Source organism: Amblyraja radiata, chromosome 4, assembly GCF_010909765.2.
Source record: "Amblyraja radiata isolate CabotCenter1 chromosome 4, sAmbRad1.1.pri, whole genome shotgun sequence".
In the NCBI taxonomy this organism is placed as follows: Eukaryota; Metazoa; Chordata; class Chondrichthyes; order Rajiformes; family Rajidae; genus Amblyraja; species Amblyraja radiata.
The window spans coordinates 40,410,300-40,521,129 of NC_045959.1; the positions used below are offsets into that span (position 1 = coordinate 40,410,300).

The 110,830-nt window shown below is 43.6% G+C and overlaps 1 protein-coding gene and 1 long non-coding RNA gene across 2 annotated transcripts; one reads left to right on the forward strand and one right to left on the reverse strand.

Annotated features, from left to right (window-relative positions):
- Window positions 1-2,479: 2,479 nt before the first annotated feature.
- zbtb10 (zinc finger and BTB domain containing 10) lies at window positions 2,480-51,854 on the reverse strand. The gene is made up of 5 exons (XM_033019235.1): window positions 51,073-51,854; window positions 28,834-29,806; window positions 16,785-16,853; window positions 7,220-7,395; window positions 2,480-3,966 (listed from the first exon to the last, which is right to left on the reverse strand). The coding sequence occupies exons 1-5, from the start codon at window positions 51,826-51,828 to the stop codon at window positions 3,616-3,618; spliced, it is 2,325 nt and encodes a 774-aa protein (XP_032875126.1). The 5' UTR covers window positions 51,829-51,854; the 3' UTR covers window positions 2,480-3,615.
- Window positions 51,855-52,230: 376 nt separating this feature from the next.
- Window positions 52,231-64,827, forward strand: LOC116972005. Its single transcript, XR_004411685.1, has 2 exons — window positions 52,231-52,277; window positions 64,631-64,827. It is a non-coding gene; the product is annotated as an uncharacterized LOC116972005 (long non-coding RNA).
- Window positions 64,828-110,830: the final 46,003 nt, after the last annotated feature.

Here is a 110,830-nt window from a genome sequence, read left to right on the forward strand (position 1 = left end):
GTTAAAGTTTCTCTAACATGCACAATTGTCAATGCAGTGACATCACTGTGTCCTGTTTCAAAACATGGTAAAGTGCATTAATACCAACCTGCAATAGTATAAATAGTCAAGACTATATAAAGAGTTAACTTTATACAATTCCTAAATTATCTTGATCTTAACTTTCCATAAGATTGCCTCTAGTATTAAAAGGGCAACATATTCTTCAAAATGTTAAAATGTTAAAAAGACATAAATATGAACAAGCTATTAAGTTACCTCTTATTTGGCTTGATAATCTCTCATCAGATAAACATGTTAAATTGTGATGACATCAGTGACAAGACTAATGTGGAATACCAATCGCCTACTGGCATGGAAACAAAAATAATTAGCTTTCTTTAAAAGAGATAAATATCTGAAAATTGAGTACAAGAGCAGAATAGCATTGAGCTAAACCTCTTTCAAAGCCAGTGGAAATATAATTACCAGTATATAAAAGGTGTAGTGAGCCCACAGTGTCATATTCTGTATTTTTAGAGACCTTTCAGCAAACCCATTTAAAATAAATTCTTCACGTTTGTGTGCAGAACTTACAGAAAAAAGTTAATATACACAAAATCATCTCGTTCAGTTTTAAAGCACAATACAGTCCAATAGCCAAACGTGGAAATATTGCATTTCATGGGGCAATGCATTGTAAGTATACAGACTAAGGGGCCATGTTTTAATTTGTGCTGAATTGATTGCTATCATTCAGGACAAAAAACAGCCTGTGTTCTCATTTTTTAATAATTTCTAGCAAAATCAACTCTGAGAAAGTTTATGGAGGTTTTTGTGAGTGGCGTTCTGTTCATCTTTGAAGCTGCTTACTTAAACAGATTACACATTTGCTCGCTTACCCGCTTTAAACTACAGTAGGATCATCAGATTAGGACATAAAGCCTGGAAAAATAAAAAGCTGTAATGCTAAGGACACTGCATTCCATAATACAAAACACAATGAAAGGAATTTTATAGAACACAATTTCCCCTTAAACTACCAGTCCCCATTTTATTTCCTCCAATGCCAAAATTTACAATTATATTATTGTTGCTATTTTTGACAAAGATAGTTACTCATCTAATGCAGATTGGAAATTCTGGAGTCATGAAAAGTGAAACAGAACCTGCCACAGCCACTATTTAAAAAATGCAGCAGTCTTTCAATATATCTTTTTGGTTTGATGTGCTCATTTATAATAGCTTTAAATGTCTTCTAACAATACCATTGCAAATTGTTTGTTTGAAGCAGCTCTCTTTAAAAAACAAAACAATAATAGTACTTATATATTAGTCTCGGTGTTCTGGAACTTTCTCAAAACAATGATGATATTACATTTCTCTGCAGAAAATTCTGGTTTCTGAAATCAATCTCAACTCCTAAATACAGGAGCAGTTTCCCCAAAGGGAAGAAACCAAGAATGTTCTCAACTACAAAACCGGGGAAAAGGTTTATTGGTTGTAACTGTAGCTTAAAAACTGTAACTGTAGCTTAAGTTTAAAAAACGTAACAAAAAAGTAAATGTATGATCTCAACGGAATCATTGTTATTAGTTACAGGAGTATGCAAAAGCATAGTCGTAGTTTTGGTTACATTATGTTCACGGGGGGGGGGGGGGGGGGGGGGGGGGGGAGATATATCAAGCAACTTGCGCTTTACAATGGTTTTAATGTTTTTTATATCTTCTATAGCCATCTTTCAAAATGTCTTGAATGCTTAGATTGAAGCAAAAACTTCAAAATACTCTTAACTGCACAACAATTAAGTAGTTCTGATGAAAGCTCGACCTGGAAAGTTAACACACATTGCTCTCTTAAAACTTGCTGCCTGACCTGATGAGTATTTCCAGTGCATTTAATTCAAGCAATTGTCGGTAATTTCATATTGATCTGTCTCAATCTTATTTTACTTGGCAGTGGGTCATTTTCAAATTGCTCAATTAGATCAAACAATCCTCTTCATTGCCCCAGCAATTTCTCTTTTCACAATGGATCATTTTTTAAACAAAATGGCCAAGAGGAATGCTGCAAACAAAAATATTGACAGCCTTTCTCTCTAGTTTAAAACAAAGGCTATACTCAATTGCAGGTAAACTGAAGGACCAAAATCTGAAGTGTTTTCCTCTGTAAAACCACAAGTAGTGGCATTTCATTATGTAGTGTGTAAAGAAATTCAGAATCATAAATGCCAGGGGAGGACCATATAACTTTACATTAAATAGATCTTTAAGTAGCATGAATATATATATATATATATATATATATATATATATATAAAATCATACTCATACATTACTTTTTCTCCTCATTGCTTTTAGGTTAATTGGAATTCAATTACACTAATTTATTCAATAAGACAGTTATTCTATTTTTATAACTAGTAAATCACCAGTTTAAAAGTACATATCCAGTTGTTTCCCCCTCAGTTCACAGAAATAAGATTGTATTAAGCATGGTCTTTGTTAATGATGCTGTACAGTGAATTTATTTTGTTTAAATGTCACAATCTGCAATCATTTACCTCAGATGCCATTTATTTTGCAGATTACTTCTCCAGTGATTGCATGCTGGCTTTACTTATGGCAGACAAACACTTCAAAAATTAAGTTACTAGCACCTACGTAATATAATTAAATGGGCTTTCTTGCCTGCAAGGTTGAGCCTTGAAAATGCATAGAATAAAAAGACACTCCAGAAATCAAAGTTAAAACCCAATCTTTTTTGAAATGTCAAACCCTATTCATTCCGCGATTATAGTTGCAGCTGGGAATGGCCAGACTCCAAACGCAATATTATTCAGTTTTGTTTGCCTATCCGGGATTAAAATACTGCTTTCATGAAAGTTGAAAGATGAACAAAGATCCTGAGTACAAGGAATTAAATTATAAGACTATAATGTTCTTTGGATAAAAAGGAGAGTTTAACATGACCCAAGATCACATTCTCATGACCAATCAACTTACTCAGGCAAACATCAAGGTGATGGAATCAAATAGGGGACAATTTAAGAATAAGTTGAATTAACAGAATAGGTTACAGTAATAATTCATCCAAAAAATGGAAGTTGTGGAATAATCATCAGGAAATGCGAGTAAACAAATGATGTCAAGAGACAAATGGATATTTTGCTTTGAACAGAGCAATACATAAAAGATAGGTAAACCCAGGGGTTCACAATTCCAGAAATGATAGGTTTGTTTGTGTCGGGTGACCTTCTCCTGTTAACAAGAATTCAGTGTGTTCTTATTTTCTTTTGTATCCCAGTCAGTGAGAGATGCTATTACATTTTTACCTCATATTTTTTCAGATAGATCATGGGGAAAGAATGTGGTAATATCAGTATCAGTTATTATAAGGAATTGCCCTTCACTGACCCCAAGACTCTTCCATCATTACTGTGGATGAACCACTAACTACAATCATTAAAATATCAATTATCCAATAGTTACAATAATCAGCAAAATACCAAAAATTTAGTGTTTTGTTGCCAATCCATAATTATTGAAATTCAAATAAAATTCTTGGGGTTTGTCAATACAGTGAATAACCATAATTAAACGTTTTCGTTTTATAACACAAAGGCTTAAGTACTAGCTAGTCATTGTCTAATATGACATACGTCTCACTAGCCTCAGCATCTTCCCATTGCTCTTTATCGATATTCCCTGCTCCTTCTTCATCTGGTACATCTTCACCAACCATTCTCTCGTTTTCTTCCTGTTCCAATCCACCTGGCTCATCCTGTTCTTCTTGCTGCTCCTTAAAAAATTCTGGATCAACCATCAGGTCCATACCATCATGGTCACCTTTTGGCGGTCTATCACCTCCAGAACAATCCAAACATACACCATATCTTCGAGATCCGTGCCTAATACCAACACTGGCTGCTAAAGTGAAGAACTTTTTACAAACCATACATTTGTACTTTTTATCTTTCTTGTGTACCTGTGGAGAAAAATCAATCAAATCAAACATTAGAAATATGAACTTGCAATTTTTCTGGTCAACATGTATTTTCTAATTAAGTTAGTGACAGGTGAAAGATGGTACGTCATAACTATTGTACAGTGTAGAAACACAATTTTGTTGAACATACAGTGCCCTCTATAATGTTTGGGACAAAGACCCATCAATTATTTATTTGCATCTGTACTCTACAATTTGAGATTTGTAATAGAAAAATTCACATGTGGTTAAAGTGCACATTGTCAGATTTTATTAAAGGGTGTTTTTATACATTTTGGTTTCACCATGTACAAATTGCAGCTGTGTTTATACATAGTCTCCCCATTTCAGGGCACCATAATGTTTGGGACACATGGCTTCACAGATATTTGTAATTGCTCAGGTGTGTTTAAATGCCTCCTCGATGCAGGTAGAAAAGAGCTCCCAGCACCTAATGTTTCCTCCAGTTTTCCATCACCTTTGGAAACTTTTACTGCTGTTTATCAACATGAGGACCAAAGTTGTGCCAATGAAAGTCAAATAAGCCATTATGAGACTGAGAAACAAGAATAAAACTGTTAGAGACATTAGCCAAACCTTAAGCTTTCCAAAATCAACTGTTTGGAACTTCATTAAGAAGAAAGAAAGCACTGGTGAGCTTACTAATCACAAAGGGACTGGCAGAATAATTCTCTCTATAATAAAGAAAAATCCCCAAACACCTGTCTGACAGATCAGAATCACTCTTCAGGAGTCAGGTGTGGATTTGTTATTGACCACTGTCCACAGAAGACTTCATGAACAGAAATACAGAGGCTACACTGCAAGATGCAAACCACTGGTTAGCTGCAAAAATAGGATGTCTGGGTTACAGTTTGCCAAGAAGTACTAAAAGGAGCAACCACAGTTCTGGAAAAAGGTCTTGTGGACAGATGAAATGAAGATTCATATATCAGAGTGATGGCAAGAGCAAAGTATGGAGGAGAGAAGGAACTGCCCAAGATCCAAAGCATACCACCTCATCAGTGAAACACAGTGGTGGGGGTGTTATGGCCTGGGCATGTATGGCTGCTGAAGGCTCACTTATCGTCATTGATGGTACAACTGCTGATGGTAGTAACATAATGAATTCTGAAGTGTATAGACACACCCCATCTGCTCAAGTTCAAACAAATTGGCTGGCGGTTCATTCCACAGCAAGGCAATGATTCCAAACATACTGCTAAAGCAACAAAAGAGTTTTTCTAATCTAAAAAATTATCAATTCTTGAGTGGCCAAGTCAATCAACCGATCTGATCCCAATTGAGCATGCCTTTTTGTATGCTGGAGAAAACTGAAGGGGACTAGCTCCCAAAACAAGCATAAGCTAAAGATGGCTTGCAATACAGGCTTGGCAGAGCACCATTAGAGAAGACACCCAGCAACTGGGGATGTCCATGAATCGCAGATTTCAAGCAGTTATTGCAAAGGATATGCAACAAAATACTAAACATGACTACTTTCATTTACATGACACTGCTGTGTCCCAAACATTATGGCACTTTGAAATGGGGGGGGACTATGTATAAACACTGCTGTAATTTCTACATGGTTAAACCAAAATGTATTAAAATGGCCTTTATTAAAATCTGACAATGTGCACTTTAAGCACACGTGATTTTTTTCTATTACAAATCTCAAATTGTGGAGTACAGAGGCAAATAAATAAATGACGTGTCTTTGTCCCAAACATTATGGTGGGCACTGTACAAGGAAAAAAATCTGTAAACTTCCTGGCTTGTGTAGGAATATGATAGTGCTTCAGCTAAGAATTCTCTAAATGTACAAGATTTTGGTTACAACAGCCTTTTTCAGTCCAAAAACTATCAACTAAAGTAATGAAAGTATACATACCTCAAATACTAAAGACTAGAATTTGATTATAATCCCATTTTTACACATTCTTAAAATGGATATTGGGGGCAGCACAGTGGCGCAACGGTAGAGTTGCTGCCTTACAAAGCCAGAGACCCAGGTTTGATCCTGACTACTGGTGCTGACTGTATGGAGTTTGTTCGTTCTTCCTGTGACATTGTGGGTTTTCTCTGGGTGCTCCAGTTTCCTCCCATATTCCATAGACATGCAGGTTTGTAGGTTAACTGACTTCTGTAAAAATTGCCCCTAGTGTGCAAGATAGAACTAGTATTTAGTTGATGGTTGGTCAGCACGGATTTGTGGGCCGAAGAGCTGGCTTCCATGCTGTATCTCTAAACTAAACCAAACCAAACTAAATCTCACTAATCTGTCAACAATTAACTAAATTCATGAAATTCGGTCAGCATAATGTAAGGACAGAGAAAACAATGGAAATCAATAAAGTTGGCTACATCAAATTTCACACAAAAACAAAATACATAATAAGAAAAAAAATATTGCAGTAGAATGAGATGCAATCAAGATAAAACACTGACGCACGAGTTATTGGGACAAATGTCCAAACATTTGGTTAATGAGATACGGTTTAAGGAGGACCTATAAGCAAAGAAAACGTTGGAAATGTCTAGGTTTTCAGAGAAGGAATGGTTAGAGACATTAGCTACTGAAAATAGAGGGCCCACAGATCAGAGATGGATTTTGGTATGTTTTCAACGAATCAAGGTCAGGAAGGAATACTCACAGCCATGGCATATTTAAACATTACGCTAGGAATTGTAAATTAAAGTATGGTGGAGCATGTAGCCAACAGAGCATTACCATAAGGTAATAAGTGATTAGGTATGAATGGGCAGCAGGGATTTAGATGACCTACGGTTTGAAGACAGAAAAACAATCTGCAAAAGATTCAAAGAAATGGAGCAGAGATGTGAAAAAAAAATGGATGGCTTTTATCAACAAATGAGCCGATGCACAGGTGGAGGTTATCATAACCAAATTAATGGGAGAGAGAAGAGTTTCCTAAGAGTTTGAATTTGTCCACTGTCTGATTCCACGGGAGACTATAAAACTTGTGACAAAGGTTAAAAGCTAATGCCTTGTTATTCCTAATCGTTAAATAGAAGAAACTGTGGTTCAACCAAAACAGCATGTTGGCTGATCAACCAGATTCAAAGGAAGAGTGAATCTGAGAGTTGACAAGGTACAGGTATGTTTGGTCAGCAAACGTATTTTACGATGATGTCACCAATATACAATAAGATCATGAGAAAGAGGTAGGGGCAACAGAGCCAAGTAAGTATAAAGCTCACAGTTCTTGTAAACAGCACCCATACTTACCAAGGAATGTCTCTTAACATGTTCTCTTCGTGTGAACAACTTTCCACAGATGTCGCAAGCAAAGGATCGCACCCCAGTATGTATTAGCTGATGCCTCTTCAATGTGCGTCGATATTTAGCAATGTAATTACAATGCGGGCATTTGAATTTATTTTGGCTACCAATTGAAGCATCACCTAACAGATATAGAATTCATGCAGTTTATTTACTTTCCTGTTAAAATACGGCATTGTTCATTATTTAAAGTTACAATAGTGCAAAAAAGAGAATGTTTTATCTATACGATGCAAATAAATGGCACGGCACACGTGCTTTCCAGATGCACCCATCTACAAATCCTTTGAATTCAAATCTCTTTGTATGTGGAGGCCATTAAGAACATAGCATACCGTATTTTCTGGCAATGAAGACGCTATTTTTTACCCAAAAATAAGTCACGAAAATTTACCTGCGTCTTGGAGGCCGAAGGTTAGGTTGTTAGCCAAAAAAGATAGACTTGGCTATCCCTCAGTACAGCAACTTCAAGAACAATGTTGCTGTACTGAAGGATAGCCAAGTCTATCCCTCTTTACTGGCAGCTGATGGGAAGCGGCTGTAAAAGGACAGCGCCGCTGGGGGGGGGGGGGGGGGGGGGGGGAGTTCCTTTCACTGCGTGTGGGGAGTCTGGCCCGGGTCAGCACAGGCAGGAGCTTTGAGAAGGAGGGTGTCAGGGATCATGCCAGCAACTCACTCACTCAACTCCGGGAGCGGAGCCACCGCATTGTGGCCGGGGAGGGAAATAACTCGGGTGGCTGCGAGCGGTCGCCGTTCCTTAAATTCCGACATCCGCCGGGAGCAGGACATGGCCTCACTTGCTGCGCTGGGTGACACTGCCCGGTCCGTGCATGGTATTCACTGCCCGGTCCGTGTCTTTTAATGTAGACCGGACGGTGAGGGGACCAGCTCAAGAGCAAAGATCATAGAGCGGAGCAGGTCAGCGGGCGATGGATAACAGGACAGCAGGCAGTGGAGCTTACTCTTGTGTCAGCGCGAGTAACCTCAATTGGTCCCTTGATCGTGCTGACACAGGAGTAAGCTCCACCACCCGCTGACCGTGACTTTATCTAGAAGAGTCCTTGCATGTTTATGAGCCAGTATTAGAATTCACAACAGGTAGCAGATCCCAGTAAAGATTGTTCAGTGAAGGATAGTCTGCACTGATGTTCCTCGGTGAAGTTTACCAAGGATAAAGCAACTTCCAATCTGGTTTATAAGGCTGCTTGTGATCCCTTAAACACCTATAGTTTACCAATATATAAGAGTCAAGTCAAGAGTGTTTTATTGTCATATGTCCCGGATGGGACAATGAAATACTTACTTTCTGTAGCACAACAGAATATGTGAATATGTAAACATAGTAATGACAGGGGAAGAGAAAAAAAGAAGTTAAATAAATAACAAATATAGTACAATAATAATATAGTCTTTTGCAGTTCAGAGCTCAGAGCTTATTCGTTGTTGTGTTTAATAGCCCGATGGCTGTAGGGAAGAAGCTGTTCCTGAACCTAGACGTTACAGTTTTCAGGCTCCTGTACCTTCTTCCTGATGGCAATGGTGAGATGAGTGTGTGGTCAGGATGGTGTGGGTCCTTGATGATTTTGGCTGCCTTTGAGGCACCGACTACGATAGATCCCTTCGACGATGAGGAGGTCAAAGCTGGTGATGGACTGGGCAGTGGTCACAACTTTTTGAAGTCTTTTTCACTCCTGGACGTTCAAGTTGCCGAACTAGGCCACAATGCAAACAGTCAGAATGCTCTCTACCTTGCACCCGTAGAGGTTTAGAAGAATCCTCTTTGATCTGCCGAATCTCCGTAATCTTCTCAGGAAGTAGAGTGGCTGATGTGCTTTCTTTACAATTGCATCGGTGTGCTGGGTCCAGGAGAGATCTTCGGAAATATGCATGCCCAAGAATTTGAAGTTATTGACCCTCTCCACCATTGTCCCATTGATATGAACAGGATGGTGGGTCCTCATCCTTCCCCTGCCAAAGTCCACAATCAGTTCCTTGATGTTGAGAGCCAGGTTGTTGTGCTGGCAGCATTTGGTCAGTTGGTCGATCTCACTTCTATACTCTGACTCGTCCCCCATCTGTGATTCGTCCAACCATAGTGGTGTCGTCGGCGAACTTGATGATGGATTTCGCATTATGACCGGCTACACAGTCATGAGTACAGAGTGAGTAAAGCTGGGGGCTGAGCACGTAGCCTTGAGGTGCTCCTGTACTAATTGTTACTGAGGATGAAGTGGTTCCTCCAATTCGAACAGACTGCGGTCTGTGGATGTGGAAGTCGAGGATCCAATTGCAGAGGGATGTGCAGAGGCCCAGTTCCTTGAGCTTGGTAAGCAGCTTGGAAGGGATGATGGTATTAAACGCTGAGCTGTAGTCTATAAACAACAGCCTGACGCAAGTGTTTTTATTGTCCAAGTAGTCCAATGCAGAGTGGAAAGCCAGTTGCATCTTCCGTTGACCTCTTGTGGCGGTATGCGAACTGTAGTGGGTCGAAGTTCTTGTCGAGGTAGGAGTTGATGTGCACCATAATCAACCTCTCAAAGCATTTCATCACCATAGACTTTAGTGGCACTGGTCGATAGTCATTGAGGCACGTCACCTTACTCTTCTTGGGCACCAGTATTATTGATGCCCTCTTAAAGCAGGTGTGAACCTCAGACCTCAGAATTGAGAGGTTGAAAATGTCTGCAAAAACTCCCGCCAGTTGGTCTGTACAGGTCTTTAGAACTCGACTGGGTATACCATCAGGTCCGAGGGTTCACCCCCCTGAAGGATCATCTGATGTCGGCCTCTGTGGCTGTGACTGTAATACCGTCAGGGCGAATGGGGGCTCGCGAAGGCTCATCAGTGTTCTCTCTATCGAACCGTGCATAGAACGCATTGAGCTCGTCAAGGAGTGATGCTTCACTGTCGTTTGAGCTGCCTCCTGATTTCGCCTTGTGGGAGGTGATGGCATTCAAGCCCCGCAACAGTTGCCGAACAACCGTCTCATCCTCCAGCTTAGAGCAAAATTCCCTTTTGATGGCCTTACCAAGGTCGTATCTGGACTTCTTACAGACCTCTGCATCGCCAGACCTGAATGCCCGGGATCTGGTCTTCAGAAGAATGCGGATCTCATGGTTCATCCAAGGCTTCTGGTTAGGAAGCACTCGGAAGGTTTTTGTTGGAACACAGTCCTCCACACATTTCCTTATGGAGTCTGTAACCACTGTGGCGTATTCATTCAGGTCCGTTGCCGAGTCCCTGAACATTGCCCGGTCTACAGACTCCAAGCAGTCCTGGAGTTGTTCCTCTGCCTCCCCAGACCAGCTCCGTGCAGTCCTCACCTCTGGGGGTGCTTTCTTTAGTTGCTGCCTGTAGGCAGGAAGAAGCAGCACTGCTGAATGTTCGGATTTACCGAAGTGAGGGCGAGGAATAGAGCGATAGGCGTCTTTGATGCTCATGTAGCAGTGATCAAGGGTGTTTGATCCTCTGGTGCGGAGAGCAGGAGTTAGACAGAACTGGCATGTCTAAGCACCATGTAGAGTTGACCATGAGGCAGACGCCTACTCCTCTCCCTTTCCCAGATGCCTGCGTGCGGTCCATACGGTGGATGGAGAAACCTTCAGGCTGGACCACTGAGTCTGGGGAGCTGGGGGTGAGCCATGTCTCTGTGAAGCAGAACACAGAGTAAGGCAGCCGTGACCTTAAGTCCTCCACTTTGTTTTCTATTGACTGTACGCTGGCTAGTAGGATGGTAGGGAGAGGGGGCCGAAGTCCCCTGCGCTTCAGTCTTACTTGTAGTCCTGCCCGACGACCACGTTCCGTACTCCATGAAGGCCTCCTCGGTATTTACAGGTACAGTACTTGCGAGTCTCCGCGAGGTCGGGGATTCCCCTGCGATCGGGAATTCTCTTACAGTTGGCACCATTAGCTCCTTTGCTGCTGGGAGATCCTGCCCGACGGCCACGATTTCGGACTCCATGAAGGCCTCCCCGGTGTTTACAGGTACAGTACTTACTGTATCTGTGAGCCTCCGTGAGGTCGGGAATTCCCCTCCAGTCGGGAATTCCCTGACAGTCACTACCTCCGGGAGATCGCAGTAGCGCTAATGCATTTAAATGCGTTAGCAGCTCGCTACTTACATCGCTGGTTTCTGCAGATTCTTTTATACAGGTGAGCTCAGAAATACTATATTTGAAGATTTTATTTCGGAGTCACGTGAGTGACTACGTGAAGAACCCCGCTAGGACGCATGCGTGTCATTACGCTACACGCATTCGAACTCGTCATTGCTGGAGGAAGGACGTTCCTCCCAAACGGCAGGGGTTGAACCTGCAACAGTAAAGTGAGGGAACGTCGTTCTTTTACTTACCTTTTTTTTTTCTACAGAAGGCTGATGAAAACTGGCTGGGGAGAGTCTGCAGAACTGCAGGCAGCCAGCAACGGCCGGGTCCCTGCTATCTCCCTTAAACGGGAGCCGGAGCCGACTTCAGCTCCAGGAGGACGCCGACAGCGGTGGAGCATTTCTGGAGCAGTGATTTCCGACAACTCGGACTACAGCCTCACGGACCTATACATGGGTCCGAGGGGCTGGAAGAGGCTGGCGGGGGAGAACCGCAAAATTGCAGGCAGCCGGCAGCAGCAGCAGCAAACGGCACGCATATCTCCCGTAATGGGAACAGCTGTGCCCGAGGAGCAGCCGCGAGCGACCAGTGCCCGTGTGCATGGGGGTCGGTTTGAGCGGCTGGAGGAGATGGCAAGCAGCCGCGAGCGACCAGTGCCCGTGAGCACCGGGGTCGGTTGGAGCGGCTGCAGCATGACAAGCAGCCGTGAGCGGCCGGTGCCCGTGAGCACCGGTCGATTGTAGCGGCTGCAGCATGCAGGATAAAGAGCAGCCGGGAGCGGCCAGTACAAGAGAGCATTGGAGCCGGTTGGACCGGCTGCAGGAGCAGTACCCCTTGTGGGGCTGCAAAGTGGAAATACTCCAAAGTGGCAAAGCCACAGTGGGCAACTAATAAGCCCCACAGCAGTACTCCTTGTGGGGCGGCACAGAGTTTCTCACTCATCAGAGGGGAACACAGAGAGTCAATCCTGGGCTGGCTGCAGGAGCTGGAACAGGAGCAGCTTCAGGAGCAGCCGTGACGGCCATTGCCCGTGAGCATTGGAGCCGGATGGAGTGGCTGCAGGAACTGCAGCAGGAGCAGCCTCAGGAGTAACGGCTTCAGGAGCAGCCGCGATGGCCAGTGATCATGTGCATTGGAGCCGGTTGGGTGCCCGAGAGCATCAGGACCAGCTGGAGCAGCTGTTGGAGCAGGTAAGTGGCAGCTCCATGAGATGGAGACTAGTCACAGAGGGGCAGCTAGTAAGTCCTACAGCAGTACCACTTGTAGGGCTGCACAGTGTTCTCCCTCATCAGAGGGGAGTATAGGGGGTCAAGTTTGGGCTGCACTTGAACAGAGGAGCAGAACATACCCCTAGTACACTCAGGGTGCGGAAAACCTATGGGAAAACACTTACCATCAGGGAACTGCAAAACCTGAATGTTCCCAGTATCAACCAAAACATGGTAGGGCAGGGAATTGAAACGAAAGAATGTTCTAAGTCCTAACAGATGATAACCTGGAATCTCCCAACCTCCAATATTAAAATTTGGAGGCATCTTATCTTAACAGGGAAAGATCTTCACATAGAGGGAACTCTGGGACACATTAAGGAACGTCTTAAAAACTACTTCCTGAGAAATGTGCTACCCTCATCAGACGCCGGCACCTCAACGACCTCGGAGGATGCCAAAATAGTAACTAACCTACTAATAGGAACCAGGGAGGTTGGTGGGGGATAACAGATCTATCTGTATGCATAGAATTATTCTACCGACACTTAAAATTCAGAAGTACAGGGGTATACCTTAGAATTTTTCATTCCATTATCCTCCAGTTCAGCATGTACCGAACTGAATGTTCATGCTTACAGGGAAAGAAACAACTAAAGCGCATACTGAACTACAGTGCCCATATATTATAGGAGTTATGGAGGACATCCACACGAAGCACAGGAATTCGTGTCCTAAATATCCTTATCATAATTTAGAGGTGGTTGCCACTTCATCTTAGATTGACTAATTTGAATACTTCGCACTTTATATTCATTACAGATGGGAACCTTTGGTGCAACTAAGGGATTGATCCTAGGGTACTACATGGCAAGCATGGCATTAAAATACGCTTGCTATATAGGACTCATTGAAGGTGCCCACAGATGTATTTAACACAACAGATCGTCTGCGGTCCACCGATAACACACTTCACATGGCAGTAACTTTGCCGTAAGAAAGGGTACAGCCTTTATGGAGGCTTCCAGGGAACTAAACCAGCCATCAGACTGGTAGTAGAATAATTGGCATTAGGAGCTGTGTGACAGCCACATGATATCGGACCTTTACATAATCATAGTATAGAGCGCAACACGCGTCACTCAAGAAATTATGTGGGGGTCATTCTGACAGACTTGTGAAACAACCAAACACAGTTACCCGTCTATGGAACCACATACTGATGGGCCTTGGATTGGGATGCTACTAATTCCATCTCCAGCTGTGGGGGAGATGGAATGTTCAGGAGGCATCACTACTAACGTTGGGGATATATACCTGCGGAAGTGAGAGCTAGTCATGGCTTTAAGTCAAATTGTTTTGGGTTATATCACCAGTATGTTAATCTACAAATTGACAACACCACCGGGGTAGCATATGTCAACCATATGGGTAGAAACATATCGACACCATGTGACTATCTGGCCAACGCTATTTGTGAATTGAATTGAATTGAATCCTTCTTGTCAATCAGACCTTTCGGTCTGAACGAGATGTTGTTGCCTGCAGCCATACATGTAATAATAGCAGCACACAATGGACACAGGCTGGCATCCGCCGCGGTGAGTTCACCAGGTACCTCCTCACTGTGATGCAGGCAATAGTCTTAGAGTTACTGTCTCTATTAATCTGGATTAATAGCGTATCCAGATAGAGATTGGATATCAGCTTCCAACTACCAGGGAAACTGAATTTAGTGGCAGACTACAGGTCACGCTAAGTCTAAAAACTCTGTATGGATGTTGGATAAAATATGTATTGCTGGAACAGCCGGTATAGAACACCAGATAACGACCTATTCACATCCGTGCTCTTACCAGTTATCAAATTATGTTCTTGGGAGCCAGAACCTGGGGCAATGGTTCAGATGTATCTTCGCTGATTGGGGGATCATTTATGCATCCCTCCCTTTGCCTCATCAGTCGGGTATTTAGGAAGAAACTATAGACTCCACGTCTCGAATCTTGATATACCTGATTGCCCTACGCAACCAGGGGTACTGGTGATATCAACATGGGTCACAACCATACATCACCATCCATCATAGACCTAACTTACTGGGTCTTCCCGCAACAAGGGGAGTTACCCATGTCACTATTATATATTAACCTATTTATTTAGAGTTGAAAGCACCTCTTCTACACCTGGGACTGACGGACCGAATGCGGAATTATTTCAGCGGGTCAGACAGTCCACCTAAACATCAGTACTTGGTATCATCTAATAATGGGAAGTACTGTCACAACAATAATCATCACCCACAGATCTATGAACATCCCGTCTGTTCTGGAATTCCTGGCAAGCCTCCATTACGATGAGAGGCTCAGTCATAGTGCCATCAACTGCACCAGACGTGCTCTGTCAATATACCTGTCGAAGGTACAGAGCGGCATTCTGTTCGGACAAACCCTGGTAAACAAACTCATGAGGGGCATTTTTAAAATTAGTCCCCAAGAACCAGGTACTCCCAAATATGGGATGTGAGCATTGTACTGACCATGTTAAGAAACTGGTCTCCAGCTACAGCTCTGTTCCTACGGAAACGGACTATGAAAACAGTCATGCTCATGGTCCTGGTCACGCCACAAGGGTCCAGTCACCACAGAAAATAAGGTTGGACAACATGATTAATTCATCTGGAATTTAAGGTTTACATCAGTGTAATAGTCATACAAAACAGACAGGGGTCAACACGCCTAAAAAAAAAAAAAAAAAATAAAAAAAAAAAACAGAATTCAGGGCCTACCCTACAGATGGTCGTCTCTGTATTATAACACACTTACTATCATACATGAAGTATACTAAGATCATCAGAGGGAAGGAATGTCACTTTAATCAGCTACTAACAGCCATTTAAAACAGTGACAGTCCAGACCATCTCTAGATGGCTAAAACAAGTCCTAAATAGGCTGGAGTGGAAACTAGCATTTCAAATCTCACTCCACCAGGGCTGCAGCTACATTGGCAGCTATGAAGTTGGACGTACCAATGGACCAAATCCTCAAGACAGCAGGATGGCCAACGGAGGAATTTTCCAACGACTTTATAACAAACCAGTCATTGAACCTGAAACATTTACAGAAACAAATTTAAGTTCTGTAATATAATAGACCCATAAATAGGGGCAATAATTGGTGTTCATAATTTTACTGTTGGACTTCAATATCGTATTGATGTCTAATGATGTTAACTCTACTCTCCCCAAAAATCAAGGCAGATGTGATGCATGGACTCGTTCCACGGCATGAAATCACAGAGCTTTAAAATCTTCACGTAGTCACTCACGTGACTCCGAAGTAAAATAGTAAGATTAAACGAGAACTTACCAGTTTGAAGTTTGATCCTTATTTTATGAGGAGGAACGTTGAGGGACTACGTGCCCTCCGCTCCCACCCTTGATCATAGTCTGAACTGGTATCTGTTGTCTAATCTTACTATGTTTAGTCATTATAGTTATCTGTGATTCCACACCGCTGCTTTGAAGAATGACACGCATGCGTCCTAGCGGGGTTCTTCACGTAGTCCCTCAACGTTCCTCCTCATAAAATAAGGATCAAACTTCAAACTGGTAAGTTCTCGTTTAATCTTACTATTTTCTATCGTGCAGCTGGCAAAATGTTGCCGCAGGTAGGCGCCATCATAGAATACTCCAAATAGTCATGTAATCCAATTTAGAATACTCATGTAATCCAACAAGCTCAGGTGTAGGCAAATATCCCTTGGAAGAAATTGTTGAGTGAAAAGGTCAATGGAAATGGAGGAAGGTTTAAATCAACAGTGTGTAGAATTAAGCAGAGGGTACTTTGTTTAGCCCTGCTGCCCGTTTCCTTTTACAACGTCTTTTGTCTGCCACATAATACAATAGATTCTGATACATAGACCAAAAAGCTACGCCTGTTTGTAATTAGATCTGTCTCTTCACTGCTTTATTCATGAAAATGCAAAATACAGATTTTCATGCTCACACTTTGGTTATGTTCCTAAGAAAACCTTGCATACAGAAAATCCCATTATAGCAAAGAAATGGCTGTAGTTGCTTTCAAAGCATAGATTTAAACCAGCTTTCTCAATTGTGATCACGCCATAACTAATGTGACTCGAGTAATGCAAATAATGTTCCCAAACCCATCAATCGTGTTATTTTACCTGGAAAATACCTACCATTGAGCCACGATTCTCCGTTTTGAGCTTCTTGTAACAGTCCAAATCTGAATTGATCAGATGTTCCAGCTGGAAGAGAATAATTATATTAATAACATTTTTCTTTTTTGATTTCCAGATGATCTGATGCAAAGAAAGCATTAATTTATCCATGGCCTATTATTCCACTGGCTCCCATCAGGATATCATCCAAATGGCCATTATACACTAGAACCTAAAGAGTGCATAAAGGCCATTGACAAAAGAAACATATGACAACTGTCCTCTCTCTCACAGATCTAAAGATATGCAGTGTTTAAAACCAGCATTCAGAATGGCATTCCACTTTTGCAAGGTGAAAGTGCTGCCAAATGCACTGCTACAAAATCACATGCTTATTTTTACAGATCAATATGGCTGACATTTCTGATGCATTATTTTAATTTAAATGCAAATAATTACCCTAATCTTACTTTTAAGTTACTGTGTGATGCGGTTTTAACAGTCACCAATTAGAATTATTTTCAGAGGCAGATCTTACTATGTAACAGACCTTGGTATATTTTGATAGCCCGATTTTGAAATTAATATTTTATTTAAATTTTTTTTAACCTAGACTAGCACTCTAATAATTTCCAGTTTCCCAACCCAGCCGTCTCATTTTCACTACAAATTTCTGGAGGTCCTTCGCAGATGCACAAACTATCTGTCTTCTGCATGCAAATCAACTTCAGCTTCACTCACTTCCTCCAAAAAGCATTGTAATAGGAAATTTAGTTTCTTAGATTAGTTTAAAGATACAGTGCGGAAACAGGCCCTACGATTCACCAAATCCATGCCAACCAGCGATCCCCACGTACTAACACAATTCTACGCACACTAGAGACAATTTACAATTATACCAAGCCAATTAACCTACTTTGTCTTTGGAGTGGGAGGAAACCAGAGATCCCGGAGAAAACCCATGCAGGTCACAGGGAGAACATACAAACACCGTACAGACAGCACCTATAGTCAGGATCGAACCCAGGTCTCTGGCACTGAAAGGCAGTAACTCTAATGCCATGCCACTTGAATGGAACATTTGCAAATTTCAATTTTAATTCAGTACTCTTTTACTAATACAGTGATGACTATTTGTGCTACTTCTTGCTCCCATCTTAAACTAGAAATATTTCACCTTTATGCATGGTATGCAGCCTGCTCTCACCCGTACATGGTCAACTTTTCCTTAGCTTACCTCCATTTCATCGGGTAGGCCAAGTATCTTGTGCTTATTGCAAGCCTAATTACTTCCAAAGCTACCTGGACACAATTCCTCCCACCCTACATCCTGCAAGGACTCCATTCTACTAGTCTTACAGTTTCTCTTGCTCCATCATATCTGCTGGCCATCTTGTCCAACAGTGCTTTCCCTGTCTGCAATTTTCCTTAACTGTCCCCCTTCCATTTCACATAATTCTGTCCTCACCCTTTTCCCCACTCCAAACACTAAGATGGTATTTCCCTAGTCCTTGCTTTCAGCATCACCTGTCATCATGTTCAATGGATCATCCTTCAGTTTCCCACCTTCCAAAGATGCGACTTGTGTACCCGTTTCCTTTTTTTGCAACGTAAAATAAAGTTATTTTCTATGTTGTAGTTCTGATCAAAGAGAAGCAGGAAAAAGCACTGATTGGCGCTAGCCCGAGTGGGAGGAGAGTTAGAAGTGAGTCAGAGCGGGAAAACAGTTTAAAAAGAGAGGCATAGCACAGGCAGATTTAACTCAGAGCTCCCGTGGGTTTTGAAGAAACAGCAGCAAAGAGATGCAGGAAAAAGCACTGATTGGGTCTATCCCGAGTGGGAGGAGAGTCAGAAGTGTCAGAGGGGGATAACAGTTTAAAAATGAGGAATTTGGTTTGTAAATTTGTAAATTGGTAAATTAGGCAATTTATCAGTCAATATAAGCAGGACAGCTTATAAGTGCGAGTCTTTGGCTCGAGAGTTGTTGGCGAGGAGGCTGAGGAGAGGAGGCTACGCAAAACGCTGGAGAGGGAGAGACGAAAGAAGGAGATGTCAAGCAAGCTGATTCAGTGTGATGCTTGCAGTATGTGGGAGGTCAAGGACACTGCTGGTGCCTCTGGCTGCTACAAATGTGAGAAGTGCATCCAGGTACAGCTCCTGAATGACCGTGTTGGGGAACTGGAGAAGCAAGTGGATGACCTCGGGTTCGTCCAAGAAACGGAGCCGTTCCTCGACAAGTCCTACAGTAAGATTTTTACACCTAAGGTACTGGAAGAGAGAAGGTGGGTGACAGTGAGAAAGGGAAGGAAACATGGAATGCAAAGGTCCCCGGGTGTTGTACCTCTTGTGAACAGGTTCACCCACTTAGAAGCTGTCGGGACAGAAGACGTTATCACACTGAGCGGCGGACTGGCTTTGGAAGCAAAAAGGGCTGTTGAGCCAAAACCAAAGAGGCCAACGTCAGGCAACGACATTGTAGTTGGAGACTCCATTGTGAGAGGTACGGACAGGGGTTTCAGCAGGAACAGACGGGAATCGAGGATGGTGTGCTGCCTTCCTGGTGCCAGGATCCAGGATGTCACGGACAGAGTGCAGAAAATCCTCAAGGGCGAAGGTGAACAGCCGGAAGTGGTAGTGCTTGTCGGCACAAACAATGTCGGAAAGAAGGGGATGAATATTCTGCAGCGTGACTTTAGAGAGCTGAAAGAGTTAAAAGTGCTGAAAAGCAGGACCTCCAGGGTGGCTATCTCCGGTTTGCTTCCAGTTCCTCGTGCTGGCGAGAGCAGCAACAGGGACATACAGGACCTGAATGTGTGGCTGAGGAACTGGTGCAGGGGGCAGGGAGTTAAATTATTAGATCACTGGGATCTGTTTTGGAGTAAGGGGGGACTGTACAAAAGGGAGGGATTGCACCTTAACAGGTGGGGGACCTGCATTCTGGCAGGCAGGTTTGCCACTGCTACACAGGTGGTTTTCAACGGAATAATGGGGGGTGGGGTGTCAAATGGCATAGTCAAGGACGGAGTTAAAGGGAAAGAGAGTAAAGGGATAATTAATGACCCCAGAATTAACGGGAAAGGAAGTTCACAAATGGATAGGAAGTGTGGCCAAGTGTAATAAGGATTGATGTGAAAGGTGAGATGCGTAAGGAATTAAAAGTATTGTATATGAATACGCGAATTATAAGAAGTAAAGTAGATGCGCTTGAGACGTGGCTGCAGGAGGATCGGGCCTGGGAACTTAATATTCAGGGTTACACATCCTATAGAAAGGACGGGCAGGTGGGCAGAGGAGGGGGGGTAGCTCTGCTGGTGAGGGATGGAATTCAGTCCCTCGCGAGGGAAGACATAGGGACTGACGAGGTAGAGTCACTGTGGATTGAGTTGAGGAATTGTAATGGCAAGAAGACACTAATTGGTGTTATCTACAGACCCCCAAATAGTAGCCCGGATGTAGGGTGTAAGTTGCATCAGGAGTTAAAACTGGCATCTAACAAAGGTAATGCCACTGTGGTGATGGGGGATTTCAATATTCAGGTAGACTAGGAAAATCAGGTTGGTTTAGGACCCCAAGAAAGAGAGTATGTAGAATGCCTCCGAGATGGATCCTTAGAGCAGCTTGTAATGGAGCCGACCAGAGAAAAGGCAGTTCTGGATTTAGTGTTGTCCAATGAACCAGATATGAAAAGAGAACCCGAGGTAAAGGAACCGCTTGGAGGTAGTGATCATAATATGATTAGTTTTAATCTGCAATTTGAGAAGGCGAAGGTTAAATCAGAAGTGTCAGTGATGCAGTTGAACAAAGGGGACTATGAAGGCATGAGAGGGGAGCTGGCCAAGGTAGACGGGAAAGGGATCCTAGCAGGAATGACGGTGGAACAGCAATGGCAGAAATTTCTGGGCATAATCCGGAAGACGCAGGATCATTTCATTCCAAAAAGGAAGGCAGATTCTAAGGGGAGTAGGAGGCAACCATGGCTGACAAGAGAAGTTAGGGATAGAATAAAACTACAAGAAAAGATGTATAACACAACAAAGAGTAGCCGGAAGCCAGAGGATTGGGAAACTTTCCTAAGACAACAGAAGGAAACAAAACGGGCAATACAGGCTGAAAAGATGAAGTACGAAGGGAAGCTGGCCAGGAATATAAAGAAGGACAGTAAAAGCTTCTTTAGATATGTTAAGGGAAAAAGAGTAGCAAAGTCAAATGTGGGTCCCTTGAAGGCAGACACGGGTGAAATTATTATGGGCAACAAGGAAATGGCAGAAAAATTGAATAGGTACTTCGGATCTGTCTTCACTAAGGAAGACACAAACAATCTCCCAGATGTACTGGAGGACAGAGGATCAAAGGGGGTAGAGGAACTGAAAGAAATTTTCATCAGGCTAGAAATAATATTGGGTAGGCTAATGGGACTGAAGGATGATAAATCCCCTGGGCCTGATGGTCTGCATCCCAGGGTCCTCAGGGAGGTGGCTCTAGAAATAGTGGACGCATTGGCGATCATTTTCCAATGTTCAATAGATTCAGGATCAGTTCCTGTGGATTGGAGGATAGTTAATGTTATCCCACTTTTCAAGAAAGGAGCGAGAGAGAAAACGGGGAATTGCAGACCAGTTAGCCTGACTTCGGTGGTGGGAAAGATGCTGGAGTCAATTATTAAAGAGGTAATAATGGGGCATTTGGATAGCAGTAAAAGGATTAGTCCGTCAACATGATTTATGAAAGGGAAATCATGCTTGACTAATTTTCTGGAATTTTTTGAGGATGTGACAAGTAAAATGGATGAAGGGGTGCCAGTGAATGTAGTGTATCTAGACTTTCAGAAAGCCTTTGATAAGGTCCCGCACGGGAGACTGGTGACTAAAATTAGAGCACATGGTATTGGGGGTAGGGTGTTGACATGGATAGAAAATTGGTTGGCAGACCGGAAACAAAGAGTAGGAGTGAACGGGTCCTTTTCAGAATGGCAGGCAGTGGCGAATGGAGTGCCGCAAGGCTCGGTGTTGGGGCCGCAACTGTTTATCATATATAAAACCATATAACATATAACAATTAGTTAATGTTATTATATATTAATGATTTGGAAGAGGGAATTAGGAGCAACACTAGCAAGTTTGCGGATGACACAATACTTGGTGGCAGTGTGAACTGTGATGAGGATGTTAGGAGGTTGCAGGGTGACCTGGACAGGTTGAGTGAGTGAGGAGATGCGTGGCAGATGCAGTATAATATAGATAAATGTGAGGTTATCCACTTTGACGGCAAAAACAAGGAGGCAGATTATTATCTCAATGGGGTTAGGTTAGGTAAGGGGGAGGTGCAGCGAGACCTGGGCGTCCTTGTACACCGGTCACTGAGAGTCGGCTTAGAGGTACAGCATGCAGTGAAGAAAGCTAATGGAATGTTGGCCTTCAATAACAAGAGGATTTCAGTATAGGAGTAAAGAGTTGTATAGGGCTCTGGTGAGACCACATCTGGAATATTGTGTACAGTTTTGGTCTCCTAATTTGAGGAAGGACATCCTTGTGATTGAGGCAGTGCAGCGTAGGTTCACGAGATTGATCCCTGGGATGGCGGGACTGTCATATGAGGAAAGATTGAAAAGACTAGGCTTGTATTCACTGGAGTTTAGAAGGATGAGGGGGTGATCTTATAGAAACATATAAATGGACTGGACAAGCTAGATGCAGGAAAAATGTTCCCAATGTTGGGCGAGTCCAGAACCAGGGGACACAGTCTTAGAATAAAGGGGAGGTCATTTAAGACTGGGGTGATAAAAAACTTTTTCACCCAGAGAGTTGTGAATTTATGGAATTCCCTGCCACAGAGCGCAGTGGAGGCCAAGTAACTGGATGGATTTAAGAGAGAGTTAGATAGAGCTCTCGGGGCTAGTGGAGTCAAGGGATATGGGGAGAAGACAGGCACGGGTTATTGATAGGGGACGATCAGCCATGATCACAATGAATGGCCGTGCGGTCTCGAAGGGCCGAATGGCCTCCTGCTGCACTTATTCTCTATGTTTCTTTGATCACAGGTCATTGACAAAACATTTTGTTTCTCTCTTCACATGCTGCCTGACCTGCTTTTTCCACTTGCTTCTATTTTATTTCAGATTACCAGCATCAGTGGTTAATTTCAATGACATAAATGGCAAATGGACAAATGTAATAATGTCGTATGAACTGACTTTGAGAGCTTTTGTAGAACAATTATACTGCAAATTACTAGAGAAGATATAAATGACATGGATATAAAAGTTAACAGGTAGGGTAGCAAGTTTGCAAATAACACTAAAATTGCTGAGGTGGCAGACCTTGAGGAAGGCTATCAAAATATACAGCGAGATATACAGTGCCCTCCATAATGTTTGGGACAAAGACCCATCATTTATTTATTTGCCTCTGTACTCCACAATTTGAGATTTGTAATAGCAAAAAAAAAAATCACATGTGGTTAAAGTGCACATTGTCAGATTTTATTAAAGGTCATTTTTATACATTTTGGTTTCACCATGTAGATACATAATCCCACCATTTCAGGGCACCATAATGTTTGGGACACATGGCTTCACAGGTGTTTGTAATTGCTCAGGTGTGTTTAATTGCCTCCTTAATGCAGGTAGAAGAGAGCTCTCAGCACCTAATCTTTCCTCCAGTCTTTCCATCACCTTTGAAAACTTTTATTGCTGTTTATCAACATGAGGACCAAAGTTGTGGCATTGAAAGTCAAAGAAGCCATTATGAGACTGCGAAACAAGAATAAAACTGCCATACCTAATGCTTACCAAAATCAACTGTTTGGAACATCATTAAGAAGAAAGAGAGCACTGGTGAGCTTACTAATCACAAAGGGACTGGCAGGCCATGGAAACCTCCACAACTGATGACCGAAGAATTCTCTCTATAATAAAGAAAAATCCCCAAACACCTGTCCGACAGATCAGAAACACTCTTCAGGAGTCAAGTGTGGATTTGTCAATGACCATTGTCTGTAGAAGACTTCATGAACAGAAATACAGAGGCTACACTGCAAGATGCAAACCACTGGTTAGCCGCAAAATAGGATGGCCGGGTTACAGTTTGCCAAGTACTTAAAAGAGCAACCACAGTTCTGGAAAAAGGTCTTGTGGACAGATGAGACGAAGATTCATTTATATCAGAGTGATGGCAAGAACAAAGTATGGAGGAGATAAGGAACTGCCCAAGATCCAAAGCATACCACCTCATCTGTGAAACACGGTGGTGGGGGTGTTATGGCCTGGGCATGTATGGTTGCTGAATGTACCGGCTCACTTATCTTAATTGATCATACAACTGCTGATGGTAGTGGCATAATGAATTCTGAAGTGTATAGGCACATCCTATCTGCTCAAGTTCAAAGAAATGCCTCAAAACTCATTGGCCGGCGGATCATTCTACAGCAGGGGTCGGCAACCTTGTTCTGCCTAGGGGCCAGGACGCATGTCTGTGAGCGGATGGCGGGCCACATCTATCACGTGCACACATGGATCCCGACCCATCCCGCCCCGGAGGGCAGGCATCAAATCACGTGCTCACAGAAGGTAGACAAAAATGCTGGAGAAACACAGCGGGCAATCCTTGCATGTCTCACCTGCTGAGTTTCTCCAGCATTTTTGTCTACCTTCGATTTCTCCAGCATCTGCAGTTCTTTCTTAAACGTGTTCACAGAACGGCGCTTGGTGGGCCAGATGATTACGGGGAAAAAAATCCGCCTGCGGGCCGGATGATTTCGGGTTCTGCATTCGACCCGGGGACCGTAGGTTGCTGACCCCTGTTCTAAAGCAAGACAATGATCCCAAACATACTGCTAAAGTAACAAACTCTTTTCAAAGCTAAAAAATTATCAAGTCAATCACCCGATCTGAATCCAATTGAGTATGCCTTTTATATGCTGAAGAGAAAACTGAAGGGGACAAGCCCCCAAAACAAGCATAAGCTAAAGACGGCTGCAATACAGGCCTGGCAGAGCATTACCAGTGAAGACACCCAGCAACTGGTGATGTCCATGAATCGCAGACTTCAAGCAGTCATTGCATGCAAAGGATATGCAACAAAATACTAAACATGACTACTTTCATTCACATGACATTGTTGTGTCCCAAACATTATGGTGCCCTGAAATGGGGCGGACTATGTATAAACACTGCTGTAATGTCTACATGGTGAAATCAAAATGTATACAAATGGCCTTTAATAAAATCTGACAATGTGCACTTTAACCACATATGATTTTTTTCTATTACAAATCTCAAATTGTGGAGTAGAGACAAATAAATAAGTGATGGGTCTTTGTCACAAACATTATGGAGGGTACTGTAGATCAGCTATAGAAATGGGCAGAGAAATAGCAGACGGAGTTTAATCCGAGCAAGTGTGAGGTGTTGCACTTTCTGTTCAAATGTAAGGGGAAACTATACAATTAATAGCATGATCCTTAACAACACTGATGTACAGTGGGAACTTGGGGTTCAAGTTCATAACTCCCTGAAAGTGGCAAAACAACTAGATGGAATGACAAAGAAGGCATATGATATGCTAGCTTTCAGAGGTCAGGGCATTGAGTACAAGAGTCAGGATGTCATGATGCAGCTTTATTGGACTTTAGTTAGATTGCATTGGGAGTACTGCGAGCAGTTCTAGTCACCCAGGAAGGATAAGGAGGCTTTGGAAAATATGCAAAGGAGGTTTACCAGAATTATGTCTGGATTAGGGGTATTAGAGTTGGACAGACTAGGATTGTTATCTTTGGAATGCTAGAGGTTGCAGGGAGACCTGATAGAAGTATATAAAATTATGAGAGGCATAGAGAGGATAGCAGTCAGAACCTTTTCCCCAGGATCTTCTTCCCGATGCCATCACCATTGCCATTGGGAAGAAGGTACAGGAGCCTGAAATCTGTAACATCCAGGCTCAGGAACAGCTTCTTCCCCACAGACATCAGGCTATTAAACACAATATCAAATAAGCTCTAACAATAACAATCTATTATTATTATTGCACTTTATCTGTTTATTTATTGTGTATATATGGTCTATAGACACACTGAACTTTTATCTTCCATTTCGTATTATGTTTACATATTCTGTTGTGCTGCAGCAAGTAAGAATTTCATTGTCCTATTTGGGACACATAACAATAAAACTCTCTTGACTTAAAGGAGATGTGCAGGGCAATTTTTATTTTTACATAAAGTGTAGAAATAGTGCCTGGTACGTGCTGCAGGAGGTGATAGTTGAGGCAGATACGATAGTGGCATTTAAGAGACCTTTGGCTATACAGGGAATGGAGGCATATTGATTATGTGCAAGCAGATAGAATTGGTCCTAGCATCATGACTGGCACACATATTGTGGGTCGAAGGTCCTGTTCTTGATCCTTCGGCCCACAATGTTCTAAGATTGAATGGAACCTAACAAAGGGAAATAAAATTATTAGACTAACATGTCCATTAATGTTGTTAGACAATTACTGGAATGTATGTTTCAGAATGTAATGTCAGAACACATTTCAGCTGAGCAAAGAAAGCTAGGATCTGTAAAGGATTGATAATGCCTGGTCTACTTTTTGTTGAAGAGTAGTGGGAAAAGTGATGTATTATCGATGTCATGTTGATTCCCAGGAAGTAATCAATAATGTCCCTAATCTGAATTTGGTTAAGAGATAAAGCACAAGGAATCAATGACTAATTTGGGACAGTCTGATTGGCTTTGTCCACAGCAGGTTTTATCTTACTCACTCAACTGAATTTTCTTTGAGAAGGTGAGAAAGGTGATCAATGAAGGTAGGGCAGTGGATGTTGTCTGCAAAGATTTTAGTAAGTCATCTCACTAGGTCACAGTGACTTTGTAATTTGGATTCAGAACTGATTGCAGTGATGGAAGGGTCATTTTCTGACTGGAGATCTGTGACCAGTGGTGTTCCACAGGGATCTGTGCTGAGATCTCTATTGTTTGTGATATAGAAATGATTTGGACATAAATGTGATTGTTTGGTTAGCAAGTTTGTATATGACACCAAAATTGGAGGAGTTGCAGTCATTGGGGAAGGCTGTCAAAGGATATCATTAATCAGCATTGAAGTACTGAAGGATCTGAAGGAGTAAGACCATAGCTCCTTGAATGTGAGACCAATGATGTTTGGAATGATCATAAAACTTTGATAACACCACATTTGGAGTATTGTGTTCAATTCTGGTCATCTCATTATAGGAAGGATGTGGAGGCTTTGGATAGAGTGCAGAAGTTTCTCAGAATGTTGCCTGGATTAGTGGGTATTACCAATAAGGAGAGGTTGGACACCTTGGATTTTCTCTGGAGTAGAGGTTGAGGGGAGATCTCATAAAAGTATATAAAATTATGAGAGGAACAGAAATGGTGGATCAAGATCATATATTAATGATTTGGAAGAGGGAATTAGGAGCAACTCTAGCAAGTTTGCGGTTGACACAAAGCTGGGTGGCAGTGTGAACTGTGAAGAGGAATGTTAGGAGGTTGCAGGGTGACCTGGGCAGGTTGAGTGAGTGGGCAGATGCATGGCAGATGCAGTATAATATAGATAAATGTGAGGTTATCCACTTTGGTGGCAGAAACAAGGGGGCAGATTATTATCTCAATGGGGTTAGGTTAGGTAAAGGGGAGGTGCAGCGAGACCTGGATATCCTTGTACATCAGTCACTGAAAGTTGCCGTGCAGGTACAGCAGGCAGTGAAGAAAGCTAATGGAATGTTGGCCTTCATAAAAAGATGATTTCAGTATAGGAGTAAAGAGGTTCTTCTGCAGTTGTGTAGGGCTCTGGTAAGAGCTTCCAGTGGAAGTGGTGGCGGCAGGTTCGTTGGTATCATTTAAAAATAAATTGGATAGGCATATGGATGAGAAGGGAATGGAGGGTTATGGTATGAGTGCAGGCAGGTGGGACTAAGGGAAAAAAGTTGTTCGGCACGGACCTGTAGGGCCGAGATGGCCTGTTTCCGTGCTGTAATTGTTATATGGTTATATGGTTAAGACCACATCTGGAGTATTGTGTACAGTTTTGGTCTCCTAATTTGAGGAAGGACATCCTTGTGATTGAGGCAGTGCAGCGTAGGTTCACGAGATTGATCCCTGGGATGGCGGGACTGTCATATGAGGAAAGATTGAATAGACTAGGCTTGTATTCACTGGAGTTTCGAAGGATGAGGGTATATCTTATAGAAACTTATAAAATTATAAAAGGACATGACATGCTAGATGCAGGAAAAATGTTCCCAATGTTGGGCGAGTGCAGAACCAGGGGGCCACAGTCTTAGAATAAAGGGGAGTCCATTTAAGACTGAGGTAAGAAAAAACATTTTCACCCAGAGAGTTGTGAATTTGTGGAATTCCCTGCAACAGTGGGCAGTGGAGGCCAAATCACTGGATGGATTTAAGAGAGAGTTAGATAGAGCTCGAGGGGCTAGTGGAATCAAGGGATATGGGGAGAAGGCAGGCACGGGTTATTGATTGGGGACGATCAGTCATGATCACAATGAATGGCGGTGCGGGCCCGAAGGGCCGAAAGGCGGCCTCCTGCACCTATTTTCTATGTTTCTAAGAGGGCATAGGTTTTTGGTGAAAGGGGCAAGATTTTAGTAGGATTCTGAGGGACAGTTTTTATCCTCTTTGAAAATGCAATAAACTTCATTATGATACATGAGGTTGGGAATTCACTTCTAGAATTAATGAGAATAAGAAATTTGCACTAACGTAACATCTTCAACAATTTCAGGAGGAACCAAAGCACGTTCCAACAAATTAAAATTTTTAAAATATAATCATCAATGTAATGTGGGAAATGCTGCAGTCAATTTGTATACGAGGACCCACAAGATTACAATGATCAAATAAACAATTTACCTTAATGCTGATCTTAATCTTAATTTAACACTACCTTAAAAAAGGACTTCTCTGTGAGCACCATTTCTTCATTGCTGCACCAAAGTGCCTAAACCTTTTAACATATAGATGCTTTAATAACACAACTGTAACTTACAACATTGTGATATTCGCATAATTGACATATAATAGTACCTGAGAAAGGGTCTACAGGAATTTCCTGCAATCCATCCTCGGAGAATGCCATGGGAGGTTGCATCATTAAGTTTTCTCCAGCTCCTTCTTCAACTTTTGGTGCAACATTGTATACGATTCTTCTAGTTATGTGGTTTTTCCTTCGTCCACTCCGTGGCACTGCTTGCTGCAACATTAATTTTCCCAAAGTTCCCCAAGAAAAAGCAGCACTTTGATCTTGAGATAGCCCCATCTGCAGATCTTTTCCACCATAATCTGTAAAGTTTTCTTGACTCCAGGTTGCATCATTAAGATGGTAGCTCTCATCCTGGTGCATTACTGAACCCATATCTAAGCCATAGCCCTCCATTTCATACTTTATTCTTTCTTCATGCAAACCACCTGTTGCACAACTATTCATCGTACTTGTAGATTTGACCACCCAAGGGCTGCTGTGCTCATGTTTCAACATGGCTACTGTATTGTCTCTAAGGGATGGGTTGGACGTTTTTACCTTCTCATACTGCACTATGATTTTTTCTGCAGCATTAGATTTTGTACTGATGTTGAGGGCTTCCTTTATAAAACTACGGCAAGCTTGGACAATGTCAGTCATTTGCAGATAGCTTGCTACAGACATAACTTCAATGACATTTTGGCTGGTTAAAACCAAATGCCCAGAGTACATGAAATCTAGAATGACTGTGAAACCTTGTACAGCAACAACATCAAGATGAGTTACTGTAACTTGGTCACAGCTCTCATTTGGAGTATAGCAATACAGCGTCTTAAAATAACGGCTGCTTGCAACTAGTATGTTCTTATGGGCTTTGAAAACCTGACCCTTCACCACAATGTTGACATCACACAAAATTCCTTGCTGCCGCTGTTCATTCAATTCTTGAAGTAGTTGATAGCAATAGGAAATTTCATTTCGTTCACTTTTATATTCACCGTACAACTCGTCTGTTGATCCAGATGCAAGCATAGGTTCCTGGAAAAACAAACCATTCTGGATTTTAAACAATTCAAAAACAAATTACATGTTTATCAATTTTTTTGAAGAATTCTTTCTCTTGACTATAATAAAGGAGAATGATCAATGGAGAATAACATGGCTGCATTTTGACTAGATTATTGTACACTTTCAATCCAATTTATTTTATCCAATAATGTGATTTCTTACATCTGTGCAAATCATTCTGTTCATCAAACAATATTAGATTGCTAATGTATAGATGAGTAATGCACAAGCCATTATCCATAAAAATAATAAATATTATCAGACTGATTGGGACTCTTTTGATACGTCAAATATTCCCTTCATTCATTTAGCCTCAATTCAAACTCAGTCGCCAGAAATGATATCTACTCACTAATGACCATTTTTTGCTACCTCATTTTGGTGTTCACACTTGAACGAAAACATATAATGGGATAATGTATATTATGAAGCAATCAGACATTTGGAATAGAAAGAAAGCAATACACAAAAAAATGGTAATTGGGCAATAACATTTGTATAATTTTTCCAATAGCTTTTTCAAGGCAATTGCACATCTTCAGTTTCTAGTTCTCACATTTATAATTCACTTACATAACCATTATTCCCTCAGAAGTATTAACAGAGTACTAGCTATCAATGGATAGCTTGCATGTAATGAAATTGGGCAAATCCAATAAGTGCATTACTCATGGAATACACTGGATACTAATTTGGAACATGAAACCAAGTTGATTATATCCAAAATGTCACGTATCCATGTAGGCTATGGGCCAAGGTGCTTTTTCGTTTAAGTTTGTGACCCAGATCACATAACTACCTGAATTTTTAACATATTGTGTAAAAACATTATACCTGAAACTCTTCAAGAACAAAACCTGCACATATTTTTTTAAATATGAGGAAAAACCTCTAATTTTCCGAGTAGTAATTATCCAATCAATGCACGTTTGACATTGCGCCGGACACCAATAGACCAAACACGCGCTTTGTTTCATGGTAGCTAGGCAGCGAGCACTCTGGAATCATGGCTACCTCCAAATTACATCAAAACAATAGCGAGGATTCGAAGGAATAAAGGTAATGCTAACCTAGCTGATAATTTTGTTTTACAATTGATTTATCTTTGTAAAGTTATGATGTGAACTGTTAAATAAAAATGATAAATAAAAATGTAGAGCTAGGGTTAGGATTATGATTATAGTCAGTCAGTCAGTCATTCGGTCGGTCGGGCTGTCGGTAGGCCGGTGAGTTCTGTGAAGGATCGGTCGGGCTGTCGGCCTGTCGGTTAGTGCTGTGAAGGATCGGTCGGGCTGTCGGTTAGTGCTGTGAAGGATCATCGGGCTGTCGGCCGGCCGTGAGTGCTGTGAAGGATCGGTCGGGCTGTCGGCCGGCCAACGTTGCAGCGAGCGAGCGGTCAGACTGAGCCGGCGCTATGGGGGTGCTGAAGACGGACCGGGCAGCGTGCTCTCCACCATCATCACCATGATGATCCAGAAGGGCATGCTGGCCGAGATGGACGCGCTGAGCGGCCACACATACGGAGCCCACAGCCGGTCCAAAAGCGGCTCCAGCTCCAGCCGTGGGCAGCTCTGGAAGGGGGGGGGGGGGCGAGTTAGGGTTAGGCATTTTCCTCTCAGTCGAAGATGCTTTGCCTTCCCCCAGCTTGGCACTGCCCCAGTCCAACTACTGCCATGACCCCCACTCTGCACACTGGCAGTCAGTAGGGTTTAGTAAACGGGGGGACCCACAGGAACTGCCGTCACCCATTAATTAGGCTGGTTCAGGAGCCGGACCTCTGCGGCAGTCTCATTCAAAAAACACACTCACAACTATATTAATTATATTATTTTTATACAAAGTGTCCTCAGGGAGGTGGCTCTAGAAATAGTGGACGCATTGGTGATCATTTTCCAATGTTCAATAGATTCAGGATCAGTTCCTGTGGATTGGAGGATTGCTAATGTTATCCCACTTTTCAAGAAAGTAGCGAGAGAGAAAACGGGGAATTACAGACCAGTTAGCCTGACTTCGGTGGTGGGAAGGATGCTGGAGTCAATTACTAAAGAGGTAATAATGGGGCATTTGGATAGCAGTAAAAGGATTAGTCCAAGTCAACATGGATTTATGAAAGGGAAATCATCTGGAATTTTTTGAGGATGTGACAAGTAAAATGGATGAAGGGGTGCCAGTGGATGTAGTGTATCTAGACTTTCAGAAAGCCTTTGATAAGGTCCCGCACAGGAGACTGGTGACTAAAATTAGAGCACATGCTATTGGGGGTAAGGTGTTGACATGGATAGAAAATTGGTTGGCAGACCGGAAGCAAAGAGTAGGAGTGAACGGGTCCTTTTCAGAATGGCAGGCAGTGGCGAATGGAGTGCCGCAGGGCTCGGTGTTGGGGCCGCAACTGTTTACCATATATATTAATGATTTGGAAGAGGGAATTAGGAGCAATACTAGCATGATTGCGGATGACACAAAGCTGGGTGGCAGTGTGAACTGTGAAGAGGGTGTTAGGATGTTGCAGGGTGACCTGGACAGGTTGAGTGAGTGGGCAGATGCGTGGCAGATGCAGTATAATATAGATAAATGTGAGGTTATCCACTTTGGCGGCAAAAACAAGGGGGCAGATTATTATCTCAATGGGCTAAGGTTAGGTAAGGGGAAGGTGCAGCGAGACCCGGGCGTCCTTGTACACCAGTCATTGAAAGTTGGCTTACAGGTACAGTAGGCAGTGAAGAAAGCTAATGGAATGTTGGCCTTCATAACAAGAAGATTTCAGTATAGGAGTAAAGAGGTTCTTCTGCAGTTGTATAGGGCTCTGGTGAGACCACATCTGGAGTATTGTGTACAGTTTTGGTCTCCTAATTTGAGGAACAACATCCTTGTGATTGAGGCAGTGCAGCGTAGGTTCACGAGATTGATCCCTGGGATAGCGGGACTGTCATATGAGGAAAGATTGAAACGACTAGGTTTGTATTGACCTAAGTTTAGAAGGATGAGGGGGGGATCTTAATGATAATAATAATAATATATTTTATTGTCATTGCACATATGTGCAACGAGATTTGGTACGCAGCTTCCATCCGATGTCATAACTTAAGCAACTAATAAAATTTAGATTTAGATACCCCGAGAAACATGATTTATAACAAGAACAGTAAAACAATGAAACAGTCAAAACAGTCTAAAGTGCAATTGTGTCTGTGCCGGGTCGATGTGCGACGTGACCATCCGAGGGAGACAGTTCATGGGGGTGGGGGGCACTCAGCAGGGCTGGTTCAGAGCAGCTATAGCTCTGGGGATGAAGCTGTTCCTGAGTTTGGAGGTACGGGTGTAGAAGACCTTGTAACGTCTCTGTAGGAGTTCGAACAGTCTATTACAAGGGTGTGAGGAGTCTTTGTGGATGCTGACGTCCTTCCTGAGGCACCATGTGTAGTAGATGCTCTCCAAGGCTGGTAGCTGTGTCCCAATAATTTTCTTATAGAAACATATACATTTATAAAATGACTGGACAAGCTAGATGCACAAAAAATGTTCCCAATGTTGGGCGAGTCCAGAACCAGGGGCCACAGTCTTAGAATAAAGGGGAGGTCATTTAAGACTGAGGTGAAAAAAAAAAATTTCACCCAGAGTTGTGAATTTATGGAATTCCCTGCCACAAAGTGCAGTGGAGGCCAAGTCACTGGATGGATTTAAGAGAGTTAGATAGAGCTCTAGGGGCTAGTGGAGTCAAGGGATATGGGGAGCAGGCAGGCTTGGGTTATTGATAAGGGACGATCAGCCATGATCACAATGAGTGGCGGTGCTGGCTCGAAGGGCCAAATGGCTTCCTCCTGCACCTATTTTCTATGTTTCTATATAATATAATTATATATAACTCCAGTCATATTCATGCCATATTACTTTTTCAATCTAATTTTCTAATTAGCTTAATTAATTAATGTGCAACTTTTGGCACTGACGAGTTATGACTTTTTTCTCAATTATATTTTTTCAATTTTTTTCTAAATCTGTGCCAAATTTCAAGTAGTTCCCAGAGATGGGTCATGAAAGTCAAATTTTAGACACATTTTCGATGCTCGGCCCACAGCCTAATGCCCATGTGTCACTGCACCCGACCCAAAGACATGCTGCACAACAGCCCATTACTGTTCTTAGTGCATATTTGTCCAAGCATTATTACTGTAATGCAATATCTGTGTTATATGGACTATTACAATAAAGGGACTAGAAAGAAAAACATTGCTTGCACAATTATATACAAGCGCATTACATTTTAATCAATTTAAAGTGTTTTTCTCTCACATTACCCCATTTTGTGATTTACTATGTCGGAATATGAAATTCAAATCAGTAATTGAAAATATTACAATGAATAGTTTTGATAGATAAAAATCATGCACTTGGACAATTCATCCAAGAAAATATTGGAAACACTGAAGCCAAGTAGAAACAGAGTGAGAAACAGAGTTAATGTTTCCAGTCAATGCACGTTCTTCAGCACTGTATAGAAAACGAAAGCAAGTGGGTGAAGAGAAGAGTTAAAAATAAAAAAAAGTGGAAGGAAAGATTCAATTATGAGAGATTGACAAAGTAAAGGTGAAGCGGAAAGCAGCAGACAAGCCAAGAAATCTGTGAGTGGTGTGGTATGAACAGCTGAATTATAACAAACTGCGATCTGAATGTAAAATTACTGCTCCCATTCTTTTCTAGATGTCAAGCTGTCAGGGGTTATGGGGAGAAGGCAGGAGAATGGGGTTGTGATGGAGAAATAGATCAGCCATGATTGAATTGCGGAGTAGACTTGATGGGCTGAATGGCCTAATTCTGCTCCTATTACTTATGACCTTATGATGGTAGCTTTTGGCAATGACTTGGTTTGTCGCACTCTCACATCACTACCGTGTTTCTTTACATCTCCTTGGCATCCTCAATTGTTTTGCACCATCATATGTATAATTTATTCTCACTTACCTTCCACTCCACCACATATTTACTTTTGTACTTTTCTCTGCCCCCCTCTATCCATCTATTATTATTATTAATTATTATTATATAAATAAAACTCTGAACTGTCATCTTCCGGACTGCGTTGTTTTTCTATTTGCGCAAAAACGGTACACGATAGCGCTACGATTTTTTGCCACCTTACTGACCATTCTCCTGTGCTGCAAGTGCGACAAGTTTTGTTCCGATCGATGGGATATTTTAAAAGTAATTAAGGTTTAAAAAATGTTTAATACCGCACACTGGCAGATTGATCTCTCCCGTCAGTGACCGCCACGGCCGGGACGGCGACGCCCCTTCCTGCACCATCGCCGCACTGATTGGCCGCGTCTGCTGTCCGCCACCTCAGTCGGTCAGTAGCGGCTGGAGGGGATGGTCACAGCCAAAGCCGCAGCCGCCGGAGGACGCGGCTCACAGCGAGGAGATGGAGGGATTGGGGAGGGGAGGAGAGGGGAAAGAAGATGGAGGGTGAAGAGGAAGGAGTGCTGGGGGAGGAGGGGGAATAGAGGGAGAGGAGTGGGAGAGGTAGGGAGTAAGGAATAGGGGGTGAGGAGGGCAGTGGGGGGAGGCGAGGAGGGATAATGGGGGAAGGGGAAGGGTGGAGAGAGGAGTTATGGAGGGAAGGAGTGACGGAGGGTAGGGGAAAGGAGAGGGAGGGATTGGTGGAGGGGAAAGAAGAGGGAGGGTGAATAGGAGGGGGAGTGCTGGGGAGGAGGGGGAATAGATGGAGAGGAGGGGGGAGTGGGGGAGGTAGGGAGTGGGAAATAGAGGGAGAGGAGGGCAGTGGGGGAGGTCAGGAGGGATAGTTGGGGGGGATAGGGAGAGGTGAGGAGTGGGAGGGGGGGGAGAGATAGAGGGATAGGAGGGGGGTAGGGAGGGGAGAGGTTATGGAGGGAGGGAGTGACTGAGGGTAGGGGAAAGGCGAGGGAGGGAGAGGTGAGGATTGGGGGAGGATATATCAAGCCATGATATATACCACAATGACATGCAGCAAAATTATAATACAGTATCTCAACTCTTTTTACACGTTGCAATTAATGCAATTTCTATTAGTTCTTTCCACTTCCAAACAAAAATGTGGCTGGATTATTCAGTGTATGATCAAGCTGTGTCAATAAATCCTGGACCATGGTAACATATATGTTTAACCATGCACACTACAGATTGATGCAAGCATGTTTTCTGTGAGGGACTGAAAATTATCATGACATGGCCATAGCATGGGTCGTTATTGCTATTGGCACAGAAACACTCTGGCTTCCCACAATTTATCCAGAACAAAATATACAGGTTGCAAGGACGTTTCTAAAGGCATTTTATGATAATAGCTGTTAAAATCGACTATACCCATCTGACAGGTTAAACATTACACTAACTGACAAGAGATGGCCAAAGGACATAACTGCAGCAAATGTTATTTTGGTAATATGTTTAAAGCTGTCAAAACACCATATTACCGGATATTCAGATTAGATGTGTGTGTTGTGAACAGCAATGAAGATACCCAGTTTGTACGCCCCAGATTTAAAAAAATTTATTGATAAACGCTGTTTCCATCATTCCCACTTCAGAATTAACGTTAAAATTTCAACTGAAATATTTCCTGACCAAATTTGCGATGTATATGACCGACTGTAGAAGTAAAACCTGGATAAATCCAACGTATAGTTGCTCATTAAATAACTACAGTCCTGATACTCCATATTAAGAACATTGATTTGCCGTTAAAATGAATTCTGTAATAACGTGTCAACGGTAGCAGTGACAATCGAACACTGCAGTTTTAATGTTTCACGTGTTCACAATTTAATGAATCCATCTTTATGGACTAAAACAAATAATAACATTGGGAATTAAAACACATTTGATTGCATTCCGTTATCAAACATGGTCAATGTTTGCTCTGATGGCATTTCCAGCACAATAGGGTCAGGGAGGGGGTGTGTGTGAATCAGTGCGGGGTTGAGAAGGCAATCGGTGCAGAATGGATGGATTGAGGCAGGTGAATTAGTACGTGTTGGGTGGAGTATGTAAAATTGTGAGGGGAGAGCACGGGGGATGTCAGTGGTGTTGAATGGGGGGGATCAGTACGGGATGGACGGGGGGGGGAATCAGTACAGGATGGATGGAGGGGCTCAGTACAGGATGGATGGGGGGGGGGGATCAATACAGGATGAATGGGCGTAGACAAAAATGCTGGAGACTCAGCGGGTGAGGCAGAATCTATGGAGCGAAGGAAATAGGCAACGTTTCGGGTCGAGACACTAACTACGAAGCTGCGTACGAAGCCATGCTGTCTATCCCCAATTGGCCCATTCTCTTCCAAATGGGAATAAATCCCATCTTGAAGAATTCACTCCAGTTGTCTCCCTACTGATGTGAGGCTCACCAGCTTATAGTTCCCTGGATTCACTGTACTTCCTTTCTTATACAAAAGGAACAACACTGGCAACTCTCCAGTTCTCTGAGACCTCGCCTGTGGCTAGAGAAAAAGCAAAGATTCTCATCAAGGCCCCCCACAATCTCCTCTTTGCCCTCACTCAAAATGTATGGGCGATCGCTGGTCAGTGCAGACTCTGAGGACCAAAAGACCTGTTTCCATGCCTTACCTCCAAAACTAAAAACGAAACTGTATTGGGAGAACACCTGGAGTGACTATACGTGTGGGTAAATCCATGTCTGATACATGGTATTCTTATAAAGGAGAAATAGAAAGATTTTCTGGAAAAGTTAAGGGAGGCAAGTCAGCAGATAGGAACACTGTTCAGGCCTGTTCCAGAATACTTGGATTTCCATTTGAAATCGCGTGGATTTCCATGAGAGACAGTAACTCTAAGACTTTTGCCTCCATCACAGTGAGGAGGTGTTTGGTGAACTCACTGTGGTGGATGTTACTTTGTGTTTATTGTGTTGTTATTATTACATGTATGGCTGCAGGCAACAGCATTTCGTTCAGACCGAAAGGTCTGAATGACAATAAAGGAAATCTAATCTAATCTAAAATTGGTGTGACCTCTGCACTATATACGAAGGGTTGCAAAGTGGGAATTTGATAAGGTAAATCAACTACAGCTAGCATAAACAGAGTAGGCTGAATGGCTCTCTTCTGTGTTATAAATATTTATTTTTCCTTTCAGATCAGAAGAAAAACACATGCAATACCAAGAAGAAAATTCCATCACAAGAAAAAATAATAATTTTAGAAGAAATATTAAACCAGGATTCCCATCAGCTCTCTTGGGTGACTGAAATAATAACATGGGATCATTTACAAAGAAAAACAGTGGAGTTACCACAAATATTCTAACCAACAATGACCTTCAAAACAAATTATCTGGTAACCTCCCCATTAAATGAAGTTTGCTGTATTCATTCTAATAGTTGTGACAATTGTAAAGTACTTACTTATGCACAAAGTATGTTTGAGACATTTTGAAAAAGATATGAAAGTCATTATGTAAATACAAGTGTGTAGGAAAGAACTGCAGATGCTGGTTTAAATCGAAGTTAGACACAAAATGCTGGAGTAACTCAGCGGGACAGGCAGCATCTCTGGAGAGAAGGAATGGGTGACATTTCGGGTCGAGACCCATCTTCAGACTTTAATTTGACTGAGTTTCAGCAGGGCAAATTTCTTAAAAGAAAAATCCACACCATTCAATCCTTATATTTGCAGATTGTGGAAGACATAAAATTGATCAAGTTCACCAAATGTGCATATGCAAGAACTGTTTCTGTTGATATTACATCATTCCAGTCATGGAAAGTAACACAAAGTTAATTTTCAGATGAGGCAGGGGTTTACTTGCACCTCTTCCAACCTCATCTACTGTATCCACTGTTCCAGTACACTCCTATATATCGGCGAGACCAAGCGTGGGCTCAGTGATCATTTCGCTGAGTACCTCTGCTCAGTCGGCCTAAACCCACATGATCTCCCGATTGCTAAACACTTCAACTGCCCCTCCCATTCTGATCCTGGCCTCCTCCACTGTCAAAGTGAGGCCCAATGCAAAATGGAGGAACAGCACCTCATATTTTGCCTGGGCAGCTTACAACCCAGCGGTATAAATATTGACTTCTCTAAATTCAAGTAACCCTTGCTTGCCCTCTCTCCATCCTAGTTCTCCGACCAGTCTTTTGACTTTCAGGAACATGGCATATGAATGTGTCTGACGTGATGTTCCAACTCACGCCAAGGCTTCGTTGAATAGGTAGGTTATCCACTGAAAGATCTAAGTCTTTGATGTCTTTGGCTCGGTCGCTTGCAGGAAAGGCATCCAGTACATCCTTCTTGTTCGAGGCTATTTTGTGAAGCCTAAGGTTGGAGAGTGCCAACATTTCCTGTGCATGTTTCAGGAGGCTGATGGCTTCTGCCTCTGTAGGGAGTGATTTCAGTGCATCATCCACATAGAAATCTCTCTCGATGAAGTGTCTCACATCACTATCGAAGTCCTTCTCTTTTACTCTTGCAGCCTTCCTCAGCCCGAAGATGGCTACTGCTGGGGATGGGCTGTTTCCGAAGACATGGACTCTCATGCGGTAGTCAACAATTTCATTGTCCAAGTTATTGTCACGGTACCACAGAAAGCGCCAGAAATCTCTACAATCTTCTCGTACCAGGAAACAGTGGAACATCTGTTGTATGTCCGCCACGCTGGCCACTTGTTCTCGTCTGAACCTCAGGAGTACACCTGACAGGCTGTTGTTAAGATCCGGTGCAAATAGCAGCACATCATTCAGGGAGACACCATCATATTGTGCACTGGAGTCGAAAACCACACGGATCTTTCCAGGTTTCTGGGGATAGTATACTCCAAATATGGGAAGATACCAGCATTCTTTGCCTTCTTTGAGTGCCGATGCTCTCTCTGCATGGTTGCTGTCAAATATGTTTTGCATGAACTCCACCAAGTGTGTTTTCATTTCTGGTTTCTTTTCCAGATTGCGCCGGAGTGTCTTCAATCTACCGTAGGCGTACTCTCTGTTATTAGGTAGCGATCTCCGAGGTTTGCGGAACGGTAGGGGGGCAATCCAACTGTTACTGCTATCTTTAAAGAACTCTCCTTCCATAATCTGCAGGAAGAGCATATCCTCAATAGATGGTGCAAGCTGGTTGTCGTTCTCTTGTTGATGGAAAACTGTCTGACCCAAGCTGTCTTCATCGGGTCTCACTAACAGGTTATGCATTGGAAACCATGAGGAAGAGATTGTAGACCGACCGGTTCTGAAGGCTGTAGTTCTCCTTTACTTTGATGTGGCTCTCTCATGGGCTCAGATGACATGGACGTCCATTTCCCAAAATGCAGGTCTTCAAGGCACTGACTGTAGCAGGCTGGTGGGCTCTGCCGAGGCACACATCGCCTATGATGACACAGCCCAGATCCTGTTTCTGTGCATAAGGAGCATTGTTGGGTCCATTGTACTGTCTGCGGACTTTGTGGACTTGCAGAATATCTCTTCCTAGCAGCAGAAGGATGTCCGCGTCAGGATCCAGTGGTGGTGTTTCTTCTGCAATGGACCGCAGGTGAGCATGATGGTAAGCCGCTTCAGGAGTTGGGATTTCGTTCCTGTTATTAGGAACTTGGTTGCATTCAATCAAAGTAGGGAGAGGGAGGCTTGTTTTTCCATCTGCAGACTCCACAATATAGCCATGAGCTCTTCTGCCAGCTGTTTCGACTACCCCAGCACATGTTGTTAGGATGTTAAACATGTCAAAGTATTCTGACTTGGCTAATGACATGTTACTTTGATCGTCTAAGATGGCATACATCTTCCTGGCTTCTGGCTTGCAACCATAAGGATAGACGTTTACGAGGCATATTTTTAAGCAAGATTTACCTCTGAAGTCTCCACTACATATCTCTGTACATGTGGACGTGATCTCCGGCTGAGGTGCATCTTCTTCCTCCCCGCCGTGCTGTGAGGAGGGTGGCTCGGATGGCTGTGGAGCAGGACCTGGATGGAGGGCTGCTAGGTGTCTGTCGCTGCTGCACTCAGCACATTTGATGGACACGTCACAGTCCTTGGCTTGGTGAGTGGTCGAACCGCAGCAGCGAAAACATATAGAATTCTCCTTGAGGAAGTTCTTACGGTCACCCAACAACATGTGTCTGAAGCGTTTACATTTCTTCCAAGGATGAGGTTTGTGATGAATGGGACATTCTTTATCTGGAACGATTGTCGTCTTGCTTCTGTTGTCTGGCTTAGACTTGACGTCTGTGGATGATACATTGGTTTTGTGTACTGAAACTGGTGTTCTCTGATTACCATATGGCCGCTCTTTCTTAATGTTGGCTTTGGGATGCGGTGAGTTGATGAAACCAGGGTCGTTTCTGTCATCGGCTTTTCTGACGACGAAGTCTACAAAGAAAGAGAAAGGAGGATAGGCGACTTTGTGTTCTCTCTTGTAACGTGTCCCTTGTGTCCTCCAATTCTCTTGAAGGTTGAAAGGCAGTTTGTCCAAGATGAGACTCACCCCTTTGGATGTGTCAAGATATCCAAGGCCTGGTAAGTAGCCATCTTGTTTTGCTGATTCCAACTCAATCAACAAATCTCCAAGTTTACGAAGTCTGCTGTAATCTTTACTCGTGATCTTTGTGAAGTTCTCTATCTTAGAGAATAGAGCTCCCTCGATGGCCTCAGGAGAGCCATAACATTTTTCGAGTCTTTCCCAGACCCTATTGAGACCTACGTGAGAATGATTCACATTGACGGACCTCATTCTTGAAGCATGGCCACTTGACTCCTTTCCTAGCCATTTGACAAGTAGGTCTTACTCCTCACTGGCTGTTAGTCCCAGGTCTGCAGTGGCGCTGAAAAAGCTGGCTTTCCAGGCTAGGTAGCTGTCTGGCTGATCATTGAATTTAGTTAAACCAGCACAAAAGCTGACTCTTTGCTAGGTATCTGGCGAGGTCGGCTATGGAGGTGTTACCTGTTGCGTTGCCTCTAGATTGCGACCTACTTTCGACTACATGGCTGTATTGTTGGCTATCGTCCAATTCAGGTGAAAATCTGTTAGCACGGGGTGGGGAGAAGTGATGTTCTGTGTGCCTCCTATACTCCGTTGAGTCATAGGGTGGAACTCTGGAACATTGGTCGTCTACTCTGTAGGATGATCTTATGTTGACTAGGCGACTAGAAAGCTGGTCATCTCTTCCATAGGAAGATCTTGCATCTCGGCGTGGAGAGTTAGAGCGCTGTCTCTCTCCGCTGTAAGACGGCCTCACATTGCGGCAAGGAGAGCTGGAGCGCTTTTCAACTCCACTGTAGAATGGTCTGGTGTCACGGAACGGAGAGCTGGATCGCTTTTCAGCTTCAGAGTAAACCCGATCTACTAGAGATTTCCCATCTTGTTCTTGACTGCTCAGTTGAGATTCTTTACTAGTTTGGTCTGTGTGACACGTAGCATCAATCTCATCTTCATTTCTTCTGAAGGTTACTTTTGATTGTTGTGCTACATATTCACTGCAGTGAACTCTCTGGTTGTGAAGGGAATTCCTTATCTTTGAAATATGCTGCAGGTAGGCCCAGTTGTGTAGCAGCTGCCTCCATAACATCAACCTCAGCTTGAGCAGCTTCTACTTCTTTCTGAACTTTTATAGCTTCTAGCTTGATGTCCAGTTTTGCCTTTTCCATCTTCAAATCCAGTTCTCTTTTAAGAAGCTCTAGCTTTAGCTGCGCCTGCCTTAGCACGGGCTTTGGCTAGGGCTAAGCTAGCACTGGATGCTACTGATGAGCGTCCTGATTTATTTGATGAAGATAAAGATGCCACTGATCTTATTTCTAGCCCTTCCTCCGGAGCAACAGTTTCTTTGTAGTCATCATCCTTGTTCATAGCCTCCATCTTGCCAAAGCCTGGATAGAGCTGCTTTTTCACTGTGCTGCCTTCACTGAACACCGGCTGTTCAGCTATTCAGTTTAGTTAAACACTCCATCCATCTCCCTCCAAAGGAACAGGCAATTGTGTATTTTGAGAGTTTAATGGAATAAAGTATGAAAAGACAATGCTGTGTTAGGGATTGACAGAGATGAGAATGGCACTAGATTTCGTCTACGTCTTAACAGAGCTGAGGATGGCACTGGATTTTGTCTACTAAACTAACAGAAGTAGAAGAAAATAACTTTAAAAGATGGCCACCCCCAAAAGGTTTCACAAAGGTAACCACTAGACGGCCGACCAAAACGTTACACAGAATAACCACTAAATGGCCAACCAAAGTCCAGGAGGTCTGTAATAACATAAATTCTTCAATAAAAAACTATTTATATCCATTCGATATACCAAACATTATAGCCTTGGGTACTACTATTATTTAAATATCGCAATATTCACATCATGTCTTGGTTAGCTTTATATTAAAATAATAGATGATGCAAATATAAGTAAACGACACATAGCAAATGGAGTCTTGAGCCCCACAGTGCATTATGAAAATAATAAAATATGTCCCATCCAATGTAATCCTGGTCCACAATCACAAAAGACTTCCAACATGAAAGGAAGCTATTTGGCCCATCGAATATATAGTGGTTTCATGTGGTCGCACTTCTTCGCATTCACCCCAGAGCCCTATAAACTCTTTTTTTCAAATACTGTACCTTTTTGATCACGGTAATTAAATCTGCTCTGCAACTACATCTGGCAGTGCATTACTAACCACTAACTGTGTTAAAAATATCTCTTATCACTTCTGGTTCATTGCTCCGGAGATGTTGCCTGACCCGCTGAGTTACTGCAGCATTTTGTGTGTATCCCCATTGATGACAGGTGCTCGGCTTTTGCCGGCACCGAGGGGGTTAACCGACAGCCACTGGATAAGGCGAGAGATGCAGCTGATGGTCCCCGGCCAATCGGGGAACGGGTTCCTCGGGAGTTGAAGCAGAGATGAGCTGGATATAGCACTGGCTGTAAGCCGGTGTTCCGTCACCCCAGACATCTCCGGCCACCCCCGGATAGGGATGGGACACTCGGGAGTGGACAGGGACCCGGGTTTGATCCTGACTACAGATGAAACGCAGGTCTGTATTCATGTAGCAGTTACCGAGAAAGTTTATCACGAGTGACCTATGACCTGGGCTTGCGCAGTCGGAATACCGAACTCGCTTATTCTCCAGTTGCACCCAAACTAGCATTTTGTAGCATCATTCTACCATATTTTAAAAATTAGTGTTAAACTTCAATGGCCACTTATTCACCCATTCGACCACGCTGTAGTGGACCCTTTGCCTTGAAGTTATTATTCCCCTCCTCACAAACCCAAACTCAATAATATATGCAAAGCAGTGGTCCTATGTTTTCCTTCAGGGAAACTGTATCCTTTTATTTCATGGCATCAATCTTGATGTCGTCTATTATGTCGCATCTTATAAAAAGGCTTTTTAAAGTTCATATGTACACCAATTAACAACATTAGCTCACCAAAAATAAAAACAGTAGACCAGAATTGCCTTAAAAAAAATCTACGGTGTTTTTTTCTAATTAATCATCACTTTTCCAAGTGGTTGTTAATTTTGTCACTGCCCCTAAACACTCAAATCTCAGTAAAAAATACTTCATGCTCATAATTTCAGTGATTATGTAGTGCTATCAAATGAATTTTAAAATAGTTAAGTATATAGTTTAGATCAAATCGAAATAGCTTACACAGTAAAATTAAGATTATTTACAAGCAGAATTATAAAAATGAAATAATGGCATAATTCGATGAATGGAATAGGCAAAGTCAAGACAAAAATGGAAAATGCTTGGAAGACAAATTTGAAAACTAGAATAAAAGCTATTAAGTGAGTTCATTAATTTTTATGTGCAGGAAAGAACTGCAGATGCTGGTTTAAATCTACAGTATGCACAAAATGCTAGAGTAACTCAGAGCGGGTCAGGCAGCATCTCTGGTGAGAAGGAATGCAGGGCTCGAAATTAGCGGTTGCCCGGTTGCCAATGGCAACCCACAGTCCCACCGGGCAACCTAAAAGCCATGCCATTTTACCCGGCTTGGCAAGCACCCGGGACACCTGAGCGGGCCCCCTCTCTATCTTTCTCTCTCTCTGTCTCCGCCCTCGGGTCTCCGCCCGCTCCTCGTCCGCTGGCACGGCCGGCCGCCTTACACATACGCACAACCACCACCAAAGATCCTATAGCGAGGATCTTTGGCGCACATCATCGGCTGTGGTTGTGCGCATGTGCCGCCCTGCACATGCGCACCGCCACTGCAACTGGTCGGCTTCAGCCACTTTCTCCCTCCCTTTGCATGGTGGGAGATCTGGCCGCCATTACTGTCCACTCGCCGCGACCGCTGAAAACCAATGCAGAATCACTCGTTCGAACTGGAGTAACTCCCTGGAGTAACTCTTGCTTCTTGGTTTCCTGGTCCTCCAAAAATATTCGAAATGGAATTTAAACACCACCACCAAACTCTGAAAAATAACAGCCTATTGCATTTTATCTGTTTATTTATTGTGTATATATATATGGTCTATGGTATATAGACACAGTGAACTTTTATCTCCTGTTCTGTATTATGTTTACATATTCTGTTGTGCTGCAGCAAGCAAGAATTTCATTGTTCTATCTGGGACACATGACAATAAAACTCTCTTGACTTGGACTTAAACAAAAAAGGGTTCTTGGGGAAATAAAAGAGCTAACTTAAATTTAAATGCTTCTGGTTGGGTACCTATAGTAATGTGAAGACTATTCCATGCTTTAATTGTGCGGCGGAACTCAATGGAGCAGCCAACATCTCTGGATAGAAGAAATTGGGTGACTTTTGGGGTAGAGACCCTTCTTAAGATTTCCTCTGGTTTTAGTGTTTTAGTTTAATTTTAAGATACAACGTGGAAACAGGCCCTTCGGCCCACCGAGTCCACGCCGACCCATACACTAGTTCTATGCCACACATTAGCGACGCAAGTCAAGAGTCAAGAGTGTTTTATTCTCTCATGTCTCATTGAAATCCTTACTTGCAGCAGCACAACAGAATATGTAAACATAGTACTCTGTAAACAATGTTATAAACGAGAAATCAAAACAGTGTATATTTATATATGAATATATAACTATACACACACACACACAATTTCCCTCCTGGGATTAATAAAGTTCTATCGTATAGTATTGTGTGTGTAGGAAAGAACTGCAGATGCTGGTTTAAACTGAAGACACAAAAAGCTGGAGTAACTCAACAGGTCAGACAGAATCTCTGGACAAAAGGAAAATATTACATTTTGGGTTGGGTCTGAAAAAGGTTCCTGCACACCTTTGGAATGTGGAAGGAAACAAGAGCACCCGGAGAAAACCTATGCGATCAAAGGGAAAAGGAGCAATCACCATACAGACAGCACCCATATTCAGGATCAATTCCGGGTCTCTGGCAATTTTAGGCAGCAACTTTATGGCCAATGTACTGCCCCATAGTCTTGAACTGAATTAAAACATACAGTAGCTGTAAAGGGGGACATAGCATCACTTAGAGATTTCAGACTGAAAATGAATAGTTTATTTATTTTTTTAGTAACCAAAGTTATCAACGTATAATTTTTTGTGTGTTGGGAAATAAAATATCGAGGCACAGCTGGTGGACTTGCTGCCTCACACACCAGGGATCTGTGTTCGATCCTGTCTTCGGGCACTGTCTGTGTTGAATTTGCACATTCTCCCTGCAAGCATGTAGGTTTCCTCCCACATCCCAAAGATGCATTGCTTTGTAGGTTAACTTGTCTCTGTAAAATTGCCCCTAATGTGTAGGGAGTGGGTGAGGAAAGTGGGATAACCGAACTTGTGTGAATGGGGAGACAAAAATGCTGGAGAAACTCAGCGGGTGAAGCAGCATCTATGGAGCGAAGGAAATAGGCGGCGTTTTGGGTCGAGACCCTTCTTCAAACTGATGTGAGGGTGCAGGGGGTGGGAAGAAGAAAGGAAGAGGCGGAGACAGTGGGCTGAGGGAGAGCTGGGAAGCAGAGGAGAAAGTAGGGACTACCTGAAATTGGAGGTCAATTTTCATAATGCTGGGATGTAAACTGCCCAAGCAAAATATGAGGTGCTGCTCCTCCAATTTGCGGTGGGCCTCACTCTGGCCATGGAGGACGCCCAGGACAGAAAGGTCGGATTCGGAATGGGAGGGGGAGTTGACGTGCTGAGTCACCGGGAGATCAGGTTGGTTATTGCGAACTGAGTGTAGGTGCTGTGCAAAGCGATCGCCAAGCCTGCACTTTGTCTCACAGAGGGTGATCATACGCTGAATAATCCAACCAGAATTTTGTTTGGAAGTGGAAAGAAATAATAGAAATTGCATTCATTGCAATGTGTAAAAGGAGATGAGATACTGTATTGTAATTTTGCTGCATGTCATTGTGGTATATATCATGTCTTGATTGGTGAATATGTTTAGTTTGTGACTTTATTTGTTGCAGAAATAATATGTGAATGTTTCATTGACCATAATTCTGACTGGTAACTACGCACTTCGTCCGAGCACATTATCGCACATGTCATACAAGCCGTCTTAAATGACCACCTAAACTGTCATTTGGCAACCTAAAAAGCTGCCTAGGTTGCCCGGCTGGCAACAGGGAAAAAAAGTTAAGCGAGAGCCCTGGAATGGGTGACTTTGGGTCGAAACCCGAAATGTCACCCACTTCTTAATTTTTATAACGCACAGTAAAAGCATTCCAATCAACGCTCAGCTTTATAAATTGAAAAGAGGCAATATCAATGTGAAAGTGAATATTCATATTCACTATTATGCAACAATATAATGAAACATAATGAAAGTGATAAACTTCAGCAACAGAACTGGAATAGTTTACACAAAATGCTGGAGTGACTCAGCGGGACATGCTGCATTTCTGGAGAGAAATGGGTGACGTTTCAGTTCGAGACTCTTCTTCAGACTGATGGGTCAGGGTAGAAGGGCAAGGTATGAAAACAACAACCAGAAACGTCCCCCATTCCTTCTCTCCAGAGATGTTGCCTCTCCCGCTGAGTTACTCTAGCATTTTGTGTAGAAAGGAACTGCAGATGCTGGATTAAACCGAAGATAGACACAAAAAGCTGGAGTAACTCAGCATCTCTGGAGACAAGGTATGGGTGACGTTTCGAGTCGAGACCCTTCTTCAGACAGAGTTCTGAAGAACTGTCCCGCTGAGTTACTCCAGCTTTTTGTGTCTATACTCTAGCATTTTGTTTTGTTTAGTTTAGAGATAACGTGCGGAAACAGGCCATTCGGCCCACTAAGTCCACACCGACCAGCGATCCCCGCACATTAACACTATCCCACACACAACTAGGGACAATTTACACTTATGCCAAGCCAATTAACCTACATACCCGTACGTCTTTGGAGTGTAGGAGGAAATCGAAGATCTCGGAGAAAACCCACGCGGTCACGAGGAGAACGTACAAACTCCGAACCGACAGCACCCATATTCAGGATCGAACCCGGGTCTCCGGCACTGCAAGTGCTGCAAGGCAGCAACTCTACCGCTGCCTCACCGTGTTTATCTTCAGTGTAAACCAGCATCAACAGTTCCTTCCTACACTGAAATAGTTTAGTCATGCCATGATAATTTAGAATGGGTGCAGAATACTGTAAATGTAGTTTTAAAATGATTTTGAAATGTTGTGCAAAATAAAAATCTAATGGGAAATAATCTGCAAGAAAGTTTGTGCTTTCTATGAAAAATCTAGTTAAAACCGTTACAAGGAGGCAAAGCTTTTTTGAACAAAATACTGCCAGACAACCATCAATAACTAATCAAAATAGTTTTTTTTACAAGATTTTAAATGCGCAAAGCTTTGAAACTAGAAGGTAGTTACAAATACATCTCATCAAAGCACTTATCTATTCTACGTTAAAAGCCCTAGTCATGTGGTTCATTCAGGAACTATGTTAAAATTTAGTGAATCCTAATTTTAAAATCCTATTATCTGGGTCAGGGAACACTTCATTCATATGACTCGTGGAAATATTGGCAGCATATCTTCTGAATCTGCTCTATCTTTATTTGAAATCAAAGCATGTCCATGCATTTTCAGTAGAAAAATATTTGAGTGAACCAAAATAAAAATAAATAACAATAAAATATAGACATAAAAACTGCAGATGCTGGAATCTTGAGCAAAAAAAGTGCTGGAGGAATTCAGCAGGTCAGGCTGCAAACATGGAGGGAAATGGGCAACCAACTTTTTTGCCCTTTTCAGAGTGTTCAAGTCAGTTTGAAGAAGGGTCTCAACCCAACATGTTGCCTACCCATTTCCCTCCACAGATGGTGCCTGACCGAATAAGTTGCTCGAGTGCTTTGCCTTTTGACATTACAATATAATAACTTACTACGATAGCACATTATGTTATGTCACAAAGCACCCAATTAAGACTCTAAAGTGTCGCTTGAAGTTAGAGATGTTCTTTAAAACTGGGATTCCATTACTATTTTCTTGTATTTTCCCTACTATTCACATTTTATAGAACTTGAAATAGCCTCAGGCTTGATGGCAATGCATCTAACCAAAAATTATTCTAAAACTTCCACCTATGTTGTTACAAAAACTGACATGCATGAGACCGAGGATAGGCATAGAACTGAAATAGGAAAAAAATAAACATGTGAACGTGACAGTAGACTCATCTTGGACAGATGCGATTACAGTAACTTGAGACAACAGCCTGTTCTATTGGATTGGTACAATACCTTTCACAAGGCAGCTGTGGCTTTTCAAATTACCCTCTCCATAAATGTGGTGTAGGGAGTTTTTAAAGAGGGTATAACAGCAAAAGGCATTGTAGACAAATTTATAAAACCTGCCATCATGAAGCTTGCGTCCTTTTCAGGACGACGATGACACCAATGTCAACACTTGAAACAAGATGGACACGAAAGAAGATGAAAGATTCTCATGTAATTTTATACTGCCTTTAAGCTCTTCAGTTAGCAACTGCTCTTGATTTGCACAACTTACATTGAAACAAGGATCTATCCCTACAACCTTAACCCACGGTGGTTATATTTAATTCCAAATTATTAGTAGCTAAAACAATGGTTTGTTTGTGTGCATTTAATCTGAATTTGCATTATATCATATTTGCTCTAACTTACAAAACACAACAAAGCAGCAGGAATGAAGTTGTGTTGCAGTCATTGAAGTGTGTCTGTAAATGGTGTGCCAGATATTTATAGCTGCCTTAACAATGCACCGAAAACAGACTGCAATTCGTGATTTCTCCTCAATATAAGTGTTCAAACCAATGTCACTGGTGGATATAACCAAATATGTTTAATTTATAACATTTCTAAACATTCACATTACTAAATCTATCAATTTACTTTTACTATATAAACCTAAAACCGATCTACTGTATTTGATTTCCTGAACCACAATTACCCATATTTTTTTAGCTTTTAAAAAACAACTTTTTTGTAAAATCCCAATTAAGGTTTTTTCCAGTTGACTATCCAGGTTCCGACTAAAATCTGCTCTGGGGTTTTCAGTTTTGATTTCGGTCTTATAATTGTCATCGTTTAACCCTGTATCTTAATTATTTTAAATTTTGCAACAGTTTGACCGCACAAAACTACCACGTTCTGATTTAATAATTGCGTGGATTTTAAAGTCCTGATCTTCAAAACAAATTGACACTGACCAACTCATATTCGAGTTTAGAATGCTGCATCAAATTATATTCTCAAACTGGGCGTGTTTTTTTTTGCAACTTAGGAAGGCTTCGTTTTTTGTTGGTGCTTCTTCTCCGTTCCCTGAACAGCATATATTGTCAGTAATGTGATCCCCAACTCCCCTTGCTGCTATGTTCTGATCCAGTGACACTGCGCCATGTAAATAGGGTACAAGATCAAATTCCGCTCGGATCAATAGAACCGAATTCAATCTGTTGTGCACATGTAGTCAGGAGTTTGGGGGATGGGATTTAGCAAGATAGGCCAGAAAAAGATAACCCCAAATCATAAAGGCTAACGTACCATAAGGAGTTCTGAAGTCCGAGATCTGAAGTAAATGGGCAACGTTTCGGGTCGAGACCCGAAACGTTGCCTATTTCCTTCGCTCCATAGATGCTGCCTCACCCGCTGAGTTTCTCCAGCATTTTTTTTTTCTACCTTCGATTTTCCAGCATCTGTAGTTCCTTCCTAAACGTCTGAAGTAAATGGAGTCACAGCAATGGCTACTTAACGCCCTCCCCCTCGTTGAAGAGGCCGAGGCTGTTTTTGGCTGGGTAATCGTTAAATTGTCTCACCTCCATACAGGCAGCTACATCCACTGGGTCGTTCTCCCGGTGTTCGGCGTAGAGATGATGCCGCAATAACGTGGTCCTCCTGTAATTGCGGCTGCCTTTCACGAACTTGTTGCGATTATTATTGCTCCCCGGGCCGCTGTTAGCCCGAAGGCACCAGGAGCAATACATGAGGCCTGTCTTCTGCTCGTACTGAAGCCACGGAAACTCTTGCAGCCACGACCTCTGGAAAGTGCGTTGCTGCGGTAGTAAGAAGGACTGGGGCCTCCCCAGCAGCGTTAAACCGGCTCCCCGCCGGCTACAACTACTCGTTTCTTCAACTTCCTCCTCATCATCTCGCCCAACTCTGACCATGGCTCCATCCCCGGGGGCCACGGCTCGCTCTTCGTTCCTGGGTCCGTTCGTCGTCGCCTCCTCCTCTACCGACGCCGCCGCTGCCTCCTCCTCGGATTCGTTGCTGCTGATGGAGCCGCCGTCCACCACTCGCACCGAGCCCCCTTGCTCCGGGAACACATCGTCCACCACCACCGTCTCCACCCAGTCCTCTTCTTGATCCTGAGCGGCCTCCGTCTTGGCTCCGACCCCGTCTCCGGCGTCCACCGCAAGAAGAGCAGCCGGCTTATCTGGACTGCTTCGGACGAGGGCCCCATTCGAGGCCTCTGTGTTGTTGTGGGTGGCGAGATCAGCTTCAATTTTCACTGCGATGGCTGCGGCCCCGGTTCGGAAAGCGAGCGAGCGCCTGTTCCTTTCGCCGGACATTGTGCGTGTTGGTGTGTGTGTTTTTGTGGCGCCGATCTGCTTCGACCCGAGGACTGGAAGGGGGGTGAGGGTTGCTATTCCCTTTTCAAGCGTCAGATTAATTGGAAAAGTTGCGAGCCGGTCTCTCTCGCTCTCTCTCTCCTTTGCCGCTGTGGCTGCGGGGCCCGGGGACGCCGAGTGGGGCCTGCGGCGGGCTCGCCCTTGATTCACTCGCCTGTTGTTGTCCCGCTGCGAGCGAGCGAGCGAGCGGCCGCGCGCTCCGTGGGTCGCTGGGTCGGTCCGCGCGCGCCGGCGCCAGGTCGCAGCGGTCTGAGTCCGCGAGACACGCAACGGACGCCAACGGCCACCCCCCGCTCCCACACTGCACCGCGCGAGTCGCCACCGCCACCAAAGATCTTATAGCGGCTGCAACCGCGACCACCGCTCCGCCTCTGGCCAACAACCGCCAGGTCATTCGTCATTTCCCTCCTTCCCTCCCTCCCTCTCACTTTTGTAACTACTCGAGCAGCTTGTTCACCTGAGAGTTTTGTTGTGCCCGGCACCGCTATGTGCATGGCAGCTGTAACGCACTGGGATTTCTCTCATGGTGAACCGGGCGCCGGGTTCATCCGCTATTCCATTTCCTCGGCTTTTCGGTGAAAGCAGCAATGTTTGCAAAGCTGTTGCTTTTGTGGATTTTTATTTTTGGAAAGGGATGTAGATCCGGCTGAACAATTGCCCAGGTGCGGATTATCGCTGATGAATGCATTTTAATCTGCCTCACATTAACAATGTAATAGTTGTGATTATTAATGGGGCAGTGGGAGAAGATAAATTACCACAATAAATAACACCTTTTTTTTTTGCGTAAGCTTCGCTGCTGTTTTTCCATCGATCACAGCTGATCACCTATTCAATTGTTGCTGGTCCATTAATTGTAAATGTCTTGAACCATATGCAGTCTAAATTAGGATCTAGACCCGAAATGTCACCGATTCCTTTTCTCCAGAGATGATGTCTGGCCCACTGAGTTGTGTCTTTTCATGAAGGTTGAAGGAACATGAAAGGGTGCCAGAAAGGGGCTGTCCCACTGCGGTGACCTAATCCGTGAGTTTGCCCTAGGCTCTACTCGCAGCATGGTCGACACGAGGTCCTAGGAGGTCTTTGTAACTCTCCTTCATGCTCGAGGGTAGTCCCCGTGTACTCGAGGCCTCAGCTAGGTCGCGGCGTATTTTTCAACGTTGAAAAATGCCCGCGAGTAAAAGGTCGCCATGGAAAAAATCAATACTTTTTTTACTCGTAGGTTTAGTCGAAGTAGGTCGTAGTAGGTCGGCATGTTAATCATAGGTAATCGAAGGTAGTCGTAGATAGTCTTCAACATAGTCGAAGGGAGGTCGAAGGAGGTCGTCTTCACTCTCCACTATTCGGAGTCCAATTTTCCCGAAGCTAGTCTTCAACATGGTCGAAGGAGGTCTTCTACATAGTCTAAGGAGGCCTTCAACATGACATTTTATCAAACTCTCCTAAACCCTTCTAAACTCGCGAATTAGGTCGCCGGAGTGGGACAGCCCCTTTACCAGAAATGGCCAAAGGCAAAAAAATAGTGAAATAATACATTTTGGCCATGATGAAAATGAGAATAACTGGTGAATTGTATGTTGAGAATTGGTGTCATCCATCAAAACATTTACCACATCAGTTTTTTATTTCTCCACAGAAGAAGAAGCAATGTCATCAACAATGACTAGAGCGAGATTGGGAGAAGTACTTTTAACCCACCCTGCCCTCAAATTCATCTGGACTATCTCTGACACTTCCCTCCCCTTTCTTGATCTCACCGTCTCCATCACAGGAGATAGATTAGTGACTGACGTCTATTACAAACCTGATTAAGAGAGAACTGCAGATGCTGGAAAAATCGAAGGTAGACAAAAATGCGGAAAAACTCAACAGGTAGGCAGCATCTCTGGAGCGAAGGAATAGGTGATGTTTCGGGTCGAGACCCTTCTTCAGATGGTTCTCGACCCGAAACGTCACCTATTCCTTCGCTTTTTAGATGCTGCCTGACCCGCTGAGTTTCTCCAGCATTTTTGTCTACCTTCTATTACAAACCTAGTTACTCCCACAATAAGCGAGTTCAGTATTCGGACTGCACATGCCCAGATCATGGGTCACTCGCGATAAACATTCTTGGTGGCTGTGCTGCTGCGTGGGTGCAAACCTGCGTTTGGTCCGTGGTCGGGTTCAGACCCGGGTCTCCGGCGCAGCAGGCGCTGCTGAGTTGCTGCTGTGCCGTCCCCATCCGCTCCTGGATGTCCCGTCCTTGTCCGGGGGCAGCCGGAGATGTCCGGGGTGGCCCTGGGCTGGCGGGGCGCCGGCCGTTGCAGTGGCAGCCCGGGCTTGCAGCCAGCGCGGAGGGGAGACGCTGGCTCCGGCTCGGCTCTGCCTGTCCCGCCGGGTGACCGGCGGCCCTGGACTGGCGGGGCGCCGGCCCGTTGCGGTGCCAACCTTCGCTCCATAGATGCTGCTGCACTCGCTGAGTTTCTCCAGCATTTTTGTGTACAGTCGGTTAGCCCGGCAGGACAGGCAGAGTTGAGCAGGAGTTGGCTCTTCTCCGCGCTAGCTGTGGGCCTGGGCCGCCGCTGTGGCCCTGCCGGTCCGGGGTCGCCCTGGGCATCTTCGGTCTCCCCCGGACGGGTATGGGGCGCTTGGAGGGGGGGGGGGGGGGGGCGGAGGGGAGTTGAGCGGCGGTTCGGCGTTCGGGTTCGATCCTGGCTGCGGATGGGGCGCTGGTCTGTGTGCATGCGGCGGCACGGTTGCCGGGGGGGTGTTTATTGCGAGTGACCTTTGACAAACCCATGATTCTTTGCTTTTTTCGGAATACCGAACTCGCTTATTATCTGGACTGCACTTCCTCCCATCTTACAAAGTCTTTCTTACAAAGACTGTCAATACCTATTCCTCCGTCTCTGCCGCATCTGCTCTAAAGATGAGGTGTTTCATACTAGGACATCTGCGATGTCTCTTCTGTATCCTGTAGTTCCAATCCCTCACCCTCCCCCGCCAAGTTGTAACAGGGACAGAGTCCCCCTAGTCCTCACCTTTCACCCCATCAGCCATCACATACAACACGTTATTGTCTGACATTTTTGTCACCTCCAACAGGATCCCACCACGAGTCATATCTTCGCATCTCCACACCTTTCTGTTTTCCACAGAGACTATTCCCTCCACGACTCCCTGGTTCACTCATCCCTTCCCACCCAAACCACCCCCTCCCCAGGAACGTTCCCCTGCAACTGCAGGAGATGCAACACCTGTCCTTATACCTCCTCCCTTAACCATCAAGGGACCCCAACGTTCCTTTCAGGTCAGGCAGGGGTTTAGTTGAACCTCCTTCAGCTGAACACATATGCTCAGTCTGCCTTGGCCTATGCAATCTCCTGGTTGCCAATAATTTTAACCCCATCCCATTCCCATATTGACCTTTCTGACCTGGGCCTCCTCCACTGTCAGAGTAATGCCACATGCAAATTGGCGGAATAGCACCTCATATTTTGCTTGGGCAGCTTACAGCCGTTGTAAACGTTGCGGTATAAACGTTGATTTCTAATTTCAAGTAACTCCTGCATTACAGTCACCCTCACCCCCTCCTCCACCCTATTTGTCCTATTAGTTCCATTGTTTGCATCCTTGTATCCCTGTCATTAGCACATCTTCCCCAGCCAATATGGACCACCTTTTCATATGTCATCTGTTGCTGGCCCTGTTTTGTTCATAAGATCATAAGAGATAGGAGTATAGGAGTAAGATCATAAGACCATTCAGCCCATCAAGTCTACTCCGTCACTCAATCATGGTTGATCTATCTCCCTAACCCCATTCTCCTGCCTTCTCCCCATAACCTCTGACACCCATACTAATCAAGAATCTACCAATCTCTGCCTTAAATATATTCACTGACTTTGCTTCCACAGCCTTCTGTGGCAAAGAATTCCACAGATTCACCACGCTCTGACTAAAGAAATTCCTCCGCATCTCCTTCCTAAAAGAACATCCTTTAATTCTGAGGCTATGACCTCCAGTCCTAGACTCTCCCACTAGTGGAAACATCCTCTCCACATCCACCCTATCCATTCTTTCACAGTTTTATATGTTTCAGTGAGGTCCCCCCCTCATTCTTCTAAACTCCAGTGAGTATAAGCCCAGTGCTGTCAAACGCTCATCATATGTTAACCTACTCATTCTTGGAATTATTCTTGTAAACCTACTCTGGACTCTCCAGAGCCAGCACATCCTTCCTCAGATATGGTGCCAAAAATCACTCTCAATATTCCAAATGTGGCCTGAACAGCGCCTTATAGAGCCTCGGCATTAAATCCCTGTTTTTGTGTGCAAGCCCACTTAAAATAAATGCCAGCATTGCGTTTGCTTTCGATTCGACTTGCAGATTAACTTTTTGGAAATCCTGCACCAGCACTCCCAAATCCCTTTGCACCTGCGATTTCTGGATTATCTCCACATTTAGAAAAGAATCTACGCCTTTATTCCTACTACCAAAATGCATGACCCCACACTTTGCCACACTATATTCCATCTGCCACTCCTCTACCCACTCTCCCAACCTATCGAAATCCTTCTGCAAAGTTCCTGCTTTCTCTACACTACCTGCCCCCTCCACCTATTTTCATATCATCCGCAAGCTTGGCCACAAAGCCTTCAATCCCCTCATTTAATCGGTAATATACAACGTGAATATACAACGTCTGGCCTTTTCCCGCCTCCAGTTCCCCCACCTCCACACCCACCTCCATCTTTCAGTCTGAAGTAAGGTTCCCACCCGAAACATTACCTATTCCTTTTCTCCAGAGATGTTGCCCGATCTGCTGATTTACTCCAGCATTTTGTGTCTACAGTATAAACCAGCATCTACAATTCCTTCCTCCTCAGAAGTACTTTTAAACTGTATTGGAGAATCTGTGCAATTTTATAGATAGAGCAAACTAGACGGGCGTTGCATAGACGGTGTAAAAGAAGTGATGATCTGAAGTCCAATCTGAAGCATAACAGTTCCTCTGGAAAAGGTGAAAAGATGTGCACTTGTGATATCTTTGTAACTAGTGGAAATAATTAAAACATCTAAAAGATGGGAATGCTACTTGGACACAAGGGAAGGCCAATGGTGCTTTATGGAAATTGTCTCAAATTGGAAGCATTTCTAAATTGCAATCAAATTCATCACTAAAAACACAATGTTCCAATGGTCCTGAGCTATACTTTTATAGGAACATGATGAGCAGGAGTAAGCCTCTCAGCCCCTCCTGAGTGTGTTCATTTAGATCATGACGGGTCCAGTCCTGACCTTGGCATCAATTTCCTGTTTTACTTCGGAGTCACGTGAGTGACTACGTGATGAAGCCCCGTTCAGCCGCACGTGCGTCATTACGTCAGACGCATTGGTGCAGCGATCGGTTGGGGCAGCAGGAGCTCCCCAGCCCGGTAAGTTTAAACTTCAGGTAAGCTTGTTTTCTTACCTGTTTTATTCCTTGCAGGAACCTCTTGTTCCAGAGGCTTCCTGCCGGAGGATTCGTGAGGCCCGACGAGGGAACCAGCTATGGGCTGTGGGGAAACCCCGGTTCTTGCCGCAGAAGCGGGTAGCTGGGTTGTCGGGTGTCGCGGAAGTCGGTTGCTGACGGGTGGCCAGTGACTTCTAGGCGCTCCGGGTGCCGGGAGGGCTTTTCCCTCCGAAAGGCACAGAGATGCTGGGGTTCCCAGGGAGGGGAACTCCAGTAGGCCGGGTGCCGGGAGGGCTTCCCCCTGATATGAATATTAATGCTGGGGTTTCCCGGGGAGGGGACCTCCAGTAGACCGGGAGTCGGGAGGGGTTTTCCCTCCAAGATAAATATTTAGGCTGGGGTTCCCGTGGAGGGCACCTCCAGTAGACCGGGTGTCCGGGGGTGGGGGGGGGTATAATATAGGGTGATTTCACGAAAGGTCACTGGAGCGTAGATCCGCACCCACGTGACCGAAAATTTTAACTGGGGGACAAGCGTCACTTCCGGTACATGTTAGTGAATGGGAAAACACGCACTTTCACACGCGTTAAAAACATCGAAAACGGCCAGTTTTTGAGCTGCAATTAACTGTGCCAGTCGGGGTGACCGTGAGGCACAGCTACCTAAATTTACAGTTAAAAAAAAAGATAGAAACTAAGGTAAATACAAGAGGGAGCTGAAGGGGCAAAATAATCGGAAGTTGATAGCTGACATTTTTCGTGGAGATTTAAAGACCCAAAATATCGGGAATTATCGCGTTTGCTCGCTGCATTTCATCAAAAGTAAGGCATTATTGGCTTTGTTATCTTTATTCATTTGTTAGATGAAAAGTTTTAAAAGTTAGAAATCCTTCAGTAAAATTGCAAAATCACCCATGGTTCTCGGGTGGGTTTTAACATGCAAAATGAACACGCTTCTGAAGCTACATTCACCATTTAAATATCCGTGAATCATAAATGCGTCTTGAAATACATTTTACTCAGATGCAAGCTAAGGAATGGTATAATTCTCAGCTGTTAATTTGACAAAATCAGGACATTTTTTGGCTAATAATAAAATGTCCTGATTTTGTCAAAATGTCCTGATTTTGTCAAATTGACAGCTGAGAATTATACCATTCCTTAGCTTGCATCTGAGTAAAATTTATTTCAAGACGCATTTATGATTCACGATTATTTAAATGGTGAATGTAGCTTCAGAAGCGTGTTCATTTTGCATGTTAAAACCCACCCGAGAACCATGGGCGATTTTTCAATTTTACTGAAGGATTTCTAACTTTTAATACTTTTCATCTAACAAATGAATAAAGATAAAAAGTCAATAATGCCACTTTTGATGAAATGCAGCGAGCAAACGCGATAATTCCCGATATTTTGGATCTTTAAATCTCCATGAAAAATGTCCGCTATCAACTTCCGCTTATTTTGCCCCTTCAGCTCCCTCTTGTATTTACCTTAGTTTCTATCTTTTTTTTGGACTGTAAATTTAGGTAGCTGTTCCTCACGGTCACCCCGACTGGGACAGTAAATTGCAGCTCAAAAACTGGCCGTTTTCGATGTTTTTAACGGGTGTGAAAGTGCGTGTTTTCCCATTCACTAACATGTACCGGAAGTGACGCTTGTCCCCCAGTTAAAATTTTCGGTCACATGGGTGCGGATCTACGCTCCAGTGACCTTTCGTGAAATCACCCTATAGATGCCGGGTGTTGGGAGGGGGTTTCCCCGATATAATAGAGATGCCGGGTGTCGGGAGGTTGTTCTCCGATATATACACAGATACTGGGGTTTCTGGGTAGGGGAATCCAGTAATTATGCGGCGTTCAAACAGCAGGGGTCCCCAGGAAAGGGGTTAAACGGACTGGAACGGTCAGCCCTGGAGCCGGTAGGGGTTTTCCCTCCGGTAATATATAACGGTGCTGGGATTCCCGGCGGAGGGGAGATCCACCAGCTATGCAGTGCCCAGACCGCAGAGGTCCCCAAGGTATGGGGTAAATCGACCCAAGTGGTCAGTCCTGGTGCCGGGAGGGTTCCCTTCCGGTAAAAATTAATAATATGGAAGTTGACCAGGATGGAGCCTTATTGAGAGGAGGCTCAAGATAGATACACCCTAATATCAGGAGATATGGCAGTGTTGGGCAGATGGGAGAGCCCTTGCAAGCAGCGCCTTGTAACAGGGCTGCATAATGGGGATGCCGAGTCTATGGCAGTGCCGACCTACTGCTTTAGGCCGCGTCAGCAGCTCCTTGTAATAGGGCTGCTTAAATGTATGGCAGCAGCACCTGTAGAAGGGCTGCATGATGTCTCCTTCATGGAGGAGGTGAGCTTACCGTGGCATTTTCTGACCCTGAAGGGTGGGCCTGTTGGAGAGGCCATGCCAGCAGCGCCTTGTAGTAGGGCTGCTTAATGTCTCCCTTATGGAAGAGGAGAACATGCCGGGTCAGTGTAAATCTGATGCTGAGGGTATAGCGTGGAGCATACCTCAAGGGATGAAGGGCACATGTCAGAGGTACGATTCCTGGCAGCAAGGTTGCCATCCCAACACAATGCAGTGAATACCGCTATCAGGGGACGTTAGAACCACCCGCCGAATCTTCTATTCAGGTAAGACCTATTCCACAGGCAAAACCTGAAGGACGAAGCATAAACTGTTGGACCAATTAGGCCAACGACGATTAAGGATTCATAGTTTAGGGGAAAACGCACCCCACGGGTTCATCGGCAGGAAGCGGTTCACTGAAGCTGGTAGCAGCATTAAAGCTGACCAGAGTTACTCTACAACTAAGTGACCATGAACAAGTTGGTAAGGTTTACAATTGGTTGTGCAATACACAAATGATTGAGACATTGTCATTCTGCTCAGAGGCATTTTAACCAGGTAAACTGGACGTTACTAGTATTCCAAGAAGGTTGGAATTTGGCCAGAAGAGTGTTGAGCCAGGTCCAGTATTTTAGCCAGGTTACGTTCCGCTGGACCACATCCTAACGGCTGTAGTGTGGTCAAACGAACAAAATTGCAAACATGTTATAATAACCCGTTGCCAGACCAGGGGTATTTCTCCATTTATTTTATTTCTGTTATAGGTTCCATCCGGATGAGAGATGTGACTATTGTTATTGCTTATTTAACAGCATCAGCATGTTTAAATCTATGTCATGACTGTATACATTATGAATGTTTTCCCTCATTTGTCAATGAGGCAGTTGTGGTTGTGTAGACTTGTTTCTCACGGCATGAAATCACAGAGCTTTGAAATCTTCACGTAGTCACTCACGTGACTCCGAAGTAAAATAGTAAGATTAAACGAGAATTGACCAGTTTGAAGTTTGATCTTTATTTTATGAGGAGTTACGACGAGGGATTACGTGCCCTCCGTACCCAGCCCTCATTAAGATCATCTGGTATTTCTAGTCTTCTTTCATCTTACTATCATACTTCAGTCACTATTATTATCTGTGATCTCACACCGCTGCTTTGAAGATTGACGCACGTGCGGCTGAACGGGGCTTCTTCACGTAATCCCTCATCGTAACTCCTCATAAAATAAAGATCAAACTTCAAACTGGTAAGTTCTCGTTTAATCTTACTATTTTCCCCCATACTCCTTGACTCCCTTGATGTTTAAGTTTCTGATGTTATTATTTGAAATATTTATTGACTATGCCACAACGCACTCTGGAGCAGGGAATTCCAAGGAAATTGTCGAGAAAGAAGTTCCTCCTCAACCTACGACTGAAATGGGTGACCCCTTGTCCTGAAAATATGCCTCCCAAATTCTATATACCCACTTAAATCAAAAGAGTTTAACCTTAAATCAACCTAATCCATCTTCATATCTCAATCCCTCATCCCTGTAATCAACGGTGAACACTGTTTCCAACACGAGTACACCTTTCCTTAAATATGGAGGCCAAAATTGTACACATATTCCATTCTCCGGCAATTAAGACCCACATTTCATCAGCCTTTTGAAATTTGTAATATTCCATTTCAATAATTGCTTTTACATTCTTTCTTTGAAAGTAGATAATCTCACATCTGCTGACTTCTTGCATGTTCACTTTATCTATATTTCTTAGCAGTCTCTTAGTTCTCATGATATGCTAATCTCCTAAATCTCTTTATATAATATATGACTGCAGTGCATTCAGCCCCTTCATCTGTGGTCAAATCACCTAAGTCATCAAATCATGTAACACTGAAGAAGTTATTTTTTTCATCATACCAATGCTGTTTTTTGTAACTGTCAATTTGAATTTATAACAAGCTTTAACTCCCAAATTTTGCCAATGATCATCATTGGGTATATGTCCAAATACAGACTTCAAATTGGATTTGTGTCATGATTATAAACCAAACAATGGAAAATCAGTTTGAAGAGAACCATAGACCAGGTTCCAGAATGTGAATGGAAGCAAGCAGATGGGAAACTGATCTCTTATACTACAAACCTTGCAGCACCATCCACCTTTGACGCTGAAGATTCCAAGTGCCCCACTGCCACTTTGTGCCAAAGCCACTCATATACTACAACATTTCAACATTGGATATTTTCCAAATTGGATTTGTCAGATTTACTACACAGGTCAATGTTCCTGATCAGTAAACTATGTGCTTGATAGTGCAGGGAACTAGAGAGAGGTGTTCAAATCCCTCTAAGGCATCTGTGGGATTTAAATTTAACTAACTAAATAAATATGAAGAAGGGTCTTGATCCAAAATGTCACTTATCCACATCTTCAGGAGATGCTGTCTGACCCACTGAGTTGCAACACCTTGTGTCTGTTTTGGTAAACCAGCATCTGCAGTTCCTTCTGTCTCTCTCTTAATTAAATATTAATTATAATATTAGTATAATCTCAAGGGGTGTGTGTGGGGAGTGGTTAATGTGTGTGTGTGTGTGTGTGTGTAGGGAGTGGTTAGTGTGTGTGACGCTGCAGGCTGCCCCCCGTTGAGGGGACGGGACCCAACAGGTCCCACTTGGTCTAGTATATATATATTATTATTATTATACTAAAATTCTTCCCATTGTTCGTGTGTCTGTGTGGGCCAGGGCTGTGTCAGCTATCTGTCAATCTCCTTAATTCCTATCTTCTTCCAAACGCTAGGCCACAGCCTTCCCATTTTCGCACATGCTACTCATATTTTTCCCGCTGACGCGATAAATATCTTCCCGTTGCATTTCAACCTATATTTCCCAAGTTAATAATCTTTAAAAACAGTTTCAAAATATTATTTTTCAAGCCCTCATTTTGAAGAAAAAAAATTCAGAGTGACCTCACAATCCACTCGCAAGACAGGACGGGACATTCCGCGCGTGAGAGGGACTCAAGCGCTCAAACGACATTTTCCACATTTTTAACATCACAATCCTCTCGCACACTCCAGGCGCGAGGGCCACTCAAGCACTTCAACCCGCTCGGCCCTGCTGGGACCCCACGACCTCTCCCTCTCTACCTCCCTCTACCCTCCTTCTCTACCCCCTCACCTCCCTCTCCATCCCCTCCCCATACCTCCCTACCCCCCCCCCCCCTACAAGGTGTACTACAGCACTCCAACCCGCTAGGACCCGTTCGCCCCACACGCTCAGCCCCGCTGGGACCCGTTAGGCCCTGCACGCTCGGCTCCGCTTGGACCCGCTCGACTCAGACCTGCTAAGACCAGCTCCATCGGCTCCGCTCGAAGAGGTGAGGGAGGGATTGGGGGAGTGGAGGAGAAGAAAAAAATCCTGGGGAGTTGAGGGAGAGTGGGGAGATTGAGGGAGAGGAGGTAGGGAGTTGCTCAAACGTTTACACTCCCTCTCACGCCCCCTCCCTCTCTACCTTCCCTCCCCCTCTCTACTCCCTCCCTCTCTACCCCTCCCTCTCTACCCCCTCCCCCTCCCTCTACTCTCCCTCTCTTTCCCCCTCTCCCTCCCTACCCCCTACCGCTCACTCTCTACCCCCTCCCTCTCCCTCTATCCCCTCCCCCCTCACCCTCTCCCTCTCTACCCCCTCCCCCTCCCTCTCTAGCTGCATCTGCACAGTTGGGGGCTATGCGTGAGTGGATAGGTCGGGGGATGGGGGAAAGGAGCGAATGAAAGCGTTACTTGAAATGAAAGAAATCAACATTCAAATCCTGGGTTGTAAGCTGCCCAAGATAAATAATAGATGCTGTTCCTCCAATTTGGCCTCACACTGACAGTGGAGCAGGCCCGGGACAAAAAGGTCAGTTTTGGAATGGGAAGGGGAGTTAATTCATTGACCTGCTTCATTATAATACATTTGGCATCAACACTACATTTGTATAGGTCACAGAACCTGACTGCTGTTAGACAAAGCTCCCAGGTTTAATACATTTAGATGAACAGTCTGCAGACTTCAATTTGGATTTGTGTCATGATTATAAAACAAACAATGGAAAATCAGTTTGAAGAGAACCATATACCAGGTTCCAGAATGTGAATGGAAGCAAGCAGATGGGAAACTGATCTCTAATACTACAAACCTTGCAGCATCATCCATCTTTAACGGTGAGGATTCCAAGTACCCCATGCTTGCATTGTGCCAAAGCCACTCATTTACTACAACATTTCAACATTGGACATTTTCAAAATTGAAATTTGCAGATTTACTCCACAGGTCAATGTCCTGATCAGTAAAATATGTGCCTGATAGTGCAGGGAAACAGAAAGGGGTGTTCAAATCTCCCCCCCCCCCACAATCGCGAGTTGAGGGGACGGGACCCCCATTTTGGAGGAAAAAAGTCCAACTGACATCACAATCCACTCGCAAGGCTGCAGACTTCAATTTGGATTTGTGTCATGATTATAAAACAAACAATGGAAAATCAGTTTGACGAGAACCATGCACCAGGTTCCAGAAAGAGATGCTACAAGAAACAACTGAACGTCGAGGATCAACGAGAAAGAAGGAAGAACATAAACTGGCAAGTAAAAAAGAACCATTTTGATTGAGTTTTATTTTATTTCAAACAAAAAGATAGTCCATTTGATCTGATGCTTACCAGTTCATTAATAGATGGAATTGTATTTAGAAGTTTATAAGTATTTACTTTCTGATTAATATCTACCTTTCTTACATCATAATAATAATAATAATAATAAACTTTATTTATAAAGCGCTTTAAACAACTGCAGTTGCCACAAAGTGCTGTACATGAGAACTCATGGACAAAAAGTTATTACAAACCATTAAAAACCGTAAAACGAAGGACTAAAAACAGTAAAAATTAAAAGACATTAAAAGCACTAAGAACAGGAGCAATGCCAGGAGGAGGGTGCAAACGAGTTGCCGCATGGTCAAGGAAGGACGCAAAGGTACATCAAGAGGCATGAGTAGCAGAAGGGAACAAGAGACGCAACAAGAAATAAACACGCTGAGGATAAATAAGAAAGGACGTAAAACAGGGGAACAAGAGACGCAAAAAGAAACAACTAAACTGAATAAATCTCATGTTTAAGGTTTAATTTGTTATATTTCAAGAGTTATTCATATTTTAGGCTTTAATAATATATATAGGTGGTATAGGGGAGAGCTTGCATTTACGGGGGTTACGTCTCCGCACGTTAAGGGGACGGGACCCAACGGGTCCCTCTTGGTCTAGTTAGTTTTAAATCTACAGATTCTCTATTCTGAATAATTGATGGAGGGAATAGTTTATTTCTAATTTAACAAAAAACAATGGCATGGAAATTAAATTACATAATAGTATCTTGTTTCAGTGCTATGCAATTGCAGATCTTTTTTTTTTCTTGAACTAAAACATGATTGCAATTATTAGCCATTAATTTCAGATTACCAGGAAAATTCAGCCAACTTTTGACTCAACCCCTCCCTCCGCCATACACTCCCCGCCCCTCACACACTCCCCCCCCCCCCCCCCCCCTTGTGGGGCCAAGTTGTACTGAAGCTTGTGGCGCGCAGCATTCTCTTTCAACCTGCTGCTGCCGTTACCATTGGCAACCCCAATGCAATATTCCACCACTCACCAGTTCCCCCAACGCATCTCCCTCTGCCTCTCCCCCCCCCCCCCCCCGATGGCGGTGCGCAGCATTCTCCTCCAAGCTTCTGCTGCCATTACCGTTGGCAACCTCTCCTTCAAGTTGTTGCTGCCGTTACCGTTGGCAACATCCCATTGTGATGTCATTGTCGCACTAGGCAGCTTGTGTAAATGAGAGCCCTATGTGATTGGTGGACTCTGAGATGGCATTGTGACATCATCACTGGAAGACTCTCTCAGAAGCTGTTTTTGGCTTTTTTTTAAACTTTAATCATCAAAAAGGGAGGGATATTTAGGGTAGCCAGTCAAAACCTTTTTCCCAGGATGGAAGAATCAAATACTTGAGGGTGTAGTTTTAAGATGAAAGGGGCCAGGTTTAACAGAGATGTGCAAGGCATGTGTTTATACACAGTGGGTGGTATGTTTCTGGATGATTGATGAACAAGACTTATGGAAGGTGCTGGTGGACATTAGATGTCCCGTTTAACTTTTCTTTAATTGCTAATATGCTGCTCCGTTGGAGTTGTTACATTTGAATGTGGCTATCACTTTCCTAGTGTTCGGGAAAGCCTCTAAAAGCCATTTCATGGTGAGTTATTTTGGTGGTTGTGCTGCTGTGGTGGTGTTGTCTTGTTCCTCCTTTATCTCTGCTCAATACAAACAGATTCTCATTTGTTATGCAATTCCCGTCACCTTTTAAACACCATCCTGGTCTACTGCTTCAAATTCAGCTTCACTTGCCAACTTGACAATATCTACTTGTGCATTTTCAAGTTTGTAAACCGACAAGGACTGTACACAAACTTTCCCCATAATTCGTTGTTTTTTAGTTTATGTCATCCCAAGAGCAATGAGGTAATAAGAGTCCATGGTTATCTTAATATTGCACCTCTTCCAAACTTTACGTGGATTTGTCATTGCTGCTCAACTCCAACTAAATTCTTTGTATTGTACTTTTGAAATTTGTAATTGATTACTAAGTATGCATTCACACATATTATAAAAGTTTTAAAAAATATGAATATATCCAATAAACAGATATTTGGTAAAATTATATGTTCAGAATATCCCATTGTTATTTTTCTATATTTAAATATACAGTAAGTGTATAATGAAAAATGAAAAGATGTACTGTCTGTCAATAAACTTAACTGAGTGCTTACTGTTGTTAGTTTTGAAGCTCAAATGTGTCATAAATTCTTTGTAATGCATGATTTATGATATAAAATTTAGTTGGAATCGTTTTTTTTCTTTCTGTGTTATTTTCCTCTGTGATCTCAGCACGGTCCAAGAAAACATTGTGATCAAATCTCACAATAGTTCTGTGGCAGTAGGCAAGAGTAAATAGTGAGAGCAGGAAGGCTTGATGAAAAGCCATAAAAACAAATCATCTATCTATTACATAAGTTGTCTGCTGCTTTATTTCAATCAAGAATGATAAGTTATTGTGAAAATATTTCAATGTAAACAGCCCTGCATCAGAGGATTGCGCTTAATCAATCAATCAATCAACCTTTATTGTCATCTTGCAAGCAACAGTTGTACAGTGCAAAATTAAAAGACGTTTCCCAGGGAATAGCGGTGCATCGCACATGAAATTTAAAACATTTCACACATAATAACACTAAAAACAATCCAGTCCCTAATGGAACAGTATAAATAGTTAAAAGCAGGTAAAACACAACGTTAAAATACAATAAACCAATCATAAAAATGTCCGGGGCAGCTGATTTGAGTGGCCAGTGCCAGTTATTAAAGTGGCCAGTGCCAGTTATTAAAGTGGCCAGTACCAGTTATTAAAGTGTCCGTGCCAGCCGCTGAATCAAATGACTGTGAGTACAGAGTGACTGTTTAGCAGCCTCACAGCCTGTGGTAGGAAGCTGTTTAGCAGTCTTGTAGTCCGGGCTTTGATGCTTCGATATCTCTTGCCTGATGGCAGGAGATCCAGGTGTATGTGGAGGGGGTGCAGTTTGTCCTTAGCAATTCTCTGAGCTTTTTTCAGACAGCGGCTCTGGAACAGTTCTTGTACCGAGGGTAGGGAGATGCCAATGATCCTCTCTGCTCCCCTCACTACTCTCTGCAGAGCCTTCCTGTCCAAGCAACATGGCTTTATAGAAACAAATAAACCTAATACATAGCACAGAAAACCACCAATGAATTTGTACTTTTTGGGGCACAGAATTGTTGGTAAAACATGCTTTCTCTGTGATAAATACTTCAATAGCTTTAAAAGTTGCTCTTAACAACTCTTGGAAGAAATCCCACAGACTTCACACACATTGAACTACTTACTGTTGATATGTAGGCACAAACATCAAAGAAGAAGATTGGTGAAATGGAGCAGAAATTTTGTGTAGATTATTTTAGATGAAGAGTAATTTAGTTCAGTATGCATCTTTTCCATGCAGCAAAATTGTTATAATTAAACTACAAATATTTAAAATTTGCCTCTGATGCATTGTGATCTTTTGGGGCAATACTGAAATAAGGATTTGTAATGAGAATTTTGGTTATGCACTGTAATTTAAGTTAAACTGATCCTTAACCACATCTGGACATATTCAAAGTTTTCTTCAAATGTTAGTTTACATGTTCGACATACAGTATGCTGAATTCAGATCTGAATACCATTTGACCAACTGAGCCTGCTCCCCCATTAAACAATTGACTTAACTTGTCTAACTGACATTGAAGTTGGTGCCTCTTTGCATCTTACTTATAGCTCACACTGCCATCTAACCCCCCCCCCCCCCCCCCCCCCATCTACGAGTCATCTTCAAATTTGGGGATATGACATTTAGTTATCTCATCCAAATCATTGATGTATATTGTGACTATCTGGGCTCAAGCACTGAACCACTGCAGTACCCAAGTCGAGATACTATCTGCCATTCTGAGAAAAAAACATTAATTCCCTCTATTTCCTACCAACCAATTTTCAAACAATGTAAGTATGTTACTCTAATCTTATCTAGTTTAATTTTGCACACTAATCTCATATGTAGGACTCAAAACCTGTCCAAATTTCTAAAAATGGCACACCTAAAAGTCAACTTCCTCACCTGTTGGACAGGAAAAGGAATTGTACTATATCTGCTCTGCAGTTGAAGTCTCCATAGTACTCCTGATTAACAATTGCTTCTAACTACCTGCAACGGACATTCTATCGAAAGAGTTTAGGAATGTCTCATGGATTCCTTAACTGCCGGTCCACTCCTGATTATTAAAGAAAATTAGCATCCCAGATCAATGTCCCATGAGAAAATCAATTTTCTTCACAGATTTTGTAGTTTTCTGGTAATTTCTGTATTCATGATATGTTCAGAAAATTATTTACCTACCTTCAGCCATGACACAAAGAACAGAGAAGTATATCTATCAGAGACTGCATTATGACAGGGCACCAGTGGAGACAGATGTCAAAACAATAATTACAGGAAAAATTAGTGGTGCACACAAGAAATTTGCAAATGCAGCTCAAAAGGAATGTCATGAGTTAATCGGGGTCTACATCTACTACAAAATCAGCCTTGCTGACTTGGCAGTTGCATCAAGACCTTCATTTGAAATCTGTCATGCTTCTTTTCAACAATGTCCACCCTTGCCTTTCCTAAGTTATTATGCGGGTATTTTTTCGGTATTAATCTAATTGAAAGAAAATTAGGTCCATTCATCTTCTGACTTTGTTTTGGCATGTTAACAGTTATGTGCCTTATTGAATCTTACAGTGCCCTCCATAATGTTTGCGACAAAGATCCATCATTTATGTATTTGCCTCTGTACTCCACAATTTGAGATTTGTAATAGAAAAAATCACATGTGGTTAAAGTGCACATTGTCAGATTTTATTAAAGGCCATTTTTATACATTTTGGTTTCACCATGTAGAAATTACAGCTGTGTTTATACATAGTCCTCCCCATTTCAGGGCACCATAATGTTTGGGACACCTGGCTTCACAGGTCGTTGTAATTGCTCATGTGTGTTTAATTGCCTCCTTAATGCAGGTATAAGAGAGCTATCAGCCCTCAGTCTTTCCTCCAGCCTTTCACATCACCTTTGGAATTTTATTGCTGTTGGATCAAAGTTGTGCCAATGAAAGTCAAAGAAGCCATTATCAGACTGAGAAACAAGAATTAAACTGTTAGAGACATCAACCAAACCTTAGGCTTACCAAAATCAACTGTTTGGAACATCATTAAGAAGACAGAGAGCACCGGTGAGCTTACTAATCACAAAGGGACTGGCAGGCCAAGGAAGACCTCCACAGCTGATGACTGAAGAATTCTCTCTATAATTTAAAAAAATCCCCAAACACCTGCCCGACAGATCAGAAACATTCTTAAGGAGTCAAGTGTTGGTTTGTTAATGACCACTCCGCAAAAGATAGAAATACAGAGGCTACACTGCAAGATGCAAACCACTGGTTAGCCGCAAAAATAGGATGGCCAGGTTACTGTTTACCAACAAGCACTTAAAAGAGCAACCACAGTTCTGGAAAAAGGTCTTATGGACAGATGAGACGAAGATTAACTTATATCAGAGTGATGGCAAGAGCAAAGTATGGAGGAGAGAAGGATCTGCCCAAAATCCAAAGCATACCACCTCATGTGAAACACACGGTGGTGGGGGTATTATGGCCTGGGCATGTATGGCTACTGAAGGTACTGGCTCACTTTTCTTCATTGATCATACAACTGCTGATGGTAGTAGCATAATGAATTCTGAAGTACATAGACACTTCCTATCTGCTCATTTATAAAAATGGCCTTTAATAAAATCTGACAATGTGCACTTTAACCACATGTGATTTTTTCTATTACAAATCTCAAATTCTGGAGTACAGAGGGAAATAAATAAATGATGGGTCTTTGTCCCAAACATTATCAAGGGCACTGTATATCAGTTTGGTACAAATAGAGATGTTGGTTGCTATTTGCCAATGAAAATTTATGGATATGAGACAACATTTTCTTTCAATGCAGGTTACAGTATTTTCTTTTTCTTTACAAAAAAAATCATTCTGACTATTAAATGGAAAATAACTTAAGTTTTAGAATTTGATTTCTTAATGAAATAAAAACAAATGCTTGGAACATATCACTGTTTATTTTCACGAAGGCAAGAGTAAAGCAACATTTGTAGAGAAAGAAAGTTGATGGAACATTGCTGATATCTTATAAAATATACTTCAGACATTGAAAGTATGATCACTGCAAATGAGAAACATGCTTGGGGCATATTTTTACAATATATGACTACCTTCTGTTGCTCGGAAGAACTCATAAATTTCTTATGACATGATTTGTGTTGCCAGAGGCATCGCTCACTATAAAACACTTTCCAGTACAGCAGGATCATTATCCTTGGTTGGACCATTCTCACATTTGATTCAAAAAGTTATTGAATTCAAACCTACTTGCAACCAATTTAAGTTGACTCCTTCACTGCTATATGAAAGATGTGCCACCTTGTTAAATGTGTTTGTCATGTAAAATGTTACACTGTGAGTCTGACAACCCTTCAGTATGGATGTTAAAGATTTGTCAGTATTTTGTCAAGAGCTGGAAAGTTATCCATGCATCATAACCAACATATATATTTCAAAATGTAATCATCATATCTATCTTCTATCTATCTAATATATAAAACTGTATGCCTGTCGCCTGCCGTCCGTCCGGCTGCCTTTCTTCCTTTTGATTCGTTTCCATCGTGTGATGTCACAATGCCCAATGCTAGCAGATGTCCAATCACAATGCCCAATGCTCGCAGATGTCCAATCGGAATGGATCCATTTACATGGACGGCTGCTGGCTGCATTTCTTCCTTTGATTCACTGCAACTCCGAAACCAGACGCAGAATCGCCGACATCTTTTCCATTTCGGTAGAGATTTCACTTTTCTTTCTAAGTATCCGCTCCTCATTACATTTCGTCGTGTTTAAGTACACGTTTTTAATCAAATCCTTCACCCCCCCCCCCCCCCCCCCAATATTTCAAAAATAAACTGGCTTCTCACCCATAGAAGCAGCACCAGCCCCAGCCCCTGCTGAACGTTCCATTGTGTGATGTCACAATGCCCAATGCTCACAGATGTCCAATCGGAATGGATCCATTTACATATGCCTTTGCAGGAGCCCCAGCCAATGGTGAACGTTCCATCGTGTGATGTCACAATGCCCAATGCTCAAATACATTGTTGCCATAGAGGGAGTACAGAGAAGGTTCACCAGACTGATTCCTGGGATGTCAGGACTTTCATATGAATAAAGACTGGATAGACTCGGCTTGTACTCGCTAGATTTTAGAAGTTGGGGGGGGGGGGGTCTTATAGAAACTCCTGATTATATTTTGTCGTGTTTATGTACACATTTTTAATCAAATCCTCCCCACCCCCCCCCCCCCCCCCCCCCCACACCAAATATTTAAAAAAAAACTGGCATCTCACCCATAGAATCAGCCCCAGACTCGGTTTGTACTCGCTAGATTTTAGAAGATTGAGGGGTATCTTATAGAAACTTACAAAATTCTTAAGGGGTTGGACAGGCTAGTTGCAGGAAGATTGTTCCAGATGTTGGGGAAGTCCAGAACAAGGGGTCACAGTTTAAGGATAAGGGGTAAATCTTTTACGACCGAGATGAGAAAAACATTTTTCACACAGAGAGTGGTGAATCTCTGGAATTCACTGGCACAGAAGGTAGTTAAGGCCTGTTTATTGGCTGTATTTAAGAGGGAGTTAGATGTGACCCCTGTGGCTAAAGGGATCAGGGGGTATGGAGAGAAGGCAGGTACATGATACTGAGTTGGATGATTAGCCATGATCATATTGAATGGTGGTGCAGGCTCGAAGGGACAAATAGCCTACTCCTGCACTTAATTTCTATGTTTCCCTCTCCACACTCCTCTCCCTCTCCCACCCATCACTCTCTCCCCCACCCCCGTCCCTCTCTACCCCACCCCCTTCCCACTCAGAGGGTGCGGCAGCATCTATGGAGCGAATTGAATGGTCAACGTTTTTGGCCGAAACCCTGAAGAAGGGTTTCGGCCAAAAACGTTGCCCTTTTCCTTCGGTCCATAGATGCTGCTGCACCCGCTGATTTATCCAGCTTTTTGTTGTTGTACCAGCCTCTCTCTCTCTCTGCCCTTTTCTCTTCTCACGACTCATGCACGCCCGCTCCAATCCCCCCCCCCCCTTCACCTCTCTCCCCCATCCTCTCCTCTCCCTCTCTCCCCCCCCTCCCCCTCTCCTCTCCATCTCCACCCTCGTCCTCCCCTTCCTCACAAAATATTTTTTGTGGGGGCGGGTCCTCAGTGTGTGTGACTGTTTGTGGAGGCGGCCACGCGCTCTCCATTCAAGAAGACGCTCATCTGTTTGTAGAAGGCGCGTGCTTAGTATGTGACCAAAGATCTTATAGCGGAGCTCTCCGCTACAAGATCTTTGTGTGTGACGACACACGCACCCCCCCCCCCCCCTTTGGTGCAGGAGGCGCGCGCAGCATCTGAACGCTCAGCGATTATTCGAATTCTTCACTAACCGTCATTCTGACTTTGCTTGTGAAGAGAAAAGTCCTGAATTGCATTTGTCTGATGCAGGAAGATTGTTCCCGATGTTGGGGAAGTCCAGGACAAGCGGGTCACAGTTTAAGGATAAAGGGGAAATCCTTTAGTACTGAGATGAGTAAAACATTTTTCACACAGATAGTGGTGAGTCTCTGGAACTCTCTGCCACAGAAGGTAGTTGAGGCCAGTTCATTGGCTATATTTAAGAGGGAGTTAGATGTGGCCCTTGTGGCTAAAGGGATCAGGGGGTATGGAGAGAAGGCAGGTACAGGATACTGAGTTGGATGATCAGCCATGATCATATTGAATGGTGGTGCAGGCTCGAAGGGCCGAATGGCCTACTCCTGCACTTGATTTCTATGCTTCTATGTTTCCCTCTCCTCACCCCTCTCCCTCTCCCACCCATCTCTCTCTCTCCCACCCCCCTTCCCTCTCTACCACCACCCCCTTCCCCTACCCCTCTGTCCCTCTTTCACCACTCCCCCTACCCCTCCCTCCCCACTCTTCCACTTCTATCCCCTTACCCCATGCCTCTCCCACCCCCACCCCTCTCTCTTCCCCTCCCTTTCCCTCTCTCCCCCACCCCTTGCCCTACCCCTCTGTCCCTATTCCACCACTCCCCCATCTCTCTTCCACCACTCCCGCTACCCCTCTACCCCTCCCTCCCTCCCCACTCTTCCACTTCTCTCCCCCTTCTCTCCTCCCCCTCTCCCTCTCCTCACCCCTCTCCCATCCCTCTCTCCCACACCCCCTTCCCTCTCTACCCCATCCCCTTCCCTCTCCCCCCCTTCACCCTATCCCTCTACCATCACTCCCCCTACCCCTCTCCTCCTCCCTCCCCACTCTTCCACTTCTCTCCCCCTTCCCCTTCACTCTTCCTCCCCACTCTTTCCCCTCTCTCCCCCACCCCTCTCCCCATCCCTCCCTCCTCCCCTCCCTCTCCATCCCCCCTCCCCACATCTCTCTCCCCATCTCTCACCCCCTACCCCGCTCTCCTTTCCCTCCCAATCTATCCCGTTTCCTCCTCCTCCTCTCCCCTCCTCCCCTCTTCTCACCCCCCCCCCACCCGCAACGTCGTTGGGGAAACAGACCCAACGGTCTGCACTTGGTCTAGTTAATATATAAAACTGTGTGCCTGTTGCCTGCCGTCCGTCCGGCTGCCTTTCTTCCTTTTGATTCAGTTCCATCGTGTGATGTCACAATGCCCAATACTCGCAGATGTCCAATCGGATGGATCCATTTACATGGACGGCTGCGGCCGCCTTTCTTCCTTTGATTCACTGCAACTCCGAAACCAGACGCAGAATCGCCGACATCTTTTCCATTTCGGTAGAGATTTCACTTTTCTTTCTAAGTATCCGCTCCTCATTACATTTCGTCGTGTTTAAGTACACGTTTTTAATCAAATCCTTCCCCCCCCCCCAATATTCAAAAATAAACTGGTTTCTCATCCATAGAAGCAGCACCAGCCCCAGCCCCTGATGAACGTTCCATCGTGTGATGTCACAATGCCCGATGCTCACAGATGTCCAATCGGAATGGATCCATTTACATATGCCTTTGCAGGAGCCCCAGCCAATGGTGAACGTTCCATTGTGTGATGTCACAATGCCCAATGTTCACATATGTCCAATCGGAACTTAAGAGGGAGTTAGATGTGGCCCTTGTGGCTAAAGGGATCAGGGGATATGGAGAGAAGGCAGGTACAGGATACTGAGTTGGATGATCAGCCATGATCATATTGAATGGTGGTGCAGGCTCAAAGGGCCGAATGGCCTACTCCTGCACTTAATTTCTATGTTTCTATGTTTCCCTCTCCTCACCCCTCTCCCTCTCCCACCCATCCCTCTCTCCCCCACCCCCTTCCCTCTCTACCCCACCCCCTTCCCTCTCTCCCCCGCCCCCTTCGCCCTACCCCTCTGTCCCTCTTCCACCACTCCCCCTACCCCTCCCTCCCCACTCTTCCACTTCTCTCCCCTTACCCCACCCCTCTCTTCCCCTCCCTTTCCCTCTCTCCCCCACCCCTTCCTCCTACCCCTCTGTTCCTCTTCCACCACTCCCCCGTCCCTCTTCCACCACTCCCGCTACCCCTCTACCCCTCCCTCCCTCCCCACTCTCCACTTCTCTCCCCCTTCTCTCCTCCCCCTCCCTCTCCTCACCCCTCTCCCTCTCCCATCCCTCTCTCCCCCACCCCCTTCCCTCTCTACCCCACCCCCTTCCTCTCTCCCCCCCCCCTTCCCCCTATCCTCTGTCCGTCTTCCATCACTCCCCCTACCCCTCTCCTCCTCCCTCCCCACTCTTCCACTTCTCTCCCCCCACCCCCTCCACTCTCCCTCCCCACTCCTTCCCCTCTCTCCCCCCACCCCTCTCTCCCCCCACCCCTCTCCCTCTCCCTCCCTCTTCCCCTCCCTCCCCATCCCCCCTCCCCCACATCTCTCTCCCCATCCCCCTCTCTCACCCCCTACCCCGCTCTCCTTTCTCTCCCAAATCTGTCCCGTTTCCTCCTCCTCCTCTCCCCTCCCTCCCCTCTTCACACCCCCCCTCCCCCACCTGTGTGTTTGGGGGGTGGTTAATGTGAGTGTGATGCCGCAGCCCCCCCCCCCCCCCCCCCCAATATTTCAAAAAATACTGGCTTCTCACCCATAGAAGCAGCCCCAGCCCCTGATGAACGTTCCATTGTGTGATGTCACAATGCCCAATGCTCAAAGACATTGTTGCCATAGAGGGAGTACAGAGAAGGCTCACCAGACTGATTCCTGGGATGTCAGGACTTTCATATGAATAAAGACTGGATAGACTCGGCTTGTACTCGCTAGATTTTAGAAGATTGAGGGGGTATCTTATAGAAACTTACAAAATTCTTAAGGGGTTGGACAGGCTAGATGCAGGAAGATTGTTCCAGATGTTGGGGAAGTCCAGAACAAGGGGTCACAGTTTAAGGATAAGGGGTAAATCTTTTAGGACCGAGATGAGAAAAACATTTTTCACACAGAGAGTGGTGAATCTCTGGAATTCACTGGCACAGAAGGTAGTTGAGGCCAGTTCATTGGCTATATTTAAGAGGGAGTTAGATCTGGCCCTTGTGGCTAAAGGGATCAGGGGGTATGGAGAGAAGGCAGGTACAGGATACTGAGTTGGATGATCAGCCATGATCATATTGAATGGTGGTGCAGGCTCGTAGGGCCGAATGGCCTACTCCTGCACTTAATTTCTATGTTTCCCTCTCCTCACCCCTCTCCCTCTCCCACCCATCCCTCTCTCCCCCACCCCCCTTCCCTCTCTACCCCACCCCTTCCCTCTCTCCCCCCGCCCCCTTCCCCCATACCGCTCTGTCCCTCTTCCACCACTCCCCCTACCCCTCCCTCCCCACTCTTCCACTTCTCTCCCCTTACCCCATCCCTCTTCCTCCCCCACCCCTCTCTCTTCCCCTCCCTTCCCCTCTTCTCCCCCACCCTTCCCTACCCCTCTGTTCCTCTTCCACCACTCCCCCCGTCCCTCTTCCACCACTCCCGCTACCCCTCTACCCCTCCCTCCCCTCCCCACTCCTCTCCCCCTCTCCCTCTCCTCATCCCTCCCCCACCCCCTTCCCTCTCTCCCCCACCCCCCTTCCCTCTCTACCCCACCCCTTCCCTCTCTTCCCCCCGCCCCCTTCCCCTACCCCTCCTGTCCCTCTTCCATCACTTACCCCCTACCCCTCTCCTCCTCCCTCCCCACTCTTCCTCTTCTCTCCCCCCTTCCCCCTCCACTCTCCCCACTCCTTCCCCTCTCTTCCCCCACCCCTCTCCCCCTCCCTCCTTCCTCCCCTCCCTCCCCATCCCCCCCTCCCCCACGTCTCTCTCCCCATCCCCCTCTCTCTCCTCCTACCTCGCTCTCCTTTCCCTCCCAAATCTGTCCCATTTCCTCCTCCTCCTCTCCCCTCCCTCCCCTCTTCTCACCTCCCCTCCCCCCACCTGTGTGTTTGGGGGGTGGTTAATGTGAGTTTGATGCCGCAGCCCCCCCCCCCCCCGCAAACGCCGTTGGGGAAACAGACCCAACGGGTCTGCACTTGGTCTAGTATCTATTAAAACTGTGTGTGCGTGTGTGGATGTGTGTGTGCTATTTTGCATGTGAAACATATCTCCTCGAAAACCAGACGCAAAAACGCGGAGATTTTTACCATTTCGGTAGGGATTTAACTTATGAGTTCAGAAATCCACTCCTTGGTCAATTATTTCCCCAGATTTTGAATAAAATTGATCACAAAACTCAATTTTTTAAATCTAAACGGCGCTCACCAGCTGCTGACGTCACAATGCCCACGTGCCGACCAATCCAGGCCCACCTGCCTCCAGGCGCCGCCCCCCCGCCGCTGTGGATTAAAGTCCTGTTCCCAGAACAAGTACGCTCGCGCCACGCCTCCCGCAGCTGGACTCCCACGGAGTGGGAGCTGCGGAACGGTGCTGAAAAAAAAAGTTGTTCTTTTTTGATTTGTTCTGGAGAACAAATCGTGCCATGTGCCATTCAGGAAACGATATGGCCAGGCATGGCCTTCCGGCGAGGCCATCCTGGGCTAAAGGCTTGGGCCACCATACTCGTCACGGCCACCTCCGTAACTTAACCCTCGATCTCCATCTAACTCCAGCTGCAGCTCCAGCTCCAGCTGGACACAAAGGCCTGTTGCAGCCGCAGCAGTAAACTGTTACGAAGGTTTAAAATCAATGCATTAGACTAAAAACGTTTTTTTTTTGGTGGTTTATTTGAGGAAGATACTCTATAATTTGAAAGACTGCGACAAATGTTTGATTTTATATTCTTAAATCAGTTATATTTTACAGTGTTGTTCATCATAAAAATGCAACGGATATGACTGAATGCAATGGGCAACCTGGAAAAAGTAGAGGAAAAAATAAATTAAATCCCTAAAAGATTGCGCCAATCATATTTTTCCCACAATAGAGATGTTCATCTATGTGAAACAACATTCAAAGTTGCAAAAATGTAAGTTTTATAATCGGGTTTCCAGAAACTTCAAAGTAGACACTTACTGAAGAATCACCCATACATGTGAAAAGTGTCTCTATGCCAGAGGATGATCGAAGTATGAGGTAACACATAGTTTAATTGAGGAAGACAAGGATAGATTTTAGGGAGGCACAAGAATGAACAATACAAAGGAGTGAAGAGATGCCTTTGTTAGAAATGCACTATTCTCAAAAAAAAGGAACAAAACCATAAAAATATAAACCATAATGGCGAAAAACTAAGCTGCAGTGGTAGAAATAGCTGGCATGATCATTAATGAAAATGCTTAAATTATAATGCACCACATTGTTGCCAAGATGGTATCCTGCAGATTCTTAATTTAACCAGTTTTGACATTGTGAGAGAGATCTTTTGAGGATTTTTTGGTGAGAGTGGGGTTGACATGGGTGATGAAGTGAAGAGATGACAGAGTACAAGGAAAGGTAGACATTAATGTTATTGATCAGAATGGAAACGAGGCAGGCGAGTTTGGCGATCTGATTTAGGGAAGAGTGAGTGAGCAAAAAGTCTGGCAGTTGAGTGACGAAACGTGGCATAGGATGGTGATGTGGTAGGCCGCTGGGTACTATGAAATAACTAGGCATAGTGTCAGCATATGTAATTGTAAGCTTATGTTGCATGTACAGAAAGGCATAGATTTTTAAAAAAGACAAAAATTGCTCTGAACTCAAAATATATGAAATAGTTAATGCGTTTAGCAGATATCCACATTTGCCATAGTTAGTCCTTTACTGTGATTGAAAACTTAATAAACAGTCACAGTGATGAAGCACATATTTACACACTAATCAAACAGGAATAAACTCCCCCAATAGGAGGGAATGATTGTGGAGCTCAGATAACAAACTGTTGGGTAATAGTTCTTCTCTTTATGGCATTGAATTTGGAATCAAGAATGTTCCAGTCCACTATCACATCAATTCCCTGTGTGAAATTAGCAAACATTACCCCAGAACCAATGGGAGTAAAATTGAACCTCTAAGGCAACATGCATCAGAATGTGAACAGAAAACAAACTTCGCAGAAAGTATGAGTGTCAAGGAAGGATTAAGAAAATCTAATTCCAATGGAGCCTTCCTCCTGTTGAGAGGCTTAGAACATTACCTTGTCATAATGAACCAAAGCCTTATGTTGATACCCTTAATCCAAATGCTGGCAACTGCTAGATTATGTAATTTTCAAATGAAGAATCGTAAAAGTGCTGTATTGTCAAGAACTGACCATTGCTGGATTTAACATTCTGTCATTTCTATCACCCTGGCTGCTAAATGACAACAGCAATAGTTCCATCGGATTAAAAGTTAGTGAAGGCAAACTTTGATGATCAAATTCATTATTGTTTTCAGTACATGAATGATGTTCTTTAAAATAAATGTAACATCCTTACTGATTCATGGTGGTCCCTATTCAATGACTGATCAAAATGGAAGAGGGAAATCTTGAAAGACACTCGGCATCTTGTGCACATTGAGACCATGCACAAACAATGGAAAGAGCATACCAACGTACCATTCATCCTGACCACGACCTGCATTCATGGCTGTGGATCTCACCTAGAATTTTTCAACCACCTTAGTTTGAAACCAAGTCTCCCTTAAATGTGAGAAACTGCGTGAAAAGAAGATGGACTGAAATCTGCAAAACTCTATTCATATTGCTGTATTAGATGATATTGATAATTATTTTAATTTTAATTGGCTCAGCTGAAAACATAGCAAAAATGTATAATAAGCTTAAGGTCTGTGTTTTCTCACTATCCCCCTGCCTAAAATGGAACCTTTTAAAAATGTCATGCAAGAACTCTCCTTGATGTTGCTTGGATTCAGCTTATTCCAGTTTCAGCATGTTATTTGTCAGCTCCTGGAAAAGGTTAGTAATTGACTAAAATTATGTTGAACACTTCACATGCCTCAGGAGATATTATATGTCAGGGTGGGAGTTGTTGTGCTGTAATGGAGAGAAATTTGAATTTAATGTATCTCTAAGTCAGAATATGTACAAAGACAAGATGTTTATCTGTCACATCTTGAAGAAATTCATCATTTTTCAATAGATGTGGATGTATTAACGTTTGCTGAACTAAAATGTAATTTGAAGTACAAAATAAAATATCATAGTTTGTATTGCATTTTTCCTCTGTATCTTTTGCACTTATATTGAACCACTCAATGGATAAAATTACCTTGAGAGGCAAAGAAAAGCAATTTTTCACCTTATGTTAATGTAGTTTTCTACTAAGGAAGACCAAACAAAGACTAGAGGACCATTTCACCAATCGCTTGCACTTTATCTGCCAAGGCCTGCTGTGCTGCAAGTCACTAGCCATTTTAACTCTTCTTCCCATTCCCATACCGACCTTTCTGTTCTTGGCCTCCTCCACTGCCAGAGTGAGGTCAAATGCAAACTGAAAGAACAACACCCCAGATTCTCTTGAGTAGTGTACAACCCAATAGCATGAACATTGAATGTCGAGTAAACTCCCCAAATCCCCCTTCTCATGCAGTCTCTATGTGGTCTATCATTAATTTCCCCTTATTATCCAGAAAATATTGATCAAACTTCAAAATTCCAGCGGTTGCAATCTGAGCCGATATTCTCCTCAACCTCTGGAGTTCAGAAATCATTCTGATAAGTCTATAGTGCATTTCCTCCAATCTCAACATTTCTGAAGGTATCTAGAATTGCTTGTAATACCCCATGTGATCTAGCAATGGCTTTGCTTAACTGTAGCTTCTACCCCTTATATTCCAGTCCTCTATATATAAAATAGAATATTCTATTAGTCTTTTGATTTTCATCATAAATTCCAATCAAATTATCCTTTAACCTTATCGCTTCCAAACAAATCAACTTATAATTCTGTCCACTTTCTTCCAAATGAATACCGAAGTTCCCTTACTGCTCTGAGCTACTTTCTTTGCTTGGAACATGCCTCTATTACATAAATGTTATTTTAGGGAAATAGATCTTTGAGAAGGGTGGGGAGAAATTCTACAGGAACCTCAGCTTCAAAGAGCAGACATTATTAAATACACCAAAGCAGGGTAACTAGGAAATTGGAAAGGTTCTGATGATAGTTAATTTTAGGGTGGCACAGCGGTAGAGTTGTTGCCTTACAGTACCAGAGGCCCAGGTTTGATCCTGACTATGGGTGCTGTCTGTACAGAGTATGTACGTCTTTCCTGTAACTGCATGAGTTTCCTCCAGGTTTTTCCCACATTCCAAAATTTGCAGGTTTGTAGTAGGCTAATTGTTTTCTGTGAAATTGTGCCTAGTGTATAGGATAGAACAAGTGTACTGGTGATCGCTGGTCGGCGTGATGGGTCTCAAGACCTGCTTCCATATTGTATCTCTAAATTAAAGCAATCAAAATATGATCAATACTATGTTTGATAAAGCAAGACATGTATAGGTTTGCAAAAAAAAATTCAAAGTGCTGGAGTTACTCAGCAGGTCAGGCAGCATCTCTGGAGAACATGGATAGTTGACATAGTGGGGTCCGAGTGTAGGGCGGCAGATAGAAGAAGGTCTGAAGAAGGGTTTCAACCCGAAACGTTGCCTATTTCCTTCGCTCCATAGATGCTGCCTCACCCGCTGAGTTTCTCCAGCATTTTTGTCTACCATGGATAGTTGACATTTTGGGTTGGGACCCTTCTTCAGGCTAAATGTATTGGGGTAGAAAGAAAGCTGGAAGAAAGGTGGGCTAGGACAAAGCCTGGCAGGTAATAGGTTGATACAGATGGGGTGGTTTTTGATAGGAAGATGGTGGACAAAGGCCAGAGATGAAAAGACAGATGGTGTGAGGCAAAAGGTTTGAAAAGTTGCGAATTGTAAAGATAGAGGAAGGAATGTTGGTGGAAGGGGAGGTAATAAGTAGATGCAAGTACAGGTGAGGCACAGGGGGAGGGATTTAGGGCAAAAGAACGGAGAGGGATAGGGTTTTGCAGTGACCTAAAATTGGAGAATTCAATGCTACCATTGGGTTGTAAGCTACTTTAGCAGAATTTGAGATGTTGTTCCTCCAGTTTGCGTGTGGCCTTGCTCTGGCAATGGAGGAAGCCCAAGACAGAAAAGTCTGTATGGGAATGGGAAGAGCAGTTAAAATGGTGAGCAACCGGGAAATCCTGTAGGCCTTGGCAGACCAAGTGCAAGTGTTCAGCGAAACGGTCGGCAAGTCTATGCTTGGTCTCGCCGATATACAGGAGGCCATATCAGGAACACCTGATGCAGTAGATGAAGTTAGAGGAGGTGCATTGGAACCTCTGTGTCACTTGGAAAAACAGCCAGGGTCCCTGGATGGAGGTGAGAGAGGAGGTAGAGGAACAGGTTGCATCTCGTGGTTGCAGGGGAAATTACCAGGGGAGGGGATGGTTTGGGTTGGAAGTGATGAGTGAACCAAGGAGTTGCTGAGGGAGCAGTCTCTGGGGAAGATGGAAAGGGGTGATGGTGGCAAGTTGTGATTGATGGTTGGATAATGTTGGAGGTGATGGAAATGTTGGAGAATGATGTGCTAGATGAAGGCTGGTGGGGTAAAAGGTGAGGACCTGGGGAACTCCTTGTTAAGTCTGGAGTGGGAGAGCGAGAGGTGAACTATAGGACACAGAATGAATGAATGAATTAATTAATTAATTAATAAGTTTATTGGCCAAGTATTCACATACAAGGAATTTGCCTTGGTGCTCTGCCCGGAAGAGCTATTACTCGTGGGGAAAAAAGCTGTTTTTATGTCTGGCTGTGGCAGCTTTAACAGTCCAGAGTCGCCCTCCAGAGGGAAGTGATTTAAAGAGTTTGTGAGAGAGGTCAGAGATGATCTTGCCCGCTCGCTTCCTGGCCCTTGCAGTGTACAGTTCGTCAATGGAGGGAAGGTTGCAGCCAATAACCTTCTCAGCTGATCGGACGATTCGCTTCAGCCCCCGGATGTCGTGCTTGGTGGCTGAGCCAAACCAGACCAGGATGGAGAAGGTGAGGACAGACTCTACGATGGCCATATAGAATTGGACCATCATTGCCTGTGGCAGATTGTGCTTCCTCAGCTGCCCGCAGGAAGTACATCCTCTGGTGTGCCTTTTTGACTGTGGAGTCGATGGTGGCCCCCCATTTAAGGTCCTTGGAGATGATGGTTCCCAGGAACTTAAAAGGTTCCACAGATGTGACTGTGGTATTGTTGATGGTGAGTAGGTTGAGGGGAGGGGGAGCTCTCCTAAAGTCTACAATCAATTCCACTGTCTTAAGAGCATTGAGCTCCAGGCTGTTGCGATGGCACCAGGACGCCAGCTGTGTCACTTCCTGTCTGTAGGCAGATTCCTCCCCATCCTGGAGCAGTCCAATTAGGGTTATGTCATCTGCAAACTTGAGAAGCTTGACAGAGGAGTCAGTGGAGGTGCAGTCGTTGGTGTAGAGAGAGTAGAGGAGAGATGCGGATGAGGGATTCATCTACGACAGCAAGAGGGGGAACGCGTTTACTAAAGAAAAAGGACATCTTAGATGTTCTAGAATGGAAAGCCTCATTTTGGGAGCAGATGCGGCAGAGATGGCAAAATTGAGAGTAGGGGATAGCATCTGTAAGAGACAACATGAGAGGAAGTGGTCCAGATAACTGCAGGAGATGGTAGTTTGGAGTAGATGTCAGTGATGGAGACGAGAGATCATGAAGGGGAGAGAGGTGTCAGAGATGGTCCAAGGGAATTTGGGGACAGGGTGGAAATTAGTGGTAAAGTTAATGAAAATGAGTTCTGCGTGGGTACAGGAGGCAGCTCCCATGCAGTTGTCGATGTAGCAGAGAAGGAGTTGGGGGATGGTCAAGGACTGTTTGATGTAACTGAGAAAAAGGCAGGCATACTCACCGATGTGACTGTCCATGCCTACACCTTTAACTTTGAGAATATATGAGGGGGAAGGTGGAAACTACCTTTCAGGGTCCCTACCTGGTCGGAGAGGCAGCTTTTCTCCGGGCTGCAGCTTCGACCCATCCTCGCGACCTACCAGCGGGCCTGGAGCGGCGTTTTCCTGTCGGGGACCGCCCAGAACCTCGGCTTCGGCGGCGGCACAGCGCTGGAGAGCTATCGCAGAGCGGTCGATGCCTTGCCAGGGTCGCCGCGCTGGAGCTCCGGTGAGCTGAAGATCGCTGAGGAAAACATCGCGGAGCTGCGGGACTGTGGAGCGACCAGCTGCGGGCGGCGGTGCTGACTTTACACCGGGAGCCTGGGATCTCTAGATGAGATCGCCAGTGGTGGAGCTCCAACCGGCGCGGCCTTGTTAGCTTCGGAAGCTGCGGCCTCCAGTGCGGAAGCGGCCATTCCAGGGTTCCCAAGCCGCTGAGAGGACTCCACCGACGCCGGAGCAACATCACCCAGCGAGAACGGCCTGGAACATCGGGCCTCCGTAGAGGCAACTGTGGAGGCCTCAATAGGCCCGACTATGGGTGAACTGGGGTTGGGGACTGGACTTTGTGCCTTCCCTCATAATGGGAACCATTGTGGGGGGATGTTTTTATGTTTAAAACTCTTATTAATGTTATGTCTGTATTCCTTCTTTATGTGCTGCAAAATGGCAAGAAGCATTTCACTTCACTACACCTAGGTGTATGTGAATGTGACCAATAAAATACCTTTGATACCTTTGAGGTGTCCTAGAGGTGGCGCCTGTCCTCAGCATGATTAAAGTCAACCTGCCAGACTACAATGGCCTCTTCCTTGTAATCGGGTTTAATAATTGTGTTGAGCTTGTTGATGAGTGAGTGGAGGGCTGTGCATTCAGAGGAGAGGGGGGGCGGGGGAAGATTGGAGTGGGTAATGGGTGGAGATATCAAGACGATTGATGTCATATCGGCCATTGGAAATAGAAAGGTCGGCAGGGGGAGTCCATGAGGAGGATGAAGGACTGGAGAATGGGACGTTACTGGACGGCGAGGACTCCTTACCAGAGGAAAAGACCTGGAGGCGGAGGCAAATGTTATTTTGAGATGTTGTTATGGTTGACTTCCATAATATGTGACAAAGCCAGCTCACAGTAAATCAGGCAAATTTGTTAAGAGAAAAAACAATATAAAATCAGTGGCAGGTATTATATCTTTTTAAAATAAATAACAAAACCTTACCCACATCAGACAAGAGATTTAGGGGCCTGTCCCACCAGCATGCGACTGCATGCGGCTAAGCACGACCTAACGTGGTCGCTTGAGCCATATGGCCTCGCGGGGCCGGTCCCACTTCGATCGCCAGAGCCGTATGGAGTTGTGCGGGGCTGGTGCCGACATCGCGTGGGGCTCTGAAAAACTGACACTGTCCAAAAATTCCGTGCGACAACGGCCTGTCGGCCCGTAGCCGCATTGAGACCGTACGTACCGCCTCGACGGGCGAACGCAGCATCTCAACGCCGTACGCAGCGTCTTGACGCTGTACGCAGCATCTTGACGGCGTACGCTTAGCGCGTGGCATTGCGTGATGACGTCACCGCCCGGCATGCTGTTGCGTGATGACATAACCGCCCGACGCCGTGCGACGTCCAAATTCAGTCTGCCCACCTCCTGCCCAGCTGATTGGTGAGTATGATGTCGGGACCAGCCCCGCACAACTCCAGACGGCTCCGCGGTTGGAAGTGGGACCGGCCCCGCGAGGCCGTACGCCTCAAGCCACCACGTTTGGTCACGCTAGACGCATGCAATCGCATGCTGGTGGGACAGGCCCTTTACTTACTTAAATTCAAGATCAACACAAAAAGCTGGAGTAACTCAGCGGGACAGGCAGCAATAGACAATAGACAATAGACAATAGGTGCAGGAATAGGCCATACGGCCCTTCAAGCCAGCACCACCACTCAATGTGAACATGGCTGATCATCCACAATCAGTACATCTCTATCTTCAAGAGCCCTATGTAGCTCTCTCTTGAAAGAGAGAACCGGCCTCCATTGCCCTCTGAGGCAGAGAATTCCACAGACTCATAACTCTCTGTGTGAAAAAAATGTTTCATCATCTCCATTCTAAATGGCTTACCCCTTATTCATAAACTGTGGCACCTGGTTCTGGACTCTCCCAACATCAGGAACATGTTTCCTGCCTCCAGTGTGTCCAAACCCTTAATAATCTTATGTTTCAATAGGATCTCCTCTCATTCTTCTAAATTCCAGACTATACAAGCCCAGCCGCTCCATTCTCTCAGCATATGACATTCCCGCCATCCCGGGAATTAACTTTGTGAACCTTCGCTGCACTCCCTCAATAGCAAGAATGTCCTTCCTCAAATTTGGAGACTAAAACTGCACACAATACTCCAGGTGTGGTCTCACTATGGCCCTGAACAACTGCAGAAGAACCTCTTTGCTCCTATACTCTACTCCTCGTGTTATGAAGGCCAACATGCTTTCTTCACTATCTGCTGTACCTGCATGCATGCTTTCATTGACTGATGAACAAGAACCCCCAGATCCCATTGTACTTCCTCTTTTCCCAACTTGACACCATTTAGATAATAATCTTCCTTCATGTTTTTGCTACCAAAGTGGATAACCTCACATTAAACTGCATCTGCCATGCATCTGCCCACTCACCCAACCTGTCCAAGTCACCCTGCATTCTCATAGCATTCTCCTCACAGTTCACACTGCCACCCAGCTTTGTGTTATCTGCAAATTTGCTAATGTTACTTTGAATCCCTTCATCTAATTCGGGGGAGGGGGGGGCCTTTTCATGTTGGAATGCCGCATTAAGTTAGCTGTAATCTAATAAGGCCGCATCCAAGAAACTTCAATTAGATATACTTCTAAATGTACACTATTTTGTAAAAATCTAACTACTATGTACTAACTTCAAGAAAATGAAAAAAAAAAGTTAATTCTAAAGTTTACTAACCTTTTAATGACTTTGTTGTGACTGCTTTTTGTGGGAGGTTAACGTACATTCTAGAGTCACATTCGAACGAAACCATGAGCATAACAGGTGTTAAAATAGCACTCATGACTTACTAATGTTTTAATTGTGGCCATCAGGGAGGATTATTTCGTTGAATCTTCTTTTACTCTTTGGTGTTTTAAATACGTTCATTTTAAGATTAAAATAAGAATAAATAAGACAAACAAAAACATATGAATAAAATAAAAATAAAAGGATTTGTTCTACAAAATTTGGATTAATTCAAAAGGCCGCACTTAATGGCCGAGAATGGTACTTAAGGCCGCAGGTTTCCCACCCCTGATCTAAATCATTGATGTACATTGTAAATAGCTGTGGTCCCAGCACTGAGCCTTGCGGTATCCCACTAGTCACTGCCTGCCATTCTGAAAGAGACCTGTTAATCCCTACTCATTGTTTCCTGTCTGCCAACCACTTCTCTATCCATGTCAGCACTCTACCCACAATACCATGTGCCCTAATATTGCCCACTAATCTCCTATGTAGGACCTTATCAAATGCTTTCTGAAAGTCCAGGTACACTACATCCACTGGCTCTCCCTTGTCCATTTTCCTAGTTACATCTTCAAAAAATTCCAGAAGATTAGTCAAGCATGATTTCCCCTTCGTAAATCCATGCTGACTCGGACCGATCCTGTTACTGCTATCCAAATGTGCGGCTATTTCATCTTTTATAATTGACTCCAGCATCTTCCCCACCACCGATGTCAGGCTAACTAGTCTATAATTCCCTGTTCACTCTCTCCCGCCTTTCTTAAAAAGTAGGATAACATTAGCTACCCTCCAATCCACAGGAACTGATCCTGAGTCTCTAGAACATTGGAAAATTATCACCAATGCATCCACGATTTCTAGAGCCACTTCCTTAAGTACCCTGGGATGCAGACCATCAGGCCCTGGGGATTTATCAGCCTTCAGTCCCATCAGTCTATCCAACACAATTTCCTGCCTAATGTGGATTTCCCTCAGTTCCTCCGTCACCCCAGATCCTCTGGACACTACTATATCAGGAAGATTGTTTGTGTCCTCCTAAGTGAAGACAGATCCAAAGTACCTGTTCAACTCATCTGCCATTTCCTTGTTCCCCATAATAAATTCACCCTTTTCAGTCTTCAAGTATCCAACTTTGGTCTTAACTAAGATTTTCCTCTTCACATACCTGAAGAATCTTTTACTTTCCTTCTTTCTATTCTTGACTAGCTTAGATTCGTACCTCATCTTTTCTCCCCGTATTGCCTTTTCAGTTATCTTCTGTTGCTCTTTAAACGTTACTCAATTCTCTGGCTTCCCGCTCATCTTTGCTATGTTGTACTACTTCTCTTTATTTTTATACTGTCTCTGACTTCCCTTGTCAGCCACGGTCGCCCCTTACTCCCCTTGGAATCTTTCTTCCTCTTTGAATGAACTGATCCTGCACCTTCTGTATTGTTCCCAGAAATACCTGCCATTGTTGTATCACTGTCATCCCTGCTAGGGCATCTTTCCAGTCAACTTTGGCCAGCTCCTCCTTCATGGCTCCATATTCCCCTTTGTTCAACTGTAATACTGACACCTCCGATTTACCGTTCTCCCTCTCAAATTGTACATTAAATTGTAGCATCTCTGGAGAGAAGGAATGGGCGACGTTTCGGGTCGAAACCCTCTTCAGACTCCAGAGATGCTGCCTATCCCGCTGAGTTACTCCAGCTTTTTGTGTCCATCCACTGGGCTGTAAGCTGCCCAAGCAAAGCATGAAATTCCAATTTGCATTTAGCCTCACTCTTACAATGGAGGAGACATAGGACAGAAATGTCAGTGTGGGAATGGGAAGGAGAATTAAAGTGTTTAGCAACTGGGAGTTCAGGTAGGTCCTGGCAGACTGAGCGAAGGTGTTCAACGAAACAATTGCCTATTCTACGTTTGGTCCACATCTTGAACAACAGATACAGTAGATCAGATTGGAGGAGGTGCAAGTGAACCTCTGCCTAACCTGAAAGGACTGTCGCGGTCCCTGGACAGAGTCGATGGAGGAGGTATACGGACAGGCGTTGCATCTCCTGCGGTTGCAGGGGAAGGTGAATGGGGAGGGAGTGGTTTGGGTGGGAAGGGATGAGTTAACCAGGGAGTTGCAGAGGGAACGGTTTCAGCGGAAGGCGGAAAGTGGTGGGATCCCGTTGGAGTTGGCGAAATTGTCGGAATATTACGTGTTGTATGCAACGGCTAATGGGGTGAAAGGTAAGGACTAGAGGGACTCTGTCTCTGTTGCGACTAGGGGGAGGGGAAGCAAGGGTGGAACTGTGGGATACCGAGGAGACACATGTGAGGGTGCTCATCTATGATGGGAGAGGGGAATTCCTGTTCTCTAAAGAAAGGACATCTCGGATGTCCTGGTTTGGTACACCTCATCTTGGGTGCAGATCTGGCCTAGATGTAGGAATTGGGAGTAGGGGATAGAGTCCTTACGGGAAGCAGGGTGGGAAGAAGTGTAGTCCAGATAGCCATGGGAGTCAGTGGGTTTGTAGTAGATGTCGGTCAGTAGTCTGTTACCTGCGATGGAGAGAGTGAGGTCTAGAAACGGTAGGGAGATGTCGGAAATGGTCCAGGTGTATTTGAGTGCCGGATGGAAGTTAGTGGTGAAATGGATGAAGTCAGTGAGTTCTGCATGGGTGCAGGAGTTAGCATCAATGCAGTCGTCAATGTAGTGGAGGTAGAGTTCGGGGATAGGGTACGCCTCGAACAAGGATTGTTCGACGTACCCCACAAAGAGGCGGTCTTTGCAGGAAGCATGGTGGAAAGAAGTGTAGTCGAGATAGTTGTGGCAGTCAATGGGTTTGTAATAGACGTCAGTCGATAGTCTATCTCCTGTGATGGAGACTGTAAGATCAAGAAAGGGGAGGGAGGTGTTGGAGATGGTCCAAGTGAATCTGAGTGCAGGTTGTAAATTGGTGGTGAAGTTAATGAAGATTTTTAGTAAATGACATAAAAATCTTATCTATTCTAATATTTAATATTTTAAGATAGCAGCTAGCAGCAGAATAGCCTTCCCTTTCTCTCCTCTCCTAAATGCTATGAGCTGAACATTGTGCATTATAATGACCATCCTAGGGGAGGGGTTCATAAGGCCCAGCCTCTGGTGCCTGAACTGGTCACCCTTTTTGAATGCAGCCCCGTATCTTCCTGTGATTCACCAGTCAAAATGTAATGGTGACTGATCAGGCTATCTCTCCTGACTGCAGGCTGGTTTTGTGGTTGAGAGGTCTTACTGTAAAGGCCCATCCCACCCCACCCCACACCACCCCACCCCACCCCACCCCAACCCACCCCACCCTACCTTTTATAAATAACTACAATTGCAACTTTCCCATTAACTAGGACTAAGTTTTGAAGTTGTCCTCCCATCTGGCCTGAACAGAAGGGTCTTAGTTCTTTCCCCTCGTATCTAGTATCTTTGTCAACTGTTTAGTGGTATATTTTATATTGTATAAAGTCATAGTTTTATATAATAGTCTAAATGGTAAAAAAAAAATTGCAATATGTACAGTGGGTTACAGTTTTTACTTCAATAAAGCTTCTTGTAGAAATACATTTTCAACTGAATTATACATTGACAAAAGGTAGATTTTCAGAGGTTCAATGTTTCATGTATAAAGATAATTAGAATGTAATGGAGAGGTACACAAAATCTGAGGGGAATACCATTCTTTATATTTAGTGTATTTGAATATACGTGTGTAGAATTTATGCTGGAGCCATGCCAAGTTTCAGTTAGGCCATACATGAAATAAGGTGAGTAATTCGGACTATGTGTGGTTTAATCTTATGGGGTTGTCCCACTGTAGGAGCTAATTCAAGAGTTCACCCGAGTTTCCTCTGACTCGAACTGGGAGAATTACGATAATAGCCGATCGTAGGTACTCGGGGCTCTCATGGACATTTTTCAACATGTTGAAAAATCTTCACGAGTCTTCCCGAGCTTACCGCATTTCCCGAGTACCTGCCGTTAGCGTAACAAGCCGCTAAGATACGTCCCGAGCTCCGACGTACCCGCTACATACATTCTACGTGCTTCCACGAGTTTGATTTTTTTTTTAAGTCGGGAGAGCTCTTGAATTAGCTCGTACAGTGGGACAGTCCCATTAGGTAGGATTTATCTGAAGTGGTATTAGTGCTGCTTGGATTTATTAAAATGCTATATAGATTCTAAAGATTAAATTAGGAGGAGAAATTGCATAAACTAGAATTGTATTTAGTTTAGTTTAGAGATACAGTGCGGAAAAAGGCCCTTCGGTCCACCGACTCCACACCAACCAGCGATCCCCGCACATTTCTTGGAATTTAGCACATGATGTGATACAACTGAAGTTCTCAAGAAATTAAATGAAATTCATACTTTAGATGGACAGAAAGTATTTGTTCCACTATCTATTGGGCGGCCTGCAGTACAAATCCATGATGTTCACTTTAACTGCAACTGTAACATTCTCCTGATCAATAATGCCAATCCCTTTCTTCATTTACATATCTCTGCATTGTGCCTGAAAGATCTGAACCTGGATCGCTGAGTTGCAGTTTCTGCCTTTTCCTCAACCAAGTGTCTGTAATGGCTATAACATTGTAGTTCTATGTAATGACACAGGATCTAAGATAATCTGCCTTATCTGATATATTCTCTGTATTAATATAAATACTCTTCACACCATCGTGTCAGTCCCATAGTGTACATTAAATGACCCTGTCTGTTCTTCCCATTGGACGTATTTGACCTAACCTCAACATCGCATGAATCCCTTCATCTGCTTCCCACCTCCCTTACGGAACCTTTGCAGTTGCTGATAAAAATTAATTGCAAGCAGCAGCAATCAACTCCTATGCTTATTTTATCATGTATATTTTTATACATTTCTAACTTGACCTCAAATCTGTTGGTTGGAAATTATTTTTTATAGTAGATTTCTATGTCCTTATTAGGTGGAAAATTATTCATGCTATGAAACGTTTAGCAAATTCAGCATTCTTTAGCATTATAATGAATGTGCATATATAAACATTCATAATGATCTACTGATGAATCAATGCAGTATTTATGCAAGATTATATCTCAGTTTTGTCTTCCCATATAAGTGATGGTGTGTCACTGATGGCCATGACATAACATTGTAATTGCTTCAATGACAAATAACTTTCAAGATATTTTCTCTTTTAGCCTGTTTAGATTTAGATAAGTGATACAGCATGGAAACAGGACCTTTGGCCCACCAAGTCCATGTTCCCCCAGTTTTACATCCTACATACTAGGGATGATTTACAGAGGCCAATTAACCAACAAACCTGCATATCGTTGGAATGTGTGAAGAAAACAGAGCACCTGGAGAAAACCCACATGGTCACAGGGAGAATGTACCAACTCCGCACAGACAGCACCCATAGTCAGGATTGAACCCGCGGCTCTGGCTCTACTGTTAATCCATTGTGAACGTACAGTAGTTGTCTTATCTACAAATGGTAACATACGCTGCACATATCCACTTGATGCATTTGTAACTCTGGATTATTTTGCTCAAAGGTAATACAGTATTCGGTACATTCGATATATTCGGTAATACAGCCATTCGGTATATTTAGCTCAGTTTTCCCACTTTCTTACAAATTCATTTCATGCATTGTTTTCAGTCTACTGAAACCAGCTTTGAACTGGCATTACACAGGGCCATGCCTTGGGAATTTTAGAATAAAGACAGCAATAATTCATCAACATACAAAAAAACACATGGGGCCATTTATTTATGTCACACTCGCCTATTTGGAACTTAACAAAAAGCACAATTTGGGATGTGGACAATGCCTGCGTGCTTGATAGGCTATGATTACAAATTTATAACTGTATTCATCATTAATGCACGCTCTGCAATAATATGTTTAATGGCTACTACAGGAGTGAAGTGGACACATGTGCGCATGTGCGGAGCTCTTCTAGAGTGTGCGCATGCGCAGGACATTTCTAGAGTGCTCATGCGCAGGACATTTCCGGAGTGTGCGCTTGTGCGAAGTATTTCGGGCGGGAAAAGCCTGCGGAATCAGCCATGTTTGCCAGACGTTTCTGAGTTTATGTATTAAAGAAATAAGTTGCTTAAAGCTTAAATAAAGTTAAGTTAATTACGAGTAGTGAAAGTTTCATTTATCTCACAACAAGGAGTAAATGTAGAGTCGATAATCAGGTAATGAATGAACACATATTTTTTTTAATAAATATGCAGATTTAGTACAAATATAGTGCAATCATACCAGCATGACATGCAAAATACCATAATCACAAAGCTCTTTTACTATTGGAAAATTTACTTAAAAGATTTACCTTAGTTAAAATTATTTCAGCCAAATATTTTTACTTGTAGAAAGACAGATGTGTGTCATCATTGCACATGAGTGCCTCGGGGATTATTATCTGGAACAGACAACAGAGGCTAATTAGAAAATAGAATTAGCAAAGTAGAATTTTGGAAATGATAAACAGAGTGTGACTGGAAACATCAAAAGCTATCTCTCGCTCTTTTTACTTCTCTCGTTCACATGTGTACACACCCTAGGTTTCTTAAAGAGGTGGCTTTAGAGATTGCGGAGTCTTTAGAGATAGTGATCTTTCAGGAATCACTAGAGTCAGGAGTGGTCCAAGATGATTGGAAAATTGCCAATATTACTCCGCTGCACAAAAAGGGAGCAAGGCGGAATAGTGGGAATTATCAGCCGGTTAGTCTGATTTCAGTGGATGGTAAGATTTTAGAGTCCATTATAAAGGATGAGGTTACTGAGTATGCAGAAGTTCACGATAAAATCAGCCGAAGTCAGCATGGCTTTGAGGAGATCTTGCTTGACAAATTTGCTGGAATTCTTTGAAGAAGTAAATACAAGGACAGACAAAGGAGAATCAGTAGATGTTGTTTACTTAGATTTTCAGAAAGCCTTTGATAAGGTGCCGCATGTGAGACTGCTTCGGAAGATGAGAGCCCACGGTATCAAAGGGCAGATACCAGCATGGATAGCGGGTTGGCTGGATGGCAGAAGGCAAAGAGTGGTAATAAAGGGGGCTTTGTTTGGTTGGCTGCCAGTGACTAGTGGAGTTACGCAAGGTTCGGGCTGTGATGTTGAGGCTCTATAAGGGTGCTGGTGTGGCCGCATTTGGAATATTGTGAGCAATTTTGGGCACCATATCTGAGGAAGGATGTGCTGGCTCTGGAGGGTCCAGAGGAGGTTTACAAGAATTATCCCAAGAATCCCAAGGATGCCAAGAATGAGTAGGTTAACCTATGATAAGCGTTTGTCGGCACTGGGCCTGTACTCGCTGAAGTTTAGAAAAATGAGGGGGGACCTACATACATTTGTCTGCCCTGCTTTATCTGCTTTGCATATTCAGATAAAGCTTTTTACCCATTTACTTTTAATCTTGTTTATTGATATGATTATTCTACGTACATTTGTCTGCCTTGGTGTGATCTCCAGTTCCATTGGAGATCCATTTCCACATCAAGATCTTGTTCTGTCAAGACTGCGGTTTAGCTGATGTGAAACTCCTACTCCATGTTAAAAGAATTAATGTATGGTTTCTTCCATTCCTCAGATCTAAAGTCACCCTCGACCACAGGGCACTATAGAATAGAACAGAATAGGATGCCTTTTATTGTCATTCAAACAGACATGGTTTGAATGAAATGTCATGCCTACAGTCATGACATTACAAAAAAACCAAGGCACACCTTTACACAATTTACACAAACATCTATCACAGTGAATCTCCAACACCTCCTCACTGTGATGGAATGCAAAAGTCATATCTCTTCCATTTGTTCTTCTCCTGTGGTCCAGCAGTCCAACTGCAGCATCGAGGCGACTGGGACTCACGATGTTAAAGCTCCTGGCGGGCGATGGTAAGTCCCGCGGCCGTTTAAGCCGCGCCGGGCGATATTAGGCCCTCCTCCGAGTCGTTTAAACCCCGCGATTCCGGCGGGAGAAGTTGCCATTGCGGAAGCTCCGAAAAGCAGTCTCGCACCAGGGACCTGCGAGCTCCCGATGTTCCTGTCTACCGGGCCTGCTGCCGGAGCCTCCGAAGCTCCAAAGTCGGGTTGCAGCCGCGCGCCTCCACAGCTCTCCCGTTCTGAAGTCGCGCAGCCCCGCGATGGCGAGTCCGCAGGCTCCGCGACTGGAGTCCTCAGGTTAGTTCCGGTTGGAGGCCGCCGCCAGCTCCATGATGTTAGGCACAACGACACCGGAAACCCGACAGGGAAAAAGTCTGGTCCCCGTACAGGGAAGAGATTAAACGGTTCCCCCCCCACCCCCCACATATACACAGCTAAAAAATAATTAAATTTAGAACTAAAAACATACATCTAACAGGACAAAAAATTTTAAAAAGACAGACGGACTGCAGTCAAGTCGCTGCCGTTAGGCACCGCCACACTCCACACTATAGAAGAAGAGAACATTTAACAATATTTGTACAATAAACAAGATCACAAAAATTTCTGTCCTTGGTCTCCTCCATTGTCAGAGTGAGGCTAAATGGAAATTGGAGGAACAGCATTTCATATTTCGCTTGGGCAGCTTACAGCCCAGTAGTATGAATACTGATTTCTCTCACTTCAGGTAGCCCCGGCATTCTCTCTCTCTTTATTGCTCCCCCACCCAAGACGCACCAGCTTCTCATTTTCACCCAACAAACAGCTTACAAGGGCCTGTTTCCTTTATCATCGTTACTTTTTTGCATATCTTTCATTCATTGTTCTTTATCTCCCCACATCACCATCTATATCTCTCGTTTCCCTTATCCCTAACCAGTCTGAAGATAAAAAGAAGCTATATCTGAATATGCAAAGCATCTCAGGACGATGGCGCAAATTGGATTTGATCTATCTGTCACTGTTAGTGTTAAATATTCCAGGGTGTATGACATTTCATGAGATCAGATGAGCTGGAAAAAGATGAGATGGACACCTCTGTTAATAATGAATGATATAAGGTCAGTAGCAAAGTATGAGAAAAATTGGAAGTAAAAATAGTGTTGGGGTAATATTAGGTAACAAAGGCCACAAAAGATGAGTGGGCATATTTTGTAGAACCCTTAACATCAGCAGCACTGTTGTATAGAATATTGATCAAGAAATAAAAGCCTACAGTGACACTTTACTCTTCATATAGACGTGACAATTCAAAGTGGCAAAGGTAGTTTGGAAGACAAGGTCAGAGAACAGATCTAAAGTTATTTCCTGGAGCAATATTATATCAATCCAGCTGGAAAAGGGCTATTTTAGACCATGCCCAGTGTAATGTTAGAATTAAATAGTAATTTCACAGTAAGTGATCCTCTGTGGAAATGTGATCACTCTATGATAACATTTTATGCCGGATTATAAAGTGACACAATTATATAAAACCAATCCCTTGGTGCAGCTGATGAGTTCAAGATACAAGATACATTTATTTGTCACATGTACCAATTGGTACAGTGAAATGTGTGGTCGCCATACAGCCATACGAATAATAAAGAGCACAGGACACGATAGTTTTTAACACAGACATCCCCACATTGCGGGATCATATTCCCACTGTGAGGGAAGGCTCCAAAAATTCAGTCATCCTCCTCTGTTGTCTTCCCGTGGTCGGGGGGGGGGGGGGGGCCTCCCGAACCCCTCCGCTGTCGCCACTGTGGGCGGCCCGATGTTCAGGCCCGCTCGCCGGGGTGATGGAAGTCCGACATCGGGACTGGAGGACCTCCTCAGCGGCTTGGACATCCGAAAACGGCCACCTCGTACCGGAGTCCGCGGCTCCCAAAGTGCGCAGGCTGCGCTGGGCGGAGATGCAACGCTGGCGGCCCTCGGCAAAGGGCCACAGGATTCCGCGATGTTGAAGTCAGCGCCGCCCGCGCTGGAAGCTCTTCAAACCACAGCTCCGATGTTAAAGCAGCGGCCCAACAGCTCCAAACGGCAATCCAGATAAGCAATCGCCCGCTCCGCGGTGAACCCAGCGCTGCGCCACCGCTGTTGAAGCTCTGATTCGGTCCCTGGTGTCCGGCAGGAAAGGCCGCGCCAATCCAGGTGGTAGACCGCGAGGAGGGGGGCGAGGAAGCGACTCAGAGAATAGTCGCGTCCCCGCCAAGAAGCGACTGGGTAACAGTTTCCCCCTTACCCTACCCCCCTCCCCCACATATAAAAGTTAAAGATTCCTCAAAACAAACTTTAAAACTGACTAAAAATTAAAAAAGATTGAAAAACAAACAAACTGTTTGCAGAGGTTGCCTTCAATGCGGCGCACCTGTATTATTCCTAAAATAATACAAGAAATTAAATGAAAAGGTATGTAAATAACAAATAATAGAAAGTATTTAAATACATTTTAAATAATCTTTACAAATGGACATTTTGTTAGGAAATTAAACCATTGGGAAAATTTAATGATGATAGTTTAGATTGAGAGGTTCACAAGATTTCCCAGAAACATAGTGGACCAGATTGCATTGAATTAAAGCCAGCAATTTCAAACAGAACCATCTGCTAAAGGCTTTGTGTAGTTCATTGCATTCCTGAATTCCTGCATATTGCAATGCAGAAATCCAGTATACATTGGAAGTTGGATGCCATTTATCTAATCTCCCATGCCAATGAATTCAGTACTGAATAAGGGAATGGAGCTCAGATACACAGTGAAGAGCCAGATACACAGAAATGTTCACCAACCCTGGCTGGCATTTGTAGCTCCAGCTGGGTGTAAGTAATTGGTGTATTAAAGTATCTGATCCCCAGAGGCATTTACCATGAGAAGGCTATCAGGTTGGGCTAGAGCCAGTGTCTCAGGATCTGACATCTGAGGCATGGTTGTTGCCCATGAATCATTCCATTTAGTGATGAACACACATCAAGTCATGGGATTTGGTTCACTTTCTAGGACTGCCAACGTTCATGAGATTTTGACAGACACAGAGGGTGGATTAGTACAAAATTGGCCAGTAAGTTTCAGAAACCAACAATGTACAAGCAAAAAAAGTGGTGAAGCAAGAGTAGTTGGGAACAAATTAATGAAAGTGTTTAAAAATTGTATTTATACCCTTATAAAAACAAAGAGAGCGTAAAATGTAACCATGAGACCCTCAGAAGAATTACAATATTGAATAAAGAAATGGCTGACTCATTAAATAAGTATTTTGTGTCTGACCACCAAAGCACAATAAATATACCAAATATACTGACGAATTAAGGCACAAATGGCAGTGAAGAACCTAAACCAATTATTCATAAAAATAAATTCTGATTTGTGGGATTACACAGCTTACAATGGGTGTGGGTGCATGATCATGCATCATGCAGTCTTAAAGAGGTAACTGCACAGGTGACAGACGCAATAGTCGTGGTCTTTAAAATTCTCTAAAATTTAATGCAGGCCTAGATTAGAAAGGAACAAATGTTGCACTGCTAGTGTAGAAAACAGAAACTGCAGATAAGATAACCACTGGCCTGCCATCCATTTTAGGAAAATTGCTCAAATTCATTCTTAAAGGCTTGGCACAGGGAACTAAGAAAATCAGAGTCGATTTGGTTCTATGACAGAGGGTGGTGGATTTCTGAAATAAGCTGCCAGAGAGATAATTAAGGTAGGTACTATAACAACATTTAAAATACATTTGGACAAGTTCATGGATAGAAAAGGTTTAGAGGGATATGGGGCAAACATAGGCAGATGGGACTAGTGTAGATGGGGCATCTTGGTCGGCATGAGTAAGTTGGGCCGAAGGGCCCGTTTCCATGCTGCATGACTGTGAGTCGGAATTGAGTTTGGCAAACCCAACCGATTTTAGATGTTACTAGGCTAAGTGGGACCCGTTGGGTCCCTGTCACACGGGAAGCCTCGTCCCCCACACAACCCATTCCCCAACGCAATATTCCACCACTCACCCGTTCCCCCAACACAACACGTTCCCACAACGGAATATTCCAATATTCCCCATCTCACTCCTCCACCCCCGCATCTCCCTCCTCCACTCCCCTCCATCTCCCTCTATCACCCCACTCCCCATCCTATCTCCCTCCTCCACCCCTCCCCATCTCCCTCCTCCACCCCTCCCCATCTCCCTCCTCCACACCCCCCCCCCCATCTCCCTCTACCACCTCGCTCCCCACCCCATCTCCCTCCTCCTCATTTCCCTCATTCTCCTCCCCTCACTCCCATTCCCTGCCCCAGGACCTACCTAGGTAAAAATAATAAAAATAGCTGGGATTCAGTACCTGAATCCAAAACTAGATGGAAGGAGTGACTTTCCAACAGCGCAGGACAGTACCCTTGAGTGGAGAAGCAGCAATGTGGGCATGTAAATTCATGTTTTCCAGGAACTAATTCCCAACTCATCACAAGAGGAAAACATTTAAAAACGCGAGCCATATCTGTGACAACTTCGGCACAACAGAATAAAATGAGGCTTATCTGTTAGGAAATAACCTCTGTAGACAAATATTACTCATTTTAAATAATATTTCAGGTGGCCTGCAAGCTGCCAGAAAACTATTGGCGTGCTAAACATTGTTCAACACAGCTGTGAAATTGTACACCTGAGGACATGAAACTGGAAGGAGAAAAATAATAATTTGCAGGAGCCCCTGTATGTAGAGTGAGAATTTACAGCAAGCAGCGCATGTGTACTATTCCATTTTTCAGCTATTCTTCTGAGACCTACACAGTTACTATCTGCAGTGAATGATTGGAATCACAAACATTTATGTTTATCTATGTACATCATCATTGATTTTTGGTTTGAAATATTATTTGCTGCTCAATCTATTCGCAATTTGAAAACAATTATGGGTCATTTTGGGTCATTGCATTCCTGATGCAGTGTCTCAACGCAAACCCTCAACTGTCCCTTTGTCTCTGGAGATGCTGCTTGATGCAGTTTGCATTGATGGTGCTGAAGTAGAGATGGTTGAAAACTTCAAATTCCTAGGAGTAAATATCACCGACGACATCTCCTGCACCACCCATATTGAAGCAATGACCAAGAAAGAACACCAATGCCTCTACTTCCTAAAGCCCTTGTCCCACTTAGGAGACCTAAACAGCAACCTCAGGTGACCTTGCCTGCCACCCAAGGTTTCCATGAGATCACAGGAGGTTTTGGTCACTCTCCCTAATGGTCGAAAGTGGTTTCCGCATGGTCGAGGCTTCATCTAGGTTGCTGAAATTTCTTCATCATGATTAAAACTGGTCTCGACTAAAAATAGGTTGCCGTTTTAAAAATCGATCATTTTTTAGTCGCAGCTCTAGTCGAAGCCGGTTTTCTTCACAGTCGAGGAAGGCTTTCAACATATGCGTGGGAGGTGGTAGGTGGTTGCAGGTCACCTCGACCTTGATTTTTTTTTGAGTGGCGGGCAAGGTCACCAGAGGTTGCTGTTTAGGTCTCCTAAGTGGGACAGGGGCTTAAGAAGGCTTAACAAGTTTAGCATGTCCCAACAACTCTCACCAACTTCTACAGATACGCCATAGAAAGCATTTTATCGGGATGCATCACAACTTTGTTTAGGAACAGCTCCATCCAAGACCGCAGGAAATTGCAGCGAATTGTGGACGAAACCATCACACAAACCAACATCCCTTCCATTTATACCTTACGCTGCCTCGAGAAGGCCAGCAGCATAATCAAGGATGAGTCGCACCCTGGCCACTCACTCTTCTCCCCACTTCCATCAGGCAAAGTGTACAGAGGTGTGAAAACGCACACCTCCAGATACAGGGACAGTTTCTTCCCAGCTGTTATCAGGCAACTGAACCATCCTACTTCAAACAGAGAGCAGTCCCGAACTACTGTCTACCTAATCTGGGACACTTGGACTAACTTTGATTGGAGTTTACTAGCTTTACCTTGCACTAAACGTTATTCCCTTATCATGTATCTCCACACTGTGAATAGCTCGATTGTAATCATGTATTGACTTTCTGCTGGCGAGATAGCATGCTACAAAAACTTTTCACAGTACCTCAGTACATGTGACAATAAACTAACCCAAAACTTAAACTGAGTTCCCCTAGCAGTATGTTTTTTTGCTCTAGATTCCAGCATCTACAATCTCTTGTGTTTCTTGAAAAAAATTGGGTTAAACTTCGACTTGCTTTTTCGGAATATTAAGTAGAATGGACTGCATGAATTGTTAGTTGCAGTTCAAGATTTGTCCCTTTTGTTTAAACTTCCGCTCATAGCAGAAAAGGAGTTTCCAGAGAGAGACAGTTTCAGGAGAAACCAGGAAATGAATTACTTAGTTTTATTTGTAGAATAATGTATGCCAAGGTCTGGGAGAGGCATCACTTTGCCATTTTAAGTTGTTTGCCTTGAGTTTCCTTGATCTTTCGTCCCTTCTAATAATCCTTTGCCAAGTTTCCACGATGCACGTTTGGACATGTATGCTTATCAGTCATTGGCAGAGTAGATGCATTATGTGGTGCAGCAGCTGTCTGCATCACTGAATCAAGTTGAAAAGAATTTGTGAGCTTTGAAAATTGTACGCATTTTCTACTGATTAGAAACCTTATTCAACACTTTGATATTTCTACAGAGACTTGTATTCATTCCAGGTCAAACGACTTGATTATTCTTCGTATCATTATGGGGTGTGCAGGAAGCTACCTTGATGCATTCATCCTTCAGGACTTGGCATGACCTTATCTATTCAAGGAATACTTTGTGAATCAATATTTACTTAGAACATTCCCAGCTCCCTTGACTGATGATTCCACTTGAATTACGCTGAATATCGGCAAAATAATGATACAATGAGAAGAATGAAGGGCTGTTGCAGGAGACACCACAAAGATTGTGCTTTAGACACCAATTCCATCTCTTGTATGATCATTGTCTCACATCGCATCAGATACTTTGCAAGTTCATTTCAATTTCAACAGTCTTCCAAACTTCCTACATTATCATAAGCCTTCCTACATTTATCATAAAATTGTGGAGCGCATGCTGCGTTATGTTTAGAGACAATTGTAAATATGGTCTCCACAAATAGATTGTGAAGTTTGTTAAAGTCAAGTGTGCTACTGCATCAGCATAATTTCTACTGTAAAATATTTATTGATCTGCAACATGCACAGGCCCCAACAAGAAAAATATTGATATTGTTTTCCTCTTTTCGTGTAGAGCATTTAAAAAGTCTGCACAACCTTAATAACGTCAACTGAGAATGGGAAAAACTGTAGATGTTAGATATCTGAAATTAGAACAGAAACTGGCAGAAACACTCAGCAAGTCAGGAGAGAGAGAGAGAGAGAGGAGAGAGGGGAGAGAGAGAGAGAGAGAGAGAGAGAGAGAGAGAGAGAGAGAGAGAGAGAGAGAAGAGAGTAGAGAGAGAGAGAGAGAGAGAGAGAGAGAGAGAGAGAGAGAGAGAGAGAGAGAGAGAGAGAGAGAGAGAGTGTCAGGAGTTAGCTATAGCTAACAATGACATATTCCTTTTATCGTTGTTATTTTTTTACATATCTTTCATTCATCTGTTCTATATCTCTCTACATCATCATCATCGATATCTGTTTCCTTTTCCCATAACTTACAGTCTGAAGAAGGGTTCAACCTGAAACTTCACCTACTCCTTCTCTCCAGAGGCTGCCTGTCCCACTGAGTTACTCCAGCATTTTATGTCTATCTTTGGTTTAAACAAGCATTTCCAGTTCCTTCCTACACACGTTACGAGTTAGTATGCATCAGGCAAAACTACCCATGTAAATATTATTGTTATTATTATTATTATTATTATTATTATTATTATTAATATTATTATTAAACTTTATTTCAGACTCAAGATCCAGACAAGAGACGCCATTACATATTACATTACATTGACACATTTCCTCTCGAGGCCGGGATCACCTTATCTGAACATTCTTGACTCACTACTGATTCAAAGTCTAAAAAAGTCAAAAGACTGAAATTAAAACCACCAGCTTCAACTGATGGTGTCACAATGGCTCTGCTAGCAGTGATCAGCCTCAGTGAAGATTTTATCCTCTGACACAATTCAAGGTGGTTCACAGAGTTCATATGTCAAAAGATAAGTTAGCCCGTTTCTATGGTCATATAAATCCTACCTGTGACAGATGTAACTCCGAAGTGGCCTCACTGACCCATACGTTTTGGTCCTGCCCACTTTTGGAAAAATATTGGAAATAAATTTTTGATACTATTTCTGTAGTCTTAGGTATTGATTTACAACCTCATCCTATTACTGCAATTTTTGGGCTACCAATGTTAGATTTTACTCATTTGTCCCGCTCCGCCCATCGGTTGATTGCTTTTACCACACTAATCGGCAGAAGATCTATTTTATTTAAATGTAAAGACTCCAACCCTGCGACCATACTCCAGTGGTACTCTGAAACGATATCATGTTTAAATTTAGAAAAAATCAGGGGTGACATTGTTGAACCCATGGTTAAATTTGATAAGACTTGAGGAAAATGTATTCAACACTTTCATACAACATAAATTGCTCCCTCTCTAACCGTTATAAAAACTATTTTACCTCTATAGGGTGGAACGGACTTGAAGACAGACTTAAATTGTTGAAATTGTCAGTTCAGATTCTGTTTTGCTTTGTTTTTTTGGGGGGGTTTTTTCCTTTATTTTTTTCTTTAGTTTAGGGGGGTTTTGTTTCTTCCTTTTTTCCTCTATTTTTGTCTTTTTATCTTTGTGTTTTTTTTCTACATATATAAGTTTTCTTTTAAATATTTAACTCTATTTACATAGAGACCGGGAGGTCTATATTCAATGTGTATTTTGACACTGGACTCATATTAGGTTATACCTGTTATTAATGTAATCCTGATCCCTATGTATCAATATCATTGTTATGTTTATCATTACTCTTTTTGCTCTGTCTTTTTTGTTTTGTTTTTGTTTTTTGGAAAAAAACCAATACAAAGATTTTTAAAGAAAAGAAGAAAAGAAATATCAATTTTTTATAGTAACACACCTCACATCTCTGCACATATACTGGCTACAATTCTTTCATTGTGTTGAATAATTTAATTAACACTAGCCATAATCAATGTAATAAAATAGATATTGTCCAGTCATTAATGAATACCATGAAAGATGACATAATTATTATTGCTATCTTGAAAAATGTTTAAAAAATGTGTGGGAGAATTTGTGTAAAGTCGGACTTGCATTAATTAGGAGAGTTTAAGTTTCAAAAGTACCTATTGTACTTCCAGGGTGGAAGATTACTCTGCAATGCCACTGTCATTTGAACTCCTTGATGTCAAACTAACTAGTCCACAGTTTCTCCCTCCTCTCTTAACTTTTTCAAAGATATTAATACATTTGTTGTAGCTTTAAGGCATGTGACAGGTCCCTGTGGAATACCACTCGTCACTTACGTCTAATAAAAGTGCAAGCCTTTGTTGCTGACTTTAAAGGTAACATAGGCAAAGTTTAAAGGAGATTCCCAGGATAAGTATTTTACACAGAGGATGGTGAGTGCCTAGAATGAGCTGACATGGTGGTGGTGGAGAGAGATACAATAATAGCATTAAAGAGACTATTAGATGGACACATGAATATGCAGGGAATGGAGGATTATAAACAAGCAGGTAAGACAAGGTCTTGGCACATTCATTGTGGGTTTAAGGGCCTTCTCCTGTGCTATACTGTTCTGTTGTACTCAGGGCTATTTTTTTACTCGTGGACATTTATCATCATGCTGAAAAAACATCCCGACTTACCTGATGCCCCGAGTACCTACGGCTGGCATAACGAGCCGCTATGATATATCCACGGCCTCCTACGGACTTGTTACAAACATTCTACGAGTTTGATAACTCGGGAAAATTTGTGTATAACTCAGGAGAATTCGTGAATAACTCGGGAAAGTGGGACAGGCCCTTTAGTCTCGTACTGATTAAATGTACCAATTTATATCCTATTTTGCTGAGAGTAACAAATAAAATCTAACATGTAAGGATGTATGCAAAGCATGTGTAATGGATAGTTCACTAGGGTGCGCCTCAACCAGGGTTCAAGTGAGGCTAGCAGAAATGTATCTGGTAAATTCATGTAAATCGTTATATTTGAGCAGACTAATGATTGTTTTGCTACTGGGGGATGGAACACAAATATATACAAACTCATTCCATTTGACAGATGGGCTGGCCAATTGCCAAGGGTGATCAAGAGGATATTGGGCAAATGTCACAAGATTCTGTTGGATGAGTGCCCATTAGGCATTTTATTTATTCATTTTCATATTCCAATAAATACCCAGATAAACTATCTATGGTGTTTTTTTTCACTGTGCAACAATAAAATGACAATGTGTGTAGGAAGGAACTGCAGATGCTGGTTTACAACGACGATAGACTCAAAATGCTGGAGTAACTCAGCGGAACAGGCAGCATCTCTGGAGAGAAGGAATGGGTGATGTTTCGGGTCAAGACCCTTCTTCAGGCTGATACCATTCATATTTATGTGCACCTTATGACAACACATGTTTGTAAACTCAGTTCACTGAGTAGATCAAAAGGGGACTTGAGGTAATAAGATTTGTGTCAATTGATCATCAGATGTTTGCATTTGGTGCAGGAACCACCATCAGCAACACCAGCCATCATTTGCATCAGTATCATAGGGCCTGGGTAAAAACAGTCAAGTGAAAGAGACACTTTAAGAATTCAAAAACAATTAATGACAAGGCAGAAAATCTAAGTCTTAAATAGCAAGGGAATATAATGGAAGCACACCTGCCTAACAGCAAAACACAAAGTGCTGGAGGAACCCAGTGTGACAAGCAGCATTTGCGGAGGGAATCGATAGAAGACGTTTCATGTCCAGATCCTGCTTCAGATTGAAAAGGTCTCAAACCAAAACCTTTCCTTCCGCAGATGCTGTCTGGCACACTGAGTTCCTCCAGTACTCTGTGTTTGCTCAAGGTTCCTGCATCTCCAGTTTATTTTGTGTCTTCAGCAAACTCACCAGACTAGATTGGCAGCAACACATAGTGCACTCTGTCTGATATAAGTTTTTGTTGAAGTTACTGGGGTGTAAAATGGACTGGTAGTGGGGTGTGATTTGAATGATTTAAAAAAACAAATCCAGTTTAGAAAGCCTCGCCTACAGTCTGTCTGTCCTTTTCATCTTTTTTTTGTTATTTTTAGTGTGTTTAAAAAGTATGTGTTAATGTTCTCTGGTTTGTTTTATGTGGGTGCGGGAGGGGGTCGGGGGAAATATTTTTTCAATCTCTTCCCTTGCCTGAGATGCAATTGTTTTCTGGATCGTATCTCCGGTCGCTCTGCGGCCTAACATCACGGGGGTGGAGGCCTTGCTTCGGACTGACTTTGAGCCCCACCGCGGGGCGTGGACTAACCATCGGAGCTGATCCCTTACCTGGGATTGACGCTCCAACCGCAGCCTGCGGACTTTAACATCAAGGAGCTCGCAGTGTCGGGTAAGAGACCGACGTCGGGAAGCTCCAAAAGTTGTATGGCGTTCAACTAACCCTGACCCAGGATAGATCGCTTGGCGCGGGGGAGCTGAGATTCCCCCCCCCGATGCAGAAGCTTGATCACCCCGACGAGGAGGCCCGCCGTTGGCTGCGGGAGTAAGATCATCCCGTTAATGGAAGGTTAGTGGCCCCCGACCGCTGGAGGAGAAAGAAGGGAGAGATTTAACTTTTTTCGCCTTCCATCACGGTGTGGAATGTGGAGGAGTCACTGTGGTGGATGTTTATGTTAAAATGTATTTTGTGTGTTCTGTTGCTTTATATTGGCTGTATAACTGTATGGCAAATGAAATTCCTCGTATGTTGCAAAACACACTTATCTAACAAAGTGTGATTATGATTATGATTATGATTCTTTTTATACAAACTGGAGCTCATATGTTCATAAACCCAGCTGCAGGGAGAGTAATCCTGAGCACCAATGAGAAACTAAAGAAGAGGTGCAGTGACCTTAATCTTTTTTTTTAATGCATTTAATCACTTTGAAGAAATTGCATTTTGGATCAACAATGGTAGCTGTCAGGGTATAACACAGGAGGGCAGACTTTATATTATGTTTAAAATAATCTGAAGGAGGAATAATAAAGAAAAGAAACATTAAATCTTTTAGGAAGGGAGAATAGTGAAGCAGGTAACATTTTACGTGAAAAGAAATGTCCGACTGACCTCCCTAACAATGCAACTTCTTGCAGTCAAAATTATCTCGATCATCCTTCTGTTTAATCAGAGCAGCAAAGGTGACCGTGCTTTCAGCTGAAACAAGCCTCAGCCTCTGGAATTCCCTCCATAAGCTTCTTTGTCTCTGTGCTTCCCTAATCTCCCAAGAGGATCAGAACTGTATACAGTATTCCATTTGTAGCCGAGTTAGTGTTTATTCAACTTAACATTCCCTCCCGCCTTTCCACTTGCTCTGCTACTTTCATCTGTGGATATGTACAAGGTTCCACTAGTTCCCTGTGATTATCAGGATTCTTCCATTTCTTGCATATTCCTTCACGTTGTCTGCCCATCTCAGATTTCTCAGGTCGTCAGACGTTTTACTGGACTTGCAGCAGTCCTTAATGCTCTCTTAATTTTAATGGACAGATGTTTTAGATAGGTTTCCAGTGAATGACAATGAAAGAACAATAATGTACATTAGTCATAATATGGAAGAAACATGCAGGTGAGGGTATTCTTGCAATGGGTTGCGCATAAACTGGAGGGGGACCAACATCCTGCCCGGAAGGTTTCCCAGAAATACTCTGGATGTTTTAAAACTGGTGACACAGGGATGGTAGTGTAATAGGAGGGACGAGAGAAGCAAGTGTAGAAAATACAGCAAGCAAGTCTCATGGACAATACAACTTGAGATGGGTCAAGGGTTGCCAAGTATTGGAGAAATTGGCAGGTTTAACTGTATTTACGTTAATGCAAGGACCTTTCCAGGTAAAACGATTGAGCTGAGAACATGGATCAGCACATGGGATCATGATATTATGGCAATCATGGAAAAGTGGCTGAGGGAAGGGCAGGAATGTCATCTTAATGTTCCTGGGTATAATGTTTTCAGAAATGTCAGGAGGGAGTGAGGTTCAAAAAGGGGAGGAGGTATTGCACTGCTGATCAGGATGCATGTTGCAGCAGAACACATGGAGGACATCCTGGAGGGATTAACAGATGAAGCTTTATAGGTAGCACTTAGACTTAAGAAAGTGGATTATACCCGAGGCCTCCAAATAGTTCAAAGGTATGAGAGTCTAAACCTGGAGGACATAGGTTTCAGAAGGATATTGAGGAGCTAGTTTTTCATTGAGGGAGTGGTGAGATTATAGAACAAACTGTAGGAGGTGGTAGAGGCAGGTATTATATACATTGGACAGGTACATGGATAAAAAAGGAAAAGAGGGACTTGGGCCAAATGTAGGAAAATGGGATGAGCATATATTGGGCATCCCAGTCGAGCTAGGCTGAAGGACCTGTTTTCATGCTGTACCACTCTATGACTATGAGAGTTGATTCTTCCTTCCCCATGATAGAAGACCAGGGATATTTGGGATTGACTGTGAAAGATCTCGCAGATCATTGGTGTAAAAGGTACTTACTACAATCACGATGCAAGATTAGTTGATAGTTAATCTAGCAGAGAGAGATGGGATACCACAGCAAGTTTACCATGAAATTGGACGAGCAATCCAGAGAACTGGATTAATGAACTGGAGATGTGAGTTCATTTCCCACCATGGCAACATAGGAATTTCAGTTTTGTGAATGATGTAAATCTGGAATGTGCAGTTAATATTTAAAATGGCAATCATGAAACTACTGTGGTTAAAAAAAAAGGAGTGTCTGTTGGATAAGGAAATTTGCTACAATTTGCTGTCACAACCTTTGTATGAGCAACTCTACAGCAATGTGGTTGCCTTCGCAGAAGTCACTCAGCCAACCATTTGGTTGGTGAAGTGGCTGGAGTGTGAGGGTGCGGTGAGAACAGAAGAACAACAGGGGAGAGTAAATGGCACAAGAGCAGCTTGGTGAAAGAGTTGTGATAAATGATACTGAATAACCAAATGTGTACCTGGGGGGGGTGGCAAGGAGATGGTTGAAATTCAAGTAATAAAGTACATTAAATTTGGAATTTAAAAAAACGATCTCAGTAATGGATTAACACCTGGTTCAGAAAATCTGCCATCCTTTCCCATAAGTTCTACATGCGACTTATGATGACCAATGTGGTTGATCTTAACTGCCAACACAATTCAGGGGAAATTAATGATGAATGCCAGCACTCTTAGAATTCCAGAGTTATACAAAATAATGTTAAAAAACCCCAAATTACCTGAAAACAAAGAAAATCTTTGCAGTAAATATAAAGTCATTAGGTCATGTGATAGAAGCAGAATTAGGCCAGTCAACCTATCAAATCTACTCTGCCATTCAATCGTGGCTGATCTATCGTCCCTCCTAACCCCACTCTCCTGCCTTCTCCCCATTACCCCTGACACCTGTACTAATCAAGAATCTATCTATCTCTGTCTTATAAATATCCATTGACTTGGCCTCCACAGCCTTCTGTGGCAAACAATTCCACAGATAAGTTGGAATGCTGAAATGACTGAATATCTGAAATTGTTGACGTCAGTGTTGAGTTCAGAAAACTGTCACGTGCCAAGTCTGGATAAATAGTTCTGTACTTTGAACTTTGGTTGAGCGTTATTGGAACAGTGCAGGAGGCTGACAACTGAGATATAAAGAGTGAATAGGATGGGGAATTAAAAGTGACAGGCAACTGGTACCTCAGGAATACTGTTATGATTGAATGGAAGTGTGCTACAGAGTGGTCGCAGATGTCAAATTCTACACCAATAGTTTTCAACCCTTTTCCTCAATCGTGGTTCCCCCTTCACCAAAGCTGATATTATGCTCAATATGTCTATTTGATTTCCTACATTTCTGTTCTCACTTCAGCATATAGTTAGGGTTTGCACAATCCTTGCTCTCCAAGTCAGGCCCTCTTTATACAATGAATCATATTGTATAATATCCAACACCTCCAAACTAATAAGACTCACCTAATGTATCTTCTCCATTTGATGCTCTCCTTCTCATTGCCCCTTTCCTAAAACCACAGGAAATCCACCATCCGTCTTTCTAACTTTTCCCTTCCCACTTCTTCCACATATCATTCCTAGAATTTGCCCCATTCCCCCTATCTTTACCAGCTTTCTTCTCCCTACTCCAATCAATCTGAACCTGGTTTTCCCTTTCTATCCTTTTTAATGTTGAAAATAGTACAGAATCTTTATATAACTGTGGCATCATGTGAAGGATTTGATCACATAAGTATCATATTGTATGTTATAGGAAGGATCTGCAGATTCGGGTTTACACTGAAGAGAGATGCAAAATAATTGGAGTAACTCAGCAGGACAGGCAGCATCTCTGGATAAAAAGAATGGGTGACGTGTCGAGTTGAGACCCTTCTTCAGACTGAGAGTCAGGAGAGAGGGAGACATCGAGTTATGCAAGAGTAAGATGTGTATGTGGTTTAAGAAGAATATTAAATAAATCAAGTACACCGTTCATAGGTGGCATGGTGGCATAAGATCCTTCTTCCCGATGAAGCAGTGATCAATTCACACTTCTTTCCAATTCAACATACTGTACTGGGTGTTCATGATGTAGTCTTCCTTACCTTGTGGAAAACAAAACAACAGATTGGGTACACAAAAATGCTGGAGAAACTCAGCGGGTGCAGCAGCATCTATGGAGCGAAGGAAATAGGTAACGCTTCGGGCCAAAACCCTTCTTCAGACTGATAGGGGGTGGCGGGGAGAAGGAAGGAAAAAGGAGGAGGAGGAGCCCGAAGGCTGGGGGATGGGAGGACACAGCTCGAGGGCTAAGGAAGGGGAGGAGACAGCAAGGGCTAACAAAATTGGGAGAATTCAATGTTCATGCCCGCCGGATGCAGGCTCCCCAAGCGGAATATGAGGTGCTGTTCCTCCAA

What these genes read in the sequence shown, in the direction of transcription:
- zbtb10 (XM_033019235.1), bottom strand. Translation starts at nt 51,828, where the DNA reads ATGTCCGGCGAAAGGAACAGGCGCTCGCTCGCTTTCCGAACCGGGGCC. An exon ending in TCCTGTAGACCCTTTCTCAG is followed by an intron (nt 16,854 to 28,833) that starts GTACTATTATAT and finishes ATTCTCTTCCAG; the next exon opens with CTGGAACATCTGATCAATTC. An exon ending in ATGTTAAGAGACATTCCTTG is followed by an intron (nt 3,967 to 7,219) that starts GTAAGTATGGGT and finishes TTTTCTCCACAG; the next exon opens with GTACACAAGAAAGATAAAAA.